Here is a 144,179-nt window from a genome sequence, read left to right as displayed (position 1 = left end):
TATTGTTTACAGGTTAACACCTTTTTCTTGAGAATTTTCTTTGTTGACATCACAAATCTCTCTATTTGTTCATACTATGCCTGTGGAGAAAATCTTTGAAGTAAGCCATTTCTTAGCAGATAAAGGATTAAAGTAGATGAAAATGCAGACTTAAAAGGTAATTGAAATCATGGGAACAAATGCTCCAAATTACTAATAAGAAGAGAAATGTAAATTAATACAACTGAGGTGAAGTTTCACCTCACACCATAAAACTGAGAGATGTAATTTTTAATGTTGAAAAGGCTATGGGAAGATAGGCTAATACACACACTAATGGTGGGGCTGTGAATTGGCTCAATTATTATGGGAAATAATTTGGAATTATTCAAGGAAAGTTACTGCACTATTCAAATTCTTTGATTTACTGATCCCACCGGTGAGTACATACCTCACCATCTATAGGGAATTTATTTTTCTATTTAGACTGTGCTGGACATTGTCTATATTGATGACAAACACCTTTGACAATTATATGTCTCCTCTACTTTTGTGCCTTGGTCCTTAGTAATAATAAGAAGGTTGCCTGGAAGGGATGTCTCTGTTGTTATAGATTTCATAGAATCATGTATGCTATATGTGTTTAAATACATGTATGTGTATGTGATATATATATGTATACATATATATACACACACACACACACACATATATATATATATACATATATATATATATATATATATATAGAGAGAGAGAGAGAGAGAGAGAGAGAGAGAGAGAGAGAGATTGTTGGAATTGAACCTTTACAAAACTAGGATTTTGTTTTCCTGATTTGAATATTTTATATCCAACAAGCATCAAGGTCAGTAATAACAGTACAATCTTATATTCTCTATACTTTTCAGCTGGTTACCTTAATTGTAAAAATGCAATCAGCTATATATGATCTTCAAAAGGCTTTCTATTTCCTTTTCAAAACTTCATCTGAAAAAAAGCTGGGTGGTGCAGTCAGAAAGACCTGAGTTGAAATCCAGACTCAGTCACTTTTACTAGCTGTGTGATCCTGAGCAAATAACTTTTAATTTCTTTGTTGCTCAGTTTCCTTGTCTGTGAAATAAGAATAATAAGAGTACCTGTCCTCCAAGGTTTTTTCGGGTATTAATTTACATAACATTGGTAAAGTGCTTTGTAAATCATAAAGTGTTATACAAATGCTAGCTATTATTATAAAATATCCTCAATGCTTTTATAGATTATATTAAGTAGTAAAGGAGGTATATTGGTTGGTGATTATCCATACTTCCTCTTTTTCCTTTTATTCTCCTTTTGGTAATAATGAAGTCCACAATTTTTCCCAAGCCCTTCACATTCTTCTCTCTTTCAAGTATCTTGAGAATTGAACCCTCAACAGTCTTAAAATTGTATCATCCCAACCTTTAATGCCTTCACTGAAATTTAAGGACAAAAGTGCCATTATAATAATTTTTTCCAGAATTTAAATTTAAATTTAATTTAAATTTCATTCTCTTTTTTTGGAGGCAATTGGGGCTAAGTGACTTGCCCAGGGTCACAGAGCTATTGTATGAGGTCAGATTTGAACTCAGGTCCTCCTGATGCCAGGGCCTATGTGCTATCCCCCATACCACCTAATTGCCAACTTTTTTCTGTTTTTCTTTTTTAAATTTCATTCTTAAATGCATTTAGGATGATCTAAATTAATTGATTCTCCCACTAAATTTAATTTAAACTTGTTTACCCCTCCCTTGATTCTTCCTATTTCATGATACAATACTGCTCATAATTTTTCACCATGACCCTCTGTAAATTTTTACAAATGACCTTGTTTACAAAGAAGTGTAATCCCTAACTATTATTTCCCTACTTGAAAGGAGACCAAATATTTGTTTGATGATGTGGTAATAGGTTCTTTTGACCATTGTTATAATAATTGATTTAGATGGGTCATACTTCCTTGTTAATAATCAATGTCAATATCTATTCTTTTATCCCTTTCCTATTTTTGCCATCAACTTACCTCAGGGATATGCAAAATATTCTGTTCACTTTATTCTGTCCTCTAATTTGGTGTTAATATTTATTGTAGTTCTAACAAGCTAGTATTCTGAATGTATAAAAGCTTTTGATTAAGAAATTATTCTGATCTAACATCAGTAACCAGTACTTTCCTATCTATGAGAATATAATCAGTTTTATTTTTTGTTATGTTACTAGATGCTTCCCACATTCAGCATCTTCCAACTCTCTTCCTGAACAAAGGAATTAGATTTCTACTTAGTCTCTAAAATTTTTTGCCCTCTCTCTTTTTTTCTTACTCTTGAAATATGTTTTGCAACATGCCTTTCACCTTCTTCCCCTATGCCAAACATTAAAGTATATGTTAGCTTAATTTAACAAGTCTTATAAAGATCATCATAGAAATTGTCTACCTCCTCATTCTTTGTAACAAATGTTCCCACAATTATTTTCATGATGATTTTTTTTCTAAATACTCATCATGAGCAGTACAACATGAAATGACCCAATATCCCATGAAGTATTTTTGTTGCCTTTCAAAGCATAACAGAACCATATAGAACTGAGAATTCTGTTACTTGCCTTTCCAAGAAGAACCTGAGTCATTCTTTCATCTAGTTGTCTCACAGTTTCATTTATACTGAGAACAGCAAGATTGATAAAATTCATTTGTTTTAGTAATAATAATAATAACAATAATAAAAGCTAGCATTTACAGGTCTGCAAAGTATTTATGTATCTTGTATTATTTGATTCTCACAACAACCCTGTGAGGTAGATGCTACTGTCATCTCCATTTTACAGATGAGGAGACTGAGACTGAGAAATGACAGGGGATTTTTCCAGGGTCATTCAGCTAATAAATGTCTGGGGCAGTATTTGAACTCAGGTTGCCTGACTTCAAATCTAAAATTCATAAACTAATCAGTCACTAGAAAACTATTTTGCATTTGCAGTAGTAGAAACTAAGATAATGGACAGTTTGAACCATTGTGGGATTATAAATGCTCTATTCCCACAGATTGGCATCTGATGAAATGCCAGGTCAAAGGCTGTTCACTGTCTTGGAGGAGTTCCCCAGTTTCTCTTCTGACAAAAGCTCTCTGTGTAATAGAACTGCTTCCAGGACTAACCAGCATTGATTGAGCAAAGGATTTCTAACAAATTAGGTTATGAAAGAAGGAGTTGACAATGTGAAAGTGATGATAGATGGGGTTTGCAGACTATCAACCAAGAGGCTCACACGTATTGTCATGAGGAGATACTGCAAGTGCAAATGTTCAATTCCTACAAGCCAAAATTTAATGAAACAAGAGCTGACTAGTGGTAGCTTTTCCCTTTATTTGAAAAGTAAAACTCTCTTCAAATGACAGGAAATTAAATTTGAACTTAGAGGAGAAAGATCTCCATCTTCCCACATCCCTGCCTTGTCGAATTTCCATTTTTCAGGATTCACAAAAAATTTCTAAATGAGATAAACAAGGTTTCACATTTCAGTGATTCAAAGCAAGCAGAAGGACATCCTACAGAATTATTTTTAAAAAAGTCTTATTGACATTTTATGTTTCTGAGACATAGACATTCCCCCTTAACTTTCTTTCCCCCTCCACCTCCAGCACTAAGCCCTTCCTTGTAACAAAGAAAATAAGTTAAACAAAACCAAATGACACCATAACAAGACCATATCTGAGGGTATATACCATATTATTCATATATAGTTTCTCACCTCTCTACTGAGAAGAGGAAGGTTGGAGAAATACTATTTAAAGATACAGGGTTTCTTATAGGATCATATGGAATAGGTCTTATAGGTAATTAGATGGAGAGAGTGCTGGCACTAGAGTGAGGTAGATCTGAGTACAAATATGGCTTCAGATACTTACTAGCTGTGTAATCCTGGCAAGTCACTTAACATCTATCTGCCTCACTCTGTAAAATGAAGGATCATAATAGCACCTACTTCATAGAATTGTTGTGAAAATCAAATGAGATAGCATTTCTAAAGCATGTAGCGCAGTGCCTGGCATACAGTACAAACTTAATAAATGCTTGTTCTTTTCCCTCTCTTTCCCTAGAAGTCATCTGGTAAAATTCGCTCATTTTACAGGTGAGGAAACTAGAGCCCGGGTATGTTAAATGATTTGCCTGAGGTCACACAAGTAGTAAGTGGAAGTGGTGGGAGTTGAACCAAAGGCCAGTCGATGCTCTTTCCATTGTACCATGATTTCTCTTATGGTTGACTCTCAGGAATAACTAAAATACATGACCTTGGATTGATTCCGAAAGCAGAAATTTTGTTAATGATGTGCAGCAGAAATATAAAAATATTATAAAAGATAGTGAGGGATGTAATGGAATAGTATTTTACCATGAGGAACAATGTGAGGAATTCAAAGAAATATGGGAAGATTTGTGTAAACTAATGCCAAGTGAAGTAAACAGAACCAGGAGAACAATATGCACAGCTGCATCAACGATAAAAAGAAAAATGAAAATAAAACAAGCCTAAACACTGTGTAATTATAATATAGAATTATTATCTTATGCATTATGCATGAGGGACAATGGAATGCACCATCTTTGTGAATGTGGGAGAATTATGCATATGTTGTCAGTCATAGTCAATGTGTCAGTTTGTCTACACTAATTTTTCTTTATTACACGGAAAGACCCATTGGGTAGGCAAAGAGGAGAATATTAAGATACTGTATAACTATAATGTAAAAATGAAAGACATCAAAAAAGTTTTTTTAATAGTGAATGTGCTCAGCTGTGCTAGGCCTGTCTCAAGCCTAGTAGTTTGCATGTTGGGACCAAGTGAGGCACTTATTGGTCATTCAACAATTAACAAAAAGATTTACTTAGTCATAGTGAGAGAAGGATATTCAATAAAGATGGGCATTGACTTGAGGACAACTCAAATTGATTCAACTGAGTAAGTCCCCTAGCCTGAAAAGCCCATCATGATCCACCAGCCAAGCATCAAAGAATAGGCCTGCAGCTCCTGATGGTGTACTTTGGCAACAAAGAAGTGATAGTAACATTTTGATTCCTCAGTCCCCTGAAGCAACCAAGTCTCAAGGATGATCTCAATCATATTTGAGGAAAACTAGCCTCACTTGCATAAGGAGAAGAGTTTAGGCTGTTACTCCAACCACAGAGGGAAATAAACACAATAATTAATATTATCATTTAAGGCACTGGTCAAATGGTCTCACATCTCCGCCACAAAACAAACCAAGCCATAGATTTCCTTCATTAGACTATTTGAGCTCTCACTCTACCATAGATAATCTCCAGAGGTGGATTATTGCAATGGATGTCTGAATTCTCTTTTGGGTCCAGGCTGAGCTTGAAGAATTCACAACCCTCTGTTGTTTTGTGAATTGAGGACATAAAATTAAGAACTATTAAGAGAAACACTTAATTTGTTCATGCTCTTTAAAGATTGTCATAAAATACAGCTTGACCGAAATGGTCTTAGACGTGAAATGTTCCAAAATTACGTTAAATTGATTTTTCTCACCCATCCCCCTGTCTGCAAGAAATTACCCACGATTTTGAGTTCATTGTTTTCTTTTTTTGCCCAAAACATATCCCAAATCATCAGGGAACATAATCTTTGTCTTCCCTGTAGTGAAATGTCAGAGGTTGTCATTAGTCATTCAACCTGCATATATTCTGTTGCCCCAGCTCTAGTCAAGATAGTTGCTAACTGACAGTATCTAGACCTATCCACCATAGTAATATAAAAACAAAAGAGGAAATTTTAAAGCATAAGACCATTAAGACCAAACATAAGAGGACCAAAGATCCTCACATTAGTGAGACATATCACCCAATTGATCAAATAGACTATTATTAGCTTTGTGAGATTCCTTTTATGGCCTTGGTTTGAAAAGATTATTTGTATATTTTCAGTTTAAATAGGTGGGCATTTCTTAAGTGCCTACTGTGTGTTACCTTAGGTGATGTGGGTACACGTACAAAAGTGAGGCTTTCCATGCTCTCAAGGAGGCTACATTTTAGTGGAAGGAGCAATATATACAGAGATATATAAAAAAATGTTTAAATATTGACTCGTTTGATCCTCACAACAACCCCAAGAGGTAATTGTTATTGGTTTGAGATTTGAACCTAATGTGTTCCTAAATCCCCAGTATTTTATCTACCATCCCATGCTTCTTCTCACCATGATGAAAGATGCAACTAGAAATAGTTCTTAAGAATCTTCGAAGATCCCTTAATAACTCATTCCACTAGCTAAGAACAATTATAGTTGAAAACATTTCTTCATTTCTAACCTAAATATCTTGAGGTACATAATTACTTGTAAATCAGATTGGGACTTTTTTTAAATCAAGAACTAAATCTTCACTAGAAGTACCTTATGCAATTGATAAATATTCAATTTATACAGATTCATTGGATTTACTTAACAAAAGGATATCCCAAAATTCAATAGGTCTTCTCTTCCTGATTCTTGCTTTTCTAGACCTTTCTCAAATTACAGGGTTTTTTTCTTTTTTTCTGTTTCCAAGATCTGAAACATGCCCCCATATCAACAACAAAGAAAGGACTCTTGTGATCCTTTGGAGCTTACTAATATGTTTTCTTTTAAATGTTGCAAAGGTGGTTTGCTGTCATGTCAACCTGTAGTTTATTAAAATTGCTGCTGGTTTCATTTCCATTTCTGTGGCCTCCATCCTAGAATTTCAACTTATAATCAGAAAACATTTTCACTTTTAAAAAATGAAGTCTATTCTTTTGGCGATGTGTCTAATCTTATTAGACTTAAAAAGAAGTGGTGAGTTCTGAAGCTAAAAATGAAACCAAAATGTGAAGTTAGCAGCTGATACCTTCTCTTCCGGACTGACTCAAAATATAAAAGATGAATGTTTTTAGAACATCTGTCTCAGGATATTGGAAACTGCCAGGCTCACCGGTGCAGAATGTGTGCAGTATGGAATATTGATTCAGATGTCATAATTAAATGAGCTTGAGATGGAACTCAAATAGAAACAGTTTGGAAAGATGGGGAAAAAGTCAGGAAGAGCTATGAAATGGTGCTTCTTTCCCTAACCGTTCCTGTCAGGATTTCAAGGGTGAGAAGCCCTATCAATTGGAACAAGAACTGCGTGGGTGTGATGTGGTTTGGCATCCTATCAATTCCCTCCCTTCCAAGAGAGCATGTGTGTGACATCTGTGATTTATTTCCGATCTACCAGTTGGGTGAGCATGAGTCTTGAGGTGGCTGCCAAATTACTGTGCTCCTTTACATGCTAAAAGGCTGCCGTCACATTTAAGGAAGGTCAGAAATGTGCTCACTTTTCGTAGGTGATGCTGGATAGGAAATAAAACATTGCTGTATGTCATGGCTCATGCAGACCCTGCAGACGTGTAAAGTAGGATTAAATCGAGTTGACTTTTTCCCTCAGAAGCAGTTTTGCTCTTATCAGCTCCCCTCTTCCATCTTATTGCCCTCACATGCTTACCCTCATAAATAGTGGTTTTGAAGTTCTTTCTGATCATACCTCTTATTTTGATTGGTTTTCATTGACATCCCATGTTCTTTCTATGGAATATTTTTTTTTCAAATTACTCTTCTTTCATTCAGCTTGCAATCTGGGAGGAAAGCCTCAAACATTTTTTACTCCACCTGACTCTGGAGAGGTTTAAGTCAGAAAGAATTAGTGGCTATTGTTCACAATATTATTTTGTATCGGCTTGAGAGATATTTTGTCTCATCTCCATCTCTTGGTGGATTTGCCCACTCTAAGGTAGTCTCACCCTGGTTCTGAGGACCTAGCATATCACTATTATTTAAATTTACCCATTTGGCCCCCTCAGAACACATTCTTTGCTTAGATCCTTTCATCCTAGTAGTCTTGTTTTATTTTTATTATCCCACAGAGGATGAGTAGCAAGGGAAAGTTGATTCAGGAAATAGGATGGAAAAGTTGAATTGCTTCTAATCATCATGTATCAGGGTCTCACAGTATAGCTTCATTATATTATTAGAAATAAATAATAATGACACAGGACACCCACCTATTTGAATGTAAATTCAAAAGTCAAAGCCAAAGATAAATTTTGGGGGAAATTCTGTCCTCTTGTAGTCTCTGCCCACTTTCTATTGGTTTGAAAAATAGATCATTGGCTATAAATTTCCAAGAATTTCACATCCTCCCTTGCTTTCTCTGGAGGCAGTAGAGCATACTCTAGCAAGTAAATATAAGCTATCCTTGAAATTGGAAAGAGCCATTTTCAAGGCACTGAGAAAAAGAGACAACAGCCTAAGAACTCCCATGAAAGATCCATTACCATGCCTGAAAAGGTCAAAGAAAAAAGAAGAAAAGAGATTGTTGGCTGAATATAAGAAAAGTTGACAACAAAAAGATAGTAAATGTCCTTGAAGAAAAAGTGGGATGAGAAGGAAGTATATTGTCAAATCCTCTGGAAGATGGTGCAAATTCATATTAACTCTCTAGAAGCACTTGGTAGGACTATTCACTTCATGGCATGCTTTAGGATAGATTTTATTCTCTCTACTTTCATTTCCTTTTCTTTAATATGAAAAAGCAAACGAAATGGAAAAACAGACATTGTGCACATAGCATGAATCAGTTTCTTTTTCAGTCTCTATTTCAGTATTCCCTCCTCATTTAAAAATCCATGGCAAGGAGGTGTGTGTGTGTGTGTGTGTGTGTGTGTGTGTGTGTGTGTGTGTGAGAGAGAGAGAGAGAGAGAGAGAGAGAGAGAGAGAGAGAGAGAGAGAGAGAGAAAGAGAGAGGGAGACAGTGACAGAGAGAGACAGAGAGACAGAGACAAATAGAGATGAAGAGAGATAGACAAAGAGACAGAGAAATAAGCAGAGACAGAGACAGAAGGACAGACAAAGCCAGCTATTAATAAGTCTTTTTTAGTAAGGGAGGCAGTGTGGTGTGTGGGAAGAGCATAGGCTTTGGAATCAGAGGAATTAGGTTAGAATTGTGGTAGTGCCTTTTACTACTTTTGTGACCTTGGATTAGTCACCTCACTTCTCTTAGGCTCATTTTCTTCATCTCTAAAATCAGGGAGTTTAGATAGCTATTAAAATCCCTTTTAGCCCCAAAATCTGTGACAGTGACCTTTTATCTAGGATAGCTAATCTGAACTCAGAGAATTTATTACAAAGAAGATGATTGATAGCAATATACATATGTGTATGTATGTAGATATATATCTATAATATATATGTATATACATGTATACACACACATACGCTAGATCCTATCACTGATTCTCCCAATCTTCCCCTGCCTATACTTCCTTACCTTCATTACAAAAAAGGCTTTATTTTAGGTTGCTCCATTACCTCTAAATTAAATAATTCTCACTGAGACACTTAGGCACTTCATCCCTAATCTGCTTCTATCCACCTAGTCTTTCTTGCTCCCAATGTGAAATTTACTAACATTTTCTCACCCTCTCAGAATCATGGAATTGCAGATTGTCAGAGAGGAAAGACCTTAGGGATCATCCGGTCTACCTCTCTCACTTTACAGATATGCAAACTGTCCCAGAAAAATGAAATGACTTGTATAAAGTCACATAGCCTGGAAGTAGCTTAACTGAGATACAGGGCATCATGCTGCCTCTATCTACAGGCATTTTGCAAATTTGTGTAATTGCTTATGAAAGTAAAACCAATAAAAGGCACACTAGAGCTATGTCATGTGAGGCCTTTTCTGATTCCTTCCTGATGTCTTCCCATTGGTTCAATATAACATGCTAAACCTCTTTGCACCTTGATGATCTACCTTATTTTAAGATTTTATGTCTTATCTAGCTAGCTAGATGTATTGTAATTAAGGTGGGACTTTTTTTACTGTTTTAGAATGCTAAATTAATTAAGTGTCTTTGCTTGAGTCTTACTAGGTGCAAAGCCCCAGGCTGGTTAGCAAACTAGTTCACTAGTTTGAGAGAGGCAGGAAGCTCCCAGGGCCCTAAGGGGAGTTGCTAAGACTGGAGCCAATAGTATGAGCCTAAGTCCTGGTCAATCAGATGACATTTAAGGACAGTATAAAAAGAGACAACAGAGTTGTTTGTTTGGGGCTCTCTCACTGGAGGAGTGTTGATGTGGAGACTCTGGGCAAGCCATTGTTAAGAGCCTCCCAACTTTGCTAACCCAGATGTTGGGTTGTATTTGGTCTGTTTATAATATATCTTTGTAATTTGTTTGTATTTGCTCTGAAGTTCAGGGTGCTGACTTTTTCGCCTGAACTAAGTGAATGATATTTATATGTTGGATTAAAAGAAGATTGTTACCCCCTTAACATTACTTTCCTTAGTAAAGCAGATCAAAAGAACCTGTGCTGGCAGCTCTTATTGCTGGTCTTGTTGGGTCTTACACCCCACAACAGCTGCTAGCCAAATTGTTGCTACACTAGATGGTAAATTCTTCAAGGAATTCTTCTTGTTCTTTATATCACCCACGGTTTCCAGTAGAGTATTCAATACAAATTTCTTGAATATTGAACTTTTGTTTAAAGGTGAGTTCACCTCACTTCTGGTTTCAAAGTGTAGATTAGAAATGGAATGAGATTTCTTATATCAAATATTATGCTTCATTTTTACATCTACCAGAAATATCACAATAATGGCATTGAAATAAAAAAGAAAGAATGCTAAAATTGAAAAGAATAAAAAGGATCATTTAGTTCAAATGCCTAATTTACAGATGAGGAATCCCAAGTCCAACAAGCAGTAACAACTTGCCTAGTACCATATAGTGAGTTAGTGCCAAAGCCAGCCCCAGAATTTAGGTCGCCTAACTCCTACTCCTGTGGTATTTCTACCATTGTTTCTCCTGTTTAGCCCCCAAGACAGCTCCCATAGATAAGAACCCCATTTGGCAGTTTGCTGTCAACCCCAAAGGGATATGGGAGGCAGATTAATCTAAGAAACACAACAGCAAGGTAAGAATGGATTTTCCATTCATCTTTGAGCTTACATTCCTATTTCATGAGATGGGGGAAAGCACGTGACATATTTAGACAACCCCTGTTGAAATGTTTTGCCAGGGCTAAGCAAGCTGTCAGTAACAAATGATTCATCTATCATCCACTTGGATGACATCTGGCTTAAGTGTGATGAATGCATGTTTGTTTAAATCATGTGGTGGCCATGATATGATTTGACAGAAATGTTTGCAAATATTTCGGGAATCCCCCAAGTGCCAACCCCTGGAGAAGTGAGCTCATTATAAAAAGGGAATGGTAGGGAACTTCAGCCTATAAAATCAAAGTATGCCTCAATCTCCTGAGGTCATGGAATTTGGAACCACACCTGCCACCCTAGATGAAGATTGAGAGGGGAGTACAGTTAAAGGGCTGTGTGGATGACATTAGCATGCTAATGATGTGACAAATGCTCAGCAGGCAGAACATTTAGGAAACACAATCAGTGAATGAAAAAAGTGGTGTTTCCAGATTTCTATCGTGTGTGTGTGTGTGTGTGTGTGTGTGTGTGTTTTAATGAAGCCTTGTACATTGCAGGTGACTTTAGTTGTTATTTTAAAGGCCCTTATAGTTAGTCATTCGGGAGCATAGACTGAATAACAAATTTGGGCATGGCCATGGGCTACAAAAGAACCAGATAGTGTAGTCCTCATCTTTAAATTTCACATAATTATTTTAAAAACAACTTGTCTTACTTGGGAGACAACATGATGCATCAGAAAGAATATAGGGGAAAGTATAATGTAAACTCTTTGAGGAGCAGAAATTATTTTGGTCTTATCTTTGTATTACAACATTGCCTGGTAGGCATCTTTTACAGAATAGACACTTTAAATGTGAAGAGAAGAGGGAAGGGAGAAGAGAGAACAGAAGAAGGGGAAGGGAAGAGGAAAGGGGAGGGGAGAGGAGAGGGAAAGGAAAAGAATAATAAAAACAATGAACAAGGAGGTAGGGTACCTGACTTCTTGAACTGAGCTTGACCACTAATTAAATGAATGACTCTCAGGTTCTTTCTCTATAAAAGGAAGGAGTTAAATTACGTGACCTCCAAGATCTCATTCAGCTATAAAAAATTTTGAGTCAATCTTTCAGTTATTCAAAGTGGTAACAGAAAGTGTGTCTCTATCACCAGTTGATTTGAATTTCCTTTGACAGGACTTAGAATAAGAGAATCACAAATTGAATTGTAGATATCATCTGGTCAAACCCCTTCCTGATTCACAAATCCTACCTCTCATATGATACTCTTTCATTTTCAATTTAAAGTTGTAACAATTACCAACTCAATATTCCTGTTGCTACCAGAAAAGGCTGTGATAATCTATGAAGGAACCCTGTGTCTCTAATCATGATCCCTGTGCCTCCCTACACCAAAGTTCCTTTCCCTGACTTGCACTCTCCATAGTTGTTGTATCCCTCAGAAATGTAAGCTCCCTGAGGGTAAGGATTATTTCACTTTTGTATTTGGATCCCCAGTGCACAGGACAGCACCTGGTTCATAGGAGACACAATGCATTTTTTTTGATTAAGTGATTAATTGATCTGTTAATATACTGGGAATATCTCTTCGTTTTTGACTCTATGACACTTTCAAACATCTTTGGTGCTAGACACTGTTTCTGTTAATGCTCCCTTTGAGAGCATACCTGATTGGCCTGCCATATTACATTGCTGCTTTATATCAAGCTTGAAGTCTTCTGAAACCTGTAGATCTTATGCATATGAACCTTTTTTCTTGTCACTGTAAATAATGGAGAATTGTCAATGCTTAACTGAGATCTCTTAGCAGCCGTTTGTAATAGTGTATGTTAAAATAAAATATAGCACATTCGAAATTATCTGCATATCAAAAAATGAAAGGTTTGTATAGAATACATTTCAATTTCAAGTGAGTTATATTTCTCTGAAGAAAACAAAGTAAAACTTGTGTTTAAGCTTGATGTTTGGTGCATTTGATGATGAATCTATTTATGCAAAGAAGTGGTGAGGAGAAATGAATTTTCAAGTGTACGATTCGACTTTATGACTACATTTCAGCCATGATCTACATTTCTTCTATGTCTTGGTACCTGACAACAAGAATGAACAAAAGAAATTATTTATGATCAATTGTACCTGTGTTTCACAAATACTTTTAAATCATTTATTTTACAATATTGTCAATTGTATATGACATTATTTTTTGTTTCAAGTTATATATCATATTCCCATTTGAATACTGTAAAAGAGAAGATTAAATAGTGTTCAATTGGAAGGTTGACAATTTATGGCTCAGTCAAAAAATTAAAAACATATTATTTGTATTTAACATAAAATCATGTACTTTTAAAGCATTCCTGAAGGACTGATGACTTAGTAATAATATGGGAAAGAAGAATCATCTCTATTCAGTTTTTGATGAAAAATAGCATAGTTAGCTGGGAAGAAGGTTGTTTACCTTGAGCTTGTAGGTGATCCTTTCTCTGTTTCCTGACACAGAAGCAAAGCTCTGGAAATGGCTTTACACAGATTTTTTAACTCTTCATTTTATAGATGAGACTTTTTCAAATAATATTAAGTCTCTATCCCTATTATTTAGCTTAACATGTAGTGCTCATGTATAAATCATCAAAATATAATTGTAAAATTTCCATGTTTAAAAGATTTCATGATAGGCCTAAGGGCTTTTAAATTCCTGAGATATGTAGCTATACCAAGAAACAAATCCAAGACTAAATTTTTATCTTTCAACTTTAGAATTGTAGCTCTGTTATCATTTGCAGAGGGCTACTTGAATACTTTGATACTAGAATGCTCACCTCATGCTCACCTAGACTTAGGAAGATGAATATCTACTTTAAGGAGTATCTTTACTTCGTAAGGTGATAATATGGAATATTGACTCCAAAGAACATTGCCTTCAAAATCAGAAAACTAGTGTTCAATTCCCTGGTCTAATGATTAATAGTGTAGGACTCTAGGAAAGTCACAACCTCCCTGGGTCTCCACTTCCTCATCTGTAGAATGAGAGAGAGCTGAACTTAATTGTGGTGTCTTCTAACTAAAGATCTACAACACATGGCCATTTGATTCCCCTGGTCAATGCTTCTGGAGTATAGGGTCATCACAACCCATTTTTAATATTCTTCGGTGTGGAAATGAAACAAAATTTTCTGTATGATATGAATTCCTTCATGAGATGAATGGAGAAGAAGGAAGAGGAGCACAGTAAGAGGAAAGGAAAGAGGGTTTTTTTTTGTTTGTTTCTTTCACATGGCCAACTTGATGATCACATTGAAACAGTGATACACTCACTAACCTTAGTGCCTACGATGAAGTTTAAACATTCTAGCCTTTTTCTACATTCTACATTTCTACATTGGCAAACAAGGTAACAATTTTTCTCACCACGACTTACCTGGTCAATGAATCAGCACCTTTAACTGGACAGTTCAGTTCTCCTTAACAAAAAAAAAAAAAAAGAAAAAAAAAAGAAAATATGAAATCAAAGAATAATAGTGGTGCCCATTGATTGAGATATGGTTGAACAAATCGCAGTACATGAGTATAATGAAATACTACTGTGCTGTAAGAAACTATGTATGTGATGAATACACAGAAACATGGAAAGATCTATAAGAAATTATACAGAGCAAAGTAAGCAACAACATACACAATGGACTACAACAATATAAATGAAAAGAGTAATCATACACACACACATGAATGTTCCAAAAAAAGAAGCATAGTTTAAAAGAAGAGATATGAGAAGGCACTCCTACCCTCATTCTTTGTGGATGTTGCAGGTCCAAAAATATTGTACAATGCACATCTTTTTAAACTCCATCAATTAAGTTAAAGGGCAGTTAGGTGGCGTAGTAGATAGAACGCTGGGCCTGGAGTCGGGAAGATTCATCTTCCTGAGTTCAAATATGGCCTCAAACACTTAACTAGCTATGTGATCCTGGTCAAGTCACTTTACCCTGTTTGCCTCAGTTCCTCACCTGTAGAATGAGTAGGAGACAGAAATGGCAAAGTTCACCAGTATTTTTGCCAAGAAAACCCAAATGAGGTCACAGAGTCAGACACAACTGAACAACAAAACATACATAAACAATTAAGCTGATCAGCTATGCTGATTTTTTTTCTTTTTATCTTTAAAAAAAGCTATTCGTTATATGGGGTGGCTCTTTACAACACCCCTGGTCCCTGCACTTTATCACTTAAAGTTTAAGTTTGGTTCATGTCTAGAGTCTTCTCAAAAGGTGGGGGTGGGAGTGAGGAAGGGAAGAAAGGTACTCAATAAACAATGTAAATACACATAGGACAGCTATTTATTTCCTCCACATAAAAAGAAATGCTTAACACAAAAGACTCACATGGGTGCATTGACCAAGTCTTACATAAGCACTGGTAATTTATAATTATTATTTTATTCTCTTGGGAGTTTGATACTTAAAATACCAAGACACTAGGCACTTTCAGGACTGCTGAATGGGTACTTCATATTCACCCATTTCCCTCAAGGTTCATATTTTATAGCAAGCCACCAGACAAGCAGTTGGGCTTCTTCTGGGCACATAGTGACTTTTTCCTCCAAAAATATTCTATCAGCAGTAGGACCTACCTCCCAAAGAATAGCTGTTATTGACTGAGGGACCCAGGAGCTCCCAACCTCTCAAACTCACAAGCTTATCTACAAGGCTGGAAATGTCCATCTCAGGATCACCATTCAGTCACCTATGCTAAAGAAAGAAACATAAAGCAAAAGAAAAGGGGGAAAACATTCATATAGCACCTACTACATGCCAGGCACTAAGCTAAACACTTTGCAAAGATCTCATTTAATTGCCACAACAACCCTGCAAAGTAGGTGTTGTTATTAACCATATTTTATAGTTGAGGAAACTGAGATAAACAGACTTGCCCAGAGTCATACAACTAGTAAATGCCTGAGGTTGGATCAGAATTCAGGTCTTTCTGACTCTAAACTTAGCATTTTATGCACTGCACCACCTAGCTGCCTAGAGGCAATCTCGAGATATAATCTCAAGCTTATCTTGGCCAGCCCTTGTGCTGGTTGCCACATGTGAATAGTTTGCTATTTCTTATGGGGTAGGGGAGGGTGCCTGCCCTTCACCCCTTATGTGAAGAGGCTTATAAAGTCCTGACATGCCAGGCATACAGGAAGATATATATATATATATATATATATATATATATATATATATATATATATATATATATATATATATACACACACATAGAGGGCCCCTTTAGCCTGGGATCCATGATCTTTTTATTTAAAATAGTCTGATAAGAATATTTTAATATTATTGTTTCCTTTATAATTCTATATATGTTATTTCATGCATTAAAGAACATTCAGACTGGCAAAGGGTTCCATGGCACCAAAAAATTAAGAACCCCTGCTTTAAGGTCTATGAAATGTTCATTTCTTCCTAGTTCAGTGGATAATACTCCCAGAAGCATCCACCTCCTTCTTTTATTGTCATAGCGACCAAGATATTCTGTGTCATCCCAAAGCACCAAGTCCTTCAGGAGTAAGCTAGCATACATGGCTGCTCATGAGAGGACAAGGCATGAGCTTGGCCACTATTCAATGTATAATTCCTAAAACTTTACTATCTACTTTTTACTTTGCATGGCGGGGGTGGGGGGGAGTGGGGGTGGGGGGGCGGTGTGGAGAATCACTTTAGTAATGACTGTAACAAAGAGTGGGCCACTATATGTTTCCATGTAGCTTCTTCTTTCACACACAGGTGCTGCCAAACAGCAGTTCAGGTCTGGCTAGGTCAATTTGACTTAGGCAAGGAGAAGATGAAGGAAAGGCTGGTGAGGTAACACAGCGGCCACTGACCCTCAGTGGAAACGTGATATCCAGTCAGCTAAGGCTCTTACTGACAGGAGCCACAGGGGATGTCTTCATTCCCTCTTAAAAATGAAGAACTCCGAGGAGAAAGGAATGTGCCTGTGCCTTCAGTTAAAAAGAGATGTCCAGAATGGTGAGAGAATTTTATCCCCCTCAAAACAGTATCATACTTTATGATGGACCTGCCCCTTAAACAAGATGAAAATCCAAAGAAGGGAGTGCAATTCTACCCACTTTTTCTACCAATATGGGACAGAACTCTTAGATGTTAGGAATTAGATATTTGGAGGAGGGGGTGGGTTTATGTTGTAGACATCAGGAAAAGCATTTTGCCTTTGTCATCATAAAAGGGCCTGGTATTTCCAGAATGCAAACTTCTACCAGTAAAACATGTTGACTTTGAAGATATCCTTGTACATGGATATTTTTAGTATTGAATTTGAAATGTACATAATATGAGAAGTGTTTGATATGAGGATTACAGGCCTAAGGGAAGTAGTCCAAATAATCACTCCATTTCAATGTGCTTCTGTTGCCTTCAGAGCACGCTATCATCTCAGGAACATTATGACCTCTCATTATGTTTGGAATAAGACACTGGAAAGCTCTATTTGGTATGCGGTTAGTTGCTGACCATGTAGCTTCTGAATAGATTACTAAGGAAGACTAAAGCTTCTGCCTGAGCAAAAAACTCACCATTTTTTGTTTCCCTAAAATCCGCACCACTGCCCCACCTGATAAGAACAAGATTGCTGATTAGTTTATGTTTCGATTGATTCTTATTCTTGACTGTATGATTTTTTAAATGGGATCATCTGATTAATGGATACATCTAAATAGTGAATGACGCATGCTGACTATACCGAAAACCGATTCTAGAAAATGCTCAGTAGTTACCATTGAATTTCAACTGCCTACTCTTCATCAAACCAAAGCATAAACCAATACAGGAATGCCTATTTATGTAAAACTATGGGCCTCTCTACACACTACCTACAATCAAACCCAGATTGTGTCCTATATTTGGGGAAATGATTTGCATAATCAAATGTCTTTCACTGGGGAATTTGAGTGCTGTAAGCCAGAAGCAGGACTGTTGAAGACTGACCACCTGGATTTAGATTTTTGTCACAAGAGATTTATCTAATTTGCATATTCATTGGTTGGTTTAGAGTTTTCTTTTTCCCATCTGGATTTCACAGAGGTCATTTTCTTCCATGCTTTTAGTAACAGATAATAAAAGCAAAAAAATTATTTTGCTAGATAATTATATTTACCTGCATTTTATTTTTTCCCCTGAAGTTTCCTTGTCCATAAAGTGAGAGAATTGATCTCACTGACTGCTGTGAGGTCCTTTCTAACTCAAATCTATGGTACTACGACCCAATCATCTATTATCCTATTTTTAAGTGAAAAAAAAAATGAGCAGGAAATATGATGACAGCAAAAGATAACCAGTGGACACTACACTTTGCATGTTTCATCAGTATCCTTATGTTAAGGGAAGGTGATGAAGGCCCTTGAACATTGGTAAACCCCCTGTGGTGAATTTATGTGAAACATTAACAAGAATTGCATAGGATGGGCAAGTATGGATGGATTGCAACCTATATTGTCAGAATACTTGCATCAATGAGTACCCATAAATCCAATTAAGTACTTGAGTGGGATATCTGGAAGCATAGATATGGCATTTTTTAGGTTATCACTGTGTGACTTAATAGCAGCAGGGCCCTGGAATGTTGCATTCTTTATTGGGCACTGAATTAAGCACAGCAGTGGATTAAGCTTTTTGTTGTAATCGTTTTGCATACTGTTGATGATGTGTTTTTGGTATGGTCCCAGGAGTTCCTTCCATGATTTATTCATTGTGCAGATTTTTCTTTTGCTTCTGTTGTATTGGTATCCATTTAGGTTAATTTTGTAGCTGTAAAGCAATTCTCTAAAATGTAAGTTGTGGAAAAGTTGACAGTCTGCATTGGTAGAAGGAATCTTCTACTGGGAATTCCCTTTGCCAATTGAGTAATGGGGTTGGGCTAATAACAATGACAATAATAAAACTGTTCTCTATTCAAAATACATTGCCAACAGCAAAATGTCAAGAATAATTGATAGGAAATGGCTTTTTTTTTTCAGGGATGCAGTTTAAACTCATTATGGTCATACCTAGCTTTAAATCTATTATCATTTTTTCCTAAATAGGACTAAGTATGGGATCCAAATTAAATAGAAAAATCAAACCAAAATATCTTATTAATTACTTGATGTAACTAGCTAGAATCAAGTCATATAACTCCGTCTAACCATCCATTAAACAATACCTTCATCTCATGTAATCTTTGATAGGGTCTCTCACCCTAAGGCAGTTTTAGAAAGATTATTACCTCATTGTGTGTGTGTGTGTGTGTGTGTGTGTGTGTGTGTGAGAGAGAGAGAGAGAGAGAAAGAGAGAGAGAGAGAGAGAGAGAGAGAGAGAGAGAGAGAGAGAGAAGAAAATTAATGGATATTATTAGCAGACATAGTAAATTGTCAAAACTTTTGGAGTAAGTAAATGTCCTTTCTCCAAGTAATAAGAGTAAAGGTTAATATATCAGATACACACTACTGGATTTGTCAAATGAAACTGAAAGTGGTTTACCTTCAAATAAGATCTGTAAGATAGGCAAGATTCAAAAATGAAATCAAAAGGCCCTCCACTGGTAATATCTTTATGACCTCAGCCAACAATAAATCAACAAAAAAGAATTAAATAAATGACTGTGGAATGTGGATTCATTTATGGAAATGGAGGGATTTTTGATGGCAATTCAGGATCAGCTCATTACTGCCATAAATTAGAGGTTTATGCCTTAGGAGCCTGTACTTATTAATTAATGCAGATTATGCCAAGAAATTATAGAAACTATACCACTATAGCCTACAAAAATTTAGCACCTACCTAGGAAGACATGAGCTGGTGACTAGAATTCTACACCATACACTTGTTATCTTTCATGAACTGACAGATAATATTCCTTAGACCACAAAGACCTTGAAATTCCCTTGAGAGGGGGTGGAGCCAAGATAGTGGCTAGAAAGCAGGGACTTGCTTAAGTTCTCCTCCAAATGCCTCCAAACACCTGTAAAAAAAATGGCTCTGAATAAATTCTAGAGCTGCGCAACTCACAAAATAGCAGAGGGAAGCAGGTCTGCAGCCCAGGGTAGCTTGGATGGTTGCTGGGAAAGGTCTATTACAGGGTGCTGGGAGCAGAGTGCAACCCAGCGTGGGCCTCACCAGGACAGACCAGACCAGGAGTTGGCTCAGAACAGGCCTTAGGGTCATGAATCATTGAGCAGTGTCAGTTACCAGACTTCTCCATCCACAAACACCAAAGACCACAGAGCAGGTTAGTGGGAAAACTGCTAGATCAGGTTAGAAAGTGGTCGGTCTCAGCCCTGGGGGTGGTTGAGGTGGTGCAGCAGTGGTGGCAGCAGCAACAGGAAGCTCCTGTGGTTGCTTCCAGAGCTCCAGAATCAGCTGCTTCTGGAGTCTCTGGCTCACACAGTGGGAGGAATCAAGCGACAGACCAGAGCCGGAGTGCGGGGCTTGCTTTGCTCTGCTTAGATCTGGGCGCAATCCTGGTTGGCAGTTCTTGGGGGAGGAGGAGTGCTGCAGTGGCAGAGCTTGTGGTGACAGTGGAGTAGAAGTACCTCTGAAAACAGCAGCACAGCCCCTAAAGCTTGGGACAAAGCACTCTTTACTCTACAAGCAGTCATACCCTGACAAAAAGATCAAAGGTCAAATAGTTGGCTGGTAACATGGCCAGGCAGCGGAAAAGGATGCAGACTCAGACTCAGACTCTAGAAACTTTTTTTGGTGACAAAAAAGATCAAAACATATAGCCAGAAGAAGTCAACAAAGTCAAAGAGACTACATCAAAAGCCTCCAAGAAAAATATGAATTGGTCTCAGGCCATGGAAGAACTCAAAAAGGATTTGGAAAAGCAAGTAAGAGAAGAAGAGGAAAAATTAGGAATACAAATGAGAGAAATGCAAGAAAACCATGAAAAACAAGTCAATGACTTGCTAAAGGAGACCCAGAAAAGTACTGAAGAAAATAACACCTTAAAAATAGGCTAACCCAAATGGCAAAAAAGCTCCAAAAAGCCAACAAGGAGAAGAATGCCTTGAAAGGCAGAATTAGCAAAATGGAAAAGGAGGTCCAAAAGGCCAGTGAAGAAAATACCATCTTAAAAATTAGATTGGAGCAAGTAGAAACTAGTGACTTCAGAAGAAATCAAGATATCATAAAACAGAACCAAAGGAATGAATAAATGGAAGACCATGTGAAATATCTCATTGGAAAAACCACTGACCTAGAGAATAGATCCAGGAGAGATAATTTAAAAATTATTGGACTATCTGAAAGCCATGATCAAAAAAAGAGCCTAGACATCACCTTTCAAGAAATTAACAAGGAAAACTGCCCTGATATTCTAGAGCCAGAGGATAAAATAGAAATTGAAAGAATCCACAAATCACCTCCTGAAAAAGATCCCAAAAAGAAAACTCCTAAGAATATTGTCACCAAATTCCAGGGTTCCCAGGTCAAGGAGAAAATAATTCAAGCAGCCAGAAAGAAACAATTTGAATATTGTGGAAGCACAATCAAGATAACACAAGATCTAGCAGCTTCTACATTAAGGGATTGAAGGGCTTGGAATATGATATTCCAGAGGTCAAAGGAGCTAGAGTTAGAACCAAAAATCACCTACCCAGCAAAACTGAGTATCATGCCCCAAGGCAAAATAAGGAGTTGCAATAAAATAGATGACTTTCAAGCTTTCTCAGTGAAAAGACCAGAGCTGAATAGAAAATATGACTTTGAAACACAAGCAAGAGAAGCATAGTAAACAAGAAAGAGAAATCATAAGGGACTTATTAAAGTTGCACTGTTTTGTTTACATTCCTACATGGAAAGATGATGTGTGTAATTCATGAGACCTTTCTCAGTAATAGTGTAGTTGAAGGGAATATACATATATATGTATGTATATGTGTGTGTGTATGTATATACATATATATACATATATATGTATATATATATATATATACACATACACACACACACACACACACATATGGACAGAGGCACAGGGTAAGTTGAATATGAAGGGATGATATCTAAAAAAATAAAATAAAATTAAGGGATGAGAGAGGAATATATTGAGTGAGGGAGAAAGGGAGAAATAGAATGGGGTAAATTATCTCACATGAAAGTGGCAAGAAAAAGAAGTTCTGTTGGAAGGGAAGAGGGAGCAGATGAGGGGGAATGAGTGAATCTTGCTCTCATAGGATTTGACATTAGGAGGGAATAACATACACACTCAATTGGGTATCTTACCCCACAGGAAAGTAGGGGGAAGGGGATAAAAAAGGGGGGATGATAGAAGAGAGGACAGATAGGGGGAGGGGGTAATCAAAAGCAAACACTTGAAAAGGGACAGAGTCAAGGGAGAAAATTGAATAAAGGGAGACAGGATAAGATGGAAGGAAATATAGTTAGTTTTTCACAACATGAGTATTGTGGAAATGTTTCACATAATGATACATGTGTGGCCTATGTTGAATTGCTTGCCTTCTTAGGGAAGTTGGATGGGAAGGGAAGAGGGGAGAGAATTTGGAACTCAAAGTCTTAAAATCAGATGCTCAAAAGAAAAATGTTTTTTGCATGCAACTGAGAAATGAGATATATAGGGAATAGGGCATAGAAATCTATCCTGCCCTACAAGAAAGTAAGGGGAAAAGGAATGGGGGGTAGTGGGGTGACAGAAGGGAGGGCTGACTGGGGAACGAGGCAATCAGAATATATGCCATCTTGGAGTGGGAGGGAGGGTAGAAATGGGGAGAAAATTTGTAACTCAAAATCTTGTGGAAATCATATAAAATATTAAATAAATAATAAAATAATTTTTAAAAAATTAAAAAAAAAGAAATTCCCTTGAGAGCTCAACCAATAAACTATGGTAGAACCAGAGTATCTTTGCAGACAAAACTATTGCCGACAATTTCCCAAATATGACATATTGATACATAAAAACTTAAGATAGTGTTTTTAATTGATACAACTGTAACAAATAGTCATAATCTCCAAGTTGTCTGAAGTGAAAAGCTTGCAAATTATTGATACTTCTTAGAAGAAATCAAATCATGTAGGAATAGCATTAGGTAAACATTATTCCTGTCATCCTTTGTGCTACTGGAATTGTGCTTTGGCTGAGCCCACAGATGAACATCTTACAACCTAAGAATTTTATTCAACTGCAAAAGTTTTACTTTATTCACTTGTGTAATAGTCTGCAGAACCTTAACTATAAAAGATTAGCAGGTTAGAGAATTGTCTCAGGACCAAGATAAGAATTAGATAATAAACAACAACAAACATCAACAATGATGAAGATACATTACAATAGCTGATAGAAATGGTACAGAGATAGATAAATAGATGATTGATAGAGTGATAGATGATGGGTGGATAGGTAGGTAGGAAGATAAAGAGATGAGAGATTAGATATTGATAGATGATAGAGTGGTAAGTAATAGGTAGGTAGGTAGGTAGGAGGATAGGTAGATAGATCACTAAACTACAAGTCACTTAACCCCTCGGTGCCCTAGGCTACTCTCTTGGGTTGTAAGTTACAAATTAGTTGCCACTCTTGATCACTGGATAGAGTATCTACAAAGGGAGTTCTTCGTAGTGATAAAATCATACATCCTGACTAATAAAATAATTTACGTTTATGTAATGCTTTAATCTTTGCAAAAATGATTTACATATATCATTTAATTTGATATTTAAAACAACACTTCAATGTAGGCTCCTGTTTTACATGTCAGGAAACTGAGTCTGAGGTATTAAAAGAATTGCTCATGGTCACACAGCTAGTAATTTCTGGAGCTGGAATTTGAACTCAGTTTTTCCAGGTCCCCCTTCCTTTTTATTATGCCACACTGACTCTAGAAGCATGCTAGTCCATTGGTTATTTGAATATTGTTGACTTTTCAGTGTACTACAAAGATGTGAAAGTCATATTGCTTGTTTATACATCTGGAGATTTACATCTTAATCTTGTGGACTGCCATCTATGCTCTTCAGCACAAAGTTATTAATTCTCTCCCCCAGTATTGCTACATATTGAAATAGCATCAGGCCTTACTCAGGGCTAAACACTTAACTTCTCTACATAGTCTTTAAAACATGAAATTAATGTCCTCTGACTGATGCATGAAGGAAGATTTTTGCTCCATTACCCAGGGCCCATCTCAGGGCCACATTATCCTTGCTGGAATAGTTGCTATTGATATTCTGTTGATGGTAATACTAATGGCTGACATTTACATAACGATGTATGGCTTCCAAAATGATTTACATTCATTATCTCACTTGATCATAACAACAGTCTATGAGGTAGATAAGGAAGGATTATCACCCTTGTTTTATAGATGAGGAAAATGAGGCAGAGAATAAGTAATTTGCCCAAAGTCACTCATTTAATAAGTGACATGGCCAGGATTTGAACTCTTGGCATATGATTCCACATCTGGTGCTCTTTCCACAACATCACAGCTTTGATTAGTATCTATTATTACTAGTGTCCACTATCATTTTCAATATGACATTGCTTGCTTACAATTGCGAAGAAAGAAGTAGAATGGAATTATGTTACTAATTCTAAAAACTTTTCTTTGCTGACATAACTGGTCAGAATGATGCTTGTTTACCATTTTGTTCTTCCTTTTTTGCCTAAATTGTATATAATAAAAACTATTGCTATAAAATTTAATTCAAAATTTGTTCCAGAGGATGATACTGTAATATATTCTCTTTCTCTTGGTAACCTAGTACTGAGGTGTAACAACAATGCTTCTAGCAGCTGCTATGGGGGTGAAAGACCCAACAACACCAGCATACAGAAGTTCTGCCAGCACAGGTTCTTTGATCTGCCTTCCTAAGGAAAGCAACTTTAAGGGGTTAACAATCTCACTTTAATCAAACATACATATATAATTCACTTAGTTCAGGGAGAAAAGCCAGCACCCTGAACTTCAGAGCAAATACAAACAGAAATTACAAACAGAAAATATCAAAATAACACAAACCAGTAGACAGGCTTCTAGCTTTCTGTCCAATATCTCAGTACATAGTTACCAGAGAAGCACCAACATCTGGGTTTTCAAAGCTGGAGGCCTCCAGCCTCTGGTCAAATCACATAACACTCTTCTAGTGAGTGAGAGCCCCAAACAAAATGCTAACCTCTGAGTTTATATACCCTGTTCAGTGTCCAAGGGTGCCACAACCATGCAACTCAAAACCATGTGACGCTTCTTCAGGCATCACAACCATGAGACAACTTGGAGATTATGACTATTTGTTACAGTTGTATCAATTAAAAACACTATCTTAAGTTTTTATGTATCAATATGTCATATTTGGGAAATTGTCGGCAATAGTTTTGTCTGCAAAGATACTCTGGTTCTACCATAGTTTATTGGTTGAGCTCTCAAGGGAATTTCTTTTTTTTTAATTTTTTAAAAATTATTTTAAGTGACTATGTGACTTAGGCTTTCTTGTTCCTTAAGCAGATCATCAAAGACTACCGGATTTAATCCAAGAAACAAAGGCACTTGATTACTTCAGTACTCCGAAAGGGAAAACAGTAAAAAAATTCCACCTTAATTACCAATACATGAGGATTGATATATACATATGTATATATTTAATATACTTATATTTTCACATATATGCATGTATATATGTGCATATATATGTAGAGACAACGAAAGAGATACTTTTGAGGGGTGACTGGGAAGTGATTGTGGGATGAAAAAAAAACATATTAAGAAAATACATTTTTTTAAAATCTCTGTGAAAGAGAAATAGGAGATCAGGTTCTAAGAGTAGCTAGACCATTAGCTTGCTAACTGTGTGTCTATAGACAAATTGTTTAACCTAGAGGCAGCTAGCTAACATAGTGGATAGAGCTCTGAGCATGGAGTCTGGAAGGCCTGTGTTCAAGTCTGTCCTCAAACACTTGCTAGCACTGTCACCCTGGGTAAGTCACTCAAGTTCTGTCTGCCTCAGTTCCTCCAAATATAAAATTAGGATAATAACAGCACCTACCTTATCCAGAGTTATTTTGTTGACCAAATGAGTTAATAGTTTTGAAACACCTTTTACAGGCCTAGAGTCAGGAAGACTCATCTTCTTAAGTTCAAATCTGATCTCAGATACTTACTGGCTGTGTGACCCTACGCAAATCATTTAACCCTGTTAGCCTTAGTTTCCTCATGTATAAAATGAGCTGGAGAAGGAAAAGAAAATCCACTCCAGTATCTCTGCCAAGAAAACTGTAAATGGGATCGCCTAGTTGGTCACAACAAAAACCACATTGCCTGACATGCAGGAGGTACTAAATATGCCCATCTCCTTCCTTCCTAGCCTCCTTGCATCTCAGTTTCTTTGTAAGATGAAGCAACCAGCCTAGAGGAAGTTGAAGGCCCGTTCCAACTCTGAAAAGTCTCTGTTTCCCAAATTTTCAGTAAACTCTGTTGGTTGAGAGAATAAAGATGGGTGAAGATTTGCCCTGCAATGGGCTGAAGTAATGTTTTTGCCTGTGATTTTATGAAGGACCTTGAATACTTGTCTGTGGATTTTGCTTTCAATGTCGCTGATACCTCCTGGTATAGTAATAATAGCCACCTTTCGTAAAATTTATGTACGGGAAACAACTTTGCTTGATGGGTAGAAAGTTGACCTGCTTGGGGCTAGGCAAGCCACTTACCTTCTCAATTCTTCAGACAATTTTTAAGACCGGAAGTTGCAGAGAAGGTGCCAGCCTTCCGTAGAAAGTCTCCTCAGGTGGAAGTTCCCAAAGCCAATGAAACCACAAGTTCAGTCTCGGTTCCTAAAAATCACATAGTGCTTTGAGATTGCAAAGTGTTTTACATATATCATCTCAATGGATTATCACAATGAACTCGTAAGGAGTGCCCATTTTTACAGATGAGAAAACTGAGTGTTATAGACTTGCCTGGGGTAACACAAAGGTGTGCAGAGCACTTCACTTAAGTTATCACATTTGGCTCCCACAACAAGCCTGTGAGGTAGACTTTATTATCCCTCTTTTATAAATGAGCAAGGGAGGCAGACAAAGATTAAGTGACTTGCCCAGGATCACACAGCTCGTAAGTGTCTGAGGCTGAATTTGAACTCAGGTCTTCCTGACTTCAGGTCTAGAGCTCTATCCAACATAGTTATCCCTTCCATATCAGGGGGGTGAGGGGTGTAGCACCCCAACGACCTGGAAAATCCACCTAAAAATTTTGGCCCTCCCTTCATACTAGAGAAGTCTGAATATTTTCTTTTTCTCTTATGAGGTGTGTACAATACCTTATTGTCAAATTTAGGTTAATTATATAATACTATACATATGTTTGATGCGTTTCTGAGTTTCTAGACTTCTTCTGGGTCATCTGCTGGCGTTTATGTGGCATGTGCAGTTTCCACAAAACTCCCCAGAAGTTCCCATTTCATTTCTTATGCCAATCTGTGATATGGTGAAACTGTGATGGAGAAAGTCAGGATGTGGAAGGAATAACTGTATAGCACTTGGGTGTATCATCAGCAAAATAAGATTACCTTTTTAAAGCATATGTAGAATTTCAACCATTTTTATATCTGGCATTGATTTTTTAAAGACACTTTTGTTCCTAAGAAAACAGTGCGTGACTCTGTCTAAGCATAGAGTGGACTTGGAAGAATTGTTTTTCATTTAAATCCCCATACCTACCATGAACATGCCTCAACTGTACCATCACCTCAGTATCAAAAACTAATCAGATATAAAATAGCACGTTTTTGAAAAGTCAATGTGTCTACTTGAAAGAGAACTTAATTAAGGGAAGGAGACCTGAATTTTGGTCTTAACTCTTTCATAAACTCTACATATGACTCTGTGGAAGTCATTAAATGACCTCTAAGGACCCTTTCAGCTTTAACATTCTACAAACATACCAACATTCAGTTATTTTAGGGAAACTCAAAATATTGTCATTCTTCATCACAACCCTCATTCAACCTTAATGAATACAGTGGAGAGGAGGATAAGACGAGATGGTCACTGCTGTGTCTCCTTCATTATGTTACTGTTCCTTCTTTATATTTGCCTCTTATCTCACAATCAAACATAGCTGAAGAGACTTTGTTTGATACAGCATGAAGGATGTTGTTGAGACTCAGTTATTAAATAACATTTCATTCATATATGAGTTCAGGTCTGAAGAGATCAAGTTTTTATTTTAAAATAAAGCATCTGAAGAAGTTATAGCACCTCTTAAACTGTGGGTCTCATTGCAAAAAAAAAATTGGCAACAGTAAAAGGTTTCTGTACATGCAATGACTAAAAATTAATTAAAAATCAAGCACATAATGAATCTGAGGTGTTTCTGGCATTTGCCCATGTTGCATCACACGATTTCACTGCAGCCTTGGTTCTGAACACAAAACACGAAAAAGGGTCGTGAGTAGAAAAAGTTTGAGAAACCCTGGTCTAAAACAATATTCACGCTGTGGTGGAAATTCCCAAGTTATGTAAATTTCACAGTCATCGTATTTGAGGCATAAACCTTTCCCACAGCATTGTGGGTAAAGCATTGGACTTTGGGTCAGGAAGACTCGAGTTCGTAGCCTACCTCTGCCGATGACTAGCTATGTGAGCAATGGCAAGTAACCTTTTTTCTGATCCTCGTTCCCTTATCTGTAAAACAAGGGTTGACAATACCTGTAGCACTTTCCTCACAGGATTGTTATGGGATTTAAATAACATTTATTTTATAAGTGCTTTGAAGACACTGAAGCACTATGCAAATGTCCGATATTGTCATTATTAATTCTTCCTTCACTGGGATTTTATGAAATTTCACTAATTGTGTTCAGTGGACAAGTGAGGCATTGAAGGGGAAGTATAAACCCGAGAAAATATGTTGATCCTGCACTGGCCTCATGAATTATATGCCAGAGCAGTGGAGATGCAGCAGTGTTTGTAAGTAATCTGCCAAACAAGAAATATCACTTTTAAGAGCATTTTTCAAATGCTATATACTTCACCAGCATAAGTGCTCATTTTTTTTTGGTTCAGAGTTAAATAAATCCTTTTAATGGAATAAAATGCTCTAGGGATTAGCATATACAATGTTTATCATTCATTCACTTCATTTTGAATAGGACCAAGAGATGTGTTTTGAGAAATGGATTGAAATGCAGTATAATTTTAACATCGATTCTAGAAATGCCTTTAAAAATAAATGGGGAGGGGTCTGGGAGGTATGGAAAGGAAAAGGAAAAAAAAAACTTTGGTTTTTCATAAACTTTCCAATAAGGACTGAAAATCATTTTCTCTTGCACAGTACCCTATCAGGGGAGTAGATGTGTTTGTTGAGTAGGTTGGTGATGGAAATTTTAGCTCCTCTTATAGAGCAAATGTTGATGCCCGAAGGAGATGAGAAGAATGCACTTTGTGCTTTAGAATTCAGAGCTGCTCTTGGGGAAGAGAAGGATTCAAGTTGAGGGCATAAGGTTCCTCTGGGCTGTCTTGGGTGTTGTGTTTCCCTTATCTGACTGTTTCATTTTTCGATTTGATCTCCCCCTCGTGCCTTGGGAGTTCTGCAGCAGATAAAGCTCTCAGGCCTTAAACGGTCTGGACACCTGAAACAGATCAAATCGAATCCTCACGAGAACCTTGGGAAATAAAATGCAGCAGGAGAGAAAGCAATTGAGAAGCAGGCTCTGACTGCTAGTGGAACAGAAGAAGAGAGACTCTTGAAGACAAAGGGCAAAAGTAGGCAGGCTGAAGGTCTGTCAGAATAGAAAAAAAAAAGAATGAAGGTGTGATGTGTTTACGATTCCACCTGGCTGATTCAAACTGAAAACGTATCAACTTGATTGCTTTGCTCTTTGTCTGCAATATCCTCTGTAGTTCCGTAATTTTACCATCTTTAGCCCTGCCCCTATCCCAATATAATGTATAACAGTATACCCACGTTAGCATTAACTATTACACAACTCAAAATACTTGCCTAAAGACCTATGATATGAGAGACCTAGACGAAGCTAGGAAGTGCAATGGATAGAGCACCAGGCCTGAAGTCAGGAAGACTCTTCTTCCTGAGTTCAAATCTGGCCTCAGATACTTACTACCTGTGTGACCCTGGGCAAGTCACTTAACCCTGTTTGCCTCAGTTTCCACATCTGTAAAATGAGATGGAGAAGGAAATGGCAAACCACTCCAGTATCTTTGCCAAGAAAAGCACCAAATGGGATCACAAAGAGTCAGACATGACTGAAAATGACTGAATAACAACAAAGTATTAGCATACCAGTACCCTGAAAGCTCCCACAGTCTGTGTGGATGTAGTGACTACCCACATGTAGAGAAATTGTGACACAAAGGACTGGACTGGCAAAGGACATCTGAAGGGATGAGGATTTGAATCCCTTCCCCAGTGCTGTCCTCCCTAACAGTATTATCCTCAGGAAGTCTGTTGACCTCTCTGAGATTCAGTTTTGTCATCTGTAAATTGGGGTTAAAAAATCCATATTTAGGTTTCTTTTAAGGATCAATGAGATCATGTAGGTAAATCTTAAAATATTATGTTATTGTTAGCTGTGTAATGTTAGATAAAAGATTCTGTTTCCCAGTCTGCAATATCAGGGGGATTGGGCTAGATCTGGGTGCAAGGGTGGGGAACCTTCAGCCTCAAGGCCATGTATGGCCTTCTAGGTCCTTGGGTGTGGCCTTTTGACTCAGTCTAAGTTTTACAAAACGAATCCTTTTATTAATGGGATTTGTTCTGTGAAGTTTGGAATCAATCAAAGGGCCACACTTAAGGACTTAGAGAGCCATATGTGGCCTCGAGGCTGCAGGTTCCCCACTCTTGAGCTAGATCAACAGTTCTCAAAGTGTGGACTGTGGGCCCCTTGGGGGTCCCTGAGATCCTTCCAGGGGATGTATGAGGTAAAAAAATCTATCCTCATAATAACCCTAAAATATTTTAATTCCCAATATAATAAATATAGGTATGTATAATCCACCTAAATAAAAGTTATTTGAGGATCCTAAGTAATTTTAAAGGATAAATAAGTAGATAAATATTTTTAAGGATAAACAAACAAACAAATAAATAAATGGATCCTGAGACCCAACAGCTTGAGACTCATTGGACTAAGGGAGATCTCAGGTCCCTACCAGCACTAACATTTATAACTCCATCTGCTACCATTCTGTTTCATACCCTATCAAACCCTTTACTTGAACCCATTGTTCCAAAGAACAATTAAGCCCTGAACTACACACAAGATCTCATTAAATCAACCAACAAGCATTCATTAAGCACCTACTATATGCTGGGCACTGTGCTAGGCACTCTTTACTGTTTATTATGAGCAAAGAATTATCTATATTATTATTGAATGCGAATATATGTATCTGTGTATGTGCGTGTATATATCTACATGTATATATATACATATATATTTGTTTGCGTGTTCATGTATTAATGCATGTAAAATGCTTTGTAAACCTCTGGCGCTATATAAACACGGGCATTTGCTATTACTGCTGTTATTCTTATGTATTATCTTGCTTTGCACACTCTTCAGCTTCCTTACCTTTCTTTACAAGAGGTATATTGCTGGCTCCATTGCAGATAAAGTTGGTTCCCTATGAACACAGAACTATAGGATTGTAGAGCTAAAGGTCCCTTACAGTTTATCCAATCCAGTGTATCATTTTACAGACAAGGTAGCTGAAGCCTTAAGAGGGAAGTGATTTCCCTCCTCCCCTTCTCTCCCCAACCCCGCCCAGTGTCACATAGAACTAACTAAAACTACAATTTGGGTCTCCTACTAATGCTTCTAATCTAGGGCTTTTTCTGCTACATCACACTGTCATTCAGTCACTCAGTTGTGTCTATTTGTGATCCTATAGGGGGCTTTCTTGGCAAAGCTACTAGAGTGGTTGGCCATTCTCCAGCTCCTTTTATATAAGCACTTTAAAGTTTGCAAAATATTTTTCATACATAATTTTACTTGATCCTCAAAACAACCCTATGAAGGAGAGACCATTTTCATCTCTATTTTACAGATGAGGAAACTGAGGCACAGAAATGTTAAGTAACTTGCTCAGGGTAAAATAACTAATAAGTGCCTGAGACAGGATTTGAATCTAGATCTCCCTGACTGAAGTTAGATACACTCACAACACCATGCTGTGTCCAATGTACCTGTAATAAATTTTACCAACCCTTCTTTCAGATTTATTGATTTTTTTTCTGATCATCTCTTCTACTTGGCAAGGACAGATTTGGATGTGAAAAAGATACCAGAGCTCATTGAGTCTAACATCTTCAAGTTTAGTATGAGGAAAGGGAGGCCCAGAGATATTAAGGTCACACAGCAGAGCCAGATATTGAACTCAGGTCCTCTGAGTCCAAGTTTAATTCTTTTTTCCATTGCTTACAATGCTTCTCTTCCCCACAGTTGGGGAGTGAACATGTGCTCTATTTAATCATGCAGACCATTGATAAGATCATGTACTAATGCCAGGACTGACTAACTTTGGCTATGTCCTCTCAACTTGATAGTGAAAGGCTATGAATAACTCCAATCAGCCATGTAGAGCCAGTTTCAATGATTTTTTTTGTGCATTTCAAAAGTATACTAAATTTGGATCCTATATGAACAAAGATAAGAGACTGCTAAAGGAGATGAATTTTATCCTATTTCTAGAACCTTGGACTCCATGGGTCTTCCCAGCTCTAAAATCTATGACCCTATTATACCAATCTGTGATGCTTATCATTGTAACAAGGGGAAAATAGATTAAGGTAATAGGATTTGTGTGTTTGGGAGTGGGGGAAAGTAGGCAGGGAGCAGATGGTTAAGAAAGCTGAGATCCCCCACAACAGTTCAGACCTCAGAAGCCACAAATAATGTTTTTATCTTCATGAGCACCTCCCTGTGCTGCTCTTAGTCTCTCCATCGATGTTATGCCCCATATCCATGTGAACTGCCTGGTCAGCCAGCCTCTGTGTGAAAATTAGGAATGGGGAGGTAGGCAGCATAAGGGCCATCTCTCTAGCACAAGATCTTAAAGAGAGCAGATTGAAATTCCTAGGAAGCCATAAATTCAGGTGCACAAATCTTGGGATCATAGATATAGAACTAGCAGAGACCTCAGGGGCCATTGATCCAGAGAAGTATCTAATTATGTTTCCATATGTAGAAATAAAACTTGGTTTCATAATTCTGTGAGATAGCCCTTTAAAAAAAAATAGGCGCAAAGTTGTTCCCTGAACACTCCTCCCTCCTCTCTCCCACCTCCTTTTCCCTGCCCCCTCCTCTCCTCCACTCTCTCTCTCTCTCTCTCTCCCCCTTCACCTCTCCTTCTCTCTCTCTCTCTCTCTCTCTCTCTCTCTCTCTCTCTCTCTCATTGGCCAATAACTGAGATTTTATTTCATTGTTTCAGAAGATCTCAGATTTCCTCCATATACTGGAACCCTGGCCTGTTCCACATGGAAATCCTTTCTATACCATAGTAGAAAGTTTCATGAATTATTTTGCCCCACAAAGTGACCGCACTTTCTGGAAATGAGCCCCTCCACTCTTAGCTAGGCTGCTCCCCAGATTATAGTCTATCTTTCTTTAAAAGACCTTAACTTAAAAAGCCCAGACTGGATGGCTGGGTTTTGGGCAAATGTCCTAGGCTGCCTAATTGGTGAAGACACAGCTGAAGACAGCAGTTTCTGCTCCTTTTTGCATACGTGCCTATGATCATTGTAACTTCTCCTGGGTCATATGTTACAGAATTTCCTTTGCACATATGTTTATGGTTTTGAATTTTTTTGAACATTTGGTATTTGGGTGGGAAAAGCAGTGTCAAATTTACCTAGACGTTCAATTCAATTCAACCCAACCAATATTTATTAAGTAGCTAGCATATTCAAGGCATTGTGGTTGGAGGCCAGTTAAACACAGATGGTAAATGACAGTCTCTGTCCTGAATGACCTTACAATCCAATGTTCAGAGTAGAGGGGAGAGAATGATGTGTTCTCAAAAAAGTACAGAATGAAATAACTATTGGAGGCAAATTTCTAGGACACAGTTTATATGAGTGATATTACTTTCACTTTCAGGGAATGGCTCACAGAAGCTTTCATGAAATGGCATGGTAGGGGACCAGGGGAAGGGAACAAGCATTTATTAAACACCTACTGCTAGCTAAATACTTTACTAATATTGATGGCGGCAGGGAGGGGCTTCAACAGACAAACTTCATTGGCATGGTGGCAGAAGGGAAAGGAAAGAAAAGAGTCTATTCAAAACATAGGGGAATAGCATAAGCAAAGAATCAAGGGGTCAAAGACATAGAAGTGGACATCTAATTCTGTCACTCTACTGATGAGAAACTGAGAAACAGAGATGAAGTCATTTACTCAGGGTCCTACAGATAACAAGCTGTAGAGCTGAAATTCACACCTACCTCCAGCACTTTCTCCATTGGAATGAGATATATTTTCGCTCTATACTTGAAGAGAGAAGATTAATTTCACTGTGTACCTCTAGGAATTGGAAGTGAATACCTCCATCTGAAGGTCATCTTTATTATGTGCCCAGTCAAATCATCCCCAGAGTGACAGCAGGAACAGTGATGGCATTTATATTATCAAGCCCTAAGCCCAGCTTCTGAGTATAGTTGTTGTTATGGGTCATAGGACTGCAGGAGTGATTGGTAATGAAATATCATGTCACCACCAAGAGAACAAAATGCTAACAATGTCCTGGGTTCCATCAGTTCGTTAATGCTAATGTTATAACATTTTCTAAGTATACTGATACATTCTCTTCACCTTTATACCTCATTTTAAAGAATAAAAGAAATCAGATAATGGATGGATAGTGATGTTCAGTGAATAATATGTTTCTGTAACCCCATCCTAGTTAATAATAATCCCTGTCCCAAGTCCCAGAACTGGTTAGTACTATACTATTGGCAAAAGAAAACAAAGCACCTTAATGCAATGATTATGAAGTGCCTACTATGTGCCTGAGCTCATACTATACGCTGGGGGTGAAAATTTAAAATAAAAGGGTCTTTGCCTTCAATGATATTACATTCTAAGGAGGGAGTACAAGTGCAATATCCATATGGAAAAGTAAATACAAAATATATTTTGAGTATATACAAAACAATTTGGAGGGATGTGAAAGAACACTAATAGGGTGGAGGGGCAGGGATCAAAACAGTCAAGAATTTATGAAGGATGTTGTTTTCAAGCATTAATTTCACTTGGTTCTTTGACTCTGGAAACGCATAATTATTTTGAGAAAGTAAGTCTTTTTTTAAAAAAAAAAACAGCCTATGGTTCATTTTCTTCTAGTCTTAGGATTAACCTAGAAGGTAGTGATATTGACCAGAAAACATCTGTTTCAACTGAAATCTGGGAGCTCTTTTTTAATTCCACCAAAGGGGGAATTTTTAATTCCAATCAAAATTTGATTACCCAGTATTCCTCTAAGCACTGTCATATACTTCTGGCTCAGACTCAGCTTCCATCAATAACAGGGAATCAGCAAGGAAGAGGAAAAATTGCAGTCTTGTTGGTCTCCATTATTTTTCTGTATATATCTGCAAAATATTACCTGTATGCCATTTGCTAAGCCTCCACTTTACCTCGTGTCATTAAGGAACAAAGCATGTCGCTTTGCAGAGGGACTTAGCAAGCTCTTGAGGCTTCCAGCTCCTGAAACCCTGTGGAGACATTGGTATTGCTAGGAACATATCTGTAAGAAAATGAGGCCAAAGCAGAGTAAATTGACAAGACGATTTTTAAATCAGGAGCTGCAAAAAGTCAGGCATCAGATTTCAGAAGAATAGCACAATGTGAGTTTGAATCATGTTTGATGCTAAGAAATTCACAAGCAGTGCATGAGGTGTATATAGTGTACTCTGTAACCCTGGAGACAATAAGGAAACATAATGCAGCATCCCCAATGAAGCTGTCTAAATAAGGAGGGAACAAAACCCATCTCTCCACTTTCTGTTGTAGTTCCCAGCTGAACTGGCTGAGAAATCTGTTATTACTAGTTGCACAAAGAGTCCTGAGTCTGGAATCAGATGACTTGAGTTCCAATTCCAGCTCTGCTATTTACTCCCTGAATGACTTCAGGCAAGTGACTTCCCTTCTTTTGTCTGTTTCCTCAATTGTAAAATGGGATTAATAATACCACCTGACTTATAGGATTACCATGAGGCCCAAATGAGATAATGTTTGTAAAAGCAACAACAACAATAACACAGCACAGTGCCTGGCACAAAATCTCTCCCCCTCCCCCTGCCCCTTCTCTATCCCTCCCTCTCCCTTCTCCCTCCCTCCCCTAAAATGAGGTGGTTGAAGAAGATGACATCTCCTGGTTATTTATCTATTTATCTAGGGTTCTAAGTAATAAGTCCATTGTGGTACTGAGATTTTGTAGCACCATGTTTTGATCAAAAGTGAGTTGTTCTAGCAAAAGTAGAAAGGCAAATTAGCATTTTGTAGGGCAAAATGATGGCTGCCTCCAATTGTCTGAGCACAGTAATGGAGGAGCACTGTTGATCATATAGTGAAATAATCATGGAACCTTTTTTAAGTAGAGGAATTTCATTTTAATTGTACAGGTTTGCATCAGATCTACCTCTTGTAACCCAAAGTTCATTTCAATTAACCTCCTCCCCAAACCAAGTGTCATAAATTCCCATGCAGGATCAGACTGAGCAGTGTAGTGTCTGATGAAGATGACCTGCAGAAAATACGGTGCCATGTATTTCAGAGTGAAGAATAGCCAGAGTGCTGAGTGTCTCTTGGATCAGGTAATGGTGTATGGAGCCTTTCACCTCTAGATCATTGGTTTTCATCCAGTATAGATTGGTAGCAGTCAGAAGACCTTGCTTTTTAACGGTTGTTCAGTGACCCATATTAAATTAAATGTTATCTCAGCCCAGCTCCAAGTAGACATCTGTACATTGGACAATTGCTGCTCCTAGCGCCTGGATTTTATTTTCTTTTTGGTTGAGTGTGGAGTGTAGGGTGGGGAGGATTCAAAGACTGAATTAGGCTTGAAATAATTATTCAGTCCTGAAGGAAGGAACTCTGGAAGGGAACTGAACCATCTCCACTCAGAAAGCATACTTCTCCCAATATGTACAATTTGGTGCTGCTTGTGAGCTCTTTTTTTAAAAAAAATTTGTAATCACTAAAAAGCATATACAAATGTTTTGTTATCTAAAAATTTATACCAGTAAATATTTAGTTACATCTATTTTAGACTTTGGTTTAGTGGAAAGAATATGAAGTATAGAGTTGAAAAGACTTGGGTTTGAATCTGACACTCATAAATAATGTGATGCTAGAATGGCACTTAACCTCCCTTAATCTCAGGTTCCTTATCTACAAGAAGAGGGTAATTATTGCTATTATCAGAGAGGTCAGGCAGTTGATATGTGGGGCAGGAAGACAACATCTGTAGCCAGTAGTCCTAACAAAAGCTTCTTTCCCACCATCATGATGCTGCAGGTAATAGATGTTTAAAAGTGAAGGAAGGGGTCTCTAGGCTGCTATATTAAGCTGAGTTATTATGTAGCAGTGGCAGAGCTGGACCAGTGTAGCTGGATGAGCAAAACATGTAAAGGAGATCTCCCTCTAGTCCTTGCCCCTTACAGGAACATGCTGGTCCTAGGTTTCTGGTGTTTTCTGAGTGGCTTTTCCTATGTGTGTGTTGGTGTTTTCCCTCTGTTAGTGTTATGTATGTAACTAAGGAATATTTTGCTCTAAGCTGTGCTGAAAGCTGCCTGAGATCTTGGACATAGAAACACTTTGGGTTTCCTGTGATACAGATGACTCTATATCATAAAGTCAACAATAACTTTTATCCTTAACAAAATTTGAACCTTACTCAAGAGCAAGCCTGTATCAGCTTGAAGGACTTTTGTAATCAGAGATCTTAGGAATGAGAAAAATGATACTTCTACTGCTTACATCAGAATGTTTTGAGTAGTTAAAATTCTCTTTCAGGAGACTCTTTGATGTTTAGGGGCCAGATACAAACAGTTTGATGCCATTCACAAATGGAAGTGTCTGGAAAACTTCGCCATCAATAGAGAATCTTTCATTTGATATGTGTATTGTATCTTCTGCATGACCTGGAAAACAACTTTGGCCAGAATACTCACTTACTATTCATAAATGGAGAGCTACCAAACAAGATTATTTCAATTTCATATCTTTCAAGGATCTTACATAATTTTGATTAATGAATAGGAGATACCTGGGTGGAAGAGAACCTTTAAAGTGATAGTAAGCTGTATTGACTTAAATACTTGTACAATGATTAACAAACCATAACTACAGAGGGGGCCTGTATCTTTCTGTTAATTGTGTGATTGTGAAGATATACCCTCAAACTCCTTACTCAGTCTAAGAAGTCTCTGCTTCTAGGAACACACTCAATACTCTTCTGAAAGGTAATGTCTAAGGACCCAAGATATTATCATGGAAGAAATAGGGAGCAGATTGCCATGCAATCAAATCGAATCAAAAGCTGGATAACTCATAGTTATATGGCTTCAATGTTTAAAAAAAGCACTTTATTATAAAGTTCATAGGGTCATAAAGGATCAGAACTTAGTGATCATGTAGTCCAACTTCCTCATTTTATAAATCAGGAAATTGAAGCAAAGGAAATTTAAGTGGTTTGCTCAAGGTCACCCAGGTAATAAGCAAAAAATTAAGAATTTCAGAAAAAATTAGGAAAGCCGGGTTGTCTAGCTCCAAACCCAGCATTCTTTCCACCACAACACAATGCCTCTCATTTGTTCATTTGAGCCTCACAATTCTGAGGGAAAAGGAATAGATAATTTAAGTATTATAATCTTCATTTGATACACGACAAACCTGGAAGCTAAGACAGAAGTTTCCAGCCATCTAGTTCATGCTGACCCCTTTTTTGTTTTCTTGACTTATTTTCTGAAAAGGTACATATAATTTGTAAGCCATAAATATCAGCCATTACCCCCTTTTCTAAAGGGTATCATTTGAAATGTGCTGCTAAGACTTCACTGCTGAATATATTAATTATTCAAAATATGATTTTTATCATGTATATTGTGTGTTTGTCCTTCGTTCTTGAAGAGGACTCTGACATCAGGGAAATGATAATATGACTTGCAGTTGACTTTGATTTGAGTGAGGGAGGGCTCATCTATATGGTAGTTATTTTAATAACCATAAAACTATCATTTTTGAAAGGGTTATTTGTCTTCCCTTATAAATATCTTTAATGGAACTCAAAAACATGTCTAGTAGTAAAAAAAAAATACTCTGTGTTGAAATGAAGTTTTGAAGAAATGACTGGGAGTTGGAGATAAATTGAAGCTAAGCAAAGAATGAAAGCAACCACTAATTGAACAAACTGAGACTGGACAATGAGTGGGCTTTTTAGTAAGCTTTGCCTATTAGAAGTTGAACTGAAGTTTAATAGCATTTGCAAAAAAATTTTGGGGGGAGGAGGAGAAAAGAGGAGGCCTAGAAATAGCAGATACAAAACTGTGAAGCAATAATCACCAAAATTATCTGGTACTGGTTAAGAAATAAAGAGATAGAACAATGAAACAGATTGGGTACACAATATACGGAAGTAAATGGACACACTAGCCTAGGGTTTGTTTAACCCCAAACCCCTCATTTGCAAAAAAAAAAACTACTGGGAAAATAGAAAGCAATCTGGCAGAAATTAGGTTCGAACCAACATTTCACACCATATTCCAAGATAAGCCCCAAATGAATACATGACCTATATATAAAAGGGTCACACCATAAACAGATTAGAGGGGCAAGGAAAAATTACCTTTCATGGATATGAACAAGGGAACAATTCATGAGCAAACAAGTGATAAAAAAGTTAACAGAGAATATCGTGGAAACTTTTGTTACATGAAATTAAAAGTTTTGGCAAAACAAAACCAATACAGGTAAAATTATAAGGGGGATGGATAACTGGAAAAAAATGATTGCAGCAAGTTTCTCTGATAAAGGACTCATTTATAAGATATATGAAGAACTGATTGTGTGTTTACAGGAACAAGAGCCACTCCCAATTAATCAATGGTAAAACTGATTTGAACAGGCAGTTTTCTGAGGAAGAAATCAAGCCTATCAATAGCTATATTAAAATGTTTCAAATCACAAATAGAGAAATGCAAATTAAAACAACTGAGAGTCCACTTTATATCCATCAGATTGACAAAGTTGACAAAAAAGGAAAATGGCAATTGTTGGCAAGGCTACAAGAAAATGACCACATCAATTCACTCTTGGTGGAACTGTAAATTAGTCCAGCCATTCTGAAAAATCAATTTGGATTTATGTAATAATAGTTACCAAATAGTTTCCAAATAATGCCACTACTCGACCTATAGTGGTTAAAAAGGGACCCAAAGTGGTTAGAAAGGGAAAAGATCCATATATACAAAAATATTCATAGCAGCATTTTTTTTGTTCTGGCAAAGAACTGGAAAATCAGAGAATACTCATCACTTACGAAATTACTGAACAAATTATGATTTACAAGTGTAATGAATGCTTTTGTGCCCATGAAAGGAATGCTTTTCGAGAAAACCGAAGACTTTTATGAACTGATTCAGAGTCAACTGAACAGACTCAAGAGGACGGTTTATATAATAACAACATTCTAAAGACTAAAAATTTTAAGACTTAAAAACCAATGAACACAATGATCCATCAAATTCCAGGGGGAAAAACCAGTGATGAAACATGCTACTCACCTCTTGATAGAGAGATGATGGACCCAGGGTAGAGAATAAGAAATTTGATGGTTTGGGGACCTGGAAATTTAAATATTTATTTTGTGTGATTATGCATATTTGTTAGAAGGATTTTCTTTTTCCTTTTTCCAGTGGGGTGATAGGGTGGGTGGAAGGGAGCAATAATAGATTTTTGTTCCTTGAAAATTTTGTTTTTTAAAGGAGCATTTGCTATCATTGGAATAACAAGATATCCCCAGCACAGTGATATTCTTGTTATTTATCAAAGATTTTATTTGATAAAGAAGAGGATATGAGCACAGAAGAAGAGCATTAGGAATATAACCCTAAAGACATATGCAATTCAGTTGCAAAATAGCATTAAAGGCACAACACTGATGCAAACCAGAGAAGAAACAACAAGATACAAAAGAGGATCTCTGATAGAATGGCTATCTTTTTTATTAAAACATACTTGCTAGACAGGTGGTGCTACCGATATAGCAAGACAGTATAGTATAGAGCAGTGAGGGGGAACCTGTGGCTTTGAGGCCACAGGTGGCTTTGGATTCAGTCAAAGGGCTTCACTTGAGGACCTAGAGATCCACATGTGACCTCAAGGCTGCAGATCCTCCACCCCTGGTATAGAAGATAAAGTGATAGACAAGAAATAGCAAGGAAAGGAAAGAAGAATTTAAGTGTTCATTATTTACCAGGCATTGTACAAAGCTTTGAGGATACAAACAACAAGCAAATAAATATTTCTTCTTCTCAAGGAGCTTAGATTCTAATGAGGGAAGACAACACATGAAAGTTGACCTGATCCTGCCTTCAAAATAGAGGCCCCTAGGAAAACTTCACCAGTGGGAGAAGGGGGCCAGTATGGTAGAAGGGTGGTCCATTGTGAGAGGGTCTCAAGGTGGATTAATGTTCTAGGATGAGGAGGCCCTAGGTTCTATGGGAAGGTCCAGGATGAGACAGCAGCTGAGACATCATGGTAGCAAAGTCTGGAAAATAAGGAGCATAGTCAAGAAGGGGAGGAGGAAGACCTGGTTTCAGATTCTGTCCCTAGCCCCAAAAATCTGTGTGACCATGTTCAAGTAAGTGAATCTCAGCTCCAGTTTCCTTTCCTGTAAAATGGATGATAATGATATCATTTATCTCACAGGATTATTGTGAAGGTCAAATGAGATGATATTTATATAATGTGCTTTGCAAACCTTAAAGAAATATGTAAATATATAGGTTTTGCTGTTTTGTTGTTGTTTGTTGTTGTTATCATTCAGCTCCTGGAGGTCCAGATCCAACAATTCATCTTATTATACTATTCTAACATCATGATGATTTTTTTTCCTGTAATTTCCTTCAAACCAAAATTAATTATTTCTCCTTCCTTTTCCCTTTCTCTTCATTTCCACAACTCCACCCTCCCCCCGTCCCCCACCACAAACACACAAAAAAATCCAGATTTCTTTTTTTTAAACATAGAGATGGTTGATGAGAGTTGATACTTGGCATGTGGTAATTCAAAAACTAAGCTGTCCCTCCTCACCACCCTTGATGTCTTTATCTGACAAAATCTATATGCTGCCTGATCACCATGACAACTAAGTAGGATTGTAATTGCAACCCTGGAAAGCTAATTCTTTCACTCAAATTGTGGCATACATTTAACCTGTCTGAAGTTTCAACAAAACATCTTTTAATGACGTGTTTTGAGAAGGGGAATTCAGCCTGTTTGTTTGAAGTTTCTTCCCTCACCTTAACAAATTGGCGTGTTTATTTTACTTCTGAAACAAGGTCACAGTATTTTCTGACCTTCTTGTGTTCAGTGTGCTAGAGTTATTCCTGAGAATTGTATAGTGATAACTTGGAAATTCATACTGTCTTCTGAGGTGTTCACCCTTGCCAGCATGTACTAACTACCAGACTCCGTATCATAAAGCCTGGTCTCTAGCCCAACTCTGACATTTACTAGCTATGTTATATCAGGGACATTATTTCCTCCCTTTGAGCCTCAGTTTCTTTATCTTTAAAATGGAAATAATTTTTCCACTACCTTCACATTGCTAGGATCATTATGAGGATTAAATGAAATAATTAAGTCAGCCATTGTTGTTCATCATAAAGACTTTTATTATTACTGAATCTCAGGAATGGCAGGGATTTTAGAGGTCATCTATTCAAATCTGTATTTGAATTAAAATCCCCTCTATAATAAAAATAAATTGAATACTTTCATAATAAAGAAGGTCCATCCTCTTTTACCCACCAGAAAGGGGCTCATAATCCTGATTCTGTATCCTCTGTAGCCTGGAAACTGCCTCCTAGGGAGTGGAGTGGATAGAGTGCTGGACTTGGCATCAAGTAATCCTGAATTCAAATCCTGCCTCAGATACTTACTAGGTAAGCCTATCCTGGACAAGTCCCTCAGCCTCTTCCAGACTCACATTCTTCATCTGCAGGATGGTGATACTAAGAGCACCTACTTCAGAGGGTTTTTGTAGGAATCAGACAAGGAAATATATGGAAAGCATGTTGCAAACCTTAAAGTGCTATAGAAATACAGCTGTTATTAATATTCCAAGGAAACGGTGATCAGCATCATGCATATTTAAAGCTGATAGACAAGGCAAGTTAAAGAATCTCATTATATAGATAACTCTCCCTCAGGTACCATTGTTGTAGCACCCTCTGTTTTCAAATGACTGTATGGGGGCTTGCTTCCCATTTCTAATTAGGTAAATCATATAATTGTGATTATGGATGCAGACTCATTCCTCAGCACCCTTGGGGGTGGGGAGAGCAGAATCCGAAGAGAAGCAGCCTAGGATAATGCATAAAACAAAACACAGGACAGTATGAAGACTGGCTTCTAATGCCAGCTTGGTCACTTTGGTCCTTCTACTTAACCTCTCTAAGCCTCAGTTTCCTTATTTGTAAAAAAAAAAGAATAATAATGACTGTTCTTTCTATGTCTCTAGGTTCTTAGATTCAGGAGAGCTAATATCACTTTAAGGTTTGCAAAGCGCTTTCCATGGTGTCTCATTTGATCCTCACACAACCCTGTGAGATTAATGCTGTTGTTTCCATCTACACATGAAAAAACTGAGATAGAAAGAAATTAAGTGACTTGTCCAGAGTGGTACAGCAATCGAGATGGACAGATAGATGGACAGACAGATGCACACATACATGTATTTGTATATTTTATGTACACACATGTGTACATATATGTGTATAAACATATACATGTGATTGTAAACTGTGAGCATAAAGGATTCTTATATAAAAGTATAAGGTATTATTATTTGCATTATTTAACATAGTTTAAGTACCTGCTATGAGTCCTGTGCTGTGCTAGGTATTGGGGGGTGAGGGTAGTGAGAAAATGAGAGAGAGAGAGAGAGAGAGAGAGAGAGAGAGAGAGAGAGAGAGAGGAAGGAAGGAAGGAAGGAAGGAAGGAAGGAAGGTAGGAAGGAAGGAAGGAAAGAAGGAAGGAAGGAGAGAAGGAAGGAAAGAAGGAAGGAAGGAAAAGGAGAAAAGGGAGGAAGGAGGGAGAGAGGGATAAAGGAGAGAAGAAAAAGAGGGCTAGAGGGAAGGAGGGAATGGGAGGAAGAAAAGAAAGAAGGAAGGAAAGATGCAGAAAGGGAAGGAAAAAAGAGGGTAGGAAGAAGAAGGATAGGGAAGGAGAGAGGGAGGAAGGAAAGCAGAAAAGAGGGAAGGAAAGAGAGGGAACAAGAAGGCAGATTCTGGTTCTTCAGAATGGATATTCTATGATTCCCTGAAGCAGAATGCTCCTGTGAAAAGAGCTCTTCTTGAAGAAGCTTTTTATCTAATCTTCCTCATTCTTAGTGCTTTCTTGTTCCTTAAATTATCCTTTGCCTACATATCTGTGTGCATATTTATATCCTTCAAGTAGAATGTAAGCTCCTTGAGGACACAGGCTCATGTTTATTTTGTTTTTGTATCCTCATCACTTCATGTGGTAGCCCAATGCTTTGCATATGGCAGATGTTGAATGGATGCTTGCTGGATTGTTTTGGATTGCTGGATGGGCATAAACCTAGGATTGTCTTGTCTCTGTCAATAACCAGACTAGATACTCTTTCCCTGTGTCCATTTCACATATATAAAATAAGAATAGCTCTTCCTCCTCCTCCTCCTCTTCTTCCTCCTCCTCCTCGTCCTCCTCCTCTTCGTCCTCCTCCTCCTTCTCCTTCTCCTCCTCCACCTCCTCCTCCTCCTTTTTCTTCTCCTCGTCTTCCTCACCATCATCACCATCATCTTCCTCCTTCTCCTCCTGCTCCTGCTCCTGCTGCTGCTGCTGCTGCTTCTCCCCCGGTTCCCTTGGAGCGGACCATCCTGGTGCCTCTTTTGTGAAGCAGCGGCTGAGGAGACCTCGGGACTCGCCATGGCCGACGAAAAGCCGAAGGAAGGAGTCAAGACTGAAAACAACGACCACATTAATTTGAAGGTGGCAGGGCAAGATGGTTCAGTGGTGCAATTTAAGATTAAGAGGCACACACCACTTAGTAAACTAATGAAAGCCTATTGTGAACGACAGGGTTTGTCAATGAGGCAGATCAGATTCCGATTTGATGGGCAACCAATCAATGAAACAGACACACCTGCAAAGTTGGAAATGGAGGATGAAGATACAATTGATGTATTCCAGCAGCAGACAGGAGGTGCTTACTAAAAAGAATCTACAACTCTTCTCCAGAACTGTGCTCCCAAGAAAAACAATACATTCACAATTAGAAACCAAGATTTGGTTCATCCACATCCTGACTACGGCAGTATAGTTTTCTCTCTTCTTTGATTCCCTTCCCCCGTTCCTTTATTGTACATAAAGTAACTGGTGTATGTGCACAGGCATAATGCGTATTTTTTTTAACTAAATGGTCGATGGTATGTTTTGATCAACATCAAATGGAGATGGGGAGGGGAAAAAACAAACTGGTTCTGTGAAAATACCCCTTTTCTCCATTAGTGGCATGCTCATTCAACTTTTATCTTTATATTCCAGTAAGTTATTTTGCTCTCACTGTTTAACAACAAAAAAAACCCACAAAAAATCCTTGCATACCTTGTTTGATTGGATAATTTCAATGTTTTTCTTTTATCATTGTAAAACCAAGGACGATTTTATAACTTTTTTGTACGTAGCTGTTACATGTAGGGCAATCTCTGTCTCTCAGTAGGGATAAATTACTATAAAGAAATTGATCCTAGATAGTTTTCCCTTCAAGTCAAACATCTTGTTGTTTAAATAAACTTCTTGTTTAAAATAAAAAATAAAATAAAATAAGAATAAAAGTAGTTAAAGACCTCAGATTTTTCATGAGAAAAAAAATTAATGTAAATGAGATTTTCAAAGGCTAAAATGTTCTACAAGAGTAGGCTATAAAACAGTGTGGTACAAAGGAAAGAGTACTGGCTCTGGAGTAAGGGGTGCAGGTTCAGATCCCACCTTTGCACCTTACTACCTTCATGGCCTTGGGAAAGTCACTTAAAATCTCTGAACTTCAGTGTCTTCATCTGTAAAACGAAGGGGGGAGGGGGCAGAGCAGGGTAAAAGCAGGGACTTGCTCGAGGTCTCCTCCAGATCCCTCCAAATACCTATAAAAATGACTCCAAACAAATTCTAGAGCAGCTGAATCCACAAAATGACAGAGTGAAACAAATTTCCAGCCCAAAACAACCTGGAAGGTCAACAGGAAAGCTCTCTTACACCAGTCTGAGAGAAGAGCACAGTTCAGCGAGGGCTTATGCTGTCACAGACAGGGCTGGAGCAGGGCTCAGGGCACAGAATCACTGGCCACTGTGGCAGTTTCTAACTTCTCAACCCACAAATGGCAAAGACAACTTAGAAAGTCAGTAAGAAAGGTTGGTCAGACCTGGGTGAGAGAAGAGCATAATCTGGCTCCAGCCTCAGGGCAGCAGTGACAGCAGCAGTGGCTGCTTCTGGAGCTCTCAGCCCACAGATGGTGGGAGGATTGAGCAGCTAATAAGAGGGGGATTGCAGGGATCTCTTTGGTGGCTCTAAGGCAGGATTCTTTTGCTTTGCTTGTGCTTGGATCTGGGTTTCAGTTTTGGGTGGCAGTCCTGGGGTGAGGAGGAGTGCTGGCAAGGCAGAGATTGTGGTAGCAGTAGAGAGGGAATTGTCCTCACAGTTCCAAGGCAGAAAAGAGTGCTTGTGGTCATGCACAGACCAGAGCACAAACCAGGAGAGGAGTAAACACCTCTCCTTTGATCATACAACCCTGGAAGAACTGAAAATTTACAAGTCCCTGGAAGTATCTCTGAAAACAGCTACGGAAAACCACTGAAGCTTGGGACAGTTTGCCCTCCACCCTGTAAGTAGAGCCCTACCTTAACAAAGATCTAAAAAGTCAAGTAATTGGCTGTAAAACGAAGGGGTTGGATTTGGTAGGCTCTGTGATCCCTTTCAACTCCAGATCTATGACCTCTAGACCCACATGTATGGCTTTAGACAAATCACTTAACCCTGTTGGCCTGGTTTCCTCATCTGTAAAATGAGGCATTTGAACTGCATGACCTCTAAGGTTTCTTCAGCTCAAAACCATGTCCCTGTGATCTATGATCCTATTGCCTTGCAAAATTTGCCCTTAGTAGCTATATCCCAAACCATCTTCGTGGAACTTCAGTATTAGAGAGGTGCTTCTTTCATGGATCTTAAAAATAATGACCTTGCCTAGTAAACATTTCCTGATAGTTATGCTGAGATGCTCGTGAGACCATCAGTTACTGTGCTGGCATCGTACAACCCTAGCCAAGGGCACTTTTAAAGATGACACGGCTAGCAGAAATGTATAACTGGCAACAAAATATTCCACTTGAATTAAACATGCATGTGAGAAATTTAAAAATGGAAGTCCCTTTGGTCCCCAGACTCTGATAAATGTCTGATTTTCAATGTCTTCTAATCCTGTGTCAGAAAGTTGTTTTTCCACAAATGTTTCAGATTTCTTGTCATCGTACCAAAAAAAAAGTCATAGCTGCAAGTCTAGAAATTGTTGATTATTTCACAAGGACAAGTCCTTGCGAAACAATCCCAGATTCATGCCAGCTTAGTCTATCAATCTATGTACTTAAAATTATTTAGTTGGGGGTAATAGGCTTCCCCTCTCTCTTTTCTTTCCATCTTAGAGACTGAAATTATCCGTATCTCTTGACAACTGGTAGATATCTGGTATTTCAAGACATATTGTCAGTTGCTATTCACATTTTACCATTTACTAAAGATCTGTTTAGGATCCACTCCAAATTTGAACATAATGTGTGCTTCCTCCTTGGAAAGCAAAGGACTTTTTTCTCATTTCCCCAAATGTCAGTCCTTCTTGCACACATAAGAAAATAATTAAAATTCTTTATTTCTCACTTTTCTCATCAGATGGTGAGAGTACTATATGCAGGTATTGCCCACGAGGGGATTGGGGGTTAAAATTTTATGAGAAAAGGCCTAATAGGGTTAACCAGGTAGTGAGCACTAAATTCTCCTATATACCAGCCTCTGATTTTTATTAGGTCTTCCATGATTCACTGACTAATGACCAAATTATTTTGGAGATAGTTCATAGCAGGTGTCTCTGCCTATATATCACCTTTATATGGTACAAGTATCCTTTCATTTTAACTGCTTTATAGATGAAAATGTTAAGTATAGCTTTCAGGTGCTAATGTACTGTATCTGTTAATGGGGTGGGGAAGGAGTGTCTTCAATGACTCAATATTAACTTTTAATATTTGTTTTATTACTTATGGAAAGGAACTCAGTGAAACTTATGTCCTGTTGATGACAATTCTACCTATTTTTTGAGTTTCTTTAATGGTTTGAGTTTGCCAGGCAGTATAGTTTATATTAGGGTGGCAGGACAAGAAATATGTGCAAAAAACAACAGGATTCCTATGACTAGAAAGCCTACATAGATAGGTCTGTTAATTTCCATACTGTCCAAGAAGACTTTCCATGTTCTCAGATTTGCACATGACAAAAGCTAGAAGCAATAGCCAATGTACTGTAGTCAGAAGTGGCAAGAGAATCAGACTGAATGAAACAGAATAAAATTCAGCAGAGATAAATGTAAAATCTTACTCTTGGGTTAAAAAAATCATACTCAGGATTACAAGATGTAGGAGATGTAGTTAGACAGCAGTTGTTGTGAGAAAGATCTGGGGGACATAACAAACTGCAAGGTCAATATGAGTCAGTAGAATAATGTGGCAGCCCCCCAAAAAAGCTAATGCCATCTTCGGTTGTATTAAGTGGGGCAGAGCTGGCCGACCACATCTAGAATACTGAGTTCAATTCTAATCACCGCAGTTTAAGAAGGAATTAATAATCTGCAGATCATTCCAAGAAAAATAACCAGGACAACGAAGGTCAGTGAATACATGACGTAGGGGAATAGGTCGGAAGAACTGGAGATATTTAATCAGCAGAAGAGAAGATTAGGGTGGGGGCTGGGAGTAGAGAGGTTTGATAGCAGGGTTTCAAGTATTTGAAGGACTAAAATCTGGAAGAGGGATTTGACTTGTCCTGTTTGAACCAGGAGCAATGGGTGTGAATTGCAGAGAGGAAAATTATAGCTTAATGTCAAAGATTTGGACATGACTGAAATGACTAAACAAAAACAATACAGAATGAAATAGAGGAAAGATGACTAATACTGCCCTACGCTGGAAGATAAATGCATCCTTTTTCTCCCTTTAGAGTATCTTCTCATTTGAGAGAACTAGCCATACCTCTCTTAGAATAAACTCATTAATACTAAGAAATATGAACCTAGAACTGTATATACCCTATCAATAAAATCCCAGATGCATCTAACCCAGGATTTTCTTATTCCCTTTTGGGGGGACACTTCGCTATACCACTGCAATTTAATTCTTTAAACATTTATTAAGCCCTTATTATGTGCAAGGCACCATGCTAGGTGCCAAGGTCATGGAACATTCCCTGCTTTTATGGAGCCTGCATTCTGGTTGAGCTCACAACATGTACACCTTATAGATACCTTACTATTTCTCAGAGGTAATAGGACTGTCCCATATGTATAAACTTCTGGTGTGGCTAAACTAATGTGGCCCTGGAAGACTATTCCAGGTTCAAGGACTTTGTGGGTAAGATTGTTATATCCAAGGCTCTATCTATATTGTTACTTACTCATTATTCTTTGGCATGTGTCATCACCAATCAACTTCCTGTAGTATACACAGACTATTCACCAAGACCTGGGGTTCATAGTTAATTAAGCAATTTAATTAGAATAGTAAAACTGTGGTAAAATCAAGAAGCATTAGTTAGACACATGTATCAAAGAATGCAATGTTCCAGTCTTTTCCCAGCTCTGTGAAGGCAAAACCCCTTCCCCATTCACCACCACCCCCAACTTTCAGGTTGAAATTTGTCTTCCTTCTCTACAATTCCCTGGAGGTCATAACAGAGAACCTAGCAATTCAGTATCTTATCTCCAACCTCCCCTCACCTATCCGAACAAGAGCAGAAGACGGAATGTGCTCCACACACACGTAAGGAAGTCACCCCCTTCTTATTTCTACCTAATAGAATCCCTAGATTCCTTTAAAGCCCAGCATAGGTTAGACTTCCTAATTGAGTTTTTTTTTATCATTTTTCTGTCTTTTGAAATGGATAAGAATAGAACAGGATGAGAAGCTATGGATGGCTTAGGAACTGCCCCCACTGGAGAGTACCAGCATTGGCTGGTTCTAGGCATAAATCTATCAATTTGTCTTAAATTGATTTATTCTAAAAAAAGGAAAAGGTATAAAAAGTCTGAATGATCATTACTACCACCAGCCCACATTTGGGATAAGCACCTGAAATGCCAATGAGATGAAAATTAATTAAGGCAAAGTTCAGACAGCACTTAAGTATGAGATGTGACTCATGTTAAACACAGAAAACAGAATAGGAACATAATGAAGTACAAGACATAATTGGAGGAAAATTCTGATTCTTCTGGCTAAAATAGCTACTGGAGAATAACCAGCCATTTACACTCTATGTATCTGACGAGGATCTAGGATTAAGAAAGTCTTTATTCAATTTGTGTATGCTTATGAGCTTTAAATTAAAATAATACAGGGATTTGACATTAGCTTCTTATTAATTCTTATGGACCTTATCAGTGATAGTTTTTTCAATACGAAATATTCAGTTAATCCAATGTTTTTAGTGAAAATGTATTAAACATATTGTTTTGTTTAGACAATTCCATCCCCCCCAACACAAATACACACACACACATACATACACACACTCTGCTACCACCACCACCGCTACAACAATAACAACAACCAAAATGATAATGAGAGATTTATATTTTCTACTATTAAGAGTACTCACAAAATGTTAAGTCATCCTCAGCAAATATTTAATACCAGAAGATAATTGTAAAGTCTCAATTTACTGACATCTCATTACTCTGACAAGGCCCAACTATAGGGTGTTTACGAATACTGTCTCTGGCATTATCATAATAATTAGAACTTAGTGACGATGTCAGAATAAAAGAATGGCTATTTTTTTTCTACTGTCAGCACTCCAAGTGATCCTGGTGCATGTGTCCACACACTAATGGTAATTCACCATGAGTCTCTAAGTCATTAATGTAAATTAGCAAGGGTTACAGCTTCTTCGACACTAATTCTTCAAGGGTTTGGTCACCTGAGAATCCAATGATATGATTTCTAGCAGACGACATGGAGGTATTGATCTTATAAAGTAAACCAAGGCCTGGCCACACAGCACGGTTTGTAATTTGTTTTTCATTTAATGGCAGCATGAGCTTTCTGTTCATTAGATCTTGTACTATCCCAGGGCTCAATCTCTGAGCCTTCCTGCACCTGCTCTTAATGATTATGTTGGACAGAATTGCACTTCTTTGTGAAGAGGCTTGGCCAAAGGGCAGAAGGCTACGTAGTGCAGACATATTGGAAATGCTCACTCTTCTCACCCAGCTACTTCTCTGCCATGAATCCAAAGGTATTTTGAGCATATGTGGTTTCTTTTGTAAACTAGCATCTACCAGTAGTGGTTTTATTCAACTTCATTGGCTGGGAATTCAGGCTCATTCATAGCAATTCTATTTGTAAGTTTCTGTCATCTCAGCTTTCAGGCAGAGAAGAAACAGCTGACAAGTTATAGATGGGTTTAGATATGAGTTCATATTTTTAATTTGCACACAGAATGGGAGGTAACATAGTTTTAGAAGAAGACTGTAAGGATTTTAGGAAAGACATTGACAAGCTGGAGAGGATATGGAGGAGCACCACAAGCATGGTGAGGGGTCATGAGCTTAAGGACCTCTAAAAGGAACTAGAGATCTTTAGCTGCAAGATAAGAAGACTTAGCTAGGACATAATAGGGATTTTCAACTATCTGAAGAGCTATCACCTAGAAGAGGCTAATTCTGTTTTGTTCTAGAAAACAGATGGAGAAGCAATGGATGGAAGTTAGAAAGAGGCTAATCTTGGCTGTGTAAGGAAAGTGTAAGGAAAAACTTCCTAACAGTTAAAGCAACTCAAATAGAATTCATTGTTCTAGGGTTTGGCAGGTTTACCTCTCATTGGAAGTCCGAAAGTAAAGAATGTAGGACCATAGGATCAGATATGTCTTACAGAGTTTGGAGTGGATGGCCATGAAAGTCACTTCCAACTCAGAAATTCTGTGATTATGGGAGAACATGGAGCTGGGACACATATTCAGGTGTCTCCTCTGTCTGAGTGACTGTGAAGAAGTTAAGCTACTGAAACTCTTTGAGCCTCAGTTTCCACCTGTGAAATAAAACTAATAGAATGTTGTAGTAAATAGAGCCTTGGAGTCAGCTAACGAGGCTCAATTCTTGCCTCAGATATAATTGAGAAAGGCTTACAGGGGGAGGGACACCCAAGGTACCTGGATAAACAACAATAGCCCATATTTATAAAGCACTTTACAACTTGGAAAGCATTTTCCTCATGATAATCTCATGAAGCAGTATTTCATTTAGTGTTGTTTTCTAATATGTTTGACCTGTGATTTCATCTGTATAGGGCACTCCTTGTGTGGAGAACCCCCTTCCATCCAGAACAGAGAGTGAACTAATTTAGAACTTAACTTAGTGTCTTAGTTATCAGCAGTTTGGAATTATGCTTTTTTAAAAAAGTTACTAGAAGTGAGTACCCTTTGACCCAGAGATCCCACCACTAGGTGATCATAAGGAGATCAATAGGTAACAAAAAAAGAAAGGTCCCACGTTCAACAAACTATTCATATCAGCACATTTTTTTTGTTATCAAAGAGACCAAGCTAGATAATACATCTAAAGACTTAGCATAATGACTGGCACACAAAAGGCATTTCATAAATGCTTATTCCATACCATGTCTTTCTTAGAACTGGAAACAAAATTTGTGTCTATCACTTGGGGAATGGCTTAATATATTGTGGTACATGAATGTAAAAGAACATAACTGTCTCATAAGAAACAATGTATCTGAAGAATTCTTAGAAGCATGGGAACATAAGTGAATTGATGCAAAATAAAGCAAGCAGAACAGGGAATATTTACAGTGGTTACATGATGTAAACGGACAGGACAACTAAGAAAAAAACCTGAATCCTTGGTACTTCTAATGACCAGTCTTGGCCCTGAAGAAGAGTTGACTAAATGCACTGGCCTCCCTTCTTTTCAGAGATGGGGGACTAAAGGTTTGGGATATTGTATATATTCTTAAACACAGTTGATGAATTGACTAGTTTGTCTGAACTGCTTTTTTCCTCTTCATTCTCTTAAAGAATATATTCAGAAATTAAGGTGATATTTTGAAAAATATCATGTTGTATAATAAGGTCGATGAGTCATTTTTCTGTTTGATTCCTTGTGAACCCATTTGGGTTTTCTTGGCAAAGATACTGGAGTGATTCGCCATTTCCTCCTCCAGCTCATTTTTCAGATGAGGAAACTGAGGCAAATAGGGTTAAGTGAATTGCCCAGGATCACACAACAAGTAATTATCTGAGGCCAGATATAAATTCTGGAAAATGAGTCTTCCTGATGTCAGGCCTAGTACTCTATCCACTGTCACCTAGCTGCTTTCCCCCAAAATGTCATTCTTTTTTTAAAGAACCTAAGATCAATTCCATGCCATGATAAATCTTCAATAGAGACTTTGAATAGAGGCCAGTGACATACTACTGCTATTCATTTGCATATGCTGAGCTTCAGAAAATAGTTGAAAATGGAGCTTTGTTTTCTTTTTGGACTAATTGCTACCTTTATCAAATATTATTTTTTCTCAAACCAAAGAACGTTTCATCTTTGACTATAAATACCAAAGTATTTTTCAAAAGGCCTTTATGTTTGCTTTCCTAATGGAAGTGAAGTTAATAAAATGATGGCTTTGGGGTTCAAACAATAAATAAACCTATCTAAAAAGCAGTTTTAAAAAGAGGTAGAGAGCTGGTTTTAATGTGTATTGAAATTGTGCAAAGACACCCCAACCTTAGTGTGACCAACAAAGACGAGGGGAACAGAGAACAAACTGATGAATAGGAATGGGGAGTATTTACTTCTGCACATTTTTTCTAGGACATTTACTATGTTATTTGTAAAATGATGTTTTTATTTTTTCTCATTGAATCATAGTCTGTAACCTGCTGTATTTTTCTGAGTTATAGAATTATTTGTCCCCGTTCTTTGGAAATTGCAGAATAGTTACAATTCTAAGGGCAGGAATATAGAAGACATTGTAGTGACATGTAAAAAGAAAAGAGAAAAGAAGAAAATGGAAGATGAGTGGGGAAAACAAACAAAATGGACACTAAATCTTTTAGGAGAAAAGGCACAATTATTGAATGATTTATACCTTAAGGAAAAAGAAATAAAAGGGCTCATATATAGACACACAGACATTAAATCATATTTTATATTATGTGATATTATTTGAAATGATATGATGTTATGTTATATTGTATTATACTATATTATATTATATTTATATCATATTTATTATATGTGGGTGCATATATGCACACATATGTATACTGTAAATACACATGCATATGAACATGTGTGTATTGTGTGTGGGCATATACATAACTAGATACATACATATGGATATACATACCTATTTTGTTACATATTGATATAACACACACATATATATCTTCTACACAAATACATACAAATTCATGGATTTATGAATACACATATGCATGCATGTAAACACATATCTGTATATACATATTACCTATATATTTCAAAATAAAGCTCCTTTGAGTCTTATGGGATATGGCAGCTTTTTGCTATGGAAAGAACACCAGACCAGCAAACAGAATACCATTCTAATGTTATATCTTCCATTGATTCATTTTGTGTTCTTTTGCAAGCCACTTAAAATCCTGAGACAGAAAGGCAGTGTAACATATGAAGAGAGCACTGGACTGAACTCAGCAGGACTTGAGTTTGAGTGCTAGTTCTCACTTATCATTTGTGGAATTTTAGGGAAACCACTCAACCCTTCTGAACTTTCATTTCCTCACCTGCAAAATGGGGAGGGGGAAGAAGGTGTGGGGTGGAGCTCGGTACTAGACCTAGCCCTATGTACTTCATAAGACTTTTTTTGAGAAGGGTGCTTTTTAAACCTTAATATTCTTAATGCAAGTTATTATTTTTGCTTATTGGCTTTGTGCCTTAGTTTCCCCTTCTATAAATGATCCTTCCTGTCATCCAACAATGCAGAGCATGTGATAAAGTGGGAAAAGGACTTTTTAAACCAAGCAATGATAATGATTAATTCTTTAAAATTCTTAAATGTACTCTTTAGTTGCCATAAATTTTTGTATTAATATTAGAGCCTAATCCAGAGATTATAAGCAATTTACAGGGGCCGTGGAGAGTAATCTCAGAAGGTAGTAGAAGTACACCAAAACCATCTTAATTTTCCTGCTCAGTGTCTTCCAAAGATGAAAAGTTCATGGAATCCCTTAAAAATGTAGATCAGTCTCTGAAAATATTTAATTGTGAAGCATTTTGGAATTACTTTCACAACCCCAGCCTCCCATAATAAAAGATTTTGTATTCCTTCTCAGAACTATAACTACAATGAGCTGATCCTTGGATGTCACCATCTGGGTGATGCTTCCTGCCTACACTGCCCTTATCATCCTTGACAATCATACCCTGTCCTGAGGTCCACTTTCCTCATCACTGCTAAAACCTCTCCACATTTAGCATTCTTCTAACTCCTTGTCAGCAGTGCCTCAGGATCTGGGTCCATAATAACGGGACCTTCCTCTGGTCCAGCTTCACCCAACAAGGATAGGCTTTCCTTTGTATGTCCATAACACACCATACTCTCTCCTAATCGACTTCCCTGGTGTAACAACAATGTTGCTAGCAGGTGCTGTGGGGGTGTAAGACCAATAACGCCAGCACACAGAAAGGTTGTGGTTCTTTGATCTGCTTTTCTAAGGAAAGCAATGTTAATGGGTTAACAATCTCACTTTAATAAAATACATATATAATTCACTTAGTTCAGGGGGAAAAGCCAGCACCCTGAGCTTCAGAGCAAATACAAACAGAAATTACAAACAGAAAATATCAAAATAACACAAACCAGTAGACAGGCTTCTAGCTTTCTGTCCAACATCTCAGTACATAGTTACCAGGGAAGCACTAACATCTGGGTTTTCAATCCGGGGTGGGGGGTGTGCCTTGACAATGGCTACTCAGAGTCTTGTGTTGTCAAATCACACAATGCTCTTCCAGTGAGTGAGAGCCCCAAACAAAATGCTAACCTCTGAGTTTCTATACCCTGTTCAGGGTCAAAGGGCATCATAACCATGCCCCTCCAACCTATGTGAATTAGGCTTTCCCTTGACATAAGCAGGTCATCAAAGTCTTCCAATTTAATCAAAGAAACAAAGGCCAGGCTCACCAAAGACACTTGATTACTTAAGTGCTCCAAAAAGAAATGTATAAAAAGTCCCACCCTGCTTAACATTGCACCTGGGCACCAGAATCTCTAGTAATAGCTCTTTTCATTCTTCAGCTGAAAAACAAGAAATTATTTATTTTAACACAAACTACTGGAGAATGCTAATTTTTTCTGTTATTGCGTGTTTCTTTAGGCTAAGTAAATGATGTTCCATGGTTATTCCTCATAGGAAGCTTCCCCCGAAATCACCACATTGATCTTTTTTTTTTTTTGCATGTCTGTTTCTTTGATTCAATCCAACATCATATTCTCAATCTATTCTAGGACCTTATGTAGCTTGATAATAGTTATTTTTATAAGTGGAATATTTCTTTCTTTAAATTAAGTTAAATTTATTTTTGTTACATTTTAAGTTCTAAACTGCCTCCCTCCTCACTCCAAACTAAAGAAGGCTACCACTTGATACATACATGTATACATACATACACATGTACATACAAATATACGTACACATTTGTGTATGTGCATACTTCTGTTTACCAGTTCTTTTTCTGGAAGTGGATAGCATCTTCATAGGTCCTTTGTAGTTGATTTGAATATTTATAATACTCAGAATAGCATAGTTATTAACAGTTACTCTTTGAAAAATATTATTGTCCATGAGAAATATTTCAAGAGCTAGGTATTTACATCCATTTCTTTAAGCTTCTTCAAATGGTTGTAAGTACCCAGCTCTTGATAAATTAAATTTGTGTTTTGAAGTAATGAAAAACTACATTTTGCATAGGAAATATTATCTTTACCTTCTTAATTGTGTAACCTTAGGCAAGTCATTATAGCCTCTTTGAGGCTATTTCCTCAAATGTAAATTGAAGGGATGGAGCTAGATGGTCTCTTCAGTCTTTCAGCTCTAATATGAAATCATCCTGACTCTCCTATGAGCTTCGAAGCAGATTAAATGTAAGATTCCTTCTATCTGGTAGCAAATAAAAGATTTGAGACTTGTGCATACCTTCAGGCCCTTAATAGTTTTGGAAATTATTTCTGAAGCCAAGTGTGGGATTTAGAAATTTCTATACCATGTTGTTAACAAATACTAGAAACCTTCCTTGAGCGTAGCTAAGATTTTTCCATTAATCTATACACTGGGATGTTTGCTGCTGAACATGCAAGAAATAAATGGGAAGGACTCCCACTGGAACTTCATGAGAGCGAGGGATATAAATCACCCACAAATACAGAGTTGACCACAAAGATATGACTTCTTGACATTCCCCCTAAATTCTCAGAACTGCCAAGGGATTTAGCCAGACAGCCCCCACTGACTTTAATGAAGCTAAATTCCCATGCAGCACTATGGGTAATGTGGATTCTCCTGCACGAAACTCAGCACTGATTATGTAAAACATCAGTCAGCACCTTGATATCAGTGCATGTTTTACAGCTTGGTTTTGTCTGGATTTTCTTGTCATCACATTCTGGGCCAGTATTTAGTATCCACCTGCTTTCATCGATTGTCTCCTCTATTCATAATTCTTGATCCAATGGAATCAGAGTACAGGAGTTCACCAGATTGTGCTGTCCCCCTCCCTCCCAATACACAAACCCTTCAAGGTAAAAATATATATAGTGTCTCTTAAATTGGGTATTTTTATATACTAATTCTATCACCTAGACAAGGCATTTAGCCTCATTAGGCCTCAGTTTTCCCATGTGTAAAATGAGAGGGATTAGGTAAGATGACCTTTAAGGTCCTTTCTAGCTCAAAATCTCCTCTTAGTTAATTAGCACATTTATGGTGAAATTTTCCTTTATTTTGCCCCACCCTCTACATGTGTGGAAGGTACAAATGGTCCTGTGGAAAAAGCCCTCACTATGGGAGCAGAAGACTTTGGCCTTTGACACTCCTTATATGACATTGGGCAAGTCTTCTTCTCTGGGTGGGACTCAGTTTCCTCATCTGTAGAAGGACAGGGTTGGACTAGATGGCCATTGGGTTCCCTTCCTACTCTAGATTCATATCTAATCACTGTCACTTCTCTACTCACTCCTGCACCCAAACCTAGAAATGGAAGAATTAGGGAAGAGATGAGATCCCACTCAGCATTTCTCTTTGTGAATGAAACTCCTCATCTTACAGAACCTCAGGTAATGGGGCAGACATTTGCCTTATCAGTTCTCCCTTGATGAGTTATTTTCACCAGGCTGCTAGACAAAGCCAAGATAGCCAATGCTTTCGCCATGATTCATTCCACTTCCTTCTTCAAGTCCAGCTGAGGTTTGGGAATACAGGCTTTCGACTGTACACATTCTTACTATTCGGATCAGAATATATGCCTTCTATGATGCCATAAGCTTTTAAATATCATGTGCATTTTAAAGAGTAAGGTTAGAATGGAGGCAGGGAGTTGTCAACAAATTTTCCCTAGAATTCCCTAGAATTCTTCCCTTTTTCCCCAGGTACCTTGGGAGCTACTGAGTCGATGGGGAATGGAAATCCTGCTTATCTTCATCAGAGAGATACTTGCAGTCTCATCAAGCAGGAATTAATCTTCCATTCCTCCCAATATTATGTCTTTTAAGGATTACATGAACCAAAATGACATCCAGAAAGGGGAAAGGGAATTATATTGGAAATAAGGAGATCTGAATTGTCATCCTGGCACTAACAGTATGACCTGCCACTGGAAAGGCAAAGTCACTTCCTGTCCCTAAAACTGTTTCCTCATCTGAATTATGAATTATTTCCATAGAACTGGAGAAATGCACCTAGGTAGTACAGTGGACTCCTAGACCCAGAGTCAGGAAAACCTGGATTCAAATCTAGCCTCAGATACTTAGCAACCTCAGGAAAGTCCCTTAACCTTCCTCCCTCCCTCCTTCTCTTCCTTCCTTCTTTCCTTATGCCTTCCCTTTTTCTCTTCCTTCTTCTTCCTCCCTTCCTTCCTCTCTTCCTTCTTCCTTTACTTCCCTTTTCTCTCCCTCCCTTCCTTTTTCTCCCTTTCTTTCTTCCTTCCTTTTTTCTTTCCTCCCTCCTTCCTTCTTTCTTTTCTTCTTTCCACCCACCTTCCTTTTATTCCTTCTTCCTTCCTTCTGTATGTCATATCATTTGATCCTCAAAACAACCCTATGAAAAGGCATGAACAAGGATTATTATCTAAATTACATAGAGAAGAAACTAAAACTTAAAGAAGGATGATCTACTCAGGGTTGCAGAACTAGTAATTTCCAGTGTTAGTACTTGAAGGCAGGCCTCCTACACTGTAGTGTAAATGGGAAAAATGATGCCCCCAGAATCAGATGATTAGAATGAAACCTCATGTCTCTTGATAACAATCTCTTTGAACCTCCATGTGTTCATCCGTAAAGTGGGTCTACTAACACCTTGACTGCCTAGGTCACACGTTTGTCTGTGTTACGGGACTTCTTTTGGGAAAGCATATTGCAAACCTTAAAGGCTTATGGAAACATCAGCTATTTTTGCTCTAACTCCAAATTCAGTGGTCTTTACAATTATGTACCACAGCTGCCTCTGAGTAAATAATAGTAATCAAGCCAGTAGGCTTTTTTTTATATTCCTATCAAGAGAGATACATATAATCAAGCCAACCTAATTCTGTAGCATCAAAATGAAATGAATCCTTTTAGTCTCTGAGATAAAATAAAAATTCCTTGGCCAGCTCTCAAAGTTTTCCCATACCTTTGCAGTCTTCTTTCACATTATTTCCCTTCATAAGGTCAGAATTCCAGCCTTTTGTTGTTTCTTCAACCTTACGTTCCATCTCCTGCCTCCATGCACTTGTATAAGGCATTTTTCATACCTGGAATGCACCCATCATAGAACTATATTGGGTCAATGGCAGAAGGGCATCTCAGTCTTCTAACTCAATCCAGTGCCCTTTCCATTCTCTGATTAGTTAGTGAGGGGAATGTGATCTATGAAAATCCATGGGAGCTATCCCTAAGGATTCATGTAGATCCTAAGGTAAATGAAATGATGCACCATTTTCACCTCAAATTTTTATGAAGGTGAAGTTAATATCAGGAAAACCTTGGAAAAGAAAATGCAGCTACAAAATAGCACCATGCACTCTGAAAAGTGTGTGGGGAAAAGGCAGTGGTAAATAAACCTATTTGCTTTGCTGGTGGTTGGAGGCAGCTACCCTGAGGGGACTACTCAGTATCCAAGAAGCATGGGACCAAAGCAGTCTCACTAACCCACCATGCCCTATTGATGCCTTTTAACAGAGCCTTCTGGAACACCCCATTATGTCTGAAGTTGTCATCTCCTCATTTTCTTCCTATGTGCACTTCTTGTACTAAGTCCCCTCATGATACCACCTCCTTCTTGCCTCTTATGAGTAGCTACTGCCCAGATCTCCTACAGGGTTATTCTAGAGACTAGAATCATGTCTAGCTTGCCAGACTACAAGATAAATTTATTCTTGAACCTTTTATGATGCCTTCCCAAGCTACCCCGTATAGGATTGCCCTACAAAGGAAGTGCTACTTCTTCGTGGGATTTATTTTTTCCAGTGTGTGTGTTTAAAAAGTCTTGTAGAATTCATGCAGACTTCTGCAAATCACTCTGCCAAGTTATTTGACCTCTTCCTAGCTCCTGTGAGTTCTATCCATGCCAGGTCTTTTCTAAGTAGACAGCCAGGCACACCAAACTAGAGGCTTTGTGATGAGGCCAAGTGTCCACCAGGGACTAGTGTGAGACCATCAAATAAATAATGTTCATCTGTGACCAGCAATAGATCTGAAGCCACGTCTCCAGAAGTGAGAAGTTTATTCACTGGTCTAGGGCCCCACTTTAAAAAAAATTCTCCTAACTTGCTAATGTACTTTGTTCTGAGAACTAAAGAAAGAGTTCTGTTGTTAGAGGTTAGGATACAGTTTGGATTCAGTCAACTGGTTAATAAGTTTGTCATTAAAAAGAATTTTTAAAAAGTAGACTAGGAAATTCTAGTAAGAGTTTGTTAAATAATTTTAAATACTTTAGAATTACTTCACAATATCTTACTTAAAAAAAAAGATGAGTCCTCTGTGGAAGATCTTATTAGTAGAGTCCTTGAAGCAAGTGGTATAAAATGGCTTTTTCATTACTTCAAAGGCAATATTAAAAGACCATGAAATTCAGAGCTCCCAGTTTTATCACAGATATTTTTATGTCAGGATTTAAGCATTTTCCTACTAGATATTCTTCTAACAACTGGAGTTTTATAGAAAATAATTGATGTAATTTGTCTAGATCATAGTATGATTATTAAAATGATAAGTATAAATTAAACAGATATTCTAAATTGAAGATATTCATATCAGATGAGTAGAAAGTGTGATTATAATTAAATGAGTAAAGTGTATAATCTGTATTGGGAGTGTGCTTTCAACCCATTAGGAAGATAAAACATGATTATTTGCTAGAATATAAACTGTCACAAAAATTCTTCTGCCTATTTTCTTCTGTTCACTGTCTCAGAGCAAAAAGAAAATGTGTAATTGGTATTTTCCTTCATCCTTAAAAATGGCAGTGATGTTTTCTATAGACTATATGAGTGAGACAATAGTATCTTGGAACAGAGGTAGAAGAAGAGAAAGGATAGAGCAGCAAATGAGAAGTGATCCAGAGGTCTGAGCATCTTAGCATTTTACTGTTGTACACTTGCTTATGCTCAATTCAACAAATTCGATTCAATTCAAACTTATTAAGTGTCTGTTTTTTGTATGGCTTTGGGATGCATATAAATACATTAAATAGCAGAGTGGCTTGCATGCATTATGCATTATGTATAAATGAATGCAATATACAAGATATATAAATGCTGAACACATGACACCTTTAGCCAGATAGTTGCCAGTCTTCTTTCATTGTTTTTATTACTATAAAGAAGAAAAAGGAGAGAAAGGTGCCCACTAAGCATTCACAGTCTTAGGAACTACTTGGCTTTTTTTACTAGTCTCAGTAATAAGTATAGAACAATTTGAAAATAACCACAAACCTAAGGCAAAATACAACTTATGAGAAATTAATAGTCAAAATAAACAAAAATCCCCATAGACAAATGGAAAAAAATGATATGATTTGTTTTTCTACTGGGGCTTGGGAGAGCTTCCTTTTATCCATTCTTTTTTGTTTACTTCTTTTTTCCCCTTTTAATTTAGTTTGATGGCTTTTCAGTCTATTCTTATTTCCAGGCCTAGATTTCTTCCTTCTTTCATTGGTTTGCTCATTATTTTCTCTCCATTTCTATTTAATGTTTTTAATACAAAGTTATAGTCTGATGCTTATTTATGTCTCCATTCCCATAAAATTAATCCTTTTTTTCATAGTTTAAGTCCACTGAAGACTCATAAAAATAAGATTATTTGTAAATTATTTTGAACATAGCTGAGAGGGATTTTTTTAAAAAAAAGTTTTCCTTTATCAAGTGACTGTTATTGTGCTTAGCACATAATATGAATCATAATCAATAAGCATATATTAATTGCTTATTGGATGAGCAGTGAATGCGACTGATTGGAGTTCATCACCTACCGAGGAAAAACTGATTTCCTTGAGGTCAAACCTCTTTCAGCTTTAAACCCATGATTCTGGGATCCATGATGTTTCAAGTCAACAAAATTCAATTTGCCAAACATTAAGTATCTTCTATGCACCAGGTACCGTGGCCACATATATGTCTCACTTGTAAAATCATCAAAACAAAACATAGGTATTAAATATAGATAGGGCAGAGATATCAGAGGCCTTTTAGTCTCATTTAACCAGTGAGGAACCTGAGGTCCAGGTATTTTAATTGATTTGCCCAAGGTCACATAGATAAAACCTGTTAGATGTTGTGTCAGATATAGGATTTGAACACAGGTCTCCTGCAGCATTGCCAATACTCTATTTACTACACTATAGGAGCAGGGTTGTACTGGTAAATAATTAACAATTAGGTCTCCAGGGGGAAAGGTGTGTGCACCAAACCCTACTGAGTTTAATCTGTATTATTGATGATTTATCCATTACTTCTTAAATTCTAGACAATGACAAAACGATCAATCAAGCTCTGATTTGTAGTGCTTGATAATTTTCAAAAATTTAACAATCAACCCTTGTAAGTTGGTTTGAGCTGGCTCTGGCTTATTCCTACATTGGAGATATTATTGATTTTTGTTAGATCTGGAAGGGAAGGGATCTTATAGAATACTTAGCCAAGTTCTACTTCATTTTATAAATGAGAAAACGGTCCCAGAAAAGCAAAGCAATATAATAACTTGGCCAAGGTCACTCTTCACATGTACTGGTAGAACCTTCTGATTCCCAATCTGGCACTTTTGTTGTTTTGTAAGTAACTTGTCCTTTGAGGAAATTATCTTTTATAGTTTTGAATTCTAAATTATTTGCTTGGCTTACATATTCCTTATTTTAAGCCCCCTCCCCACTTCGGCCTTGGATAATACCAGTTTTCTTAATCATGTGAATTTTATAAAAATGAAATACATTCTGAGTAAATTGTGTGTGTATGTAAGTACATATGTAGGAGTGTCATAATAGTATACAGGTGATAATCAACTAATTTCATGAGTAACTGATTATTAATTTTAGCCAAAAAAATGTCTTTGGGTAGCAAATAAATATTACTGAATGTAAAATGAATGGCAAAATGAATTACTGAATGAAAAATGTAATGGCAAAAATATTGAGACAATCCTCTCCTTCAGAGGAAAAATGGGCCACAAATCTTAAAGATCCTGAAGGAGAACTGTTAGCCTTTTATATTTGTTTGTTTTAAAGGTGATGGGTGAAGCAGGATGCTTCATAAAGAAGTCCAACATCAAGACTTAATACTTTCTATATTTCCCAAAACTCTCTGACAAACTGACTTGGATGTGATCCCTGTCTTGTATCTATGAAAAGATATTCCAGAGTACATCTTTCAGTGAGCAGATGGATTGAGGAAAGTAGACGCCTTTTTAAAAAGGTAGAAAAAATTAGGATTAATGAAGATTAAATAACCATTCAACAGAATGACAGAAAAATGACAGTGAGATATTTTTTTTTCTTTTTGTACTATACAGACTATGGAGATGAGAGCTCTGGCTATACCACTACAAAAAACCTCTTCGTAGTTTAAGCTCTTATAACTGCAAAAATGCTAAGAGAACTCACAGTAGACTTCTATGAAAAGTACCTAGGACTGGAGTCTACAATAGTTTATCCTAGCAGTTACATATTTAGGTGCCCTATGAAAGGATAGATAAGTATATGATTGGGACATAATTAATACATCAGTATTATACAATGGAATAAACATTAGTTCTGGGACCAGAAAACCTAGTTTCACATCTCATCACTGATACTACCTGTGTGACCTTGGATAAGTCCATTAACCTTCCTAGATCACAGTTTTCTCATCTGTAAAATAAGGAAGTTGAACTAGAAGGCTTCTGTGGTCCCTATCATCTATTGATTTATGATATAGAAGATATAGATTTATGAGGAAGTCTTTAAGTACTCGCATGATGCTAAGTGCTAAGGACAAAAATTGAAAAGCAAGATAGTCATCCTTGTCAAGGCCTAGTAGCCCTAAGAGTACGACTGTGAGGTCAGTGAAAAGGCCCTGGGGGTCTTTAGGTTATCTCAGTATGTTGGATCTCCTGGCCCTCCCAGATAGGTTTTGGTAGCAAGTTTCCCATCCCCAATGAGATCTACAAAATCTGTTAGCCAACCATATACATTATTAACTGATAGACAAATATTGTTGAAAAAATGCTGTCAGATTGCCAGTTTCCTCTTAAAAATTACTAAAACGTGCAAAGATCTTGAGAGCCTATTATGAGAAACACCATAGCAGTTTTGAGTAGGGGGCTATATTATAACAACATACTGCCTTCTGCTTTATTTCATTGAATTATTTTTAAAGACATGTAATGAAATAAGATTATTATAGAGCAAGTAGTTTTCCAGTGTTGAATATGCTCCAAAAAGAATTGTGGAATTTGCCTGTTGTATTGGACACTGCCAACCAGAGCAATTTTGATGTTCAGAAGGAATTATATAAGCAAAATAGGAAAGACTTCCCACATGATTAGAGGAGAAAAAACATAGTTAAATATCTGTCAAGAATTTAAAAGCTCTCAGCACCAATATTATCAGAGGAAATTTGAAAACTTGAAATAGCGGTATTTGCAGATTGCACAATACAATTAAGCATTTAAATGATTTGGTGAATGCATTCCATATTGAATCTTCATAATTATTTTTAAGAAATCTAGATTTTTTTCATTAAGATGCTGTCATTCATTTTGGGGAGTAGGTGTTCATCAGAGACTCAAATAAGCATGTATTTGTGTTACTGCTTAAATGATGTTTCTGGTCATTAGAAATGCACCCAATTTCATAGAATCATGCTTTAGAAAATTTAACTGGGAAGAACCTTAGAGATCATATTGCTCATTCCCTTCACTTTTACAGGGGAAGATACTAATTTCTCTAATATTTCCACCTATGACAAAGTAAGATTTGAAACCAATTTCCCAGAGAAGGAAAGTGACTTGCCCAGGGTGGGAGAGCCAGGTCTATAAACCATGTCTTTTAGCTCCTGATCCAATGCTCTTTTCCTCTATGCAATTCAGTCTTAAAGCTCCATGAGTACCTTGTTCTAACACTAATGTTTGAACACATATTTTCAGGAAAGTGAAATCTTATATATTTTATAGTTTAAATAATCATAATAGTGATTTAATTTAATTTCTACAAGGACTTTCTTTGCAAATTAAAGATGTTTTAAATCAGTTGACCAATATCCTATTCAGCAAATATTTAAGTGCCTTCTATGTACAGAACCCTCTACTAGGCTCAAAGACAAGCTATTTAGTTTCAACATGATATTATACCACTCCTCATGGAACTTAGAGTCCAGTAGTTGGACAAGACATATATACAAATGGCTACAATTCACAATATTATATAATAAATGCAAAAAGGAGAAAAGAGGGAAAATATTTATTAACTATGTTCCAGGCCCTTTACAAATATTATCTCATTTGATCCTCACAATGACCCTGGGAGGTAGGTGTTATTATTGTCCCAATTTTACAATTGAGGAAACTGAGGCATACAGATGTTAAGTGACTTGCCCAGAGTTACACAGCTAACAAGTGTCTGAGGCCAGATTTAACTCAGATCTTCCTGACTCAAAGGCCACCACTCAATCCACTGCACCACCTAGCTGCCTCATGAGGAAGTTATGGAAGAATGTTTTGCCTGTATCAGAAAATAAAACAAAGCTGCTATGTGAGATGGAGAGGAAAGATGTTATCACTGATTCGGGAATGAGAAAGATGAAGATCAGAGAAGGCATCATTGAGAAAGCAGTATTTGAGTTAGATGTTAAAAGTTGAGTAGGAATTCAGTAGGTAAAGAGGAATGTTTCGGAGTTGGAGTCACCATGATTGGTTAACTGATTGGATTGAGTTTGAGGTGCCATTTGGATATCCAGTTAGAGATTGCAGGAGGTAGCTGATATGGTTGTATAGCTGAAAAAAGAATCAGAGCTGCACATATAAATTTAGGAGTTATCTGGACAGAGCTGGTAGGAGATAGAATAGGAGTGAATGGTGCTGCCAAAGGAGAGAATGTAAAAAAAAAGAAGACAAGATGGCCATGGACAGAAACTTAGGGAGACCTTACCTTAAAACACCTGGAAAATGACAAGAATTCGGCAAAGGAGAAAGAAACAAACCTATTTGAAAGGGAGGAGGAAAACAAAGTCAATATGGTATCTTAGGAGCCAAAGGAGGAATGAATATGCAATAGGAGGGAATGCTTAATAGTGTCAAAAGTTGCAGTGAAATCAAGGACTATGAGATGTGAAAACAGCTATGGTGAGATTAGAGAGTCATGGTTGATGTTTCAGAGAACAATTTTGGAAGGGCAACAGGCAGTTGAAAAGAAAGTAATTAGTATGGCTTATAATGTAGACAACTTCTTAAAGAATTTCAGCAGTGAAGGAAAGAGAGATGAGATGGTATTTGAATGGAGAAAAATGAAAGACTTGTTTTTTAATTGGGGAGACTTCAGCATTTTTGTAGCCAGATGGGAAGGCACTACTAACAGGAGAGAGTTTACAGTTTGGTGGGGAGGGGCACTAGGTTGGGTGGGGTATAGTCCTGGAGGAAGCTACAGGCAACAAGATTTAAGGTACATGATGAGTGCCTTGGTAATGAACCTTAATGATGATGTGTTCTGTGACCCATGTCAAAGTGACAATGCAAGGACGCGTTTAGGAATGGAGAGAGTTGAGGGAGCTCCCTCTGAATATCCTCAGTCTCCTCAAGGAAGTATTAGGTTAAGTGTAAATGTAGACTTCAGAAGAAGAGGAAGAAGTATCAAGCAACAATGAGGGCCAGCTGAAGTTGTGTACCAAAAAATTTTAATGGGAGTAGTTCATTAGATTGTGTGACTGTTTTAGTAGGTACCCAATGATATGATTGCATGAGGAGCAGAGAAATTTGATGATGAAAATTATCCAGATAATTGCCTAAGTGCAAGGTGTCCCAAAAGTCTTGGTGCAGTTTTAAGCTTAACAGGCTTAGTAAGATTAAAACTGCGCTAAGACTTTTTGGGACACCCTCTATAAGCATGTTTTCCATATGGCTAATACTTGGGAGATGGAGAAGGGTGATGGTAGAAGCCAAGATGAAAAGGATGAATCCTAACCTTCTCAGTGACATAGGAACTGATCCTTTCTCAATGGCCACATGTCTATACTATTTACATACCTTATCTTGGCCTCATATCTGAAACTGAACTCAATTTCTCCACCAAATCCAGCTTCCCTTCCTGCCTTCCTTGTCGCTGCCCACCATCATTTTTAAATCTTCCTCAAAACCTTGGAGTCCTTTAATTCATCCCTTTCCTTTGTCCCCCTCCCCCAACCAATTAGTCCTCAAGGCCTATTCAAAATATTTCCTGCATTTATCCCTCCATCTCTATTCTCTCTGTCTCCACCTTAGTCTATGTCAATACTTTCTTCCTCACACGTGGATTACTGTAATAGCAAATCTCCCTGAATCCAGACTCTCCCTCCTCTAATATAGCCCAAATACTGCTGCTACTCTAATATCTCTTAAATATTGCTTTCATTTCCAAGCTCCAAAATCTTCAAAGGCTCTCTACTTCCTACCATATTATTTCTAAAGGATTCCGCCTTTCTCTTAAGGCCTTCCATGTTTTCCCCTATCCAAATTATATCTACTACTGCTCAACATGTATCATATGCTATAATTAAGTATATCTTCTTTGTGGCCCATGAACTTGCCATGTTCATTCCTGTGTAAAGGCAGCATGGTGTCTGAATAGAGGACCTGGGAAGGCATTTATTTCTCCTCATGGAGAACATAGGAAGTCTGTTTCTGGGAGAATCATAAATGTGTGTAAGGGTGCCTTGGAGAGGTTCTGGAGCATGTGTAGATACACTCTAATTGGTTCATGTCAGCTAACTATATGTTTTTTTAATTTGTTTATTTTTAGTTTACAACATTCAGTTCTACAAGCTTTTGAGTTCCAAATTTTCTCCCCTTCTATCCCTTCTCCCCAAGACCCCATGCAATTTGATATAGGCTCTACATATACATTCACATTAAACGTATTTTCACACTAATCATGTTGCAAAGAATTAGAACCAATGGAATGAACTATGAGAAAGAAGAAACAAAACAAAAAAGAGGAAGAGCAAATAGTATTCTTTGATCTGCATTCAGACTCCATAATTCTTTCTCTAGATGTGGATTGCATTTTCCCATCAGGAGTCTTTTGGAGTTATCTCAGAACCTTGCATTGCTGAGAAGAGCCAAGTCTATCAAAGCTAGTCATGGAACAATGTGGCTGTAACTATGTACAATGTTCTCCTGCTTCTACTCCACTCACTCAGCATCAGTTCATATAAGTCTTTCCAGGTTTTTCTGAAGTCCACTCATCATTTTTTTATAGCACAATAGTATTCCATTACATTCATATGCCACAGCTTGTTCAGTCATTCCCCAGATGATGGGCATCCCCTCAATTTCCAATTCTTTCTCACCACAAAAAGAACAGCTATAAATATTTTTGTACATATGGGTCCTTTTCCCATTTGTATGATCTCTTTGGGATGCAGCCCTAGAAGTGGTATTGCTTGGTCAAAGTGTATGCACATTTTTATGGCCCTTTGGGCATAGTTCCAAATTGCTCTCCAGAATGGTTGTATCAGTTCATAACTCCACCAACAATGCTTTAATGTTCCAATTTTCCCATATCTTCTCCAGCATTTATAATTTTCCTGTTTTGTCATGTTATCGGCTAACTATATGTTGAAGAGAAGGCTCTTTGATTGGTTGTAGAAGCACTCAGAAAGGTCTGTCACCTCATTTGGCTTCATTTGATTATTCCTTAGCTCACAGTATCTGGTAAAGGACCATGCCAACCTAAGGGGATTCAAAAGGTCAGGAGAGCAAGCCATAACAAACACAGGAGCCAGAGTCCTGACTGAGTTTCACAGCCAGCGTATTGAAACCCCAAGGAATAAGGAGCAACTTTTGGGAGTGACCTTTGGAACCTTATCCTGTGGGGTCATCCAATAGTTATACCACAGCAGACATGAAGTTGGTAGGATTAATTCTATGTAAAAACTGAGCTAAATTTTGAGCCCATTCCTTCTGAGGCTAAGGTAATGCAGGGGAACGTACAGCCCCAGGTTACTGGGGGGGGGGGAGAATCTTTCTATGTTTATTCTAGTTCTTCTTTGAAGTAAATATTCCTTTGTGTATATTAATTGATATTAAATGGTTAAATTGCACTAGAGCATTAGTCAAAGGTCCCTAAAAATAAGAGAAACGCAACCAATGGCAATAAAGAAAAAGTTATCCACAAACCCCTAAGAATGCCTGGGAACTGGCTCTATCTGCCTCTGTGCTTTTGTTCATACTCTTCCCCTGGCACTGAAGTCCCTATTTTCTCCTTTAACCCTCCAAAATCCTTGAAGATCCTCCAAACCCAATTTAAATCAAATCTTCCCCATTAAGCCTTCCTTGGCAAGACTAGTCCTTATTGATTTGCCTCTTTTCCAAATTCCTAGAGCATTTACATTCTGTGCCATACAGTTCAGTACTTAACAATAAAAACCAACACATTACTTGGCCAACAATGTCAAGGAATTAGCTGTAACACATAACTGAATTTTACAGATAACTGGAAGCCTCCATTTTAAGCATCCAAATTTTATACTAACCTTTTGGGAGATAGTCTAACATATATCACTTACTTGCCTGCCTTCTAAAATAGAAAACAATGAAATTCTGTACTTATGACTGGACATTGTCATTATAAGCATTATATGCATTATATATTATACCATGATTCCATCTGGGACTTTTGAGGTGTCTACAGCTCTTAAGTTTGTTCCTACCCTAAATGACCCCAGCCTGCTTTGTTTGTTAAAAAGTCGAAGTTTTTCTGTCTCTTCCCTTGCCGTTGCAATGTTAGATGTTATTTCTTCCTGATGTCAGTGTACCTAGTCTTAGCTCTCTCTGCCTCCACCACTTACTTTTAGTTTGTGGCAATTAGTCTGTTATGGGTTTGTTATACAAATAACCAAGTTTTCTAGAACTATGTGTAACATGGATTTACATTCTTTATACTTGGATCCCTGGCATCTAGCATAGTGCCTGAAACATGGTAGATGCTTAAAATTTCATTGATTGATTAATTGCAAAAAATATTTTTCAGTTGACTTTATTTTTCCCAGAAGGAGAGACGGATCAGTTTCTTACCTTTGAAGATGCCTGAGTCTAAATTTTCTAGTAGAATGCTGATATCAATCAATGGTTTGTCAATTTCACAACAGTGAAATTCTACATAAAGCTCATTGTACAATGGGGATAATCTTAGAAATTCAGCAGGTTTTGTCAATACTGGTAATTTTGGGGCTAATAACCAAGTTATATTAATTAAAATGTACCAAGTATATCTTATCATAAATTCTTTATGGTAAAATTATTTGCTTAAAAATTAAAATCCCTGTATGCTAATTTATATAAACTTTAATTTGTTCTTTGAAAAAAATAACATTTCCATAATGTTTTGTACCAAAATGTCACACAGCCATGAAGGCACTTGGCTGTTCATTTCCTTAGAAAGCATTTTGACATCCTCCCCACCTAAAAAACACATCTGTACAATTCTTAGATTTACAGTTATTCATATTCAGCATGGATCCTAAATGTTCCAGTGGAAAATCAAATGATTATGTTCCCTCAGATGTTCAGCAAGCACTCTGAATTAGCCAGCTGCTCTCTTGCCATGGGTGAAAGCTATAGTCTTTTTATAAAAGTGATGGCAAATACATCTGCGGCACCAGTCACTTTATATGCACAGGGAAATTCTCTTTGAGCAATGACTTATAGTAGAGAGGGGCAAATAGTATATAAAGGCAAAGGATCAATAGGTACAGTGCTTCACTTATCTCTGCAATGGATTGTAGAATATAATTCATTTTAACCAAGTCAAATCACCTTGTTTTATGGCAAGATAGTAATCTCAAAGTCCACATGTGAAATTTTTATTATTATTATTATTATTGAAGATTCAAAAATCATTTAAACACATGATCTGTTAGAATGATCCAATGCACAATACCTATTTGCAAAAATTGTGCTGCAAGTCATTATTCATTACGTGATTGTGATCAGCATAAAATACAAAAAATTTGTCTCCCAAGTATGACTCTCTTCCTTTTCATAGGGGTACTATTCCACAGTAAAGTGACTTATTTTCTTTATGTTTAAACATTTTTTTTAAACTTCAGTCCTTGAAGATCCCCACATGATGCAACCAACACTATTAGTGTACTCTCAAAACGTATATCATATGGAGAATAGGTTTAGATTATGTTGTCCAGAAAATTGGGGCTTGAGTTCCAAACAAATGTGTGACCTTGACATAAATGATTATATCACTTCTTTTACCTACTAGTGGAATGTATATTCATGTAGGGCAGGGATAACTTCACATTTTTTCCTAGTATTCTCTCTGCCTAGTATAGTATCTGACACATAGTAGGCACATAGTGTTTGTTAAATTGAATTAGAATACAAATACGAAAGTTAGGCTAGATTCCTCAACCAATCAATGAGCATTTATTAATCATCTACTTTTGGAATAGTGGGTAAAGCTGGAGTCAGAAAGACATGGATTTGAATGCTAACTCCAACACTAGCTGTTTGAATATAGGCAATTCACTTAAAGAGTTGCAGCCTCAGTTTTCTCATATGTAAAATGAGATAATAATAGCCCCTATCTCTTAATGTTGGTGTGAAAATCAAATGAGTTATGTATATAGCCCTTTTTAAAACTGTAAGCTACCATATAATGTTAGCTACAACATAGAGGTCTTTTAGAAAAACATAATGAAAAAGAAAACCTGTATATCATTCTCAAAGAAATATAAATTGAGTCAAAATACCCTCTGCCCTATACAATATTAAGGGTTAAGACCCCACAGGTGAGCAGAAGCCCATTTCTTTTACTGTAAAAGTCACCTCCCCATCCCCAGCAAACACATATAGTCTTATATATTGATTCTTTTTTATATATTCCCTCCAAAGACATTCTGATTAAGAGAAATCTTGGTAAAATTTCGATTGGCTTCTTCCTTCATTTGGAGGTAGGTAATTGTCTACTTAGCATGCCTTTCATCAATACCCATAAATAAAAATCAGGCGCTTGATCAAGTAGCCTCCATGGACAAAGTCCTTCAAAACGGTGCTTTTGTTTAACACACATAGTTTAATAGTGTCATGAGCATTTCACTATAGTATCCTCCCATGAGAAGTAACCAGCTAATTCTGTTCTAATTAAAGTGTTCACTGAAGGGAGTAAAGAACCACTTTACCATATAGGTGCACCTTAATTTAAGAAAGGCTAATATATGCAAATCTGATTTTATGAAACAAATTAGGAGGAGATTATATTTTGCTCATAAATCAGTGGGAAAATTATTTCCACAATTTGGCCTTGTATGCCACTTGTTTTTCCAATAACTGTTTATTGATATAAGAATGTATTTTCCATGATGATTATGTATAGCTTTGCAACTGTTCCACAAGAAGTTATTAAGTTCTCACTGTATATCAAACACTGCTTAATATTGAGGATACAAAGACAAGAACAAAATATTCTCTGACCTCAAGGAGCATAAATCATATTGGGAGGAAACAATACATACACAGATAAGCAAATAACATATATAAAAAAATGTAAAGTAATTTCAAATGGGAGCTTTAGCAACTTAGACAATGAAGAAAAGTCTCATTGATGAGATGGCTCATAAGCCAAGCATTGAAAGGATTGAAGGGTTCAAAGAGGCAAAGGTGAAGAGGGATAGCATTCCAAGCATGATGAACAACCTGTGCAAATGCAGAGAAAGGCAATAGAAAGCTATGTGCAGAGAGGGCCAAGCAAGCCATTTCATGGAATATTTGAAGGGGAAATTAGCCAACATTTAATATTCAACATTCTGCTTTTCTCTTAGTACCTGACTTCTGACTAATCCTAGAATTTACAAAATTGAACTAAACTTCAAGGAATTTGGCAATGCATCTCTCTATCCAGTGTTGCATAGTGGGACAGAAGTACTGGAATTTTTTTTTCCTGTAAACTCATTGCAGTTATTTTGTGTGTTCCTTGAACTATTGAACATATTCCAGTCTCGAGACAATTACTGGTTTCATATTGCTACTCGTTCATGCTTGCCAAAATACTTGTTTCCAAGATTGCTGAAAATTCTGAGTCACCATTTTCAACTTGGGCACTTGCAGTCTTGCGAAAGACGTTCAAAGTTCTCTACCTAAGAAACAGTTGTATTATTCTTACCTTCTAAGAATTTTAGAACAATAAGGAGAAATATTATATAAGATTAAATGAAGGCTACAGTCTTCATAGAACATGAATGTTAGCACAGAAGGGAAGGCAGTTCAACTCAGTTGTCTGAGGAGAAGGCAGATACAGTTATACATAGACAGTAGACTGTCTTCTACACTGGGGAAGCCTAGAGCCAGCACACGAAAGCAATCAATAACAGGCATTCATTTATGGTGTTAACTTTTAGCTCAGTCCCAATCCAACCTTAACTGTCATCGGATATCAAATGAATACCAAGGAGGAAAGAAAAAGAGAAAGGCAGGACCATTGACATTATAGGGCAGCGAGGTTATTAGATTTGTGTGATGTGTATTCATGCTCTGCTGAAATATACCTCCCAACCCCAGGAAAGGCAACCAGCATAGCATGCCACATGTGTGTTCCCTGGGGCACATCTTCTATATGCATGACAGCACTTGAGAGTGGAAGTTCTGGCACATACAGTACCAGCCAGGTCATCTGTGATGATCCAGTGCCTAAGGCTCAGCTCAGAAAGTGAGTTGCATGCTGGATCTTCCTTTTCTGACACTATTCCTTTACCATCAGGTAGTTGTCAGTGAGAATTTAAACCAACTATTTTTTACTGTCCATTTTTTTGAAAGATACAATATTTCCCCCATATTAGAACTTAGCCAAGTTACCACCCCAATTTGCTTACAAATAGGGCATTTATTTTGTATTATTGATTTGCATGCTTGGGGAGCAGAATTTTTTTATTACTTTGTATTTTCTTTTCTTTTTTATAAATTTTTATTTTTTATTTTTAGTTTACAACACTCGGTTCTACATAATTTTGAGTTCCAGATTTCCTTCCCTCCCTCCCCCACTCCCTCCCCAAGATAGCATGGAATATAATATATCTTCCATGTATAACTTCACATTGAACTAATTTACACACTAGTCAGGTTATGGAGAAGAATTATGACCAATGGAATGAATCATGAGAAAGAAGAAACAGAACCAAAAAAAACCCCAAAAACAAAAACAAAAGAGAGGAAAAAAGGGGGGAAAAGGCAGGCATAAAGTGTACCTCAATCTACATTCGTACTTCATAGTTCTTTCTCTGGATGTAGATAGTATTCTCCATCGTGAGTCCTTTGGAGTTGTCTTTGTACCTTGTGTTGCTGAGAAGAGCAAAGTCTATCAGTTTTAGTCCTCACAGAATCCATATGTCTGTGGTTGTATATAATGTTCTCCTGGCTCTGGAGCAGAATTTTTTTTTTGCTTTTTTTTGGCAGGGCAATCGGGGTTAAGTGACTTGCCCAAGGTCACACAGCTAGTACATGTGTCAAGTGTCTGAGGCCGGATTTGAACTCAGGTCCTCCTGACTCCAGGGCCAGTGCTCTACTCACTGTGCCACCTAGCTGCCCCCAGAATTTTTTTAAAGGAAATAAAAATGAAAAGGGCAATTTTATTTTTTTTTATTTCAAAAATGTATTTTCCATAAGTTAGCTTAGATAAACATAGCAAATGATTCTATGTCTATTGTTATCATTAAGGCATTACTATGAGAACCATCTGGTCTGAGTGTGTGCCTTTTATAAAAACATGATTGAAGGTATTGTCTAATGTTTATAAGCAAGGATTTTACCACTTGAATTGAGGGATTTCATTCAATGTCTTTAAAGAAAAGCTCATGAGATAAATTTCTGTTCTAGCTTAATTGGGGGGTAGCAAATAAGTGTTTCTGTAAATGAATGAACATGTTCTCTGTTGTTCCAAAAGCCAGAACTATGTAATCTCTTTTGCCTTAGCTACTAGAAAACTTGGAGAGAAGTTTGTTAGTCATTAAATAAACATTTATTAAGCACCTTTTATGTCCTAGGTGCTGTGTGGAGTGCTAGGAATAATACCCAGCATTTGTAGAGTACCTACTATTGTGGCAGGCAATGAAATAAGAGCTTTACAAATATGTGAGGCTCACAGCAACCCTGAGAAGTAGATGCTATTATTATCCCCTTTTTTACAAGGGAGGAAATTGAAGCAAACAGAGGTTACATAACCTGTCCCAGTTTACCCAGTCATTAATTGTCTGAGGCTGGATTTGAACTTGGCTCTTCCTAACTCCTGGTCCATCCACTGTACCACCTAGCTGCCTCGCCTAGTGTAATCTGCTCAACACAGATGGATAAAAGCATCTAATCCTTGTGCTTGATTCAGATGATCTCTTTTCTGTGTCTGTCTTATTTTCCGCTGTGCTTGAAGCCTCCTCAAATCTTTCTGGAAGAAGTACATAAGACATCTTAATGAAAATATACCAAATAATACCTCTGCAAGTTTGGGGGCACATGTAAGTTATCTAAAAGTAAATTTTCATTTTTTTTTCCTGTATAAATAACCTCATTAAAGTTAGGTTGATCCTTGAAGTTCTCAGTCAGATAATTTTCAAAGATTGTCATCATCAGTTTCTTGGTTTAAAAGGCAGAATAGGGTAATAAGAACTACACTAGACTAGGAATTCAAAGACCTGGATTTAAATCACAACTTGCCAGTTGTGTGACTGTGGCCAAGCCATTTCACATGTAGAAGCTTCAAGTTCTTCATCTGTGAATTGGAGGCAATAATGTTTGTATCACCTATGTCATAGAATTATTATAAGGCTTAACTGAAAATGCATGTGAGGTGGGGTTTTTTAGCTAGAAATGTAATCTATTACTGTTATTTTCCAGAATTTTTAATTGGAAGATAAGAAATTTATTAGCAGAAAGTATTCTTCATATGAAGCCATCATCGGCAAATTTATTTCTTTACATAAACTACCCACTGCTATACCATTTTGCATTGGGGGATGGCACCCATCACCCTCTGGTGACTTACTGATTTTTATCATTTAAAATTTATCACACAATTCTTAGATTTCTAAGCTATCTGTGTTAATTGCTGTGACTTCCTGTCTTCTCATCCCTCAACCTTTCTCAGTGTGGCTTTTGATTTCATCACTCGACTGAAACTTCTATCTCCAAAGTTACTAATGATTTCTTTTCTTTAAAAAATTAACTTCTATTGATATCATGTTTCATACCTAATTTTTTCCTGTAATCTCCATTCCCTTCACCCCACTGAAAGCCATTTCTTATAAAAAAGAATTTTTTCAAGAGGAAGTAGTGAAACTAACACACAGAAAAAAAATCTGATGTTAAATGCAATATTCTACACCTGGATACTCTAACCTCTGCAAAGTACAAGAATTGTCTTCTTCTATCTCTTCTTCTTGTCCAAAGCTGTTTTTATAATTTCTCAACATTCATCTTCAAGTTGTCGTGGTTATTATTCTTTCTGTTTACCTCATTGTTGTCATTGTACTTTCCTTTCTCTACTTGTTTCACTTTGCTTCAGTTCATACGAGTCTTTCTATGCTTCTCTATATTCATCAAGATCATTGTTTCTCAAAACATATTAATATTCCATTACATATCTGGACTAAACTTTGCATAGCCATTCCCTCATTGATAGGCATCTACTTTGTGTCTAGGTCATTGCTACCACAAACAATACTGCTATCAAAATGTATATGATGGCTGTATATGATGCCCTTCTTTTTGTCATTGGCATCTTTGGGGGTACACATATAGAAATGGAGTTACTGGTCAAAGGATATGAGATTTTTCATAACTTTTATCTGCATATTTCCAAAATGCTTTCCAGAATCATTCTAATTCACAGCTCCACCACCAGTACACTAGTATGCCTTTCTTTTCACGGCCTCCCAAACACCGACTATTCTGGTGGTTGATCATGCCAGCGATCTCTCACTTGCCCAATCTGAAGATCCTTTCTCAATTCTCACCCTTTTTGATCTCTCTGCAGCATTTGACACTGTTGACTACCCACTCCTCCTGCATATTCTCTCCTCTCTGAGTTTTTGTGACACTGCTCTTACTTAGTTTTTCTCCCACCTCTCTGACCATTCCTTTTCAGTTTCTTTTTCTTACTCATTATACATATCACCCACACCCTAACTGTTGGAGTTTTGCCAGGCTCTCTCCTATGCCCTCTTCTCATTTCTCTTCACATTCTTTCTAGTAACCTCATTGGTGCCCATAAATTCACTTATAATCTCTTTGCGGATTATTCACAAATCTAAATATTCAGCCCATTGTTTGCCTAAGCTTTAGTCCGGGATCATCAGTGGCCTATTGGACTTTTCAAACTAGATAACCCAGAGACATCTACAATTCAGCATACCAAGAACAAAACTCTTAAATCCCCCCCCACAAAGCCCCTCCCTTTTAAAAGTCCCCTATTTCTATAGAGGGAATCAGCATTCTTCCAGTCTCCTATGTTTATAGTCTCAGCATTATCAACTCCTTTTTCTCCCTCACCACAATATATGATCCATTGTCAACTCTTGCCATTTCTGCCTCCAAAAAATCTTATTTATTTCCATGTTTAATGTCTCTCCCCAACCCAGACCATTCTACACACTTTTTAGGGTGATTTTCTTAAGCTCAGATCTAACCACTTGATAAAAATTAAGTGGTTCCTTAATGCCTCTAGGCAATAGGTATAAACTTCACTGTTTAGCTTTTAAAACCCCTCACAACATGGTCCCAACCTATCTTTCCAGCCTCGTTATACATAATTCTCCATCTTGTACCCTAGAATCCAGCCAAATTGTCCTTCTTACACATAATCTTCTATCTCCCATATCCATGACTTTGCACTGGCTGTCTCCTATACCTGGGAGACAGTCTTTCCTCACCTGCACCTCATAGATTTCCTCTTTTCCTTCAAGATTCTGCTTAAGCACCAGCTTCTACAGTAAGCCTTTCCTTATCCCCACAAGCTATCTTATATTTACTTACATGTCTTTTGTATATGTTTTCATGTGTATATGTTGTATATCCCTAGTTGAATATAAAGTACTTGAAAACAGAGACCATCTTACTTTTGCATTTGTTATTATCAGCACCTAGCCTAGTACCTGGCACATACTATGTGCTTAGTAAATGCTGGTTGACTGATTGATTTATCTTGTCAATCTCCTAGGACCATACATGGTATAACTAAGAAATATTGTTTCTAATTAGTCCTTTGAACAATATTGTATAGCGTTCCATCATCATCATCAACAAGCCTTTATTAAGTGCTTACTGTATACCAGGCACTATATTAAGTATTGTAGATACCAAGAAATGCAAAAATGTGTTCCCTGTTTCACAGGAGCCCACATGCAAATGGAAGAGACAATAAGAAAACAACTACATGCATACATGATAAATACAGTGTCAATGGGATGTACTATCAGAGAGAAGGCAATAGCAGGCATAGGACTGGGAAAGACCTCTTGCAGAATTGTATTGTCTTGCAAGAAGCCAAGCAATCTAGAAGGCTGAAGTGAGGAAAGTCATCATTCTAAGCATAGGGGGCAATCCATTAAAAAAAGCAGAGTCCAGAGATGGATTATCAGATCCAAAAAAACATTTAAAAGGCCAGCGCTATGTGAACTTGGGTTCATGGCAGAAATTGTAAAATTGTAAGACTGGAAAAGCAGGTAGGGCCCCACTTTTAAAGCCCTATGTGTGGGCATTAAAAGCCAAATAGATGATTTCACATTTCATCCTAGAGGTAATAGGGAGCTAATGGAGTTTACTGAGTGGAAGTGGTGGGTTTGACATGGTGAGACATAACACTTTAGGAAAATCACTTTGGCCCCTGAGTAGAGAATGGGGAGAAACTTGAGGAAAGGAGATGGTTAAAAGGTCTTGAAATAGTCCAGGCATGAGATGATGAAAGGTGTCATCTGTGTGAGTGGCAGAAGATGAAGTACAGGAGAGAAACTGTGAAGGTAGAAATAATGAGACTTGGCCACAGATTGGATTAGAGTGGAAGTAAGGAATTAAGGCTGACCCTGCTAACTGGAAGGATGGTGGCACACTTGAAAATTGACTTTATATTTGTTTCAGGTGACCTTCCAAATGTGAAAGACCCCCAACAGTTTCTTTTTGATCATTCTTGTAGAATATAAGCATTGCAAAGTCAGGGACTGCCTTATTTTTATATCTATATCTCTAGAGCTGTGCACAGTACTTACATGAACTTATTAAAAATTTGCTAAATGAAGAAATGAATACCCCTAGGACTAGTGATTGTCAGCAATTAATCTATAAACATTTTCTCACATCTGAATGAAGTGATGAAATAGTGTTTCACTAAAGGGTCCCTGTGGAGTTTAGGCCAGAGAAAAAGTTCTGTTAATTCAAAAATACCAATCTTTCATATAAACCTTGTGATTGCCTTATCATGAGACTGAAATCAATGTTCTGTTCTGGGAGGTGGTCAGAGGACTGAGAAGGAATGAGTTTATTTCTCTCTGAATTATTTTTTCTCTACAAGAAAATGTATCGATTTAAGGACAAGATTCCTAACAATTAGAGCTAACAGTTGAGTAGGCTGATTCAGGAGGTAGGGGGTTTCAATCAATATAGGCACATAGTATATTTATAATATGTGTACATAATATATGTATGTGAATATATGTACACATATAAATAAATACATGTATATGGATATGTAGTATGTATTACAATACATACCATATTGTAATCCATAGGTATTTATTAAGATCCTAATATATGGCAGGCACTGTAGTAGGTGCTGGGAATTCAAATGTAATAAATGAAAATGTAATAAAAGGTACTGAGGGGATCAGAAAGACCTTCACATAGGAGGTGGTGCTTAACTTGTGTCTTGGAGAAGGAGAGGAATTTTTTGAGGCAGGAATGAAGAGGGAGTGACTTCCAGAAATGAAGGATAACTAGGGCAAAGAAATGGTTATTAGAGATGATGGAGTAGTATGTATGGAGAAGGCTAGTTTGTTCAGATCACAGGGGTCACAACATGGACTAGAAGGCTAGAAAGTTAGGTTGGGACAAGGGTTCCACCATATTGTATGTCTAAGCCAAAGCTACATGGTGATTTTATCAGGCCTGATGTTGAGGGGATTCTCACTTAGGTATGAATTGGGCTAGATTGCCTCTGAGATCCCTTCCAACTTGGTGTAAATAAAATATTCATTTATTACTTTTGTTCTGACATATATAAAATATCTTTACATCTGTCACACAAATATACCAGTTTCTGGTATAAAAATCATGAGATTTACTTGTAATATCAAATGTAAAAAGAAGATTGAGTACATGTCCCAATAATTTTTTGAGCCTGCCAAGGCACTAGGATGAAGATTTTTCTCCTTCTACTTGAGATTTTGTTTTCATTTGTAAAGTCTCGCTTCTCTAACATCATGACTATCACCATAAATAATAGCTAATATTTAGGTGACACTCGAAGGTTTACATAATATCTTCCTAACAACAGTAGTCTGATGTAGGCAGTACAGTTTTTGTTGCAATTTTCCGGATGAGAAAATTGAGGTTCAGTAAGGTTGCGACTGAGGCAGCTTTGAAAACTCTCAAGTCAAAAAAAGGAAGGTGCTGCTATCACTAAAATGCTATATACTTCCCTATCTTCTTTAGCAGACAATATATTTGAATGCCTCAAAAAGTATGGGTATTTTATCAATGGAGATCACAGGTCCTTTTGACATGGTACGTAGTTTTTGAGAGTTGCTGTGGCTGCAAACATCCATCAATGCTTTGGCTAACCTAGTGGTGAACCTCTCTCAACTTAGGCCAATTTCCATATGAGATATCTGTAAATGTGTGAAATGTGTGTTCTATCCCCCTCCACGGTGTCATTGGCCCACTTCAAAAATGCTGAACAACAATGAAGGTGACTGAGGCAGCTATGTGGTGGTGATAAAGTGGATAGAGCGCTGGCCCTGGAGTCAGGAAGACCTGAGTTCAAATCTGGCCTCAGACACTTACTACCTGTGTGACCCTAGGCAAGTCATTTAACCCTGTTTGCTTCATCTGTCGAATGAGCTTGACAAGAAATGGCAAACCACTCTAGTATCTTTGCCAAGAAAACCCCTAATGGGGTCATGAAGAGTCAATCATGACTAACCAAGTTAAGAGCCTCTGTGCTTTCCCTTGAGCACACAAAGTGTTAACAAAGGCAGGATTCAAATCTTGATTTCTCCTTGACTCCAAGTCCATTGCCCATTCAAAAGGACCTCCACTTCTGGCTCCTGATGCCTTCCTGTGACTCTGTAGGGTTTGACATCATAAAAATAGAGCTTGGCCTGCTACTGTTTACTTTTTCTGATTAAAAGCATTTCTGTAATGTCCTTTAAAAATGGCTACTTGAATCCTGGTTCTAAGCATAAGTAAACAAGGCACTGTACTCATTAATTAAGTCATTAATATTAATATCACTTAACAAACACTGAGGTGCTTCTTGTTGGAGGTGTTGACCAGAATTGGACAAGATGTCTGCTTATAATGAGTGTTTTGGACTCATGTATTACAAGACTTTAGGAAGGGGCATGTACCATAATTGTGTCAACAATCTGTATATTCAGCTAAAAAAAAATGAAAAACAGTCAAATCCATGCCTAGAAAATTATTTATGTTTTCCCCCCTAAGTTTATAGAGATGCGTTGGTACAAATAAGGCAAGTGTACATGAAAGTTCTTTAAGAAGGCTTTTCTGTCTTCAAAAATAGAAGGAGCTGCCTTAAACTAAGTGTGTCTTTCCAATCCATCCTGGTGAGGTCCATACCAGATTCCTCCAAAGGCAGCAGGTAGTATTGGAATTGGAGGCAAGAAGACTTTAGTTCAAATCTGGCCTCAGATCCTTTCTAGCTCTGTGAACCTGGTCAAGTCGCTTAACACCGTATGCCTCAGTTCCTCATCTCTAAAATGGGGGTGATAATAATAGCACCTGTCTCGTAGGGTTTTTGTTAGGATCAAATAAGATAATATTTATAAAGTATGTTGCAAGCATTCAAGCACCATAAAAATGCTATAAAAAACCTACTACTACTAATGGTAGTGATGGTAGTAGGAATAGGAGCAGTAGTAGTAGTAGTAGTAATTGTAGTAATATGTTCAGTGCCTAGCACCAGGGCCTGACATAGTGGGAATTTAATAAATAAAAATAAATAATTTTTATATATTTAACATATGTAGACACATATTTATATATACATATACAACTTCTACTAGATACATAATATATATATGGACACACACATATACATACACACACACACACACACACACACACACACACATATATATATATATATATATATACACTACAGTATTACTAGATACATATAAGAAATCTAACAGAGAGAGAGAGACAGACAGAGAGAGACAGAGAGAGAGAGAGAAGAAAGAAAAGAGATGAAGGCAATATGAGATGCTTGGAATAATAAAAGGGAAAGGGGCAGCTATGTAGCAAGTGCCCGGCCTGAAGTCAGGAAGATTCATCTTCATTGAGTTCAAATTTGGCCTCAGACACTTACTAGCTGTGTGAACCTTTAAAAGTCACTTTACCTTATTTGCTTCAGTTCCTCATCTGTAAAATGAACTGGAGAAGGAAATAATAACAAACCACTCCAGTATCTTTGCCAAGAAAACCCCAAATGGGGTCATGAAGGATCAGACACAACTGAAAAAACAACTGAACAACAACACTGGGGAAAGCCTTCAACCAGAAGTAGGGCCTGAGCTAAGTCTTGAAGGAAGGAAGCCAGGGTAAGGCAGAGACAGAGTCAAGGGGCCTAGTGCTCCAGGGATAAAGGAGTTGGAACACTGTGTTTGAGAAATGCAGGAAGGCCAGTGTAGCTGGATCTTAGGGTGTGTGAAAGGGAGTAAGGTAAAAGAGGAAGAAAAAGGTAGGGAAGAGGCAGATTTGAAAGGTAAGGGCATATTTCTACTCGAAATAGTGTCCCTTTTACATAGAAATGAGGTGCACGTCTGAGCTAGGGAAGAGCACTAGAGGACTGAGCCTGCCCTCCCAGTATTTTCCGCTTTATTCTGGTTCAAGCTCAAAGGGTTTAGTTCCTAACCTCACCACTAATTCTCATGTTCTACATCTGAACTACTTTTAAGTTCAATTTACACAACTATTTGCTCTATTAATGTAAGTAGCCCTTTAGCACATCGTGCTTAAAGCACATTATACTGAACAATTTTTTTTTCAATGAAGTGAAACTTCAAGCAGTTTGATAGGTATGGGAAAAGGGGAGCCCATTATTGCCAGAAGGAAATGATAATCCTCCTGTGGATTTCAGCGTGAAAGTCTTCACTTTCCTGTTAACTCACTGCATATCTACACAGAGCTGACACTAGGACCTCTTATGTTGCGGGTCCAACCACAAAAATAACCCTGACCAAGTAGGAAAAAAAAATCAACCCACCTTTTCAAAGATATATGTTGAGATATTAAGAATCTTTCAGCAGTATTCAATGGTAGAAATGGTTGGGGGCAGGGGTGGAAGGAAAAGGAAGTAGGGATAAAAAAAGGACAAAGGCTGTTTTCCCCAGGGGCCTAAACAAAGTATCAGGCAAATGTTTGATAGGGTCAAAGACATAACTAAAGTGAGGCAACTGGGGCTTTGCCAGGGTACCAAATTTAGGTGATGCTTAAATCAGAATCATTGAACAGAATAGCAACAACAGCACTTAGCTTGTAGTTAGCAATAATAATTAATTACATCAGAAAGCTACCAGATGAGGGGCTTGAACATGGTTTTCCCCATCCCACCCAGTCACCCTTCTCCTGGGTTGAAGGAATATCAATTTTCCTGGATGTGCTTTGAGGTATTTGCCTCAGAGAGGAAAACATCCTAGTTATAGCTTTGGATGTTAAGGATATTAAAGACCAGAAAATCATCTTTATTACATTTATAGCAGTTAGATGATAAAAATATGTTCCTTTCTTTCTAACTATTCTCTTATAATACCACCATCATATTTGGCATAAAGCAGATCAATTGAGACCCAAGATCCAAGAAAACAACCGCATGAACCTACCCTCACTGGACATTGTAAGGAGTCTGAATAAGTCAAGTTAGTGTAAAACCATGTACAGAAATGTTATACCAATGGCTTTTGAGAGCTAGTTATAAGGAATATCAGGATACAAGTTCTTGGTGGGGAGCGGTTTATATGGAGGGCCCAGCATCCTCAGAAAAACAGCGTTCCTATGACCCAGTGCAGTTATGGGCCCAAGCTGATATACTTTTGGTTTAAACTAAAATAAAACATAAGAATATCCTGAATGGCAAAATTCAACTTTTTACCCTGTGTATATTGATACATTGATATGAAATTTACTCCATTTTCACCTGAAATTGTTTGATCTTGTGGTATTTTTTTAAAAAATATAGCACATAGCAAGATAACAAGAGCAAAGGAAAATCCTTGTAAGATTCACATCCACACTCTAACACTCATTTTCACTAACTCTATTTCCTAATACAAGGTCTCTTTGTAAGAGTATTTTGTTGCTACCCTTCCAAGCTACTTGTAATTCCTCTATATTTAAAAACTAACATTATTTTCATCTTCTTTCCATCAATATAATTAAACTCGGCTTTTTAATGACTTGTTTGAAAATACAGAATTGTGACATTGTACCTCACTTTCAATGAATTACAGTATTCATGGGGAGGCAAGACTTATACATAGAAAAGAATTAGCTGTGAGACAAAAATCAATATAAGCTAGTATCCATTAAAGTACTACATTGAATATAATTAAGTGCCAAAAGGTAATATGTGAGCCATATGGACCAAGGGGCAGCTAGTTGGAGCTAGTCATTTGGCAATGAATGAAAAGAAATTAGCAGAAAATATTCTTTGCCTGAAGAATATATGAAGGGTCTATTATTTTATCGACTTTCAAAACTTCTTCTACCCATGTAGAAAGCAACTATCTATGGCTTAGTAAATAAGTCCTAGGGAGTAGCCTGAGGTACCTAGAGATTAAATGACTTACCCAGGGTCACAAAACTCTCAGTATTAGATGCAAAAATTGAACTTGTCTTACAACTAAACTAGACTGTTTCCCTGTTCCCGTGTGTGGAATTCTACTTCTCCTCTCCATGTCTTTGCATAGGCTGTCCCCTATGCACAGAATATACTCCCACCCACCAAAGTCTTTGGCATTAACAAATGGCTCAACATTAGAAACAGATCTGATTTTATCAGTGGAAACGCCATTAAAGAAGATACGATTAATACATTAATAGCTTTGCCCCTGTACCCTGAGGCCCATAGGACGTTTCCATCTGCCTTGTAGCTGAAACCTTCCATATGTGTTATCTCCTGCATTGTAGTATGAGTTCCTTGAGTACAAGGACTGCCTTCCTTTTCTATTTGTATACCTATCACCTAGCACAGTGTGTTTTCACATCGTAAGCACTTAATAGGTGCTATATTCATTCATTTATTCTCTTCCAGGCTTCATTACAGTGCCATTTCCTACAAGAGTCCTTCTTGATTTTTCCCAGTCACTATTTTGCCCTCCAAAAAGATTGCCTGATATTTATTTTGAACAGATTTTGCATTTTTCTGTGTATATATTGTCTCCTCCCAAGAACTCTCATTCTTGTCTTTATATCTTCAGCCTCTAGCTCAGGAGGCAGGGTAGATGTTTAATTGAACCATTGTATTGAATTGAAATCCTAACTCCAAGCCAAGTACTCTACCACACTACGCCACCTTAATTATTATCAAGTATGCTTTATCAAAAAGATCAAGAGCAAATTGTTTATCTTTTGTTTTTCATGTGATCTTCAATTCTCCTCCAGAGAACTGAACACCTTGGTGGGTATGTTGTATTATTAAATCTAAAAATCATACTTGTCTTTTTGTCATGTTTACAACATAGTTCAAATTAGCTCAGTGACAGGCAAAGAAGACGTGGAGGAAAGTACGATTACAGTGGAGAGAATTTGACCTGAAGTTGGTAGTCCTGAGTTAAATCATACTTCAAACTCTTGCTTGCTTGCCGGATGATCATTTTAAAGCTGTTGAACCTCTCTGATCCTCAGTTTCCTTACTTGCAAAATGGGAATAATGTTATGCATAGTACCTACTTTGCAGAGTTGTTGTAAAGATCAGATGAGCTAATGCATCTAAAGTACTTTGGAAACCGTGGAGTACTTACACAGGGTGTCCCAAAAATCCACATGCAGGTTTAAGCCTTTAAAGTTCATTGCTCTCAGACTTTTGGGACAAGCTGTGTATAGATCAGTTTTCATCATGAAGATAAAGAACCAGTCCCCCATTCTGTAGCTTCTTTTTCCTTAGTGATGTTAACATTCAAAACATTTTTCTTGACAGACTCAGTAAAAACTTGTTGGTTACCTGTCCATTGACCATGAAAATGCTTTAAGTTACAATTGGACTGATAAATCTGTTTTCTGTTCTCAGACTTTTGTGCAGTTAGCAATTTATTGCTGATGTTGCATTAGCATAGTTTTTTTCCATTTGATTGATCAGAAACGTGTAGGAAACATTTTAAAAAGGCATTTGATTGCACTCATCAAAGTGAGAATTTCACTCTTGCAAAATCACAGGCCTATTTGAAATCTGCTATTGACTGTAATCCATTTCCAGTGTGCTTACTTATTTGATTCTCAAATTCACATGCAATTTCACATTTTATTTGTTCTTCTTGCCACACTTTGGTGATATGATTATTGCTATACACCTTCTTAGTGTTTAATTCACCTTGATGCATGCTGAGAAAAGTGGAGCTAAACAGTATCTGTAGCTTTTCTCTTTTGGCTGTGGAAAAACTCAGCAGGGTTATTAAGCCAGACCTCTTTAAGTGACTTCTTCATGTAACCATAAAACAGTAGCCACTCTTCCAAACCTAACCTTGAAAGTAAATTTTTCTTTCTTCTCTTAATAATTCCCTTTCATACAAAGTATACAGGGACCAGAACTGACCAAATAATTGGATTTATCCAATTTCCCATAAAATTTTCTTTGGACTCAGAAAACGTGACTATTTTAGGTTAAGAGGAAAATGAAACATCTGAAAAAGTAGTACCTATGAAGAATAGCTCTCGTTGTGTGCCCCTGGGCAAATAACCTTATCTATCTTCGGTTTCCTCAACTGTAAGATGGGAGTCATGGAAGCATAGATTGAGAGCTGGAAGGGATGTCAGAGATTATCTATTCTAACTGGCTCTTGTTACAGTTAAAGAAACAGATGCCCAGAGTGACTTGCCCAAAAGTCACCCAGGAAAGTGGCAGAGTTTTGATTCAAATCTTAGACCCCAAATCAAAGCTCAGCCCTCTTTCCACTGTGCCATTCTTCCTTCCAGTTATAAAAGAAAGAATTTATAATAATAGCAAGCATTTATATTAAAAAAGCATTTATATAGCACTATAATGTTTGCAAAGCATATTACAAAATATTATCTCACTTAACCATCACAGGAAGCCTATAAAGGTGTTATCATTGCCCCCAGTTTACAGATGAGGAAACTGAGACTAAGAGGTTAAAATACTTTCCCAGAGCCACATAGCTAGTAAATGCCTGAGGCAGAATTTGAATCCAAGTTTTCCTGTCTCCAGGTCATTCGTTCTATCCACTAGTCCAGCTAGCTGCTTATAACATGCTTAGTCCTTACTTCTTAGAGCTATCTGTAGAAGAAGTGCTACAAGGAACATGTAGCGCCTTGCAAATCTTATAGCACTTTATGAATAGTTGTAATTATGATGGCCTTTATTTTGATAAATCTGGAAAGAGGTACATGTTCATAAGATGCATAACAAACAGGAGTGAGGGTCTCACACACTGCCACACACATCTGAATCCCAGCTATGCTACTAACAACCTGCCTGAACATGGACAAATCATTTAAATTCATTGGACCTCCATTTCCTCATAGAGGTTTGGACCAGGATGATAGGATTTCGAACTGGACAGATCTTTTTGTATTATCTAGTGTTAAGGAAAAAGCACTAGATTGGGAGACTTGGTTTAGAATTTTAGCTTTGCTGCTTACTGAGATAACATATGTAAGTGCTCTGCAAAACCCGAAAGTGATACATAAATGGTAGTTATTATTTTTATTATTACCTGTATGACCTTAGATAAAACAGTTAACATCTTAGACCTCCATTTGGTTATCAATAAAATGAGACATTGGACCCAATGTCCCTTCCTACTTTAAATCCCAAGAGCCCAGTCCAATGCTCTCATTTTAGAGATAAGGGAACAGAAGCCTATGGGTGTTAAATGACTTGTCCAAGGTCAAGCATATAGTAAATAACAGTTGGGATTAATTTATGGGTGGGAATGCTGCATGTGTAAGACACTCATCCTTATTTATCCTATAAAATCTACCTCAAGCAGTTGTATTCATATATTATTATTGTAAGGAAATAAGTTGTATATGTAAAGATCATTTCTTAGCCATGCATCACCTCTAACCTTTTGTGTAAAATGTCTTTTACATTAGCATAAATATTAAGCAGATGCCATTTATGCTATATATAGAGCTGCCTTCAGCTAATCAGTTTTTCATGCATTTAAATAGGAATATTAGAATGATGGTAATTACTTCAGTTTTCCATGAGTGATCCATCAAGACATTGACTTTCCTCTCTAGATGGGGGTGTGCAGTGTAACTAGGACACAGTTAAATTATTAGCTGTCCTGGGATATCTTTGGTGGGGTTTTCTATGGCATTTATTCATTCACATGTTTAAGTCCATTATCTTTTTCATAAAAAAATGCAAATGGTACTTTACAAAGACTTTGTGAATCTGGATGAGCGTAGATGCAGAAAAACTATCACAATGAAATCTCTTGTGAATAAGATCTCTTATCTTAGATGCATAACTGTGGGACCAGGCACATGGTATATTTTTGTTCTCACTAATTCAGCATGAAAAACCTGAAATCCAAACATGGAGTTCAAACTTCAGCATAGCTTTGTTGCTTCACATTGCATCGAGGCTGGAGTAGCCAACCAATTTTTTTAAACTGCCTTTTCCAGCTGACAATCTTCCCATGCTTCTAAGGGATGGCTTTCTTCTCTTGCACAAATGAACCAAGATGATATGGGAAAGTACTTGTTTTCCTGAGAGAAAACCTCTAGGACCTTCTCCATTCCCTGTGTACTTTTATCAGATGAATCTTCATGTGTTTCACTGAATAAACCATCTTTATCATGATAACCCCTTAGATTTTTATAATTCTTAATAATCTATCTATCTTGGTGGCACAGGGCAATATGAGACACATTAAGTGGTACAGATTGCATCCTAAATACAGGTACTGCATCTGAAAGCTGAATCCTGATTTCTTAACCAAAGAAGCTCTCGTGGCCCTATTAGCATATCCCAAATGACTTTGGAAAGTAAATACTTAACATTTTCCTATTTCTTTCTGAAGTTTTGGTTTCTTTCTTTCCACTTGTCCTTCTTATAGTTTCTCCCCATCTTATTCCTAATCCTAGTGAGTTATTTTTTTTCACTTTTGGTCTGGATGAACCTATAGTTTCGTTAATGCAGAGAACTTCCCATATCGAAATTACTTCCACCAATGAAGATTAGCAACTTATCTTTGAGAAGGTTATCTGGGGCCCTGAGAAGTGCCAGTATGTGTCAGAGACAGTACATAAACTTACATTATCCTGATTCCAAGGCCAGTTCTCTTATCTATTATGCCACTCTGGTGAGTTAGTATATTTGACTTTTAGTTCCTAGAAGTTATTCATTGTGAATAAGAGAGGGTAGGGGCAGAGGTGATTAGAATGGATTCAAAATTTTCAAGTAACTTATAGAAAGCCTAAACTTTTGAGAAAATGTGCTATAAAAATATTCTTAGGATTTGGAATTTTTAAAGAATTATTACCTTCTGTTTCAGTCTCTGTCTTGGATGGTTTTGGAAATGGGCCTTCCTGGTACACATTGCATCAAAACCTCATGAAGCCTGCTCTATATACCTACAAAACTTACTTTTATACTCATTATTAACCATATATCAAAGCCTGTCTATTTATCCTTGAACTTTTAGTTGGCCAGATAATCCTTTCTCCCAGTCCTGGATTTCAGAATTTTAACTCTTGTCAACTACAAATGAGTTCAGGGCCTCATAAAGCACCAGAGGCATTATTTCCTTATGTCCACATGTTTTATACCATCAGCATATAATATAACAACACTTTGAAAAATGTTTAAGTAGGAATTGACTTTTGCTGCCAATATCAGGATTTATTGGTTCAAGAGTTATTGATCGAGGCCAAATCTAGGCCATTATTAGAACCTGAGGATATATAAATCTTTATCAGCTGAACACAGTTCAATATTATTATGCTTCACTTATGCACATCTTCTTCCTAACCATATTGGGTTTGCAACAAAATAATGAAATATGAAAGAAACTACTTAGTGAGGTAGTTGTGAAGAATTATGTTGAGAACATTTTGAGACGTGCCATGTCCCTAACCTAAGATGAAGCTAGATGCTTTGTTCGCTCTTGCTTTTGTAATTAGGTCAGCCTCAGTAACACAGAGAAGCTTTTTTTATGTTGTTGATTCACTTGTCTCAAAATTACAGAGCAAAACATCTTTGAATTGGGAAGAATTATCTTTGAGAAAATTTAATCTAACTCCCTCATTTTACAGAGATGGAAACTGAGATCTCAAGAGGTGCTGTAATTCCACCAAGGTCAGTAGCAAGGGCAGAAACAGAAATCACATCTCCTGATTCAAACTTGTTTCTCTATCATAATTTCTGTATAAAAGACAATATGGCATTGTGGTTAAAGAGTTGGTCTTGGAACTAGGCAGGCCCAAGTTCAAGCCCACTTATGATACCTTCTAGCTGTATGCACCTGGGCAAATTACAGCCTTTCAGTGGTCTAGGCAAATCTTGAGGACTCTTTAGTTGCAGAGGAAGTTGTAACCTGTAGCAGCAGCAGGAGTTTCCTCATCTAAGAGTTCCTTATACTCACGAATCCCAGGCCCTGTCAGTATCTCTTTATTGTCCCTATATTTCATGGTTCAGTATAGGACACACTGAGTAAACAGGCTTTTGCAGCATTAGAAATTTGTTTTGGAAACGAGATATTTCAAGTTGTTCTGTACCAAAGTCTGGCCAGTGAGAGGGCTAGAGAGACAAGATTGTAAATAGAGGCACTCGCAAATGCTGTTGTAGCAGATATCAATGGTAATGATTAGTAGACTGTTTCATTTTTTGCCCTGTGTTCCCAGTGCATAACTGGCATATTATAGGTGCTTGATAAATGCTTATCAAATGAAGGAATATCATTTTGAAAGAGGCAGATATCCTATGTGCTCTTTGGGGTTTTGTCTGTCATATCTTTTTGGAATTGTCCTAATTTTTAAAAAGGTACTGTCATACCAGAGCCCAAATACTTGTTGTTCAGTTGTTTCTTTTGTGTCTAATTCTTTGTGACCCCGTTTGGAGTTTTCTTAGCTGAGATCCTGGAGTGGTTTGCCATTTCCTTCTCCAGCTCACTTTTCAGATGAGGAAACAGGGTTAAGTGATTTACCCAGGGTCACACAGCTAGTTAAGTGTCTGGGGCCAGATTTGATCTTAGAAAGATGAGTCATCCTGACTTCAGGCCTAGCACGATGTGCCTCCTAGCTTCCCCTATAACCACTAGTAGTAGCTTATGGATAATAATAGACTTAATTTGAAACTATGATGGTATAGCTAAATTACAAATTAAGATTAATTTTATGATTTCTTTTGAATCTCTATATCATCTTATCTGTTATCAAATCTATTTAAAAAGGAAACCTGTTTGGCATAACTTTACCCTTCACTTTGGAATTGTTTGAAATGGCAAATGTATGTATATTTACCAAATCTGACATATTTATTCTTAAATGAGTTTTGGGAAAACCACACTTTTATTTATCATGAAGACCACTATTGAAGTAGCTATAAATGAATTTACTTTGCTTTTGATAATTGAGTTTTCTTCCCTCTGAATCCAGCTTTCAATTAAATTCTATAAGAATATGCTTTATGTCTAAAATACAATATTGAAGTATGGTGCAGTAGAAAGAGGAGCTCATTTTGAGTGGGAGGATCTGAGTTAAAATCCTGCTTTTGACCTGAGTGACATTGGGCAAATAATTTCACCTCCTTGGATCTGTTTTTCCATTTGTCATGTGTTGCTGTTGCATTGGTTGACCTCTGAAATTCCATCTTATCCTCGATCTACAATCCCAGGATTTTCTAAATTAAATTATTTAGAATCATCTAAGCATCTGATAGTAAGTTTTATTCTTCTTTTTAGAAAGGAAAAGTATGATAGATAAATGCATTTTTAATTTTATCAAAGCTTTTGAAAAAGTCTCTCATTTTTATGGAAAAAAAGGTCTGGGCTAGATGACTGTGGGATAGATAACACTTGATTAAATTCAGAACTGGTTGAACAAATGGACCCAAAGAATGGTCAATAATGGTTCAATATTGGCTAGGAAAGAGGTCATCAGTGGAGTGCCCCAGGGATCTGTCTTTAGTCCTGTAATGTTTAACATTTTTTTACAGATGACTTGAATAAAAGCATTGATGACATGCTTATCAGATTAAAATCCTACATGCAGAGCCAGTATTTTTTTTCAAGATTTTGATAGGCTAAGTCATTGGTATGAATTGAATAAGACAACATTTAACAGGGATAAATTTTAAATCTTTTACTTGGTTCAAAAAATCAGGTTCACAATTACAACATAGAAGAAGCATGACTTAACCAAAGATTGTGTGAAAAAAATTCTGGAGGTTTTAGTGGACTACAAGCTTAATATTACTTAAAATTTTGATATGGCATCTAAGAAATCTAATACAATGAAAGGTTCCATTAACTCAAAAGATCAACCAATCAACAAATATTTATTAAGTACCTACTAGGTGCTCAAAAAGTACTGTGCCTAGGTTCTAAGGATACAAATACAGTAATTGAAATAATCCCTACTCAGAAGAAGCTTACAGTCGAATAGGAGAGACCACCGCATGGAAATTCGATTGATGGATAGATAGATAGATAGATAGACAGACAGACAGATGGATAGATATATAGATCAGACAGATGACAGACATTACACGTTTATATATATATATATATATAGTGTGTATTTGTATCACACAGACACACATGTATGTATGATACAAATACGCATGTATACACTAAATATATCATAATATATATATACTTGTTGCATGTATATGTTACATGTATATACAACCCTTTACTATATGCATACTCCATATTAACTACATTATATAGCTATCTTCTTTATCAGGAGTATTATGTTTAGTGTGTGTATATACATATGTCTCTCTGTCTTTCTTTCTCTCTGTCTCTTTGTCTCTTTCTTTTTCTCTCCTTACCTTTCATACCTCTCCAAAATAAAGGTCTGCCATTCCTTCCACTGATTATCATATGGCAGGAACACAGGCCTTTCACTCTCCTGGTTGTTATACATGAACACTCTTGGAGCTCATAATTATCTGTCCTAAGTATAACACTCCAAGTATGGTTTGACTAGGACAGAATCCCAAGCTACTGTGTAGAACACATGAATATAGACAAGCACATATATGTATACACATACACACATATGTATATATTTGCAACAGAAGATTCACTTAAAACTCTGGAGGCCTTCCAACTTTTAAGACTTGTAAATGGAGCCATTGGGCAGCCTGTCAGTTATTTCTTACCCTTGTTAATTCCAGTCTTTTTTTCCTGGCTATATGCTTCTCTGTTGATAACATTTATAGTGCTTTTCCTGCAGAATTACTCATTTGTAATATATTGCAGCCTGTTCACACCCACCGTATTCCTCTTGTGGTTGGATAGACTATCATGAATCAGATAATATTAGAAAGAATAATTTAGTCAGATGAGGATGTATATTCCACTTTATATTTCTTGGAAATATTTCTCTAGGCTTATGCTCAAACTTGTAGGAAAATATTTATAGAATCATGGAAGTTAGAATTGAAAGAACCTGACAAAAATTTGCTTTCCTACCCAGTATAGAAATCCTTTATTCATTATCCTTGGGAGCTGATCATTTGGCCTCTCTTTGAATCTCTCTACTGAGAAGGAGCTCACTATCTCGTGAGGTATCTATTCTATCTTTAGATAGATCTAATTACTGGAAAATTCCATCTTCTGTTGAGTCAAATTCTTCCCTATTGCAAATTCCACCAACAGTTTCCCTGATGGAGTGAAACAGAACAAATCTGATCTTATGTTCTTTAACCCTTTACCATCCTGGTCACCATTTGTTGAATCCTCTCTAATTTAGCAAAATCCTTCTTAAAAACATGATGTCCAAGATTAAATGTAATATTCCAGATGTCTGATCAGGACATCAGGATTATTACATCTCTTATTATGGATGTTATGATTCATTGCCTTAAGGATCTGATGTTCTTGTTTTTAGCGAATCACATTAGCTCATGTTAAACTTGCAATCGATGTTTACTATGAATTGCAATCAAATTAAAGTTTTGTCCATCCTGTTCTTATGAAATTGAATTTTTGAACCAAAGGGTATCACTTTAGAACTGCCCCCGGTAGCTTTGGAGCCACATTTCCTGTATTTGAGATCATTTTGAAATCTGATTCTGTTGTCTATGTCATTTATCCCTCCAGACTTTGTGTCAAATGACATTTTGATAAACATTCTCTTTTTTATTCATTGAAGACATTAAAATGGAATGAGTCCACCCATTCCCCCAGAAGACCTAGCTTTGAGTCCCAGCTGACTCCCAATTTTGCCTTTTATTGGGTGTATAGCTCTGAGTCTAGAGTCAGGAAGATCTGACTTTCAAATCCAGCCTCAGACACTCACTAGATGTGTGACCCTGGGCGAGTCACCTAACCCCTGTTTTCTTCAATTCCTCATCTATAAAATGGAGACCTACTGGAGAGGGAGTGGCAAACCACTCCAATAGCTTTGCCAAGTAAACCTCATGGGCAAAATACATGGGGTCATGTAGAGTTGGAAACGACTGAATGGCTGAACAGCAACAACAAACGCTAGGCCTCAGTTTCCCATCTAGAAAGGGGGGTAGGGAATTTCATAGGATCCTAGATTTCAAGCTGGAAAGTACCTAAGATATTATGTAGTTCAGTTCCCTTATTTTACTGATAAGAAAACTGAGAACCAAAGACCTTAGATATTTATTAGATGAGCTCTAATGATCTTTCCAGTTCAAAGAGATGATAAATCTGTTATAATTATTAAACAGAATAGACCCAAGAACAGAGCCTGGTATAATTCCAGTAACAACCTCACTCAAGATCTGTACTAAGTCCTTCATAGGTAAAGGGGAAAGAAAACTAGCATTTATCAAGTACCTGCTATGTGTCAGACACTGGGCTCAGCCCTTTCCAAATACCTCATTTGATCCTCAGAACCCTGTGCTATTATAATTGCCTTTTACAGTTGAGGAAATTGAGGCACATAGAGGTTAAGAAGTGACTTGCTCAGGGTCACACAGCTAGTATCCATGGCTGGATTTGAACTCAGATCTTCCTGACTCCAAGTCCAGCACTCTAGCCACTGTGCCACCTAGATACCATCTCCTAGCCTGGCACAATGTCTTGCACATCGTAGGCCCTTAATAATGCTTTTTAAATTGAATTGAATTAACCAATTTGTAGAAAAACTAATCAGTAGTGCTATCATCTTGTCCGTATTCCATTTATCTTGTTCACACAGATATCATGAGACAGTGTCAAATGCCTGGCCGTAACGGGGCTTCAATAGAATATAAAATAATTTCTTATTGGTTCTGAGCTGTCAAAAAACAAATACCACATTGATTAGGGGGGAATCTTGATTAATTGACACACTAATGCTATAAAACTCTGAGTATTTGGTCTGAGCATTACTTTGATTTGCTTCTTATCGACATTCCAATTAGTTTGAAGTTTGAAGTAAATGGGATTGCTATCAGAACTTTTTGCGTCAAGTATCACCAATAAGGCTACTGAGGAGAGCTGTTATAACTGGATAGAACACCAGGCATGGAGTAAGGGAGACTCATCTTCCTGAATTCACATCTGGCCTCAGTTACTTACTAGCTGTGTGGCCCTGGGCAAGTCACTTCACCCTGTTTGCCTCAGTTCCTCATCTCTAAAATGAGCTGGAGAAGGAAATGGCAAAACCACTCCAGTACCTTTCCTGAGAAAACCCCAAATGGGGTCATGAAGAGTCAAACATGACTGGAGTGACTAAACACCAACAATCATTTGTATTTCTCCAACACATAATCTTGCCAGATATACTAGAGCAAATTGCAGCATGATAAAAATTAATAGGATGCACTTAGGGTGCTTAAAAACTTCCAGGGGATTGAAGGCAGAAGCCAGAAGAACTGGGAGAAGAAAAACAATTCTTATAAGGAAATATAAAAAGTTGAACAAATAATTTCTATTTTTTTAGTAAGAAAGTTATGGTTTGGGTTGATGATACAGAGTGGGGGAAATGTTCTTTGGAAGTAGTTATTTAGTATCATTCCACCATTACCAAAATATACAGTACACTTGGTATTCCTACATTTTGTTACAAAATGAAGTTTTACATCTTGTTACAAAATGCAGTCCTATCTTTTAAATATAGCAAACTGCACCTACCTTGAGAATTCTTAGATTAGTACATCAGAATAATAGATTTTGGGGGGTTATGGAGCACACTGTGAGGGGCCCAAGGATGGCAGAGGGATGCATGTCAAAACTCACAAGAGAAGAAGGGAAGTGATAAGACAGTGAAAGTGGCAGCATATCAGTTTGATGCCATATGGTTCTCAGAGCTTTCCTGTGCTATTCCAGCTGACCACATATGCTAACTAAATGCTTAGACAACTTAGGAATGTTGAAGTCCAGCAGGCCATGCATGAACTCTGCTCAGCATGACTCAGTAGCCAATAAAGGGATTTCTTCATCTTTCCCAAAGCAAAGCATCCTTCAGCCTGAGTCACAAATAGCCAGCCAGAAGCAGCCAGGGCCTCTGCCATCCCTACAGTACCCACTAACTGAGTTAGCACGTGCAATCAAGCAGGAGCCTGCAGGGAAGCTCTGCGAATGCATTAGGCAGCCTCCTTCCCATTCATATGGAGATATAATCCAGACCCACCAAGACCACATTTTCAGGAATTCCAGTGACCTAGAGCCAATACTATGGACAGTCATTCTTGATATTTCATTGTCTTGGTAGAAACTATTGAATCCACTGTCTTCCTGTGGTCTGACAAGTGGAACATACAATCAGTCTGCCTCCATAGATATTATTTAGAGATACACAGAGTTGGAAGTTTGTAATACCCAAGTGATCCTAGGGAACATTAGCCTCTGCACTTAGTGTAGCATCCACCTCCTAAACTGGTGGATGCAATGATGGGTGCCAGGAATCTGTTCAACATAGGTTGCTACTTCTGTTAGCATTAAGTACTCACCCTGTGTAGGGAGAAGGCAGAGAGTGAGTACAGGGGTGATCATGGCTAAGATTAGCACATTAGATGAAAAGATCATATGCCAAGGAGACCTGACTTGAGGTCAATGCAGACCAGGCACTGTATATACTACAGTGAACTTTCTCAGCCCTGGGTTCAGGTGCTACATATGTTCTCCTGTTCAGATGATGAGTGCAGGCCCAGGGAGGCTGCTATGGTTTCTGGCTGACATGCACACTCCTATTATCTCACAACTGATGTTGACCTCTGGGTCTATCACCTAATAGCCTCTAGAGAGTGTGACTGTGAAACTTATAAGAAGGCAGGTCTCAGAGATGTATTCTCAGTTCAAATCATAGGTAATGTTTTCTGCCTTTAAAAAGAACGATATGTTTCTCTTTGGAGGTAATTTTTGGAGAATAGGTCCATACAGTTGAAACTGTCACCATCGAGACAAAAATAACTAACTTCCATAGTTATGGGAACTAACAAACATACCTCTGTCATACCGCATGCTTTTATGGTCTAAAGTTTTCTATTTTTCTATAATTTCTTAAATACCTTGTGGCATCAAGATAGCACTTTCATAGACTCAAGGAATGTTAGAAATGGAATGGACCTTATAAATCATCTGGTTGGCTCACAAATTATAGATGAGAAAACTGTTTCACAGAAGTTAAGTGACTTTTTTCTAGATCATACATCTCCACAAAACTGGACCTGGAAACTTTTGTGATTTATTTTTTCTTTAACTTTTGGGATCTCATAGTAGTTTATTAGAATATAAACTCCCTGAGGGCATAGCTGGTTTTTCATCTTGTCTTTGTCCCTATGCATAGCATAATGCCTTGCAAATACTAGGTGCTTAATAAATGCTTATTCGATGGAAATTCATTGCATTTCATTTAGGGGCTGAGTATGTTAAACCTATTTCCTCCTTAGGTACTTGTCCCCACATACTAGAATGGAAAGACAGAAAGGATATATTGCTTAAGTCCCCTACAGGAGTATATATGCTCAGCTCTCTCTCCATGGTAGATGTTGATGACAGGATTTACTATTTTCTGTTTTCTGGCATTATAATCATGAATAGAGCAGTATATCCCTTTACCTCTTTTAATCAATCACAGTAATCACATCATTAGTATCTGAAGTAATGGAGATTAATCCCCAAACCGAAGCGTTAGGTTTTAATTGGAGCCCCATCACTAATTTGTTGTATGACCTTGTGCCAGTTACCGGAACAGCTCCATGTGTTTCCTCACCTCTTAAATGGAAATAGTAATACCTTATACACCTTTTATGAGGTTGCAAAGAGAAGGGGAGATGGGAAACCCATTGACAAATGCAAAGAAACAGGTAAATACAAAAGGCTATTATTTGTTAAAAGATCAGTTATGTGAAATATCGCCTACTTTTTTTTTGTTTTTTTTTCTTTCCCTTAAACCTCTTGTCATTGCTTAGTAATTATTTAGAACTTTGAGAGTTGATTGGTATATCAGGTTAATCATGACTTCATTCATCAGTGAACCAACAATGTTACTGCCAGGTATGTTTTTCCCCCAAAGGTAAACATTTCACTGGAGAGAAAAAGAGGAGGGAGGGAGGGAGGGAGGGAGGAAGGGAGAGAGAGGGAGGGAGGGAGAGAGAGAGAGAGAGAGAGAGAGAGAGAGAGAGAGAGAGAGAGAGAGAGAGAGAGAGAGAGAGAGAAATTCCTTCACTGAAGTCATAAAGTCCTATTTTGATACCATATCCAGGTGTAGAAGTGATTCTGTATTCTAAAAGCTTGGTGCACCAGAACATTTGCTAGGTTTTGACAAGTTTTTAGGCTTTTAGTGTGGGAGTATTGTATTCTGTCATCCAAATATCAACCTCCCTAAATTTGAAGAGATGCAATGCTAGGCACCTGGCTCCCAGATGATTTTTTGTCAACTATAGCAACTTACCAAGACCTTCTATCAAGGCGTAGAAGATTTATGGGCTTTGTTGCTGGAGTAATCACTCACACCAAAGAAATCAAAGAACCTTGAGGCATTAAAAAAAGGACCAGTGTGGGCAGGAATGGTTATGAAAATTGTGCATAGCATTGCATTTCTCTTTTATATTGGTACCTTTTGTTTTTGCATTCACCTTCAGTTTCAAACAGATCCTCCCCACATATACACACAACCTCCTATAACAAAGAAAAAAAATTCAGTTCAGTAAAACCATCTACTACCCATATCTGCCAGTACTTGCCATATTTCATACCCATGGTCTGTCACCTCTGTAATGAAGGGAAAAGGGGGACATAACATTTTATTGATGGATTTTGAGCACACTATCGTTGGTGGACAAATAAAATTATGAAAGCTTTTCTTTCAGAAGCTATAGAAAATTATTTTCCATCCCAAAACCTCTGAAATCATCGCTCAGCTACTCAGAATATGGTATAGTAGAAAGACCACCAGGAGACTGTCTTAAATTGTGGTATGTTAATAGAATGGAATGTTATTCTACTGTAAAGTAGAAGGAAAAGGTGGAATTGTGGACTAGAGCTATGATTTTATTGTTATAGGGAACTCCTGGGTAAAAGGAACTTCTCTAGCAATACTCTCAGCACCTTCTCTGAAATTTGTGGCCTTAAAAAGTTGCCTAGCTAGTGTGAGATTAAAGTATCTGCTCAGGGTCATACAGTCTGTATGTGTCAGAGGTGAGACCTGAACTCAGATCTTCTTAGCTTCAAGGCCAGCTCTTTATCCACTATGGGACACTGTACAATAAGAAACACTGCATATGAAGAATTCAGAGAAGTGCCTAATAAATGCTTGTTGACATATGAATTGATGCATTTTGAAGCAAACAGAACAGGCAAGCAATATGCACAATTATTACAATAATATAAATGGGAACAACAATAAAACAAAGTCTAACAGTATAATTATAATGACTGATTTTGCCTTAAGAAGAGATAAAGAAAAATACTTCACTCCTTTCATTGGAGAGGAAGGGGACTAGGGGCATGGAATGTTATGTGCACTGTCAGATTAAATTGCTGTGTTGATTGGGTTTGTTTAAATGTTGTTTCTTTGTGTTAAGGGAAGGCTCACTGGAGGAAACAGAAGCAGTAAGGGTATATCCAGATATGACTATGATTTTAAAACAAAAGGCATTCATGTTTTTTAAAAGTCTTCTGGATTTAGTGTCAGTCAGACCTAGGGACAAATTTTGACTCTGGTGGTTCCTAGATCTATGATCACAGATAAGTCATTTAATCTCTCTGAACCTCAGTTTCCTCGTTTATAAAACAGGAACCGTGATAATGATAATACTAACTTCAAAGGGTTGTTGTGAGGGTTAAGATAAATAAAATATATAAATCAATTTCAAATGTTATCTATTATTACCCTTTTGTCAGGCTTCAGAAATTTAGGGAAAGCATATAGCTGTCTTGCAAAAGCAAAACTAAATTTTAAAAATGTGTGTGAAAACATCTTGAAAATGCCCTCTCATAATACTCTTTGTCTGCTAATGTTCATTTTCAAACAGTAAAAACCTGATTATAGTGCTTTAAAACTTTCTATATAGCTTTAAAGTCATATTATATAGGGAATCCACTAGAATTTGAATTTTCACTATGAAATTTCTTCTATGTTTCATAATCCCTACCCCCAAACAACTTATTGCTGAGCCCTTGGTTCTTCAATAAATCTTTAGAGGTGTAATCAAACTTTCTAAAATATTATAGTTAATAAAACCCTTATCTTTTCAATAAACTGCCCTCCTCATACCAGAAGCTTTGTAACCATTGGAGTACTTGAGTAGCTGAGTTCCCATTTCTTCTTCTGAATATGGGGAGAAAGTTATAGTAAAGCACTTATTTAATCCACTTTGGAAACCACAATTGGAAATGTTCCTCTTATCTAAATGAATGAAAAGAATAAAATCTCTTTAGTAGAAGGCCAGACTCATCTCTATGACAAGATCCAGTATATTGCTGGAAAATATTGCTTGGATGGAAAACAGAAGGAAATTAATAACGGCTGGCTATGATAAGCTATTGTCACCAAATCTTTACAAACCAAATCTGTTCATCTAAAGCCAATATCACTGAGAGGTTCAGTTACTCTTGCTTTACTGAGCATGAAATGGGATTGAAAGACAGTATGAAATGGATTATTAAACTTAAGATATGATGTCTTGTGATCTTACAGATCCTCTGAGTATATGGAAGCACATAGAAAACTGTCAAAAGATACGGTCCTTTGTATAGAACTTAAGCCTCTAAAATGTTGGCTTTAAAATTCTTTATCTTTTCCGAGAAATTGAACAGTAGCCCTTCAAGTAGATCATTACTGCTCTGCAGTTGTTTCCATCTCATTTCCACATGTAGAAAGGACTATATGGGAAGAGAATGCCAAAACAATAAACTACTTGGGTCACTCACTTTCTCATGAAGTCTTTTGCCTTCCTAAGGCCAAACAAAATAATTAAAAGAAAACTTTTACTAGACCTTGCTCTCCCTTCCAGCAACCATGCTTTATGTTGCCCTCCCTTTAGTATTGTATTTCTTGAAAGATTCTAGACCAGAAAGGGACTTGAGGAGTCATTTTACATATGAAGAAACTGGAAGCTGGATAGATTGAGTAACTTTCTTAGAGACACATAACTAGTCATTATATATATATATATATATATATGTGTGTGTGTGTGTGTGTGTATGTATGTATGTATGTATATGTATATATATTATATATGTGTATGTATGTGTATGTATATATATATGTGTGTATGTATATAGTGTATATGTATATATGTACATGTGTATTGTGTGTTTATATATATATGTATAATATATATGTGTGTGTGTATATATATATATATATATATATATATATATATATATGTTTGTATAGCCCAGCTTCAATAGCTTCATCCACAGAGATTTAGATACTGTTAGTCTCTCTTTAACAGGCCATAGGATCTCGTATGTCTGGTAGTTTGATTATCGTTCTTAAGAGGATATTACTTACCATGGCCAAAGAGAGAACAAGTAAGATGCAGGCAGGAAAAAAAAGATGAAGAAAACATCTTTTCTGATAGAACTGTTTTAACTCTTATCTTTCAAAGAAACACTATAAAGAAAATTCTTGAAAGACTTTGAGTGTAAGCTTGAAAAAAAACCAGAATTGTGGATTTGTATTTCAGAAATAAAGAGAAGTCAAGAGTGGTTATGATAGGGACTCCAGCTGCCATCCTTTTCAGAACTTAAAAATGATAAATAATCATTTTTGACTGTTTTGTTATTTGTTTCTCTGTTAAGAAGTATAGTAGTAACTTTTGTTTTCAGGTAGGGGAAATTAGGGTCTTGAATAGAGATATATGGTCTACTGCTATTGAAAAAATAAGGTTTTATAATGTATTAAATAAGTGGAAGAGCCAAGATTCAAACCCAAGTGCTCTCACTCCAGATCTAGCACTGAACCATTCATTCAGATGATTTCCATATCCATATCTCTAGGCCTAACCATGACATTAGCATTTTAACTACCTACTGGACATGCCCATCTAGATGTTCTACCTATACCTCCAACTTGTTGTGTCCCTAACTGAACTTGTCTTTCCTCTAAGATCACCTCTTTCTCTTGACTTTCTTGTTTCTGAAAATGGAACCATCATCCTCCCTTTGGCCTAGTCCTGAAACATTGGTGTAATCTTTGGCTAATAGAATAAAAAGACTCTTAGGATCAGAAGGGTCTTTGGGAGTTATTTGTTCCAACATTCCTGTTCAGGAATTCTTTTGTTTTTTAATACCACTGACAAGTAGATATCCAGCCTCTGTTCGAATACTTCAAATAACAGGAAGATCACTATTTAAAGAGTAGCTCATCCTATTTGTTTCTAGAAATAAAGAAGACTCTAGATGTCACCTACTCTAACATTAAGATATTAAAATAATAAAAGAATCCCCTGGATGGTATCCCTAGCAAATGGTCATCCAGCCTCTGCCTGAACCCTTCCAGTGGCAAAGAACCTCAGAAGCCAATCTAATCATCGCATTTTCAGGTAGTTCTAATTATTAGAAAGTTCTTCCTTATTTAAAGCTGAAATATACTTCCCTGAAATTTTTACTTATCGGTCATAGCTCTGTTATTTGGCACTATGTATAACAGAGCTAATCCCAGAAGACAACTGTCCTGCTGCCTCCCTTTGAGCTTTCTTTCTACAGATTTCCTTGCTTCCTTCTTAACTGGTCTTCCTACCTCTAGTCACTTACCACTTTTAAAGTTCACCTCTGATTATTCCAGTCCTGTGCTCAGAAATCTTCAATGGCTCCTACTTTCCTTAAAAGAAAATCCGAACTCCTTCTCTTTACCCTATAAGCCCCCCTGATTCAAATGATTGTTCTAGTCATCTCTTTCATTAATTCCCTTTACCTACACTATGTTTCTTCTAAAATGGACAACTTGTGGCTCCTTAAATGTTCATTTCCCTATTTCCTTGTCTTAACTCAGGCTAGTCTGCCCATCTGTCACGTTGCCCTGTCTTCCACCTGTCCTGTTGCTACCTATTCTTTGAAACCAGCTTAAATGCAGTGCCCTAAGTAAAGCCTCTTATTGCATTTTTATATTCTAACTTCTGTAACATTCATCTCTATAAATGTAATCATCTATTAACCTATTAAACTATAGGCTCCACAAAGGCAAGGAGTCATGTCAGATTCATTGTCATGTCATGACATCTACCTAGCACACTGCCTTGATGTAATGAATAAGACATTGCATTCATACTAGAGCACTGGGCTTGGAATAACCTCCATGAGTTACTTACCAGAAGTGTGACCCTGGGCAAGTCACTTTACCCAGTCTGCCTCAATTTCTTCATCTGTAAAATGAGCTGGAGAAGGGAATGGCAAACCACTCCATTACCTTTGCCAAGAAAACCCCATATGAAGTCACAAAAAGTCAGACATGACTGAACAACAAGAAGAAATCATATGCATATATAATTAACGTTATCAGTACATGTTCCTATGCTTAAATATAATTTTTAAATTTCTGAACTATTTTAAAAATGTTTTACTTTTCTATCTCTATTTCATCAAGAGTATGTTTTCCTTCTACTCCTCTCATATGAAGCCAATGCAGTATAACTTGTGCCTTGGTTTATGTTGTTGTAAAGATATTATACAATTAAGTTTCATTTATCCAGAATTGAATGCATCAAAATGCTCTAATAACTAGGATGTTTTTACATTTCTATTCAGTGGTGATGAGTGACTGTGATGCTCTGAAATGCTGAAATATCCCAAGTGCCTTTAGAACTATTTGTATTTTATTTTGTGTTAATGCTTTGGAAAGCCATAACCCTTTTTGATTCATATGGTACCTCATTTAAAGAGGTGTTCAGTTAACTATATTGTTATATTCTGCAACCAGTCTGGATAAATGGAAGGAAGGAAGGAAAAAAGAAAGAAAGGAGAGAAGGAGAGAAGGAAGGAAGGAAGGAAGGAAGGAAGGAAGGAAGGAAGGAAGGAAGGAAGGAAGGAAGGAAGGAAGGAAAGCAGGAAGGATAGAAGGAGGGAAGGAAGTGCTTAGGTCAGGTGTTATGCTAGGCACTTTATAAATATGATCTGATTGATTCCCATAACAACCCTGGAATGCTGATGCTATTATTATTTCCATTTTATTTTGGAGGAAACTGAGGCAAACAGAGGTTAAGTGATTTGCTCAAAGTCACACAACTCAAAGTATCTGAGGCTGGATTTGAATTCATTCTTTCTTGACTCCTAGCCCAGAGTTTTATCTGCTGTGCCACCTAGCTGCCTCATCGGCAGTGCAGCAATGGGCATCCCCACTTTGATGTAAATACAAGCAAAAAGAAAGATTGTCCCTACACTCAAGGACCTTACATTCTAATGGGGGAAAATAGCACACAAAATGGGGCCAAAAAGGGAAAGCAGGAGGGAGGAGGGGGAAGGCACCCTGCCTGAGGCATGGCTTTGAACTCTGAAAGAAAGGAAGAGGTTGGGAGGGGAGTGAAGGTTTGCCTGGTCCCCTTAACAGAATGGAGGCTTCAGGAGGGACTCACCAATGAAAGAAGGGATGAGCTTTACAGAAGGATGTTCCAGGTTGAAATAGCAGCAGGAGTAGTTGGATGGTCCAGGGCAAGGAGGCTCCAGATGCTGACAGAAGTTCCAGGATGAGACGGCATGATCTGGAACCAGGAGCCAGGAAAAGAGCTGGGAGGGCAATGAAGGCTCACCAGGATTCCTGAGTCCATAGCAATGTGTACACATTCTTTTTTAAATGAATATTCACCAATAGATGATTACAACCCCATTCAGTTTCACCTCTCTAAGTGACAAACCATCTCTTAACCTGTACAATTGCCTTTTTTGGAGCTTCTGTTTTTTGAGAATCCTCACTGATCTGTCTCCTTGCCTCAAGGTTTTCCCCACTCTGACACATTCTTCATACCTTTGACAAAATAACCTTCCACCTGCCCAGTACTGACCATGTTACTTCTCTGTTCGAAACACTTCAGTGACTCCTCATGGTCTAACAAAATACAAGCTCCTTGCCCCTGCATCCAAAGCCCTCCACCAGCTGTAGCTGTGCCCAACATATTTCTTCAGCCTTAAATCAGAGTACTCCCTCTCCCACAATCTTTATTTCAGCCTAAACCCAATTTGTTAACTAACCTACTTGCTCAGTTGATCTCATTCTGGTCTCTCCTGCTTTAGTATCTTTGTGCATTCTGTTCCCCATCTTTGGAAAGGACTCTTTCCCATACTCCATTGCAGTTTCCTTTCCTCTAAGGCTCATCACGGGGATTGCATGACAGGAACATAGAAAAGCAGAGATAAGGGGTGGTTTAGTGGGGGGAGGATAAAACATTCTGTATTTTTATAGAAAGTAATAAACTATATGAAATGAATCAATTTCTGCTAATAAAATTCAGGGAATGGAAGACCAGAACATTCCAGAAAAAAAAAATTATCGTTCAGTCTTTGCTACATGATGTCTCTCCTAAAAGTAATCTCTTCATCCATGAATCTATCAGGCTTTTTTATTCTTTCACCTCTCCAAACCTCAGTTTACTTATTTCTAGAATGGGAGAGAGAAAGAGACAGAGACAGAGACCGAGACGGACAGAGATAGAGACAGAGAGATAAACAGAGACAGAGAAAGAGAGGCAGAGAAGGACAGAGGAGCGGGGAGCGGGAGAGAGTATTTTGCAAAGCACTGGGAATATAAATACAAGCAAAATGCAATATAGCCCCTGCCCTCATGGAGCTTACATGGAGGAAAATAACACCTAAAGAAGAGCTGAAAAACAAGAGGGCAAAGTCAGAAGGATTTTGATAAGGAAAAAGTTAAGCCAGGTTTGGAGAAGTAACTCTTCTCTTACCAGCCTCACATGGTTGTTATGGAAAAAGTTCTTTACATGAAGTACTATATAAATGTGAGATTTGCATTATTAGGAACATTTTATTCCTTTTTTAAGTTTCCATGGCTTAAAATAGTTAATAAATTGTAAACATCACCTACACTAGTGAAAAAGTTACCATTCCTTTCTTTTTTTTAACTCCAAGAGATCACACATTTCACGTTAAAGAGAGGGGGATCTTTAGTACAAAGTCAGGCTTGGATACCTATCAAGGAGACATTTACATGGAATATTACAGCCTGAGGAATCCATGGAACCAACTTGATAATGGCAGGAAAAAACTTTCACAATCTCCTAGGTATAGGAAATTGTGATTTGCCTAGGGTCACACAGCTAGAAGTGTCTGAGGCTGGATTTGAACTTGGGTCTTAGTGACTCCAGGCCCAATGTTCTATTCACTGTGCCACCCAGAAGGTGCTGTGCTCTATGAGCAAAGTAGAATTGAAACAGCTCAAAGGAAGTGCAAGATGCGCAGATTTAGAATATCCACCCCAAATGTTCACATGCACTATTTGTGTCCAATCTGCGGTAGAGAATTTGGAGCTTGTATTGGTCTGATCAGCCATTGTAGGACACATTGAAACTTGATTCTAGCGTAGTGATGTCATTTTGGTCCTCTTTTGAGAACAAAGGACAACAACCAACCAGGTATCGGAAATTGTAGTTTCAAGATTAAGAAAGATACTTGAAATTTCATTTGCGTTTTTGTGTGTACCTTATTGGTACATTTGATGAAGATACCAAAGGAAATGTAATGAATGAAAGATACCATGTTGCTTTCTAGAACCCAAGAGGAAAAATCTACTAAAAACAAGAAAAACCCCAACAACAAGTCCATACCTATATCTTTTCTTTTAGAAGATCCTAAGCAAGAAATACTTAAGAGAATTTAAAATGATACTAAGTCAGAAAGCATTATCATCAGCTTCACTCTGCATGTGTGTTTTTTTGGCAACTGTGACTGGCAGATTGAACATGTTCAAAGAAGAAGAGGCAATTAAGAAGAAGGGAAAGCGGAAACTGCAATGTGGTGATGTCTTCTGTTTACAGAAAGATTTATGTACCACTTTTCTCAGAAATACTTTTCTGTTTATTCATGCAAAGCCTGTCACGGTTATCCAATTAGCCTCTGAGATCTTTCAGACTCATCAGCTAGACTGAAATTCTGGTTGCCTGAAAGTTGTGAATTTTGATGAACCATCTATAAAGTAACAAGAGGAAACTACACTAATGAAAGAAATGCCTTCAATTGCTCATTTAGAAAAAATGGTTCCAAGAACAACATTAAAGGTCCAATTTTATCCTTCTTTAACTGGACTTCCAGAGGTCAAGAGAAAAAAAAGCAATAGTGGGTAGTAGTTGAGCGTCAGAGTTATTAGCATATGATTTCATTATCTATTGAAGTCATGGACTTAAAGCCTTGAGGAACCTTTGAAGCCAAACCTCTTCACTTTTCAGATAAAAAAAAAACTGAGACCCAGAGAGGTGACTTCCCCAAGGTCACAAACAATAAATGGGAGGATTAGGATTCAAACTCAGTTCCATTGACTTGAATTTCAGTACCCTTTCCACTGTGCCAGCCTGATTGTAAAGAAATGAGAAAAGTTGTAACATGAATGTGTAAATATGATGATAAAGTAAATGTCATGCTTATAGCTGCTAGTAATCTAGATCACCAGGGTGTTGAGATTCTGTTCTAAGAAAGCCTCCACAGCTCTTCACACTAATTCCTGTAATGAGCTGAAGCACAGACCTAATGACCTGGAAATTTTTGTGCCATCTGACTAAAGTCTGCAGGAAGCACCTAGGGATCCAGGAAATGGAGAGGACATACTGTACCTATTTCCAAAGCTGATGAATGAGTCCTGTGATTTTTGAGGATGCACAAGTTAAAGCCATGTTAATTTAGCACAGTTTGGAAATCCCCATTGACCATCATGTATTTTTATATGAAGTCTTTTTTAAATTTCCCCCTTGGGGATGGAGAAGAAGAAAACCTTGGTGTTCAGAAATAATTCCTTCAATTGTCCCTATCAACTTTTTTGTGAAGTTAGAAATATGTGTATTTCATTTGTAGAAAGACTCTCTTAATTCTCTCTTAATCTACTGTTGAAGTGCTTTCTTGTTTTACATTCCCTGAGAGAAATTGTGCATTTTTTCATTGCTAAGCACTGTCCTGTCCATTTTTGTTGGTTTACGGGTTTTTTGTTGGTTTTGTCTTTGTTTTTGTTTATTATCAATACTGTGGCTATCCGTTCAGAGAACTTGTTTTGTCTGATACTGTAGTTTCCTTTCAAGCTGACCTCAAAATAAAATGAAATGGACTTTTGGGGGGGTGGTAGAAGAGATTTCTTTATAGGCAGATTTGTCTATACCACTACTCTATTCAATCAACCTCAAACAGGGGCTCTCTGTTCCTCATGCCTAGCACTTCATCTCTGGCCTTCATGCCTGTGCCTTTTCATTGACCATCCCCCATGCATGCGATGTGCTCCCTCTTTACCTCTGCCACACAGAATCCCTTTCTTCCTTTAAGGAGCATCTCATGCAATACCTCCTACGTGAAACCTTTCCTGATTCCCCCATATGCTAGTGTCCTCTCTCCCATACAACTTAACCATATTTATTTTCCTTATAGTTACTCTATAGATGCATGTATTATTGTTGTTCAGTTGTCAGTTGTGTCTGACTCTTTGTGACCCCACGGACCATAGCACACCAATATTGTCCACGAGGTTTTCTTGGCAAAGATACTGAAATGATTTGTCATTTCCTTCTGCAGTGGATTAAGGCAAACAGAGGTTAAGTGACTTGCCCAGAATCACACAGCTAATACATGTCTGAAGCTAGATTTGAACTCAGGTCTCCTTGACTCCAAGCCCAGCACTTTATCCACTGAGCCCCTTGCTGCCTCCAGATGTATGTACATGTACATATAATGTATACACATATATAATAACCTCTGCTATTAAAGTATAAGCTCTGTGAGAGTAGAAATTGTTTTTTTCTTTATGCTTATATTCTTAGTGCCTATAAATAGTGCACATAGTGTGCTGTCATAGAGCTCTGTGGTGCTTAATAAATGCATGTTGTTTGATTTATCAGTCTAGGCACTCCTCTCACCAATATACTTCAGAGGCTTGCCATGTTATCATAGACAGTCTTCGTGACTTGCTAGAATCAAAATTAATTCATCACCTGTTGGCCAGTCCTCTAGGGAAGAGCTTCTCCCAACTTAGGATGTGTATATTCTATTATAAGCCCAACCTTGCTATCACTAGATGCCCATCCAAGTGATGTCCCTGCCAGGTTTTGTGCTCCCATTGGCAGAGCCTACCACAACCCAGGGCAACCTCCATGTAATGAGGAAAGAGTAGAATAGAACTTTCCTGGAGGACAACTGCCCTAATGCTACAAAATGAATGTTTCCAGTTCCTTGTCACTTGTTTTACTATGTAAATGAACTAACCCAAATAGCACAGATAACAACTACAACAATGTACCATGTGTGAATAGCTTTAAAGTTTGCAAAACACCATACATACGTTACCTCATTTAGTCCTTACAACAATCCTGTGAAGTCGGTGCTGTTATATTATCCCCGCTTTACAAATGAAGAAAGTAGCCTGAGAGCAGTTAAATGAGTTGTCCACAGTCACACGGCTAGTCAGTGTCTGAAGTAGTATTTGAACTCTAAGCACTTCAGCTAGCTCACCTAGCTACCTGTTAGTAATTTACATTCCTGGTTGAACTCAAAGTCATGATACAGAGTCTGCCTTCTACTATGTCTACCTCCTTACTTTAACTAGCTAGTACCATTTTTGAGTGAACTCCATTTTGGACTCAAGTCCACCCAAACTAAAACAGTATTAATTATATTCTGTTAAATTATTGAGAGGTAGGGAGAATGATTCAGGTAACTGGCACACCATATGAATAGAATTGATGATGGAGTAAAAACTCCATTATAAACAGCCTTGGAGCACGAATATATTTGAATGGGATTAAAGTTATTTATCATCAGTGAGGGCTGTAGTTCATATGATGATTTCCTTGCTTATACAGCTCTCTGAACATAAGATTCACCACCACCCCCACTCAACTTTCCATGTTAAACTTAAAATTCATGGTTTAAATGCCCATAAGCAATAAAATTATCATTAAAAAAATGACTTCTCCAGAAAGCATGGATGTCAGCAGAAATGCAAAGTTTAAAATGATATTTGAAAAACTCATGTTGCATTTTAGTTAGTTCCAAATTTCTATGTGCACAGTATCTGCACAGATCTATTAATCTATCATCTATCCATATGAAAGAGAAAATTCTTTCACGTGATGTTTGTTGTTTTAAAAAAAACTAGTATTGTTTCATACCTTTTTGAGGTTTTCTGCATTATTACTATGAAGATGAAGTAAAATTTTCAGAGATGTCCTTGTCACTAGGATCTACGAGGAGCAGGAAGGAGATATACTAGTGCTAATATTATGCAGTATCCCATATTTTTAGCCACCCAATTTTTTTGAGGAGAAGGTATGAATTTTTTTTCTGTAGTCACTCAGCAATCCAGTGGTAGATCAAAAATAAAAAGCAAACACTTCCTGGAGTTCAAGCTATAGCTCTAACCCCCAGGCCTTGCTGCCTATGTCAAACTAGCAGTTGTGAATATTACCACAGAGGTCTGATAAAATAATGCAAGAACTGAAGGGTCTCCTCCCTGTCTTAGGGAAAAGGGTAAAATAGGAGAATCAATGAAACCATATCATGAAGGTATTAAGAGAAGGAAGGAATAGAGAAAATTCTATTCCCCCCCCCACACACAGAGAACAATTAACATCCAAAACCTGACTTCTTATTTTGACTTGTTAATGCAGATAATTGGAATTCAAATTCTAATATTAAATTCATAGTAAATATTTGGAACAAATATTTAATATTTTCTTTGGATGACAAAGCCTTTCCTCATGCGTCTTGGGTGGTTTTCACCATGTTATTCAGATAGAATTCCTGTGACTTTTCAGGTTAACCAAAGTAGGCCCTGAAAGTGCTACTTATGCTTGGTAGTTTGAGATTTTGCAAATGTGATTATTCTTTCCCTAGTTATGCTTCTGCAAAATTGTGTCTTTCAGTACAATGTATGTTTAGAACCTGCAGAACTATTTGTAATGTTACGCAAAGATACATGCTTAATGTGTAGTATGGACCAACCTGGGGAAGAAAGCATAGGCCTTTAAGTAACCTTAGGGTTGATTCTGAAGAGCTGCTAACGGCATTACCTGGATCATTCTTCTAGCACCAGACAGTGAAGTTTCTGTTCATACATTATTTAATTCATCTGAAGCTTCATGGGTGATGAGGTGCCAATGGAATTTTGGGGGGTCGCTTCAGCTGGGACTGAACCTGTCTCAGTACTGAGGGAAGCTGCTGTGAACAAAACATTACAATAGATGCTAACGAGGAGGTGCTTGTAGTTGCTTAGGATCTTTCCTAGACACCCTTGCTGCTCACTGGGACGGTCGAGAGAGCCCTGGAAAGTGGAGTAGTAGAAAGAATACTGCATTTGGTGTCAGAGGATCTGTGTTCAAATCCTGACTCTAGTCCCTGTTTCTTGGGGTACAGTGGGCAAATTATTTTCTTTCTTCAGGCCTCAGTTTCCTCATCTGTAAAATGAGGCAATTGTAATATGTGCTCTTTAAGATTCATTCTAGCTCCAACTCTTTGATCCCCTGTGGAGTTGGAAGACCCTAGGTTCAAGTCCCAGATCTGCCACTAACCGGCTTGGAAAGGAGCAAGCATTTATTGAGCACCTCCATATGCCAGGCATTGGGATAAGTGCTTTAAAAATATGATGTCATTTGATCTCACAACAGTGTGAGTTAAGTGCTCTTATATTATTCCCACTTTACAGTCAAAGAAAATGAATGAGACAGAGGTTAGGGGACTTGCCCAGGGTCACACAGCTAGTAGGTGTCTGAGGCCAGATTTTAACTCAAGCGTTACTGACTCTGGGTCAAGGACTCTAACCATTGTGCCACCTAGCTGGTTGAACAAATTACATCCCCTCAAGTGACTCATTTAAAATGGAGTAGATAATTCTCAGGGTCCATTCCAACTCAAATTCTGTGACTCTACAGTACTTTCCCTTCTATCTTTTCCAATCCCCCCTCGAAAACACACACACTCACACACACACACACACACACACACACACACACACACACACACATCTCAACCTGCCCCAGGAAAGACATCCTAAACCTACAGTAGTTTAGCTATTGTATTTTATCGAAGCCTCAGACATTAACCCAGCCGAGGTCACGGCCATTAGCCCAACTCTTAATTTTCTCAGCAGAACAGCAGCTGCTACAGTCAGCCCCAGCCCTGAGCTGTGATTTACTGTAGTTTGAACAGCTTTAAAGCGGACGAGAGTCCTCGGCATCCTTTGTAAAGCTGCTTGTCGGTACGCAGGAGTCTGCTGAGACCTGTTAGTAAAACAATCCAGCAGTGGATCTTTACCTTCCAGTCCTCGGCCCCCCCCCCAGGATATCATCCCAGGGCCAACTAAACAACTTAAGCAGCATTCTGGGGATAAACCTAAATGAAGACATTTCCTCAAGCTCTTCTTTTGAAGTATACTGTCATGGAGGCTCTAGGCAAAACCGATTGCATCCTTTGCCTTGTGTTCATCATAAACCTCCTAGGCATGAATGAAGGAAAGTAAAAAACGGTATTTGTTAAGTGTCTGCTATGTTTAAGCCAATGTGTTAGATGCTGGGGATACAAATACAAAAGTGAAAAAGTCCTTTCCATTAATGAGCTTGCATTTTAATGAGAGAGACAACGTATAGAGAGTAATGATATTCATTCAGAGGGAAGAATGAGGGTCTGCAGTCACGAGTTGAACGATATGGTGGTGGATCTGCCCTTTCAGACCTTAGACTTCTGACATATGGTGTAGCATATAGTGTGAAGTAGGGTCTACAGAACCAGCCTTGAAGCCAGGAAGACCTGGGTTCAAGTGACACTCCTGACATACATCGTCGGTGCTACCTTAGCGAAGTCACTAAATCTCTCCGTGCTCTAGTCAGCTCTCTAAGATTTTAAAAAGCAGACGAGGTGCGGGTCAGCATTGGGAGAGGGAATTTCTTAATGTGAATCCTTCTACATCAGTGTAATCCCAGGTCTAGTCCCTCTTACATGGTATATTTAAAGATGACAAAGCCGTGAGTTCATTTAAATATATTTCCTAATAGAGATAGAGGTGTCAAGTCAAGTTAAACAAGAATATTCCGCAACTCAGGAAGCGGTCTCATCTCTGGATGACCCCTGTCTCACACAGCTACTCCCTACTTTGTTTTAGGGGATGTAATATATGCTCATTAGAAAAGAAAACCCACAAGTAGCCTGTTACAGTCTTGTCATATCAGAGTGTCCCCGGCATCCGAAACCACATGTTTATCAAGATATATTCCCCTGTCACCTCTGCCACCCTGTGTTGCCTTGAACTACAAAGAAAAGACAAGGCGTGATTGAGTGGGTGTTTTTTCTCCCCCTGCTTGCGTATTGTACCTGAGTTTCGTCTCAGTCTGCTTCCTAAATAGAATAATCAATGCCATTATCTCTTCCTCCCTCATCTAAATCACATCAGAATTCTCCCGGAGATCGATAGTTACAACAAAGGAGGCCAGAGCTTTCATTCCACCGGGACTCATTACTCTGCAGCCGAAGATCGGGGTATAGATTCTGGGGAAGGTTATCTAGTGCTCCATAGTAGTTAACAACAACTGTCAGTTATTAATACTGCACTGTGACCTCACCTTTCTAGTGCCTCAGCTGATACCGGGACATGCTTATAAGAAAATAAGACCATTCTGTCCTTCCCACACCCTTGTTTTTTAAGTCTGCCTCCTCACTCTCTTCCACACTATGCTAAAAATGCCACATAGTATGAACCGAAAATGTTGGGGGCTTCATTGAGATTCTTAGCAAGTGCAGGTTGCTTTTAAGCAGGCTAACATCTGCTGCAGTATTACAAAGACTAATTAAAATAAATTCAGATCCTAAATTAGTCCTTTCAGTAACATTTATTGCCAAAGTCACTGGGTGATAAAATGTATAATATGGTTAAGCTGAAAAGAAAAGAGCATCTTTGATTGTTTTAGCTGGCCAACCCAAAAAAGGGAAGAAAGAATAATTATATATCTAAATGTACCAATAGCAGCCCTTCTATCCCCCCAACCCCACATAGTGAATGTTTAATTGGGGGGGGAGGGTGTGGAAACAATAGAATGCATTTGGTCCGCCTGCAGCTAAATACCTCTGGCATATATGGATCCTAAATTGTGACCAAAAAATGATGGAGTAGACAAATCATATGAAAACTTATCATTCTGAGTAGAGAGGTTGACCAATAAAGCTATCATCTCATTTTGAACAATGCGATGACCTTTGTGCAGCTGGGTCTTCTCCCATAGGCTGAAACTCAATATTGGCTCCATTTCAGGATAAAAGAGGGAGCTGGCATGTTAATCGGGTCAGTCTCTGTAAGTAGGCTCACAGATGAATCTGACCTTATAGATCAGCTAGCTTCATTGTTATAAGTGAAGAAAAAGAGGCCCAGAGAAGTTATGTAATTTGTCCAATATCACATGATGTGGAATAGAACCAGGGTCCCCACCCAGATCCCCTGACTCCAAATCTAGCTCCTTAAAAAGTCTGTTCATTTTTCTTCATTGGTACCCCTATTGCAATGCTGTTCTTGTAGGGTCAGTCCATGGAATTGGTTTGTAAGTGAGCCTTCAATGTAACAAGTTCCTTTGAGATACATCAAAAATGAAACTGTCAAATAGAGTTCAAGATCGGAGGGTTTTAGACTGAATTTTTATCTTCCATTTTGTTTTGGAAATCAGATTCTAGTACACTGTTCAAACCTAAAATTGTTTTTTTTATTCCCAAAGCAGAAATGTATTTATTAATTCAACAAGAGTTTATCATTTTGTTATCATCACATTTATTTCTCTCTCCAGGTTCTAATTTAAAGAAAAATGTGGCAATGAAACGATGCGACTATGATACTATTCCACATCCACATTAAATAACCCATTCAACCAAAAAGCATTTTATTGTGTCAGACACTGTGCTAAGAGCTGAGAATGCAAAGAAAAAAGCAATACTCTGAGCCCTCAAAGACCTTATAATCTAATAGGGGAGACAACCTGTGCATATATAGGCATGTGCGAGATGTACTTGCAACTGGGTGGACCAAGAAAAGGCCTCTCCAGACCATGGCATTGCTGCTAAGCCTTGATGTAGGCCAAGGATTCTAAGAGGCAGAGGTAAGGAGGAAGAACATTTCAGGCAAGAGGGGCAGCTGATGGAAGGGCATAGAAATGGGATATGGCGCAGTTTATAGGAAGAATGGCAAGTAGAACAATATGGCGGATTAGTGGAAGGTATGGTAGTGGGTAACGTGTAAGAAGACCAGAAAAATAGGAAGGCACCAACTTGTGGTACAGCTTTGAATGCCAAAAAAGGGGGAGTTGCTATTTGATCTTAGAGGTATCAGCAAGTCACTGGAGAGAGTGTATGTGTTATTCCGAGTTGCCAAAACCCTGCATAGCTAGCCACATCATCGACTTGGGGAGGAAGTGTATGTCTCCTTCCTTGCTGTCAACTGAGTCACTAGAAATAGAGGTGCCAGATCTTGTTTTCATTCTGCCCTAAACAAGAACCCTTTCCAGTCACTCCTTGCCTCTTGCCCCCACTCAATGGAGGATGGTAGGTGTATTCTTTGCTCAGCTGGGTTTGTTGGGCCCAAGGTCAGCTTCCCAGTCTGAGCACATAGGGCAGCTGTGGCTACGTAGCCCTACATTCTATTCAAATCACTCATAGGGCCCAGAACATCTGAGAATGGCAGCAGAGGTATAGTTAAGGCCAGATGTTGCATTCCTACACTTGGAGAAACCAAATAGACAACTCTATTTTCTAGCTTGTCTGATTGAACACTAGATGAGAGGCAGCCGCAGGTAGAAACCGATTAACTCATTGGGGCCTCAGAGGAGACGTTTTAGATACTGGGATTGGTTCTTTAGTGAAAGTTAATGCCCCTTGCAAATTGCCCAACTTACACTTAGGAAATGGCTTCCTTATAGCTGTGACCCATGAGATATATTTGTTTTTACAGATGTTGTTAATGTTTTTACTGAAACTAGTGTTGAACTTTACAGTGAAATATTTGCATAATATTTTTATTATGATTTTTCTGACTTCTCAGTTATGAGATTCAGGAATCTTGGGCTCCAGTCCCAACTCTATGAAGAACTAACTATGTAATGTTAGGCGAATAACTCTACCTCTTATCTGTAAAATGAGAAATCTGCAATTAGATTGCCTAAAAAGACCTTCTAGAACATTCTTTGATATTTAGACATTAAAATGTATATTCCCTTGCTTGGGTTTCTCCTCTTATAAAGTGAATACAGTCCCCTCCTAGTCTAAAAATTAAAATAAAATGTATATAAATGTTTTTAAAATTCATTACTTTTGCCTCTTAGATTGTTCCTCCTGTTTCTCAATATAGTTGGGGGCTTAATAATCTCTTTGTATTTCTTTCCGCTCTCTGCACAGCATTTAATGTTTAAATCACATTGGCACTGCCATGCTCAGTCTTATTTCTTTGCACATTTAAAGTCCTTTTGTTAGACATTTTTCTCTAAAAGACTCTGAGGCCTTTTTAATTAATCACTTGGCACCTCTTCTGGTATTGAAAGATGTTACCTGCCTTCCAGTGGTGGGAAAACAGATTAATTGGAAAGCTCTTGCTCTGGGCGTGCACTCATTTGACTCCTGTGGTACCATTTTGTTTCAAGACTGAAATATGTCTTCTTTTTTTCCTGTAGTTCTCTTATACTTAGGATTTAAGACAAAATAGCACTTCTTAAAAGTTTCTTGAGTTGTGGTTAAAATAACTTGTTTATATATATTTGTATGGGCAGCTAGGTTGCGCAGTGAATAAAGCTGTCAGGCCTGGAGTCAGGAAGACTCATCTTCCGGAGTTCAAATCCAGCCTCAGACACTTACTAGCTGTGTGACCCTGGGCAAGTCACTTAACCCTGTTTGCCTCAGTTTTCTCAGCTATAAAGTGAGCTGGAGAAGGAAATAGCAACCACTCCAGTATTTTTGCCAAGAAACCCCCAAACGGGATCACCAAGAGTCAGACCCAATTGAAATGATTGAACAAACATACATATTTGTTGCTTATTGTCTCCCTCATTATACTATGAGCTACTTGAGGGCAAAGATTGTTCTTTGTCTCTTTTCCAGCACTTAGCATAGTGACTGACATAAATTAGGTTCTTAATAAATGTTTTCCGATTGATTGTCCAAATATTTATCTGTATATATTTAAAGGCACAGGGCCCTAAGAAACCTAGAAATAACATGTTTCCTGTTATTCTACACCAATCCAATCAAACATACATTAATTAGGCACCTGCTGAGTGGTAGAGACAAAATGAAATAATATTCCATCCTCAAGGAAACTTACATAAACGTGTAATATGCATGTTTATCTGAGGAGGGTGTGAGTATTAACAACTAAGGAAGCAGGAAATGTTTCCTCCAGAAGAACTTAAAACATATCAACAGATAAGTATAATATGTGATTTCTGGAAGATGGTAAAGATTAGCAGTAATTGAGGGGACCCAGGAAATGCTTCCCAGAGGAGGTGGCCCATGAGCTGAGTCAGGCATTCCAAGGGATAGAGGTGAGAACAGGGTACATTCCAGGAACTGGAGGGGAGGCAGGGAAAAGATTCTGGGCAGAGGTATTTCCTTACAAAATACCTAGTGGCCACCCTCTAATAACCTCCTACGATGTTCTTAGATTGATTAAGAAAGAAACTGGCAAGCTGCTAATTACATTTCAACATCAGGACAACAGAAAATACAATTAATGTCCTTCGTTTTTATATCAATTATTTCTAGATATACGCAGTCCTCCCCCACTATCCATGCTAATCCTCAGCTGAAGCCTCCTTTGTAACAAAGAAAAGTAGTTAAGCAAAAACAGCCAATTTGACCACTGTTTCTGACACTGTATGCAAGATTCTGCCCCCATGGTTCCCCACTTCTCTCTTGAGAGGAGAAAAGCATGTTTCATGATTTATTCTCAAGATTTAATCCTGTTTTTACATCTACTCAAGAGTTCAACAACAAAGAAACATAAAAAAGTGGAAGAGCTGTGACCGAGTGAACTAATGGCCAATTAATGAAAAGGGCATTGACAGCTCCTGCCTGGGGTTGCTAATGAGACCTCTGTAGAGAAGCTTGCATCCCATGACTTAATGTGGTTAAGGTAATAATTTAACCATCTAAGGGTTGGCTGGCTTGCTTGCATGTACTTTAACTCTTAGGAACTATTTGTAATTAATAAATATGAAATCTCTCTCTGACCTCTTCCTGCGGTGATGAAATGCACTAAACTTTTGGAATTCATGGACTACCGCTGCAGTTTGTAGACCCTCTGAGCTGGCTTCAGCCCTTTAGGATGTTTCGAGCACTAATAAACATCTGTCATTGTCAGTTCTTTACTGTTGTTGTTTTTGTTGCCATAGACCAAAGGAGGGCCCTAAGCAAACTGCTTGTACCTTTAAATCAAAGGACAATCATTAAGTAACATTTACCAACATCTTCACCCTATAAAACTGAGAAGTTACAATAGGTGTATCACTTTAACCTTTGCCATGTTGAAAAGGTAATGATATTGGAATCTAGATTCCATCCCACAAGGGCCCATAAACATGTGGGGCAGGTTCAGTGTTGTGGCTCAGACGCCCATAATTCACACTTTCTTTGCCTCCCATCACTTTAAAAATAAGGCAACTCATAAAATGCAAAGCATAATGAAATTCTATGCATCAAAATCACACTCCTGGAGTTTGTAATGTTGTCTATATCCTGCTCCTTTGTAGGGGACAGATCTTGTTGGAATGACAGATCTGCCCATGACTAAGGTGTGCCAGTATACTTAACCAGATGTAGCTGCTGATGCACTCAGCCCCACCCAACTCCGTTTCAGGAGGTGAGTGCCTCCTATGAGCTGGGGCAGAAGAGAGGTTGTATTCTCCATGCTGAAACTATTTCCATTTCTTATTTTCAGAAAACATCAAATATGTAACAATCTGTGATGCTAGCCAAATTCAGCTCCTTTCCCTAAAATCACTTATTCCTTCTTGATTGGAGAGGATGGATATAGAGGGGTGTTTTCTGTCATATTGTCCTCATTGAGAGGCTTTGTGTGCTGTACAACTCTGAATCATAGTGACAGAGCCTTATAGAAGAATAAATTAAATGTAGGAGATCCTTTTATAAGAAATACCACTATAATCCAAAGATAGGTAGATAAATCAACTAAAGAATTTATTGAGTACTTACTATGTGTCAGACCTTGTTTGAGTGCCCAAGGATACAAATTTAAGCAAGATTGTCCCTGCCCTCAAGAAGCTTACATTCTAAATTGTAAAAACAAAACACAATGAGGAGATGGAAAGGTGTGAAGGTAGAGAATAATGGGGGACAGGATGATGGCAAGGAGGCAAAGTATGGAAAGGGAGGAATGGAGCCAGGACTGAAGTGAGCATTTCCTGAGTACCTTATGAAATGATTGTCCTGGCTAGGGATTCACCTATCAAAAGAGAAACTCCATTCACCACATAATAATTCAGTGTCTCCTTAGAACTTAGTACCGCACTAGGTGCTACCCAAGATATAAAGTAGTATAAATGTTCCTTCCCTCAAAGAAAGTAAAATCTAGTTGGAATCACAGAGCTTGTAGATGGTAAGATAAAATCAAAAGTAATCACAAAGAAATAATGTTTGGCAATTAAGTGATGTAAACAAAAATACAGGCAATAGATTTTATTTTGCTATCTGGGGGAGTCATTTATTTTTCATTTTATTTTTATCCTGAATTTAATTAAAAACAAATAAAATGCATATTATCATATATACAAAACATCAGAAAAAAGAAGATTGTACATGAAACTGCAGATCTCAATTCTGTTCAGCTTGCTCTTCTTTTTAAGTATGTGGAACGAGGGTTTGGTACATACGCAGACTATCTAAAATAGCACCACTCAAGTACTTGGGAGATGCTTGGGACCTGCTCCTGGGAGACAGAAGAATGGGCACATCTTCCCAATATACTAGTCTTCATAAGCCCAACACATGGTTGGGAGCAGCCTTTCCCATTTTCTGAACCCTAGGGTAGGGGATAAAGGTCACAGAAATGGTGCTCAGACAGTAGGGCCAGAGGGGGAGAAATGCTACATAAATAACATAAGTTCAACCTGTAGCATTAATAGTTGTCCTGCTTGTCTGTACTTTTTTTTCTGGCCTTCCTTTTGTATTCTCTGTATTCTATTCAGGCAATAAATTACTGAAGGCTGAAATTATCATTTAAATTTCATAAGATTACAGATCACAAACTTCAAGTTGGAAGAGAACATACCATTTGGTACATATGGAAACTGAATATCAGAGAAGTTGCCCAAGTAAACGAATTAAGTAGCAAATTCAGAATTCACCTTGACTCCAAATCTAGTTTTGTTTCCGATGTACTTCACTGGCTCCATGGAGAAGATAACACTTGCATTGGACCTTGATCGTGGGGGAGGGGCTGAGGAGGATGTGTGTGTGTGTGGGGGGGGGGTGATTAGCAACATTAGGATGAAGAGGAGATTGAATAAAGGGTTTATGGACAGGAATGTATATAACATGTCTGAGTGACAGAAAGTTGGCTACTTGAACTGGAATGAAAGTTTCATGTTGGAGAGTAAAGGAAATAACATTACAAAGTACAATGGGAGATAGAAAGTTGGACCTTATCTCAGATTCTGGACTGTAATAACGGTATTTGGCTGATCAAGTGACAAATTCTCTAAAGGAAATAAAACAGTAAGGGAAAAAATAACCCTTTGTAATACAAAGTAAATTTCCATTTTCACTTCATGAATAAGAGGGGGGAAGAGATTTTAACGAATGAAAGATGATGTAGATGAGGAAATCGCAGAAGGGACATGCCTCCAAGATCTCTTCCATCTCTAGGTCTATACACCTTTCATTCCATGAATTACAGAAAAATTGAGGGGGAAAAGCTCATGGAAATAAGATTGGACTGTGATTCAGAAGACCTGGGTTTTTGTCTTAACTCTACTGTTTTTTGCGTAATCCTGGCAATTCATTCATCTCCAAAACGGCAATATTAGCACCTACATGACTACTGGGTAGATGCTGGATTGTTGTGAGGAAAACACCTTGAGACTGAAAATGCTAGATAAATATGAGTTGCTGTTAATGTCTTTGTCTGTAATAGAACAGTGTTAAACTAGGTTATCCCTAATCTTGTAGCTCTGAGATCCTACAGTCCTGTAAATGCTGAGTGAGACTTTCTTGAAATGTGTGGGGAGTTTGGAGAAATGGATAATTATGAGCTGGCTAAAATAGTTGGGGAAGATTTCAAGCAGAACTTGAGACTTTAGCTGGATCATAGGAGATAAGTAACCACAGTTGGAATGGTAGAAGGGACAATAGCCAACCAGTTAGTAAACATTTATTAAGCACCTTCTATGTACCAAGCGCTGTACTAAACACTAGGGATACAAGAAGCCCACAGTCTAATTGGGAAGGCCACATGAAAGAGGGCCTTTGCACTTTGACCCTAGATTCCAGGGCTTTGATAAGTGATTTTTAATCTCATGCTTCCTAGAACCCAGCCACTACATCATTTCTTGGCCATTTTCAGATGATGCAGCATAGGAATCATTGCTCTCTTGTAGCTTCCTTTTATTTATTATCTTCCCACATTAGGATGTAAGCTCCTTGAGGGCAGGGACTGCCTTATCTGCTTTTAGTTGTATCTCTGACACTTATCAGAAGCCTGACACATACTAAATGCTTACAAGAAACTTTATCATTCATTCATACACTCTTTCATAATGGATATTGGTATTACAGGAACAATGAGGAGGCTGACCCAACTGAAATGGTGGGTATTTGTTAGGAAACATAGAGAAACAGAGATTATGAAGGTTCTTGAAGCCCAAGCATAAGAGTATATGATAGGAAGAACTATAAACTCTTTGACATGGGGAGTGACATTAAGGGATCAGTGCTTTAGAAAAATAAGTCTGGAAGAATAATCAATTATTAAAGAAGGGAGATGTTTTCTGCCAATTTGTTGGCAGGTCAATGGGACAAAGAGGATGTGTTTGGCTATGAATAGGCAAAATTTGAGTTGACACAAACATCCAAATAGCAGTGATCGACAGGAATGTTAAAATATAGTGATGAAAATACCAAAGAGCTTTCTAACCTCTCATAGTCAGTGTGGGAGGAATCAGCATAGCAGTGCTGATGGATCCGTGAGAGTAGATGAACTGTTGGGGTTAAATGATGTAGAGAGAAGAGAACAGAAGCCTTGTGGGACATTCCACTTAATCAAATGGGAAGAATTTAAGGAGCCAAGAAAGAAGACAGACATGAATGATGGACAAGAAGATATATTAGACCAGGCAAAATAGGGTCAGGGTCACCTAAGGTAGAGAGGGTGTCAAGGAATCAAAACAATTACAAACATTTATTAAGCACTTAGCTCTGCTATTGTAGGTACTGTGGAAGATAAAAAATTTCTAAGTCATAGTATCTGCCTTTAAGAACCCTATAGTTAAAGAAGGAGAAAGATAGCACTATAGAAAGTTAAAATATACAATATTTTATTACAGAATCACAACAGAAGGTATTATGTGAAAGCTGAAGGAGGATTGTAAATGACTGGGGGGAGAGATTGTTTCCAGAGAAGCTAGTAATTGAGTTTAGTTGTGAAGTATTAGTATGAAATCACCAAGTAAAGATGGAGAGGCAGAGCATCCCAGGCTCAAGGTACTGTGTGAGTAAATGCATGGAGATACTATAGCTTGGTATAAACAGAGAGGTGCAGTTTGTGTACACTGTGTAGAGGGGAGTGGTACAAGATAAAGCTGGAAAGATTGGTAGTGCCACATTGAGAAGGACTTCCATTCCAGATAGAGGAGTTTGAATTTTATACAATAGGAAATTGGGAGCCACTAATGGCTTTTGACGAGAGGAATAGCCTGCTTGTGTTTCTATATAAGAAAAATTATTCTGACAGCATTGGGAGCATTGGTTTGTCAGGGAGAGAAGATGACAGTGGGAAGATTTGCAATAAAGCTATTGCTATAGTCCAGGCAAGGGGTAATGAAGACCTATATTATAACAATGGTAATAGGAATGGAGAGAGGTTGAAAGAAACTATTAATTTTGCCCATGGTACCTCTATTCACCATGTTTGTAATCTTGAGATTATCTTTGATTTTTCTCTCTGCCATTCAATCAGTTACCAAATATTGCTTGTTTCATCCCAAACAAATCTCCTGTGACTGCCCTGTCCTTCAGGGCAAGAAATAATGAGCTTGGTTTTGAATTATTCAGTTTGAGGTGCCAGTGGTACATCCAGGTAAAAATGTCCTGTAGGCAGGTGGAGATGTGAGCCTAGAACTCAGAAAAGAGGTCAGAATTAAAGATCTGATTTCAAGGTTTGTAAAGTGCCAAAATTATGTCTGTGAATGATTGGATTTGGCAACCTAATCTTGACCTTGTTTTAACAAAATTCCTCTGCTGTGAAAGAATTTAGATGCCCTAAGGTATTTCTTATAATGGAATTTCACCTCCAAGTGGGAAATGTTCCAGCAGCATATCTGTGCAAAGGTACAAAATTAGACAAAGGAGAACAGACAATGAAGTAATTATATTAGTCTGTAATATAATAGCCTCCAATTCCCTCACAATTCAAAAAAGGAATTGGCAAAAAAAATCACTCATCTGAGTTAAAACTAAATTGGGCAGAGAACTTAAGAATGGACACACAATTGTGTCTGGTGGTGACAGACAGGGTGATTTACCAGATCTTTTCTGTAGTGCAGAGATTACTGGGCAACCCAAAAAGATGATGCAACATCCTTTGAGCAATTTCTTTGCAAATATGTTCTTCAAATTCAGGAAGAATTTTAACCTAAAAGCTTGATGTTCTCTGAAAACCATCCCAGGCATGAGCCTGTCTGCAGTAGGTATTTCTAGCCATTTTTATTTTGAGGAACTCTTATACTGGTTCTACATTTCCAGGAACCTGTGATGTAGGTGGGGTAAAAACTTGCCCCACCTCCAATGACAGGGATAAAGTAAATTAGGTATTGGGAAGGATAGGACAAGAATTATATTTTTGGAGATAACATGGTTTAGCAGAAAGACTATTGGACTAACTATGCGTACCCTTTGACCTAGCAATACCACTTCTAGGGTTATATCCCAAAGAGGTCATAAAAATGGGAAAAGGACCCACATATACAAAAATGTTTATAACAGTTCTGTTTGTGGGGGTCAAGAATTGGAAACTGAGGAGACACCCATCAATTGGTGAATGGCTGAACAGTGAATATGAATGTAGTGGAATACTATTTTTCTAATAAGAAATTGTAAGCAGGTGGGCTTCAGAAAAATCTGGGAAGACTTACATGAACTGATGCTGAGTGAAGTAAGCAAAACCAGAACATTGTGCACAGTAACAGCAACATTATGTGATGATTTAACTTTGATAGACTTAGCTCTCCTCAGCAACGCAAGGATCTAAGGCAACTCTAAAAGACCCGTGACGGAAAATGCTATCCACATCCAGAAAAAGAACTATGGCGTTTCAGTGCAGATCGAAGCATACTATTTGCTCTCTTTTTGTTTGTTTCTCTTTTCTCATGGTTTCTCCCATTGTTGTATATGTAGAGCCTATATCAGATTTCATGCCATCTTGGGGAGGGAGGAAAGGAAGGATGGGGAGAAAATTTAGAACTCAAAATCTTACGGGAAGTGAATGTTGAACACTAAAACTAAATAAAGAAAATTTTTTAAAAAAGATAAAGAAAGACTGTTGAAGTAGGAGTCACGTGATCTGCATTCTACAGTAGCCTCTACAACTCTTGTGAAATGGGGCAGGCTACATCACTTCTGAGGCTTCAGTTCTTAATATTTAAAATTGTAATTTTGAAGTTTCTCTAACTCGTTAAGGGTTTAGATTTAGAATGATGTCTTCTCCCTTCCCCAGGTCATAGAAGAAGAGATATTCCTACTTCTTATTAAAACTATTACATCTATGTCCTTAATTTCAGTCCCTCCCAACTTCTCAAGGACAGAAACTCTCTGTGTCTCCAACTCTGACTTCTCAATTCTGGACCTACACCTCCAGTTACTTACTGGATATATGCCATTGAATGTCCTATCAACACCCGAAATTTGATTTATCCAAGAATCGAGTCTATTATGTTTCCCCCCCCCAAAAAAAATCTTCAACCTTCTGGCTTCACTATTTATGTCCTTGGCTTCATTAATCACATTGCTTCTCATTTTCACAACCTTGGGATTTTTCCTTTACCATTTATCTTCCCTCACTTCATACTTATTCAAGTCATGGCTCTGCTACTTACAAAACTCATGCATCCAACATCTCCTCACTATTCCAAATGACACAAAACTATCACAAATTCAAATAAAAATCTATTTGGGCTGCTATAATAACTTCCATACCTGTCTTCCCACTGCTAATCCCTCTCGATGTATTCCATCCATCATACTATAGGCAGAATAATTTTTTAGGCATAAGATAAATTCGGCCAAATTATTCCTCTGCTCAAAACTTTTGAGTGACTATTGTCTTCTAAATAAAAATCAGCCTCCGTTTTTCTGGCATGCCGGGCCCTCTATACTTTAGTCCTACCTCACCTTTAAAGTCTTATTTCTCTTCTCCATGTTTTATGAGCTTCCTTTGTCCTTAAACCACATTCTGTGCTTTTATTCTGCCCATACCTTTTCTCATAATGTTTCTTGTGCCTGGAATATCCCTCTCCACTTTGCAAGTAGAATTTCTAGCCATTTTTAGATACTCACTATCATCTCTACTATGAAGTCTTCCTTGATCCCTCAGTCAGTAACGACCCCTTCCTCTCTGACCTTAAATACACTTTTCAGATAATATGATATTTTATAGTTATGTGGGTTTATGTCATCATCCTAGCAGACTTTAAATTCCATGAGAGCATAGAGTCTTAACTAAATATTGCATCTGCCCACTCACCTAGGACAGTAGGAAAATGGAATTTTACAGTTGGGGGTGGGGACCTTAGAGATTTAATCCAACTACTTCATTTTACAGGCGAGGAAGCTGAAGCTTAGAAAGTTGGCATGATTTACCCAAGTTCACATAGGTAGTAAATAGCAGCCATGATTATCATAACATGATTTCAGCCCAAGTCTTCTGAATCAAAATCTAGTGTTCTTTCTACTACCTCATATTACCTCCTTGTACAGTGTCCTACACATAGTAGGTATTTAACAAGTTGTTTGGATTTTTGTTGTTGTTGTTCAATGGATGGAGGATTTAAAATGTGCTTTAAAGGAGCTTTGTATTTATTCTTAAAGGGGCTCTGTACTTTTTTCTTTCCAATAAATTTGACAATAGGTGTTGACTCTTTGGGGTAATAATAGCAAGCCAATTCAAATAATCATTCACTAAGTACCTACTATGTTCCTGGCATTGTGCTAGGAGGCACTGAGGAGGCAAAGACAAAAAAAAGTGATCCAGTCAGACATCAAGGAGCTTATATGCTACTGGGAGGAGTAACATGTGCACAATTATTTACACACGCAAAGTAATTGATGGGAATACTGACAAATGGCTGAATCAGAAAGGTTTCTTGTAGAAGTGATGCTTGTGTGGAGCCCTGAAAGGAGAGAGGGGAGCAAAGCGGCAGAGGTGAGGAGGCAGAGTATTTCAGGCATTGGGGACAACCACCCAAAAACATAAAGACAAGATAGAATGTTACACAAGAAGAGCAGCAAGTAGACCAATGTGGTTGAAATGTAGTATGCCTGAGGGAAATGAGTCTATATAATAGCCTGGAAACATCAGTTAGATCCAGATTATGAAAGACTTTTGGTAAATCCTTGTTGATTGACTGAATGTCAAACAGAGAATCATTTTATCCTAAAGGTAGTGTGGACCATCGAAAATTCATGATTAAGGTAGTTACATGGTCATACCTGTAATTTAGGAATATCAATTTGACAATTATATGACAACGGATTGGAGTAGGGATAAACTAGGAAGGGAGATTAGTTAGGAATGGCTATTGCAAGATCCAGGGAAGAGGTGATAAGAGAGTAATGGGGTAGCGAGAGTAGTAGCTGTTTGAGTAGAAAAAAGGGGGTGGGCACCATCAATCAATAAGAATAGAATCAATAAGACTTGACAATTGACTGGTATAGAGAGGGATAGATGAAGGTGAAGAGTCAAAGATGCATTCCTGGTTGTGAACTTAGGAGGCTGGAAGGATGATGGAATCTTCAACAGAAATAGAATCTAGGAGGATGTGTGGATTAGGAGGGAATGGTAATGCCTGTGAAATACAGGATATGTATATGTATGTATGTATATGATGATTTAGGAGTCAGCTGCCCAAAAATAATAATAGAATTCATGGAAGATGGCGATGTCACCTACAGAAACAATCCAGGAAAGGGTCTTTGGGTATATCCTTACATGGGGGCAAAGCAAGAATGATGGTTCTACAAAGGAGACTGAAAAAGATAAGTTAGGTAAGAGGCGAAAGAGGAGAACACAGTATCACTAAAAACCAAGGAGAAATGAATATCCAGAAGGAAGGGATGGTCAGCAGTGCCAAATATGCCAGAGAGATCTAGAAGGATAAGGACTGGCAAAAGGTCATTGAAGTTAGTAGTAAAGAAATCATTGGCTGAATTGCAATTCACCAATGTTTCAAAGATTTGATAATTGAGTGGGAGGTGACAATGTGTACGCAATGATTGTAGATTTTTTGGGGCAGAGCAGTAGTAGCTAAGAGAGAGGAGGAGAGATATAAGTTAGTTTGAGGACAATGATAGAATAAAATGAATGTGTTTCTTTTTCTTTCTTTTTTTAGGAAAACCTAATTTATTTTTTAAATAAAATAAATGCAAGCAAAAGTTCTAATTTTCTTTCTGTACCTCATGGATGTTCTTTTTTTTAAATTAAGATTTTTTTTTATTTTTAGTTTACAACACTCAGTTCCGCATGATCCTGAGTTCCAGATTTTCTTCTTCCCCCTCCCCACCTTCCTCCCCAAGACAGCATGGAATCCGATATATCATCCACATATAATTTCACATTGAACTTATTTACACATTGATCAGGTTGTAATGAAGAATTATTACCAATGGAATGAATCATGAGAAAGAAGAAACAAAACCAAAAAAAGAAAAAAAAGGAAAGCAAACAGTTTGCCTCAATCTGAATTCAGTCTCCATAGTTCTTTCTCTGTATGTAGATATATCTCTCCCTCATGAGTCCTTTGGAGTTGTCTTTGAACCTTGTATTGCTGAGAAGAGCTAAGTGTATCAAGTTCAGTCATCACAGAATCCATATATCTGTGGTTGCATATAATGTTCTCCTAGTTCTGCTCCGCTCACTCAGCTGTATATTGTGTAGGTTTTTCCAGGTTATTATGAAGTCCATATCATCCCCATTTCTTATAGTGCAATAGTATTCCATTACATTCATATACCACAACTTGTTCAGCCATTTCCCAATTGATGGGCACCCCCTTGATTTCCAATTCTTTGCTACTACAAAAAGAGCCACTATAAATATTTTTTAACATAAGGGTCCTTTTCCCACTTGTGTGATCTCTTTGGGATACAACCCTAGAAGTGGTATTGCTGGGTCAAAGGGTATGAACATTTTTATAGCCCTTTGGGCATAGTTCCAAATTGCTCTCCAGAATGGCTGGATCAGTTCACAATTCCACCAGCAGTGTAACAGTGTTCAAATTTTCCCACATCCTCTCCAGCATTTATCATTTTCCTGTTTTGTCATTTTAGCCAATCTGCCAGGTGAGATGTGGTACCCAAGAGTTGTTTTGATTTGCATTTCTCTAATCAGTAGTAATTTTGAGCATTTTTTCATATGCCTATAGATATCTTTAATTTCTTCCTCTGAAAACTGCCTGTTCATATCCTTTGACCATTTCTCAATTGGGGAATGACTTGTATTCCTATAAATTTGGCTCAGCTCCTGTGTATTTTAGAAATGAGGCCTTTATCAGAAACACTGGTTGTAAAGATTTTCTCCCAATTTTCTGCTTCCCTCCTAATTTTTGTTGCATTGGCTTTTTTTATACAAAAACTTTTCAATTTAACATAATCAGAATTATCCATTTTGCATTTTGTAATGCTCTCTATCTCTTGTTGTGTCGTGAATTCTTTTCTTTTCCATAAATCTGCTAGGTAAACTATTCCTTGCTCTCCCAAATCGCTTATAGTATCATCTTTTATTCCTAAATCATGGACCCATTTTGACTTTATTTTGGTATCTGGTGTAAGATATTGGTCTATGCCCAGTTTTTGCCCTACCATTTTCCAATTTTCCCAGCAGTTTTTGTGAAATAGTGAATTTGTAGCCCAGAAGCTGGATTCTTTGGGTTTATCAAAGAGTAGATTGCTATAGTCATTGACTACTGCATCTTGTGTACCTAACCTATTCCATTGATCCACGACTCTGTTTCTTAACCAGTACCAGGTAGTTTTGATGACTGCTGCTTTACAGTACAGTTTAATATCTGGTATGGCTAGGCCACCTTCCCTAGGATCTCTTTTCATTAATTCTCTAGATATTGTAGACCTCTTGTTTTTCCAGATGAATTTTGCTATTATTTTATCCAGCTCTGTAAAATATTTTTTGGTACTTCAATGGGTATGACATTGAATAAATAAATTAATTTAGGTAAAATTGTCATTTTTATTATATTAGCTCAGCCTAACCACAAGCAACTGATATTTTTCCATTTATTTAGATATGACTTTATTTGTGTGAAAAGTGTTTTGTAATTATGTTCATATAGGCACTGGGTTTATCTTGTCAGATAGCCAAATATTTTATAGTGTCTACAGTAACTTTCAATGGAGTTTCTCTTTCTGTCTCTTGCTGTTGGGCTTTGTTAGTGATGTACAGGAATGCCGAGGATTTATGTGGGTTTATTTTATATCCTGCAACTTTGCTAAAGTTGTTTATTATTTCAAGTAGTTTTTCACTTGGTTCGCTAGGATTCACTAAGTAAATCATCATATCATCTGCAAAAAGTGATAACATAGTTTCTTCTTTGCCTGTTCTAATTCCTTCAATTTCTTTTTCTTCTCTTATTGCTACAGCTAACATTTCTAGTACCAAATTGAATAATAGGGATGATAATGGAAATCCTTGTTTCACCCCTGGTCTTATTGGGAATGCATCTAGCTTATCCCCATTACAAATAATGCTTGTTGACGGTTTTAGGTAGATGCTATTTATAATTTTAAGGAAGGGTCCATTTATTCCTATGCTTTCTAGTGTTTTTAATAGGAATGGGTGTTGTATTTTGACAAAGGCTTTTTCTGCATCTATTGAGATGATCATATGGTTTCTGCTAGTTTTGTTGTTGATGTGATCAATTTTACTGATAGTTTTCCTAATACTGAGCCAGCCTTGTATTCCTGGAATAAATCCTACCTGATCATAGTGTATTATTCTCATGATAAGTTGCTGCAATCTTTTTGCTAATATTTTATTTAAAATTTTTGCATCAATATTCATTAGGGAAATTGGTGTATAATTTTCTTTCTCTGTTTTGACTCTTCCTGGTTTAGGTATTAGTACCAGATTTGTGTCATAAAAAGAATTTGGTAGGACTCCTTCTTCACCTATTTTCCCAAATAGTCTATAAAGTATAGGAATTAATTGTTCTTTGCATATTTGATAAAATTCACATGTAAAACCATCTGGCCCTGGAGATTTTTTCCATTGATGGCTTGCTCAATTTTTTTTTTTCTGAGATGGGGTTATTAAGGTATTTTACTTCCTCTTCTGTTAACCTGGGCAATTTATATTTTTGTAGATATTCAATCATATCACTAAAGTTGTCAAATTTATTGGCATACAATTGGGCAAAATAATTCCTAATTATTGTTTTAATTTCCTCTTCATTGGAGGTGAATTCACCCTTTTCATTGTTGATACTGGTGATTTGATTTTCTTCTTTCTTTTTTTTAATCAAATTGACCAAAGGTTTATCAATTTTATTGGTTTTTTTTCATAAAACCAGCTCTTGGTTTTATTAATTTAATAGTTTTCTTGATTTCAATTTTATTAATCTCTCCTTTGATTTTCAGTATTTCTAATTTGGTATTTGATTGGGAATTTTCACTTTGTTCCTTTTCTAGCTTTTTCAGGTGCATGCCCAATTTATTGATCTCCTTTTTCTCTATTTTATTCATGTAAGTACTTAGAGATATAAAACTTCCCCTAAAAACTGCTTTTGCTGCATCCCATAAGTTTTGGTATGTTGTCTCATTATTGTAATTCTCTTGAATGAAGTTATTAATGGTTTCTATGATTTATTTTTCAGCCCACTAATTCTTTAGAATTAGATTATTTAGTTTCCAATTAATTTTTAGCTTATTTTTCCATGGTTCTTTGTTACAAATAATTTTTATTGCATCATAATCTGAAAATGATGCTTTGACTACTTCTGCCTTTCTGCACTGGATTGTAAGGTTTTTATGCCTTAGTACATAATCAATTTTTGAGTATGTGCCATGTACCGCCGAGAAGAAAGTATATTCCTTTTTATCCCCGTTCAGTTTTCTCCAGAGGTCTATCATATCTGCCTTTTCTAAAATTCTATTCACCCCCTTAACTTCTTTCTTGTTTATTTTGAGGTTAGATTTATCAAGTTCAGAGAGGGGGAGGTTGAGGTCCCCCACTAGTATGGTTTTGCTGTCTATTTCTTCCTGTAACTCCCTTAACCTCTCCTCTAAGAATTTGCCTGCTGTATGGTGTATATATGTTAAATAATGATATTGCTTCATTGTTTATGGTGCCTTTTAGCAGGATGTGCTGTCCTTCCTTGTCTCTTAATTAGATCTATCTTTGCTTTTGCTTTGTCTGAGATTAGGATTGGTACCCCTGCTTTCTTTTTTTTTTTACTTTTGCTGAAGCACAATGTATTCTACTCCAGACTTTTATTTTTACCTTGTGTGTATCCCCCTGTTTCAGATGTGTTTCTTGTAAACAGCACATTGTAGGATTATGGTTTTTAATCCATTCTACTATCCACTTCCGTTTTATGGGAGAGTTCATCCCATTCACATTCACAGTTATGATTAATATCTGTGTCTTTTTCTCCATCCTATTTCCCCCTGTTTATGCTTTTGTTTCTCCCTTTCCCCTTCTGCTCCTCAACAGAGTTTTGCTTTTGACTACCGCCTTCCTCAGTTTACCCTCCCTCTCATTCCTCTCCCTTATCTTACCATTTTTCCCTTGCTACTTCTTCCTTCCCTTCTGACCACACCCCTCCCTTTTTTCCCCTTTCCCCTCCTCCTGCCTGTAGGACACAGTAGATTTCTATACTTATCAGGGTATGTTATTCCCTTCTTGAACCAAATCCAATGAGAGTAAAGCTCAAATACTGCTCTTCTTCCTCCCTTCTTTCCCTCTACTACAATATGTTTTTGTGTCTCTTCCTGTGATGTAATTTACCCTTTTCTACTACCTCCTTACCTCTTCTCCAAGAACCATCCCTTTATATCTCTTAATTATGTTTTTCATCATTATATTGGTTATTTTATACTAATACCCACAGTCTATGAATATCCCTTTCACTTGTCATACTAAGTATACAGTTCTCAAGATTGACATATATATAAAATATATATATAACAAAACTATCCCATATCAAGATGTAACTAATTAGCCTTATTAATTAACTAGGGTTTTTTTCCCCTGTTTACCTTTTTATGTATCTCTTGAGTTTTGTATTTGGAGATCAAATTTTCCATTGAGCTTTAGCCTTTTCATCAGAAAGGTCTGGAATTCCCTTATTTCATTGAATGTCCATCTCCTTGCCTGGAAAATTATGCTCAGTTTTGCTGGGCAGATGATCCTTGGTTATAGTCCAAGCTCCTTTGCCTTTTGGAATATCATATTCCAATTTCTTCTGTCATTTAAGGTAGAAGCTGAAAGATCCTGTGTGTAGTTCCATGATATTTGAATTGTTTCTTCCTAGCTGCTTGCAATATTTTCTCCTTGACCTGGTAGTTCTGGAATTTGGCTATAATATTTCTTGAATTTTTCAATTTGGGATCTTTTTCAGAATAGATGGATTCTTTCAACGATAATTTTACCCTCTGGTTCTAGGACCTCCCAGCAATTTTCCTTAAGGATTTCATGGAAGATACTGTCCAGGCTCTTTTTTTTATCATAGCTTTTGAGTAGACCAATAATTCTTAGATTGTCTCTCCTGGATCTATTTTCCAGGTCAGTTGTTTTTCCAGTCAGATATTTCACATTTTCTTCTATTTTTCATTCTTTAGATTTGTTTGACTGATTCTTGGTATCTCATAAGATCATTAGCTTCTGCTTGCCCAATTCTAGTTTTTAATGTTTTGTTTTCTTCCTTTATCTTCTCTATCTCCTTTTCCATTTGGTTGATTTTACTTTTCAATGAGACATTTTCTCCATTTATATTCTGATTTTTCTTAACCAATTCCCTGATTTTATCTTTTAAAGATTTGTTTTCCTCATTGAATTTTTTTCCATTTTTTCCACTTTTTCTTTTGCCTCTCTAATTTGGTTTTTAAAGTCCTCCTTGAGTTCTTCCAGGAATGCTTTTTGGTTTGGAGACCATTTCACTTTCCCTTTTGAGGTTTCAGATGTGGGTGTATTGTCCATGCTTTCCTCTTCTGAATTGGTATTTTCATCTTCCCTGTCTCCATAATACAAATCAATCATCTTTGGCTTCTTAGCATGTTTTTTCATGGTGTTTTTTTTTCCTCCTGACCTCTAAAGTGGATCTCTGTTTCTGAGACTCAGGGGGCTCTGTCCCAACTTTCTTGTGTTGCAATCTGTGGGTCTGCTCACTAGCTTTATATTCTATGGCTTCTGGTTTCATGAGGTGTGGGAGAGGGGTGATCTGGCTGCTGGGGGATATCCTCTTCCCCAGGACTGTTCTACAGAATGGGTAGTCTCAGCTCTTGGCTGTGCTGGTGTCTGCCACTTCCCCTGGCTATGCAAAGCCCCATCTGGGTTCCTGGCATTGATGTTAATTAGCTCCACCCCCAGGGCTCAGTTATTTTCTGTGTTCTGCTGAGGTGAGGACTGCTGGGATACCTCTCTTCCTGCACTAGTCTCCTTCTACCACCAGAGGAAGGGTCCTCTCCCCGACTTCTCTCACTACTGAAGTTCCTCTTTGGGCTCCTCTGTTTCTCCTGAGGTATTATTCTCTGGGTTTATTCAAGGGAGGGATAAGAACCATTTTACCTGCACATCATGGCTCCTGGAAGTTCAAGAAGGCACGTTTCAAACCTTTAGACTGTGGGTTGGAGGCCTCCAGGCTAGCTGCTCCCATGGCCCGCAGGCTCTACACTCCAACAGACTCCCATCCTGGCCTGAGAGGCCTGGGGCTCAATCATGGCTGTAGCCGGTATTTTTGCCCTGGGCCTCTTCCTGCTCTGGTGTTTTGCTTGCCCAGCACTCTCCCAGATCCACTTGCTGGCTGGATTCCTCTGCTGTTCCCAGTTGGTTTGGTCTGGTGCCATTCCGCGTGCCCTGACTTCCTATCCCTCTCAGTCTGCTAGTGGCTTCCAACTCTTGTTTCTTTTTCATAGTAGGGGTTGTATCCATAATCACATAGACAGTCAGTGTCAAAGGCAAGAGTGGATCCAGTGCTTCCTCACAAGCCTGGCATTCTTTTTCAAAAATTATTATATTTTCAATTCAGGGAACAAAACAAGCATTTCCATAACATAGTACAATAAAAAATGTAGTTGAACATGAAATCGCAAATCTACCATGTACAACTTGCTATTTCCTCCAAATATACAAAAAAGTCAACTGGGGAATGACTGAACAAGTTGTGGTGTATGGTTGTGATGGAATACTATTGGCTATGAGAAATGATGAGCTCACTGATCTTAAAAAGGCATGGAAAAACTTGCATGGATTGATGAAGAACAAAGTGAAGAGAACCAAGAGAACTGTATACAGTATCAGCAATATTGTTTTAAGAACAACTTTGAGCTACTAAGTCATTTTGACTATTGTTAAGTACACAAATTAAAAAGAGTCCAGCACTCAACACCATGCTGACAGACAGAGATATAGGAGTTGAGGCCTGGAAAATTTAGTCAAATGCTGAGAACTTCAGGAATATACTACTCGATACTTGCAACCCTTTATACAACTGACGTGTCCATTATTTAAAAAAAAAAATTAATTATTTAGGCAGTCAAGGGAAAGGTAGTATGAGACTGGACAAACACGGTGGCTTCAGCCACCTTTAAGGTCTGGGAGTGTTGGCAGTCTCAATGGCCCCTTCCTGCATAGGCCTTAAGTTTGCTTCAAGTTTGTTAAATAAGACTACTTCTTCACCAATATAGATTCATTCATACTACTTTTTTTTAAAGAAAGGGCTAGAAAAAAGTTGTTAGGATCCAAAGAACCAGGGAAAAGAAACAATCAAATCAGGGGCTACATGGGCCTGTAAATAGTTAAGGCAACAGAGCAAAGAAGATTTACATAAATTTTACTATGTCCTATATAAATATATCTATCTACATCTGTATCTATACATGTCCCACTTTAGGACAGGAGTTCAAATGACAGAGTTTGCCAGTGCTAGGTCAAGAGCAACTAGGAGAGTTGTCAAAGTCTATGGATGTTTTAGATAAAGTGGTACAGCAAAGAAACAATATTCTGAGAATTCTTCCACAGGTCAAGACCAGGTGCCTAGAGAAAAGACATTTTGGGCTATATCATCTGACACAAGTATAAACCATAAACCTTGATACCTAAACTAAACAAAAGACACAAAAAACAGTTCTTTGCAATGCCCTACATGGAACAGAACAAGACTTGAAAAATACCTATGTACTATAGCCAAGAAGAAAAATTTAAGGAAAGAGAAAGAAAGAAAATGCTTCCCAAAAAAGTTTCCATACATCTGAAAAACTGAAAATTTAAATCTAAACAAGGATACAATGAGCTTTTAACTTGATACTGTGTCTTTTCCTAGTTCTGTTCCACCCTGGTAAAATTTGACCTTTTCCCCACTGACATAATCTAAGAATTGTAAATACATATAAGTAAACTCATGATAAGTAGTTTATTTTAAAACTCATCACTTCATTTGTTACTCATAAGATTTAAATTTTGCATCATAATTCTACCAAGTGATCATGTTTCTCAAAACTTAAGTCTAAGTTTTGTTCAATTTCTAAGCACTTTTTGAATTTCATCTCATAGCTATGAAATAACTATAAAAGTAATGTTGACATAACGCCCCTTCCTAGCCAGGTAGAGAAGATTGGAAGGTGAATGAGAAGAGTTTTAATTGCCCAAAGAAGCAAATCATAGTGATTAACTTTATCATACAACTAGTAATTTATTTCTTCTAGTGAGCAGAGTAGCTTTATTGTTTAGTTTTATAAATATAAGGTAAGGGCATAGGTAGTAAGTTTTGCTAGTGAACAAAAATAAATTCTACCAATCAATTGGAAGTGCACATACTAATCAGAGAATTGTACATCAGTTTACTGAAAGAAAAACATTTAGAGAAAAATGCTTAAGAGAGATTTCATTCCATGGAAGCAAAAACTCATTTAAAATTATGACTACTTAAAGACTTTAAAATTTGGTAAATAGAAATTTAAATTATACACAAATGTATAGAAGCTCTACTGAAGTTATTTATTTTGTTCTTAAGTATCCTAAAACTAGGAAACACAAGGGATCATAGGGAAGGCCACAGGTTTTTTATTTTGTTGTGTTTTCTTTTTCAGAATTACTGTCAAGGGTATTTCCTTTCTCCACATTATTTTGCTCCTTCATATTTATTTGGAAATTCACATCTCTTGAAAGGTATAGTATAATGTGAGATAGAGAAAAATAAACATGTAAATTTAATTTATTAGTTTCTTTAAAAATAAATTGTTAACTCTTAAAGAAACACTACACAGAAATAGATCCAAGAATGCAATAAGAAAAGGTATTAAGTGGGAAAGATGCACTCTTTCTGTTCATTACTTAATTCTGGTAGCTCAACTTTAATCTTCATCAAATAGAACCTTGTAATGACATTTTATGTACTTTAGTTATTTCTAAATATTCCCCTCTACCATCCATAAGGAGACATCACCATCTCACAACCTTGAAAAAGACAGCAAACTGAGATTTTTAAAGGGTCAAGCTATTTTGAAACACTATCAACATATGTCAAAATGAATCCATATTACATACCATCACAACTCAAAAAGATGACTCCATGGAGGTAATATGTGCCCAAAGAGTTGTTGTGAAGATCAAATGAGATTATGTATCATAGAAAGATATTCTTAGATCTGCATACCAGTTAACTAGCATTTACAGTTATCTCCTCTACATTGCTGGGATTAGGGGCATGGTGCTTCCCTGATCTGGAAAATCAGCATAAAATTTTTTGGTCCTCCTTTCATACCAGAAAAGAAGTCTGATTTTTTTTCTTTTTCTTTTATGGTATGTTTATTGTAAAATTTAGGTTAAATATGTGGTCATAGGCTCTGCGTTGTCTTCTGGCCTTCGCATGTCGTCTGCAGCTTCCATAAAAGTCCTGAAAAATTCCCAGCAAGGTGTAGGAAAAAGTCCAAGCAACTGAACAGCCAATAATGGTCAGGGCCAGGTAGCCAATAAACATGCAAGTTGTGTGGTAGGCAATAGCTATGAAGGTTGTATGATAGCCAATAGACAACCACACAGACCTGGGACTCAGGAAAGAAACTTAAACTCTTAGTTCCTAGAAATACTGAGAAGGCAAGACCCAACCCTAGAGGAACTTGAGTATTAGGAAAAGAGTTAAGATGAGGCTCAAGCTCAAGGCTATGTGCCTGGTACAAAAAATCAAAAGCTGAGCAAGCTGCAAAGGAAAGAAGACTTATCGGAGAATAATAAGCCTTGTCTTCTTTTATGTATCTGCTTAGGAACAGTATTAGCTCCAGCATCAGAGGCTAAAATAAGGATAATAGACCTTCGGAATTAACAGAGATTCCAGAGTCCATCTAGGCCAATCTGTACTTGAACAGAATCACCTCTCTAACATCTCCAACAAGTTTTCCTACAGTGTTTGCTTAAAGACTTCTAGTGAGGGGAAGCCAATTACCCCCTGAGGCAGGTGGGAGGACCTCAGCTTTAAGAGATCAAAGGCCCTGGAGATGGGGAATCAAGTAGATCATCATAGCTCTACCCCGGCTCTGCTCTCATCACTCCAGTACCTATCCCAAGAGGTGGATCAGAACCTTTGGTGTAAATCCATATCAGATCTGGATTTCAGGGGATTTGGAAACCACAGAAATAGAATGGCATGTGTCACCTGTCTGATGTCCTCTTTAGAGTTCCTTTCTGCTTTGTCTAATGTGGCAATTTTCCTGTGATACTTTAGTCAGATAATGACGTGTCGTGTCCTTCAAATGATAGTAATTTCTACAGACTGTTCATGTTGAGTTTCTTTTTCTCTCCAAAAATAATAACCTCTGCTTTTATTCTGAGCCTTTATGGTGTGACCAAGACTTTGAGATTACATGATACTGTACTTTTATTTGAAGACTACTCAGTAGAAGCGTAGGTTTGGGACTGGAATCAAACTTAGACTTCTGATGCAACCTCTTCATTTTTGTTGTTGTTGTTCAGGCATTTCACTCATGTCTAACTATTTGTGACCTATTTGAGGTTTTCTTGGCAAAGATACTGGAGGGGTTTGCTATTTCCTTCTCCAGCTCATTTTACAGATGAGGAAGCTGAGGTTAAAAGGCTTAAGTGATTTGCCAGGGTCACACAGCTAGTAAATGCCTGAGGCCAGACTTGAACTCACAGAGATGAGCCTTCCTGACTTTAGGCCTGGCATTCTATCCAACGGGCCACCTAGCTGCCCATATTTTACAAACAAAGAAATTAAGACTGAGAAAGGTGAAGTAGTCAAGGTGGTCAAAGTCACCCAAGTGACCCTGTGGCAGAGCTAGGATCTTTTCATTCCAAATCCATCATTCTTTCCACCTCAACATGTGGCCTTCCCAATTCTAAGCCAACAATACTGAGTCTTTGTCCATGTCTTTTCTACCATATAGAATGCCATTGTTAATAAGTACTAAGGAACAAAACAAAGACACAAAAACAGAAGTGAAATTCTCTGAAGACATGTACTCTATGCTCATGTGTCTGATCAATGTCACACTCCTGAAAGTCAGGCAGTCATTAAAATTCCAAGTTTGCTATTTATAGCCATACTTCTGTAGGAAAAAGAAAGGGAAACAACCATTGGGGGAATGGAAAAATGTTGCAATACATTAATGTAGCATAAAATTACTGTATAGCAGGCCTGCACAACTTGTGGCCTACAGGCCATTTACAGCCCTTGGGACACTTGTGGAGCACCAAAGAATTTCAAGCGGCTGACGAAAAATGGAGAAGAAAATATATAGAGGAAATCTTCTGGCGGGCTGCAGGTTGTGCAGGCCTGCTATATAGAAAGAAATTATGACTATGAAGAATACAAAGAAGCTAGGGAAACACAGGACCCAAGGCAAAGTAAAGTTAGCAGAAGCACAAATTGTATGGATGTATGTATATGTATATATAATATATATGTATGTATGTATATGTATACATATACACAAATATATGTATATGTGTGTATATATGTATGTATGTATATGTATACATATACACAAATATATGTATATGTGTGTATATATGTATGTATGTATATGTATACATATACACAAATATATGTATATGTGTGTATATATGTATGTATATATGTATATGTGTGTGTATATATACATATATATATACATATACACATGTACATATATACAATGACTATGACAACTTAAATGGAGGTAAAATGAATGCTGTGTAATTATTTGAGCAAACTTGACCCTATTGAAAGATGAGCAAATGTACTCCATTCCCTTCTTTGCGGAGGTGAGGGAATATGTGTATAGAACAGTACAGGCATCATCGGACTCAGTAGATGTGCTGGTAGCTTTGATAAACTGGCTTTTCTCTGTCTTATTTTGTTATAGGGAATACACATATACACACACATATACACACACATATGCACATGTATATAAAGTGTTCTGAAAGTTCTAGTGCGGTTTTAAACTTTAATAAATAAACTGTAAACACTTAAAGTTTCACTAAGACTTTTGAGATCCCCTTCATTATGCAAAATGAAGATTTACTCCTACTACTACTAATAATAATGATAATAATAGCTAGCATTTATATAATGCCTACTATGTGCTAGGCACTATGCTAAGCACTTTATAACCATTATCTTTTTCGATCCTCAAGACGACCTTGGGAGGTAAGTGCTATTAATTATTCTCATTTTACAGATGAGACAACCAAGGCAAATGGAAGTTAAATGACTTGCCAAAGGTGACACAGCTAGTAATTACCTGAAGCTGGGTCTTCCTGGGAAGACAAAGATCAATGATGTTGTTGTTTTAAGCTAAGTTAGAATGAATTTTCCTCTAGAAAGAAAAAGTGTGTGCTATGTCTGCAAGCATCGTGTTTATGTGGTCATGGGAACCTGAAAAATAAAGGTGCAACCAGTACATCTAGTTTGTGTGCCTGAGCATGAATTACTTACCCAGCAAATCCTATGATTCTTTACAAGCCTCTTTATTTACTGATTTTGAAACCACAGAAATAGGATAAAGATTTGGTACTTTAATAGATTTTGTAGGGAAGGTTTGCTATTTTACACATATATGATATGTATGTATGCATATATGTATGGTGTATTTTACACTACTTCCCAGATGCCATTTCTTCCATGGACTCTTCTTCTGAATGATGACAGCACAATGAAGCACTTTTTTTTTCTTTCTGGTAAACCTTCCACAGACCATAGGAGTGTTTGAAATGATAAGCTCTATTCTTTGGGGGAGAAAACAACCCCTGCTGCTTTCATTCTAATCTTAGTGAATCATGTGAGACAGTTTTTTTACAGCTGTAGTTGATTTCTCCACCCAGCAATCCCCCATTTTTTTTCTGAGGGATGTGGAGTAGGGGAGAATCAGATGGGTGGGAGAAGAAGCTATTGTGCCTTGATTCTCTTTTACTCCAAATTTCATTACAGACACTTTCTCCATCAAATACATTGTACAGACCTGGGTGTCACACGTTTCTTTCCAGATGTTATTTCAGATTAAACTACAGGCAGCCAAGAGTAAAAGTGGCATGCATTTTCCTCCTCACTTGGTAAAATTACATCTCCTAGCAGTCATTTGTAGAGCAACATTGCTTGTATGACAATTGGCCTGATCTGATATTTTAGGTTATGATGTCAAGATGTATTATGCAGCAGCCTACCAACTTTAAAAAAAGAAGATGACACCTAAAGAAAGAGAGTGATTATGGCAGATTGGGGGTTGGAAAGGACCTGAGGGAGTGTCATCTGTTATAAGAACCTTAAAAGCTTCTAATGACCTGTTATTACCAAGAGGTTTTTTTTGTACTACTATCACTCT

At 37.5% G+C, this 144,179-nt stretch overlaps 1 protein-coding gene and 1 pseudogene across 1 annotated transcript; both read left to right on the top strand.

Annotated features, from left to right (window-relative positions):
* Positions 1-45,025: 45,025 nt before the first annotated feature.
* LOC118855854 (small ubiquitin-related modifier 2-like) lies at positions 45,026-45,658 on the top strand (the record flags this gene model as incomplete). The annotated part of the gene is made up of 1 exon (XM_036765882.1): positions 45,026-45,658. A coding segment is annotated over one exon (462 nt), but the record flags the coding sequence as incomplete, so codon positions are not given.
* A 5,879-nt stretch (positions 45,659-51,537) lies between these two features.
* Positions 51,538-138,614, top strand: LOC118857602 (annotated as a pseudogene).
* Positions 138,615-144,179: the final 5,565 nt, after the last annotated feature.

The sequence above is a fragment of the Trichosurus vulpecula genome, chromosome 7 (genome assembly GCF_011100635.1).
Source record: "Trichosurus vulpecula isolate mTriVul1 chromosome 7, mTriVul1.pri, whole genome shotgun sequence".
Lineage (NCBI taxonomy): Eukaryota > Metazoa > Chordata > Mammalia > Diprotodontia > Phalangeridae > Trichosurus > Trichosurus vulpecula.
Note: the sequence above shows the minus strand (reverse complement) of the source record. Positions and strands in the feature narration are given on the sequence as shown.